The 140723-nt window shown below is 38.3% G+C and overlaps 1 protein-coding gene across 6 annotated transcripts; it reads right to left on the reverse strand.

Moving 5' to 3' along the window:
- Positions 1-36702: 36702 nt before the first annotated feature.
- On the reverse strand, positions 36703-119969 carry IL13RA2 (interleukin 13 receptor subunit alpha 2). 6 transcript variants are annotated; one of them, XM_061409543.1, is made up of 10 exons: positions 119894-119969; positions 56029-56155; positions 50183-50334; positions 48982-49135; positions 48283-48403; positions 44596-44780; positions 43322-43464; positions 42010-42154; positions 37601-37716; positions 36703-36847 (listed from the first exon to the last, which is right to left on the reverse strand). In XM_061409543.1, the coding sequence occupies exons 2-10, from the start codon at positions 56120-56122 to the stop codon at positions 36815-36817; spliced, it is 1143 nt and encodes a 380-aa protein (XP_061265527.1). In that variant the 5' UTR covers positions 56123-56155; positions 119894-119969; the 3' UTR covers positions 36703-36814. The 6 variants fall into 6 exon arrangements, with proteins under 6 accessions (XP_061265527.1, XP_061265529.1, XP_061265525.1 ...); XM_061409545.1 differs by lacking the exon at positions 119894-119969 and adding an exon at positions 118376-118690 and having other exon boundaries at positions 37682-37716; XM_061409541.1 differs by lacking the exon at positions 119894-119969 and adding an exon at positions 118376-118690.
- Positions 119970-140723: the final 20754 nt, after the last annotated feature.

Raw genomic sequence — 140723 nt, forward strand, 5'->3', positions numbered from 1 at the left:
GGAAATTCAACCTCTGACCCCTGCTGCTTTCTTGGACTGCCTATGACTTATATTAATTCCAATCTAGACTTTCATTCCAAACCCTCTCAGTAAAGAGGCGGGTATATTCCAGGTTGAAGGCCAGAGCCCAGCAATCCTTACTGGGTCATGATGGAAAGGTTTTGCGGTGGTCGACCTGGGTGTGAGTCCCAGCTCTTGCTTCCTGCTGGCTGAGAAACACCACGGCAGCCTGTGTAGTGAGTGTTCTTTGTGTAAAGTGCAAGGAATAACATTTAATCCAAAGTATTAAGTGAGATTATATTAGCAAAGAGCCTCATGTCCTATAAGCGCCTCAACAAGCATTGGTGCCCACCCCTTCTCCTCAAACACCCAGGGTACCACATGCTCATGTCTAGCCCCAGGAGCTGATATGAGCTAAGTCGCTCCGACTCATTGTGGACACTGTAGCCCCTCCAGGCTCCTCTGTCCTTGGGATTCTCTAGGCAAGAATACTGGAGTGGGTTGCCGTTTCTTCCTCCAGGGGATCTTGCTGACCCAGGGATAGAACTGCAGTCTCTTAGTCTCTTAAGTCTCTTGTATTTGCAGGAAGTTTCTTTACCACTAGCACCACCTGGGAATCCAGGAGCTGATATTGGTCATATTTTTTTAATCCTCTCTCTGAGGGCCCCCTCGAGCAGGCCCTAATGGTGTTGTGAAATGAAATGTTATCTGCTTTATGCTCTACCAGTAAACAAGCCTTTTCCAAATGTAAATTTCTGAGCCCAGGTAAAACTGAGCCGGCTATTTTGATCAGATCAGATCAGATCAAATCAGTCGCTCAGTCCTGTCTGACTCTTTGCGGCCCCATGAATCGCAGCAGGCCAGGCCTCCCTGTCCATCACCAACTCCCGGAGTTCACTCAGACTCACGTCCATCGAGTCAGTGATGCCATCCAGCCATCTCATCCTCTGTCGTCCCCTTCTCCTCTTGCCCCCAATCCCTCCCAGCATCAGAGTCTTTTCCAATGAGTCAACTCTTCGCATGAGGTGGCCAAAGTACTGGAGTTTCAGCTTTAGCATCATTCCTTCCAAAGAAATCCCAGGGCCGATCTCCTTCAGAATGGACTGGTTGGATCTCCTTGCAGTCCAAGGGACTCTCAAGAGTCTTCTCCAACACTTCAAAAACATCAATTCTTCAGCACTCAGCTTTCTTCACAGTCCAACTCTCACATCCATACATGACCACTGGAAAAACCATAGCCTTGACTCGATGGACCTTTGTTGGCAACATAATGTCTATGCTTGTCCAAGGTACAGTTAATAAGCACAAGGCTAGAATTTGACCTGAGATTTATCTGCCCCCAAAGCCTGTGATCTTTTTACTACTCCATGATGTTTCCCAGAAACATTGTTCCCATTCCAGAAATGAGAGGCACACGGTCAGCTATCACCTTAAAATAATAACAGTAACAAACCCCAAACATGCTCCTTTGCCCTTGAGGTATCCTGGCTACTCATTTCACTGGCTTTCAACTCTAGGGAAAAGGAGCTGTTTGTTATCTACGTTTTGGTGGAGCTTTTTTTTTTTTTTTAATTCTCTAAAGCCTGCTTCCTCTTTTCACTAAATTAGTGTTATTTCCACGGAACAAAGGTGTTTCTGAGGTTTCAGCCTTTTCATCTCCTGCTAAACAGCCACTTACTGGCAGCTTTTTATTTTTCAGGTAGGTTGCTGCTGCCCCAAATACAAGGGCCTCAGATCTAGGGATTTTTCTAGATCCTCAGTATCTTTGTGAGGATGATGCTAGTGCCGGGCTTCTACATAGGGGATTCTAGGTACATTTTCAGAAGATCTACATGCTTTCCTCATCCCCTAAACCATGCTGCACTCACACCTTTGCCTTCAGTGTTTGGCATATGGTATTGCTGGCATCTGATCATCTCTGCAGCTTTGGTGTTGGTACTTTTTTTTTTTTTTTTTTTGAAATAACATGCCCTTTTAAGGTGTCACTCACATATGTCCTGTTTAGTATTGCCAGCATATAGCGTTTCTAATGCCTCACTATTCTTACCCCGAAAAGGGGTGAATAGGAGCATGTTTGTCTTGCTGAATCTGGGGAGAGCAAGGATTCAGTAGGATTAATGTCTAAGAGAAATTATTGGAATTGTGAGTGGGAATCATTATTAATTTCATGGTCTGAATTTATTTGGCAGAAAATTATTGAAGGTATATTCTGAAAATGTATTGTGCTGAGATACTATAGGACTACAAAGACATGGTCTCTGTCCTTACAGAGCATATGAGTTAACTGTGGGTTAAAACAATCTTTCAGGTCTTTGTAGAGTGTGAATTTCCACAAGGAAAACACAGAAAAGGAAAACAAAATTCTGTGGGGATTCACTGTCTGTAGGACCAGATAAAACTTCACAAAGGAAGTGATGTCTGATCCAGCTCTGGCACAAAACAGGTGCTCAAGAAACATTTATTAAATTGTGGTTAGAGAGATAAAATATGAGAAAGGGCATTATAAATGGAGGGGATTTTATGAGCTATGTTATGTTGTGCAGTCAAAAATAATCAGTGTCAGGATGACTATTATAGAAAAAAAAAAAAAAAAAAAAACCACCAAAAGGCACAACCAGTATTGGTGAAAATGTGGAGAAAAGGGACCACTCGTGCACTGTTGGTGGGAATGCAAAATGGTACAGCCATTGTGGAAAACAGTATGGAGGTTCCTCAGAAAGTTAAAAATAGAACTTCCATATGATCCAGTAAGCTCACCTCTGTGTATTGATCTAAAAGAATTGAAATCAAGATCTCAAAGAGATATCTGCACCCACATGTTCATTGTAGCATTAGTCACCATAGCCAAGAAATTGAAACAACTTAAATGTCTATCAACAGATAAATAAAATGTGATACATACATGAATGAAATACTATTCAGTCCTTGAAAAGAAAATTTCACAATGTGACAACATGGATGAACCTTAAAGACATTATGCTAAGTGTAATAAGCCAGTCACAGAAGACAAACACTGTATGATGAGGTATCTAAAGCAGTCAGTCATAGAATCAAAGAATGGAAGGGTGGTTTTCAGGGATGGGGGGAAGGGGAATGGAAAGATGATGGTTAAAGGGTACAAACATTTTTATGCAAGATAAATAAGTCCTGGAGATCTGTTCAAGATTGCACCTAGAGTCAAAAATGCTGTGTACACTGCATGCTAAGTTGCTTCAGCCACGTCCAACTATTTGTGACCCTACAGAGTGTAGCCTGCCAGGCTCCTCTGTCCATAGGATTCTCCAGGATATTGGAGTGGGTTACCATGCCCTCCTCCAAAAACACTGTATATACACTTAAAAGTTGTTAAGAGGGTAGATCTCATGTTAAGTGTTCTTACCAAAAAAAATAGGATGGTCACAATGTGTCCTGGAAACAGGAAGTGGTTTAGGCTAGAGTAAAAAATATATTCCAGGGAAGAGTGGGGAGTGAGGGATGGGAAAGAAGATTATGGGCTGAAATGCCAGACTAAGGAATTTGCTCTTTATTCAGTAGGCATTATGGAGACACTGAAGATCGAGATGCACCAGAATAATGACATAGATTTATTTCCTTAGATAGCTCTGATGATCATATTGGTAACCAATTTTTTTTTGTCTCCTCCATTCTCTTTTTTAAAATCTATTTTTTAATTGAAGGATAACTGCTTTACAATGTTGTGTTAGTTTCTGCTATTTGACAACATGAATCAGCTGTATGTATACATATATTCCCTCCCTCTTGAGCCTTTCTCCCATTCCCACTTTCCACCCCTCTAAGTCATCAGCCCCAAGCTGAGCTCCCTGTGCTATAAAGCTGCTTCCCACTAGCTATCTATTTTACACATGGCAGTGTATATATGTCAATGAGTGGCCAATTCTTTTAAACAACAGTTGGAGAAAGGTCAAGTGAATAAGCATGAAGAAATGTCCACTATATTGTTGATTTCGATGCATTCAATACCTCCCTACATAATGCTTTTGGTAAAATGGTAGGAGCAAAAGCCGGATCTCAAAGATACACAAGGGTGAGTGTGGCAGTGGAGGGGAGATGAATGAGCCTCAGCAACTAGAGGGCCCAGGGGCCTGAAGGGTGGATTATGGAGGCAGCATCTTTGAAGCCAGAGAGGAAGGGGCCTGTGGAGAGGGAAACTCTGGGAATGTGGGAGAGACTGGTTAATTCATACAAAGAATTCACAGAGGAGGAAGGCTGTGATGGGAATTGGTGGAAGAGTTTTCCTTGGAAAGGAGCATTTTCTTTTTCAGATGTGGGACGAAAGGAAGAGTGCTTGAAAGGAAATATTTTGAGGAAGGGAATGAGCCTCGAGAAAAAGAAAGAGTAACAGAAGTTTGTTCAGGCCTGCATACAGAGCCTACTCTCCTGGCAGAATCCTCAGAACACATTTCTCAAAGCCTGTCCATCAACCAGGCTTCTTTCAAAAGATTTATGGCCTGACTGATTCTCTTCAGCTTCAGTCAGAGACAACCTGGCAGCGGCGGTCGGCACAGCCCTTCTCGTGGTGCATTGACACCATTTCTGGTGGGCGTCATAGACAATATAAATGGCTCTCCCCTGAGAGCAGGCTACACTGGATGCCTAGGCAGCCTCATCACACAGCCGATTAAACCGCCATCACTTGAAAGGAATGGATGGCAGTTCAAGGTCTGCTTGAGTAGACTTTGCATTTCCACGTTCACACATTATTTCAATCTTACAGTCGAGGCGCCACCAACCACTGCAAGGGGAAGATGTAAACATGACCTTATAAACAGTAGATTCTCTCACTTTCTCTAAGGGGAAAGATCTTACTCATTACCTGGTAAGCAAGATCCCTTTAATCTTTCTTCCAATTTTATTTTATTTTTAAACTTTACATAATTGTATTAGTTTTGCCAAATATCAAAATGAATCCGCCACAGGTATACATGTGTTCCCCATCCCGAACCCTCCTCCCTCCTCCCTCCCCATACCATCCCTCTGGGCCCTTTAATCTTTCTGAAATGGAAGGAGTCCAGGCTATTCTTTACACCGTGGGAAGCTCACGATTTTTGCTCTGCTGCACCACCTGGTGGACACAGGTGTACCCGTTCTCAGCCTCTGGCCGTCCTGGGAATTCTTAAGGGAGGTCCTTGGGTGTTGAGCTCAGTAAGCCAAAGTCTGGATTTTCCCCATAGAAAGGCTACCACCCTCTTAAAAATATATCTTTCAGAAACCAGTTTAGCTGGTTCCATTGAGATGAATGGGGAAACGACCCAATGGAAGGACTGAAGTCGGGGCAGAGGGATATGTGACAGTTATATTACTGCATCAGGAGCGGCTACACTGGACCTTTTGCTTTTCGCAGGAGAATGTTGACTTACTGAATGCAACACACTTTCCCATCCACTTAACTGTGTTATTTAAATAAATTGCTTTGTTCTTGAGGGACCTTGTACTCCTTGGCTCAGTGATAAGCTGGTAGATTGGAGTCAGAAGGAGCTGTCAATGTAGAATCTAATAGTTTCAGTGTGGAGATATTAGGGGTCAGGCACAAGCTCAGATTAGTTATTGCATCTTGTCATAAGATGACATGGATATGACTATAAAGAGTAAATCTGTGTGGAGCATGAAGATGAAAGCGATAAATTGGCTAGAAGTAGGAGCTTTCAGTATGAAAGCAAGTACTTCTATTCAAGATGTGAACACCAAACCACTCTGCAGATTGCTCAGACTCCCAGCTTTGCTCTGACCTCATATCACTTTTTTACTCTTTGAGATCCTGTTAAGTTTGGATTATTAATCGGTTCTTTTAAAACAAGGTCAGGCCTTCTTCTGTAGTGGCCCCAGCAGACATGAGTTCAGCACCAGCAGAGTCATTTTAATGCCGACCTAAACAAACTTAATTAGGGAGGCTGTTCTGCTGCCAAAAATCATGAACTGCCTTCCAAAGCCAAACCTAAAGGGCTTGGAGAGTTTTTGTTGTTTTCCATCTTCTGTGTTACTACTTTCCTTCTTTCTTGCAGGGCAAGGCATACAGGAGCTTATTACTATCATGGCTCCCCCACTGACTGGCTGTGTGACCTTGGTCGAATTATTCCTCTGAACCCTAGTGTCTCCTGTGTAAGATGGAGATGATCATAGGACTTACCTCTGAGAACTGCTGAGAGTGTTCAGTGAGGTCATACATTTGAAGTCGTTGACACAGTGCCTAACACACAGTATGCACTAAGTAGGTTATAGTCTAATGAAAGCAATAACAGTCGTTTAAAGCAAATATGCAATGAATTGGATGTGCGTGTGCTTTGGGGGTTGATTCATTTCATTTGATCAGATTAAAGGTGTTTTGAAAAGGACAAAATATTGTGAGGACAGATGAATAAGTAATATATACTCATATGTCTGTTTTCTTTGTATCTGAGGGTTTCATAATTAAGATTTTAAACTAAGTTAAGTGAGAAAGTGAAAGTTACTCAGTTGTGTCCGACTCTTTGCGACCCCATAGACTGTACCCCACCAGGCTTTTCTATCCATGGGATTCTCCAGGCAAGAATACTGGAGTGGATTGCCATGCCCCCCTCCAGGGGATCTTCCCCACCCAGGGATTGAACCCAGGTTCCCCATATTGCAGGCAGACTCTTTACCATCTGAGCCACCAGGGAAGGTGCCAGGGATGCCACCAGGGAACTTGCCCTTGCTAGGATTTGCAAAACTCAAGAGACGTCTGCGAAAAACTTCTGTGTTTTGTCACCCATAACTTATAATATCACTATAACTATTGGTAACAATATATATGTTTTTAAAATATATCAAGTGATGGGACCTAGGGGTCCATACTTTGTATTAGCTGAGCTATGCAACATCTCATTGCTCTTTGATCCATCATTATTTAGTGAGCACATGAGAAGAATTAGCATTTGCACATCCTGTCCAAATTCAGTCTCTTGGGCCTCCAACTTAGAGGTTGAGGCTCAGAAGTATTGGAATGGGGCCCAGGAATCAGAAGCACCACAGGTAGTTGAAATGCCAGGGTCCAGAAGTCAGACTTTGGAAACCATGAGCAAGTGGGTTCTCTTCTTTCCCTACCTCCCATGGCACCCCTGGCCATTCCATGCTGCCATCTGAGATCCTTTTGTATTCTTTAATTGGCATAACTTTAGAATCCCAGTTCACCACTCTGGTCTCCTGCAGAGTAGACATGAGTTCTTGAGCGAGGTTTGCCCTCTTCTCCTGATATGAGCTCCCTCCTCCACCCCACATCATTACTATAATCGTCTCCTGACTTCTGATTAGATATAAACATGACACTAGCAATTATGTTTCATCTTCAACTTGTAATTGGATGCAATATGGTGATTATGCATCCTGATCGAAGGTCATTTCCATAGGATAGTAAGTGCTCACAATAACTGTCTTCTTGGGATGTTTTTGCTTTTGCCTTATAGCTGCGTGTCCTATTTCAACTTCCCTTCCTGCAAAGGGAGAGCATGACTTCAGCATCTGCCCCTGATTTTGACTTGATTTTCCCATCTCATTCTCTCTCTCTCTCTCTCTCTCACACACACACACACACACACACACAAAATCTCATTCGGCGCATCTGTTGTTAACTGGCAGCTTCTCATGGCTAGTTCTCCTTGGGCCCACTCCTTCCTCCAATAATCCCTCTAATCCTCGTGGTCACTTAGAATGGGATTGATAAAAATGATCTGTGAATCACTTCAATAGAAGATGGATTTGTTTTCCTGTGTTAGTACATAGCATCTCTTTTCCTTCATTTTGTCCTTCTCATTGTCTCTTTTAGAGAGAAGAATTAACAGAATTGGGTCCGTGGTGTTTCTCTTTTTCCCCTCACACCTCGTCTCTCCTCATCTGTAAATGGGGAATTAGCATAGTACAGTTACACAGAGCCTAGGCTTAGATGTCACATAATCCAGTTCTGCCATTTACTGTGTGAAACTGAGCAAATTATCTCACTTCTCTGAGCCTAAAGTTCTTTGTCTATAAGAAGAGAATTGTTGCACTTACAGAATTTTGTACTTTGCAGTATTGTTTGCAGGAATAAATTATGCACATGAAAGTACCAGGCTCAGATGAGCTCATGATAAATTCTGGACATTGTTTTAATACCTACCACACAGGGTTTTAAAAAAATGAGATAATGTGTATAAACAGCTTAGAACAGAGAGCCTAGGTAGTTGTAAAACAATTAACTGCTCCCTTGCCAGTTGCTTTTTTTGGAAAATAGGATCCAGAATGGAGAGGAAGAAGAAATGTCATTGGATCCCAAACCAAAGGTTTAAGGATTCTTCATAGTCAGGGCATGTTGTACTAATGTGATCAAATGGTCAAATGTTCCCACTGTTACCTGACCTCATTTCCCCTTACTTCTTAGAATGCTCTGTGTCTTCCTCACCATGTGGCATAGGCCTTCTTCTGGGAACCCTTATATTGTATTCTGCATCACCGTCTGTGTGGGCAGATACAGAGGTTATCATTAGAAATCATTTAAAAATGTATTTATTGAGGTATAGTTGATTTGCAATGTTACATTATTTTCAGATGTACAACATAGTGATTAAAAATTTTTATAGATTATACTCCAAAGTTATAAAATATTGGCTCTATTCCCTGTGCTGAACAATATATTCTTGTAGCTTATTTATTTCACACATAGTAGTGCGTGCCTCTTAATCCCCTATTCCTATCTTGCCTCTTCCTGCTTCCCTCTTCTCACCGGCAATCAGCAGTTTGTGCTCTATATCTGTGAGTCCATTTATTTTCAAATTATATTACCTGTTTTTTTTTTATATTTTAAAATTCCACATATAAGTGATAACGTACAGTATTTATCTTTCTCTGACATTTCACTAAGCATACTCCTTTTCAAATCCATCAGTGTTGCTGCAAGTGCCAAAATTTTGTTCCTTTTTATGGCTGAGTAGTATTCCATTGTATGGATATACCATTTCTTTAACCATTCATCTGTTGATGGACTCTTAGGTTGCTTCCATATCTTGGCTGTTATAAATAATTCTAACTTTTAATACTCTTGATGGTGTTTTCCCAAGGCTGTGTTTGTAGTGCTCTGGAGATTTAGATGGTTACTAGTGTGCTGTGAAGACTGTATTGAGTTCAAGGAGAAGAAAGAGGGGTTATCTATCCTTGACTAAAATAATCAATGATGAGAATTCATATAACTGTACAGAGGGCATTAATAATGGAGTACTCTGAGGCAGAATGATAATAGCAAGGACTTTGGCATTAGCCAGTCTTGGGTTTGAATTCTGTGTGATTTTGAAAATATGACCTAAATTTACTGAGCCTCAGATTTCAAAAAAGTACAAAAAACTCAAAACATAAAACATTCCAAAGGTAAAAAAGAATAAAACAGCAAATGTAAATGCACTCATCACCAAGTTTTAATATGTAGAATAATTATATTTACAAATACAATTGTAGACTCATGTATATCATTCCCCAAGCACATTCCCCTCCCTGCTCTCCAACCCTGCCACTCTCCAGAGTCCCACCACACACACACACTAAAAGAAATTAATACTAAAAAACTCAAAAAGACTCTGACATATATAAAGGAAAATTACTTCTGAAATGGCAGAGGTTGGTAGAGATTCTCTTATTGAAGAGTTAATCAAGCAAAAGATTAGCAAAAGAGTTTTCATAGGGAGGTCATGGATAGCATTTCTACTTTAAAAATGTTAATTGGACTCTGCCAGGGAAATATTAGATTTCTAATAGGCAGAATGGTTTTCTGAACATGAGCAGATTAGTTAGTCCCTATAATGAGTTCTCAAACATTTGAGTTACCAAATACACATTGGCTGTATGTTGGTAATGGATAAGTTTCTATATCAGCTTGATTGGGTCACAATGCCAAGATACTTCATCAAGCATTCTGGATTTTTCTATGAAGGTGTTTTTGGATGAGATTAGCATTTAAATTGGTAGACTTTGAGTAAAGCAGATTACCCTCTATAATGTGGATGGGCCTCATCTGATCAGTTGAAAGCCTTATGAAAACAAAGATTTGGCTCCTCTGAGAAAGAAGAAATTCTGCCTTCAGGCTGCCCTTGTACTAGAGCTACAACATCAATTTTTTTTGGATCTCCAGCTTTCTAGTTTAAGATTTTGGACTTAAACCAAACCTCTGGATCACTTAAGCCAATTCCTTATAATCTCTCTTTCTCGTTCTCTCCCTATACACACACATACACACACACACACACACTTTTGATTCTGTTTCTCTGGAGAATCCTGAGTAATGCAGTTGGTTAGGCAGCCCATCTTTGTTTCCCAAAGGGTAAAATCGTGGGTGCTTTCTAATCATCCTATTTATTGGTTCCTATGTTTCAAATATATATACACAGCTGTACATGCATTACATATCATGTCACTCCTTAGTGCAAAAACTCTCCATGACTACCTCTGTTTACCAGGTTAAGTAAAAAATGCCTCAGCTTAGCACCCCAAGCTGTCCACAGTTTCCCTGTTCACTATATCTTTATGCTCTTATACTCCAAAGAAATTGTATCAAATACTTATGTTATGTGACTCTTGTTAAACTTGGGTAATATTCATTCTGTACCCTGCATATCTTAAACCCAACTTCAGACATATCCTACCATGTTTCAGATTTTCTTTTAGAAGCTGAAGATTTGTGGGGACCAGATAGATTTGATCCCTTTTCTCATGGAGTTGGAAAGAGGCAGAGAAGGCATACTGGAAAAAATGACATGTGGGTTGAGAACGAGCACAGGTAGGAGTTAGACAAAAAAAAAAAAAAAAAGGGGGGGGGTGGTGCACAAGGAGAGAACATTCTAGGCAGAAAGAGTGGTTTGTATGAACATTCAGAGGCCAAAAAGGGGAGATAGGGCAAGACTTTTTGGGAAATGAAAAGAGCTCATTAAATTGAAAGTTAAATATGAGCATGGAAAGATAAATGATGAAACTGGAGAATTAAGTCAGATCAGATCATAAAGGACTTTGTAAGTTCTACTACTAAGGTTGTAGTGATGAGATGGGCTTTATTATCTTTATCTTCCTTCCACATGTAAGGAGATTGAGTCTCAGAGGAGGTAAATAATTTGCTCACTAATGCTGGTGTTTTTCCTTCTGCACACAGAGCAGATTTATACTATTCTCCTCTCTTGAAGTTAGATGTGGCCATATGAGCTATCTCACTTCTAAGTAGGAGCATTTAATTGTTGGTTCTCAACTCTCCAGTGTTCTTTTCCTCTGCACTGTCAAACAGGGAAGCACCCATTGATAACAGAAATGCAATACAGAGCCATCAAGTAGAGGACAGCTACCCTGAAAAGTCACCCCGACCAGCAATGGACTGTTTAGGAGAGAAAGAAATTCATGCTGTTTTAACTTACTGAGATCTTTAAAATGTTTACTATTGCAGCATAACATGACCTATCTTGGTTTATATGCCCCAGAAAGTAAAATCAAAGTGTCCCTTAATTTAATACCTAGTAATGTCTTTGAGGACACTGTGTAAAAAGTAAAGATAAAGTTAATGTGACTAATTTTTAACAACTTGCCAGAATTTACAGTCCTCCAAATTAATGTTCTTGCCTTCAAAGTAGTCACTGTGGGATTATATAATAACTTAAATGATATTAAAAACAGTTATGAAATTACTTTTACAACTCAGCCTCAAAATTGATTAATTTAGTCATTTACTATGTGCTGGGCATTGGGGAGAAAAAGATGAAAAGACATGTTCTTTCCCCTTCAGGACCTCATAGTGTTATAGCAGGAAATATGTTCTAAACTGTTGCAATGCATGGTGGGGCCATAGATGAAGAAATGATCAGTTATACCAGAGAAATTCAGGGAAGGCTTCATAAATTAGAGATGAATAGGTTTTCATTAGATGGATACATTGGGGTGGGAACAAGGCTATTTCAGGAAGAGGGACAATGGGAGCAAAGGCACAAAGGTTTGAAGTAACTCAGCACATTTTGGTAAGTGCAAATGCTTCTGTATATCTGGAGCCTAGTGCAAGAAAGGGATGCTGGAAGGCATGAGTCTGGAGAACAGATCGGGTGCAGATATGGGAGGCCATCCATTGTGCTAGCAAGGATTGTAGCACAGGCAGAGTGGTTCTGGAGCCAGTGGTTCAAAATTCTCTTCTGCAGAAACAAAGAGAATGGCACCAGTGCTGGTTTAGCAGAATATTGATGATGGCTTCCAAACGCATCCAAGTTTCTGAAAAGCATTACCTTTATATTTGTCTCCTTAGGTTTCTGATAAGTAAGTACAAGACTCACTACTTCCTTAATGGCCTCTATTCTGCTTTCATGTTTTGGTTCCCACCCCCACTTTTTTTGCATTATGTTTAATCTTAAAACTCATTTCAAATTATTTGAGAAGTAGATGTAAATCCCAAATCAGGATATCATAGAAACATAGAAGTCTAGAGGTACACGAGGCCTTTGCATTTAACTGAGGGCAAAGTGTATGGACATCAGTAGAGCCCACTTGTACAGATGGGACTTTGTTGTCAGGTTCTCCTGAATATTCTCTCATGCTTAATTTCCCCATGCTTAATGTATGTGAGAAGAGGAGGTAAGGGAAGCCTTGGAAGTAGAATGGGTGAGTAAAAATTTTTGCAATGTCTGTTGCTGGTACATGCTGTTTATAAATCAATGTCTAAAAGTTCAAGAGTCATGTGGTGGGCAAAGGACAATACCCTATTATATGCCTCACTGTGGTCCTGTGGTTAAGACTCCACATTCCCAATGCAGGGTGCCTGGCTTCAGTCCCTGGTCAGGGAACTAGATCCTGCATGCTGCAACTAAGAGCCCACAGGCAGCAGCAAAAACTTGGCCCAGCTAAATACATTAAAAAGAAAACCTCATTGCAAAGATGAAATGTTAAAAGTAAATTCTTGTCTTCAGAATTAGAATTGGATTAATAAATAAACTATAAAACTTTAAATAAGGAATATGCTGTTCTCAGTGATGTCAGTGCAGTATTCTTTATAATTTAAAAAAAAATTGGAATGAAGCTAAATGATATACCAAAGGAGATTTAAGTAATGCCTAGTGTAATGATGCTAGTAAAGTAATGCTCAAAATTCTCCAAGCCAGGCTTCAGCAATATGTGAACTGTGAACTTCCAGATGTTCAAACTGGTTTTAGAAAAGGCAGAGGAACCAAAGATCAAATTGCCAACATCTGCTGGATCATGGAAAAAGCAAGAGAGTTCCAGAAAAACATCTATTTCTGCTTTATTGACTATGCCAAAGCCTTTGACTGTGTGAATCACAACATACTGTGGAAAATTCTGAAACAGATGGGAATACCAGACCACCTGACCTGCCTCTTGAGAAACCTATATGTAGGTCAGGAAGCAACAGGTAGAACTGGACATGGAACAACAGACTGGTTCCAAATAGGAAAAAGAGTATGTCAAAGCTGTATACTGTCACCCTGCTTATTTAACTTATATGCAGAGTACATCATGAGAAATGCTGGGCTGGAGGAAGCACAAGCTGGAATCAAGATTTCCGTGAGAAATATCAATAACCTCAGATACGCAGATGACACCGCCCTTATGGCAGAAAGTGAAGAAGAACTAAAGAGCCTCTTGATGAAAGTGAAAGAGGAGAGTGAAAAAGTTGGCTTAAAGCTCAACATTCAGAAAACGAAGATCATGGCATCTGGGCCCATCACTTCATGGGAAATAGATGGGGAAATAGTGGAAACAGTGTCAGACTTTATTTTTGGGGGCTCCAAAATCACTGCAAATGGTGATTGCAGCCATGAAATTAAAAGACACTTGCTCCTTGGAAGAAAAGTTATGATCAACTTAGATAGCATATTAAAAATCAGAGACATTACCTTGCCAACAAAGGTCCATCTAGTCAAGGCTGTGGTTTTTCCAGTAGTCATGTATGGATGTGAAATTTGGACTGTGAAGAAAGCTGAGCACTGAAGAATTGATGCTTTTGAACTGTGGTGTTGGAGAAGACTCTTGGAGTCCCTTGGACTGCAAGGAGATCCAACCAGTCCATTCTAAGGGAGATCAGTCCTGGGTGTTCTTTGGAAGGAATGATGCTAAAGCTGAAACTCCAGTACTTTGGCCACCTCATGCGAAGAGTTGAGTCATTGGAAAAGACTCTGATGCTGGGAGGGATTGGGGGCAGGAAGAGAAGGAGACGACAGAGGATGAGATGGCTGGATGTCATCACTGACTTGATGGACATGAGTTTGAGGGAATTCTGGGAGTTGGTGATGGACAGGCAGGCCTGGCGTGCTGCAATTCATGGTGTCACAAAGAGTCGGACATAACTGAGCGACTGAACTGAACTGAGTGTAATGATAGAATGAAATATCATATAGCTATGGTTGGGATTTTTGGGAGGTGATTAGGTCATGAATGGAATTAGTGCCCTTATAAAAGGGACTGCAGAGAGCTCTCTCACTCCTTCTGCAATGTGGGAACACAGAAAGAAGACAGTCATCTGAACAGGAGGCGGATCTTCACCAGACACACAATCTGCCAGCACTTTGATCTTAGACTGCTCAGCCTTCAGACCTGTGAGAAATGGATGTTCATTATTGAGGCCTATGGTATTTTTGTTATAGCAGCCTGAATGGACTAAGACAGAAGTTGATACTGAGAAGTGAGGTGCTGCTATAATAAATACCTAAAAATGTGGAAGCAGTTTTGGAATCGGGTAATGGGTAGAGGCTGAAAGGGTTTTGAGATGCATGTGAGGCAAAAGCCTACAATTTTGTGAACAGAATTTTAAAGGCAATTCTGGTGAGAGTTTAGCCCCCATACCTGATTTAGGTGGTACTTAGATGAGACCTTGAACTTATACTTTAGAGTTAACTCTGGATCCAGTTAAGAATTTTGGAGCTGTTGGGATGAAATGAATGTATTTTGCATGCGAGAAGGACATGAAGTTTCGGGGGCCAAAATGTTATTAACGGAATATTTGTGTCCCCTACCAAATTCATGTGTTGAAATCTTAAACCCAATATGATGTTATGAGGAGATGGGCCCTTTGGGAGGTGATGAAGTCATGAGAGTGGAGCCCTCATGAATGGGATTTAGTGTGCTTGTAAAAGTGACCCCAGAGAGCTCTCTAGCCACTTCCACTGTGTAAGGAGACAGTGAGAAGAAAAGTGTGTATGAACCAGGAAGCAGGTTCTCTCCAGACACTAATTCTGCCAGCACCTTGATCTTGGACTTACCAGTCTCCTGACTGTGAGAAATAAATATTTGTATTTTAAGTCACCCAAGATATGTTTTTTTTACAGTAGTCTGATTGGGCTAATATCACTTTATGCAGAAAAGGCAGTGGCAACCCACTCCAGTACTCTTGCCTGGAAAATCCCATGGACGGAGGAGCCTGGTAGGCTACAGTCAATGAGGTCGCAAAGAATCGAACACGACTGAGAGACTCCACTTTCACTTTTCACTTTCATGCATTGGAGAAGGAAACGGAAACCCACTCCAGTGTTCTTGCCTGGAGAATCCCAGGGATGGGAGAGCCTGGTGGGCTGCTGTCTATGGGGTCACACAGAGTCAGACATGACTGAAGCAACTTAGCAGCAGTAGCATGATGATTTAAATGACTCATAAAGAGAAATAAATGCTCACTGAGGTTACTGAAAAAGAGAAATCCTAAAGTAGCCAACTTCACAGGATTTTCCAGGCAAGAATACTGGAGTGGGTTGCCATGTGGCACTAGCCTAAAAGAACTGTTTCCTGTTGAATTTGTTTTCTTGGCTATTGAAGATGAGAAAAACAGAGTGTGAAATTGAGCTTGTTCACATGAACAGTTCCTGAAATTCCAAGCGGGTTGGGAGTTATTTCTCCAGGTGGAGAATCCTCTCTTTGTATCCTTCCTATTTCTTTTAACAAGGGGATGAGTTGAAATTCAGAAATTTTATTTCTGAGTAAGATGAATGAAGGCTCCCCCTTTAAATTTCCTCTCTTCTGTATTTTAGGCTTATGAATTATAATCTTTGAGAAATGGGGGCTGCAAATCCAACCTGGTGTTCCTCCCTCTAAAATTGTATCAGAAATAGTTTGGGGGAGAATACAAATATTTTATTGCTGGGAATTCACATGAATCTCTTCAAAAGATGATTTGGGTGCAGATCTGAAAAAAAATGGGATAAGATGGTTCTTCTAGGCTGAAGGAATACTATTTTAAAAGTCACTCTCTCATCTATCTAAATCCCACCATTTAGTCTTTTCACACAAAATATGCTTAATGTAGAAAATTTAGAAAATATTAGTAAGTAAAAAGAAATAGGACACATGTAGTTATGGCAACTACTATTTATTGAGCACTTACTGTGTACTTATACACTGTCTCATTTAATCCTCAAAACAACCTGAGATTATATAAGGCAATAACTATGATATTGTATTGCTGGGCTTAAAATATACAGAGATATAATACATATGACAAAAATAGCACAAAGGTGGGAGAAATAAATTGAATTATATTGGAGCAAAATTTATTTTATCAGAATTTAGTATTAATTTGAAATATATTGTGATAAATTAGTAGATTGTGATAAATATTGTAATCCTTAGAGTACCCAGTTATAAAACATCAAAAACTGTAGTAACAAAAATTAGTAGAGAGATGAAATGGCACACTGAAAATATTTAACACAAAAGAAGGAAGTAAATGAAATAGCAAAGATAGAAGTCATATAGAAAACAAATTGAGAATGGCAAATGAAATTAAACTATAATAAGAATTAAATTAAATCTGAATAGTTTAAATACCCTAAACAAAGAGTAGAGAACAGTCAGACTGTATTAAAAAAAAAAAAAAAAGCATTCAACCACATGCTATATTTAAAAACACAAATATGTTGAAAGCAAAAGAATGGAAAAAAATATATTCCATTATAACAGTAACCATAGGAGAGCTATCATGGTTATATTGATATCATAAGATCATGGCATCTGGTCCCATCACTTCATAGCATATAGATAGGGAAGCAATGGAAACAGTGACAGACTTTATCTTTTGGGGCTCCAAAATCACTGCATATGGTGACTGCAGCCATGAAATTAAAAGACACTTGCTCCTTGGAAGAAAAGTTATGATCAACTTAGATAGCATATTAAAAATCAGAGACATTACCTTGCCAACAAAGGTCCGTCTAGTCAAAGCTATGGTTTTTCCAGTGGTCATGTATGGATGTGAGAGTTGGACTATAAAAAAAGCTGAGCGCTGGAAAATTGATGATTTTGAACTATGGTGTTGGAGAAGACTCTTGAGAGTCCTTGGGACTGCAAGGAGATCTAACCAGTACATCCTAAAGGAACTCAGTCCTGAACATTCATTGGAAGGATTGATGCTAAAGCTGAAACTCCAATACTTTGGCCACCTGATGTGATGAACTGACTCATTTGAAAAGATCCTAATGCTGGGAAAGATTGAAGGCAGAAGGAGAAGGGGATGACAGAGGGTGAGATGGTGGGATGGCATCACCGACTCTATGGACATGAGTTTGAACAAGCTCCGGGAGTTGGTGATGGACAGGGAAGCCTGGGGTGCTGCAGTCTATGGGGTTGCAGAGTCAGACACGAATGAATGACAGAACTGAACTATAGCTTTACGTGCCTATATCAGAAAATATGCTAAAAAAAATAGAGTTGAATCAACAATCTAAGCTTCTACCATGAGTAAAAAAGAGGAAATTAAACCCAAGGTAAGCAAAAGGAAATAATATGATTATGAGGGAAGCCATGAAAGAGAAAACAATAAATAAATAAATAAAAATCGTTAAAAACAAAAGTTATTCCTTGAAAAGATTATCATTAACAAACTTTTAACTAGACTGATTAACCCCCCCCCCCCAAAAAAAAAAAGGAAAGGAAAGGAAAGGCACAAATTATTAAAGTCAGGAATGAAAAAGAAAACTCTTCTGACCCTTCAAAAATTAAAAGGACTTTAAGGAAGTGTGTTCATTTCCTAGGATTGCTGTAACGAATTACCACAAACCGGGTTGTTTAAAACAACACAAATTCAATCTCTCACAATTCTGGAGACTAGAAGTCTGAAATTAAGGTGTTGGTAGAGCCACACTACCTCCAAAAGCTTTAGGAGAGAACTTTTCCTTGCCTCTTCCAGCCTTTGGTGGTTGCTGGCAATCCTTGGCATTCCAGGGGTTGTGGTTTCATATGTGTGTGTCTACTCTACGTCTTCAGATAACCATAGGAGGACCCATATTTAGATTCCACTTTAATCCAGGATGCTGCTGCTGCAAAGTCGCTTCAGTCGTGTCCGACTCTGTGCCACCTCATAGACGGCTGCTCACCAGGCTCCCCTGCCCCTGGGATTCTCCAGGCAAGAACACTGAAGTGGGTTGCCATTTCCTTCTCCAATGCATGAAAATGAAAAGTGAAAGTGAAGTCGCTCAGTCGTGTCCGACTCTTAGCGATCCCATGGACTGCAGCCTTCCAGGCTCCTCCGTCCATGGGATTTTCCAGGCAAGAGTACTGGAGTGGGGTGCCATTGCCTTCTCCGGAAAACTGTATACTTTCCCATAAGTTCAGGAACGGGGCAAGGATTTCTGCTTTCACCATTTCTTTCAGCACTGTACTGAAATATCTAACTAGTGTAATAAGGCAAAAACAAATATAAATAAATGATGAATAAATACATGATACACATTAAGTTTGGAATGAAAGATTTAAAACTGCTATTATTCACAGATTTCATGATGTAGAAGAATCCACAAAACACTAGAACTAATAAATGACTTTAGTAAGGTTGCATGATACAAGATCAATGTACAATATTCAATTGTATTGTTTCATACTAACAATAAACCATCAGATATTGATATTAATAAAACAATTCCATTCATAATAACATCAAAAAGAATAAAATGCTTAGGAATACATTTACCAAAATAAGTAAAAGATTTGTATAATAACAACTACAAACATTGTTGAGAGAAATTAAAGAGGATCTAAATAAATGGAAAGACATTTAATTTTCATGGATTGGAATATTCAATATTGTAAAGATGGCCATTTTCACAAAATTGATCTATAAGTCACTTCAATCCCTATTTAAATCCTAGCATTGTTTTCTTGGTAGAAACTGATAAATAGACCCTCAATGCATATGGACATGCAAAGACCTAGAAGAACCAAAAATTTGTGAAAAAGAAAGATAAAATTTGAGGCAATACGTTACTAAATTTCAAAATTTACTATAAAGCCACAGTTAACAAGCCAGTATAGTGATGACATAAGGATAGACATATAGATCAATAGAACAGAATTGAGGGTCCAGAAATAAGTCTTCACACTTATGATCAACTGATTTTCCACAAAGGTGTCAGAGAAATTCAACTACAAGATAGTCTTTTTAACAAATGATGCCAGGATGATTGGATCACTTCAGTTCAGTTCAGTTCAGTTCAGTTCAGTGGCTCAGTCGTGTCCGACCCTTTGCGACCCCATGAATCGCAGCACGCCAGGCCTCCCTGTCCAGCACTATCTCCCGGAGTTCACTCAAATTCACGCCCATCGAGTTGGTGATGCCATCCAGCCATCTCATCTTCTGTCGTCCTCTTTTCCTCCTGCCCTCAATCCCTCCCATCATCAGAGTCTTTTCCAATGAGTCAACTCTTTGCATGAGGTGGCCAAAGTACTGGAGTTTCAGCTTTAGCATCATTCCTTCCAAAGAACACCCAGGGTTGATCTCCTTTAGAATGGACTGGTCGATCTCCTTGCAGTCATATCTACTTGCAAAATGAATGAATTTGGGATATATATATATATCCACTCAAAGTAGGTAATCAAGCTAAATGTAAGAGCTACAACTGTAAAACTGATGGAAAAAAATATAAGAGAAAATCTTCATGACCCTGGGAACTCATGACCTTGAGTTTTTACATACAGTATCAAAAGTAAAATCCATGAAAAGCTGATAAGTGAACTTAAAATTAAAAGCACTTGTATTTCATAGGACATTCTTAAGAAATTGCACTCTTGGTCATTTTCCCCAAAGAAATAAAAATTTATGTTCATACAAAAACCTACACACAAATGTTTATAGAAGCTTTATTTTTAATTGCCATAAAATGTAACAACCCAGATATTCTTCAATAGGTGTGTGGTTAAACAAATGTATATGCATCCACATCATGGAATACTACTCAGGAATGAAAGGTAATGAACTATTATTTTATGCATCTATATGGATGAGTCTGCAAGGAATTATATTTAGTGAAAAAACTCCATATAAGATTCCAGACCAAGATGGTAACATAAGAGGATCCTGAATTTCCTTCCTCTCATGGACACACTGAATGTATAGCTACACCTGGAGCAATTTCCTCTGAGAGAAATCCAGAAACTAGCTGAGTGACTCTTAAACATCAAGTGACTGAGGAAATACCATCACTGGAACAGATAGGAAAGACTGAGACACTAGCCATAAACCCACCCCTAGCACAGTACCATACAAATAGGAATGAACTTCAAACTCCTAGCTTCTCCCTGAGGAAAAAAAGATTTGGACCACACATCTACTGCCCCAATTTTTAACACTTTCACCAGAGAGATGGGCCCCCAAAACACCTAGCTCTGAAAGCCGATGGGGCTTGCATTCCTGAGTCCCACAGGACTATGGCAAACAAAGAACCAGCTCAGTAACAGGCATGCAAGCACTCAACTGTGGCTGGCCTCCAAGGCTCAGTGCAGAGGAACACACAAAAATGCTCATCTCCCAATCTTTCCCATAAAAAGAGTTTAACTGCATATTTTACAACTGCTGCCTGAGGGTCAAGGTTTTAATTAGCATGCAGCTGATTACTGCTTTCCTTCCTGGAGCCCCCAAATCTGGTAAGCACTTTCCTCAATTTCCCCCTTTTGTTCTCTCCAACAATAAAACCAATTTGCCAGTATTTCCCTTGAAGGAGCTTGTCCACATATCTAGTGCCTTAACTTTTATGGCTGCCACCTGAGTATCAGGCTCCCAAATCACCTAGCTCTGGAAGCCAACATAGCTGGCATTCATGAGTTCCATAGGACTAAAGCAAACAATGACACAATCTTTAAACAAGCACAGGATCACTCTTCATGCAGCAGGAGCAGGCAAAAACCATGCATCTCCCAGTTTCTCCCTTGTAGGAGTTTGACTACTTCCCAGCTGCTGCTAGAGGGCCCAGGTTCTAATCAGCCTTTATTACTCTGATGCCAAAGCCAGTCAAGGACAGTGCAAGAAAAGAAAATTACAGGCCAATATCCCTGAAGAATACAGATTCAAAAATTCTCAACAAACTGAATTCAGCAATACATTAAAAGGATCATACACCATGATCAAATGAGATTTATTTCTAGGATATAAGGACAGTTCAGTATATGCAAATCAATCAATGTGATAGCCCACATTAACAAAATAAAAAATAAAAATCATATATCATTTCAATAGATGGGGAAAAAAAGCATTTTATAAATTTCAACATCCATTCCTGATAAAAACTGTCAACAAATTGAGTATAGAAGGAATGCACACCAACATAAAAAGCCATATATGACAAGCTCACAGCTAACATCATACTCAATAATGGGGAAAAAAAAAAAAACTTTTCTTCTAAAATCAGGAAGAAGACAAGAATGTCCATTCTCACTACTTTTATTCGATACTACTCTAAGGCTAGCCAGAGCAATTAGACAAGAAACAGAAATAAAAGGCATCCAAGTTGGAAAGTAAGAAGTAAAATTGTCTGTTTTCAGATGACATTGTATTATATTGATATTTAGAAAACTCTAAAAAATCCACCAAATAGTAAATTCAATAAAGTTACATGATTCAAAATCAGTTGTGTTTCTATACACCAACAATGAACTATCAGAAAGAGAAAGTAAAAAAAAATGCCATGTACAATAACTTCAAAATAATAAAATACTTAAAATACTTAGGAATAAATTTAACCAAGGAGGTAAAAGACTGGTACACTGAAAACTATAAGATATTAATAAAAGAAATTGAAGGTGACACAAGCAAGCGGAAATATTTGCCACAGTCATGGATTGGAAGAATATTGTTAAAATGTCCTTACTATTCAAAGAATTCTTCAGATTTAATGTAATCCCTATCAAAGTTTCAAAGGCATTTTCACAAAAATAGAAAAAACAATTCTAAAATTCGTATGTAACCATGAAAGACCTTGGATAGGTAAGCAATCTTGAGAAAGAACAACAAAGTTGGAGCCATAACACTTCCTCATTTCAAACTATATTGTAAAACTATATATAGTCATCAAGCTGTATGGTACTGACATGCAAACTGACACATATAGGAATGAAGCATAATCGATAGCCCATAAATAAACCCATACATAAAAAGGCAAATTAATTTTTGACAAACTAGCTAAGAATATGCAATGAGGAAAGAATAATTTCTCAAAAAAATAGTGCTGGGAAAACTAGACATCCACATGGAAAAAAATGAAACTAGACCCCTATCTTACACAAACACAAAATAACCTCAAAATGAATTAAAGACTTGAATTTGAGATCTGCTAAAAACAAAACAAAACATACAGGTTATGCTCCTTAACATTGGCCTTGGCAATTTTTTTTTTAAAAATTTACACCAAAACCAAAGGCAACAAAATAAAATATAAACAAATGAGACTATTTCAAATTAAAAAGATTATGCACAGTAAAGGAAACCATAAACAAAATGAAGAAGAGACAACATATGGAATGGGAGAAAATATCTGCAAACAACACATCTGACAAGAGGTTAATATCTAACATACACAAAGAACCACACATCTCCAAAGCAAAAAATGGACAATTCAAAGATGGACAAAGGACATAAACAGACATCTTGTAAGAAGATACACAAATTGCCAATGAGTACATGAAAAGGTGTTCAACATCACTAATCATCAGAGAAATGCAAATCAAAACCACAGGGAGATGTCACCTAACACCTGGTAAGATGTCTATTATTTAAAAAAAAAAAAAAAAAAACGAGAAATAAATGCTGGTGAGGTTGCGGAGAAAAGAGAATCCTTGTACACTGTTGGCAAGAATGTAATCTGGTGTAGCCACTATGAAAAACAGTATGAAGACTCCAAAATAATTTTAAAATAGAAATACCATAGTGTGATACAAAATAACTATCTTGAAGAGATAGCTGCTGGAGAAGGCAATGGCACCCCACTTCAGTACTCTTGCCTGGAAAATCCCATGGACAGAGGAGCCTGGTGGGCTGCAGTCCATGGGGTTGCTAAGAGTCAGACACGACTGAGCGACTTCACTTTCACTTTTCACTTTCATGCATTGGAGAAGGAAATGGCAACCCACTCCTGTGTTCTTGCCTGGAGAATCCCAGGGATGGGGGAGCCTGGCGTGCTGCTGTCTATGGGGTGGCATGGAGTTGGACACAACTGAAGTGACTTAGCAGCAGCAGCAGCACATAATAAGGGGCCTATAGATCTTGAGAAGTATAAGCTGGATCAAGGAACTATCTGAAAATGAATTGGCCCCACACTGTCCAAACAGATCCAGAGAAAGTCCTAGATATATTTTTACTATTATCATTTTTTAAATTAAAAAAAATATTTTAATTCCTTTATTACTCCTTTAATTTTCATTGTTATAACCTACTATTACCTTGAAAAAAAAGACTCTATTTTTAAAGCAAACTTCATATATATATATATATATATATATATATATATATATAATAATTTTTGTGACTTGTTTTTTTTTTTAATATTGTGTTTTTGAGAATCTAACCTCTACTCTAGACTTTTAATCTTTGCTTTTTGATACTTGTTATCAATTTTGTACCTTTAAGAACCCAATCTTCAGTACCCATTTTTACTTGGGAGCAAAATTACTGGCTTGATTGCTCTCTCCCCCTTTTGACTCTCCTTTTTCTCCACCAGGTCGCCTCTATTTCCTCCCTCCCCCTTCTCTTCTCTATGCAACTCTGTGAATCTCTCTGTGTGTTCCAGGCTGTGGAGAACACTTAGGGAACAGTTTACTGGCTGTATCTGTCTCTCTCCTTTTGATTCCCCCTTTTATCCTCCTGGCCACCTCTATCTCCTTCCTCCCTCTTCTCTTCTCTGTGTAACTCCATGAACATCTCTGAGTGGTCCAGACTGTGGAAAGCACATAGGGAAGTGATTACTGGCTAGCTTGCTCTCTCCTCTTTTGATTCCTCCTCTTCTCCTTCTGATCACCTCTATCTCCCTCCTCCCTCTTCTCTTCTCCATGTAACTCTGTGTACCTCTCCAGGTATCCCTCACTGTGGAGAAACTTTGCATCATTAACCTAGATGTTTTATCATTGGTGCTGTATAGATGGAGAAGTCTTAAGGCTACTATAAGAATAAGACTGAAAACCAGAGGCAGGAGGCTTAAGTCTAAAACCTGAGAACACCAGAGAACTCCTGACTCCAGGGAACATTAATTGATAGGAGCTCATCAAACGCCTCCATACCTACACTGAAACCAAGCACCACCCAAGGGCCAACAAGTTCCAGAGCAAGACATACCACGCAGATTCTCTAGCAACACAGGAACATAGCCCTGAGCTTCAACATACAGGCTGCCCAAAGTCACACCAAACCCACTGACATCTCAAAACTCACTACTGGACACTTTATTGCACTCCAGAGAGAAGAAACCCAGCTCCACCTACCAGAAAAGCAAAACAAGCTTCCCTAACCAGGAAACCTTGACAAGCCACCCATCCAATCCCACCCACATCGAGGAACCTTCACAATAAAGAGGAACCACAAACTGCCAGAATATGGAAAGGTCACCCCAAACACAGCAATATAAACAAGATGAAAAGGCAGAGAAATACTCAGCAGGTAAAGGAATGGGATAAATGCCCACCAAACCAAAAAAAGAGGAAGAGATAGGGAATCTACCTAATAAAGAATTCCAAATAATGATACTGAAAATGATCGACAATCTTAAAAACAAAATGGAGTTACAGATAAATAGCTGGGAGACAAGGATTGAGAAGATGCAAGAAAGGTTTAACAAGGACTTAGAAGAAATAAAAAAGAGTCAATATACAATGAATAATGCAATAAATGAGATAAAAAACACTCTGGAGGGAACCAACAGCAGAATAATGGAGGCAGAAGATATGATAAGTGAGGTAGAAGATAGAATGGTAGAAATACATGAAGCAGAGAGGAAAAAAGAAAAAAGAACTAAAAGAAATGAGGACAACCTCAGAGACCTCTGGAACAATGTGCAATGCCCCAACATTCGAATCATAGGAGTCCCAGAAGAAGAAGATGTAAGAAAGACCATGAGAAAATATTTGAGGAGATAATAGTTGAAAACGTCCCTAAAATGTGGAAGGAAATAGTTACCCAAGTCCAAGAAACCCAGACAGCCCCAAACAGGATTAACCCGGAGAAACACCCCAAGACACATATTAATCAAATTAACAAAGAGGGAATGGCAGGACATAAAGTGATGAAAAAGAAAAACCTACAGCCCAGATTACTGTACCCAGCAAGGATCTCATTCAAATATGAAGGAGAAATCAAAAGCTTTACAGACAAGCAAAAGCTGAGAGAATTCAGCACCACCAAACCAGCTCTCCAACAAATGCTAAAGGATATTCTCTAGACAAGGAATACAGAAAGGGTGTATAAACTCGAACCCAAAACAACAAAGTAAATGGCAAAGGAATCATACTTATCAGTAATTACATTAAATGTAAATGGGTTGAATGCCCCAACCAAAAGACAAAAACTGGCTGAATGGGTACAGAAACAAGATTCCTATATATGTTGTCTACGAGAGACCCACCTCAAAACAAGGGACACATACAGACTGAAAGTGAAGGACTGGAAAAATATATTCCACGCAAATAGAGATCAAAAGAAAGCAGGAGTAGCAATACTCATATCAGATAAAATAGACTTTAAAATAAAGGCTGTGTAAAGAGACAAAAAAGGGTGCTACATAATGATCAAAGGATCAATCCAAGAAGAAAATATAATAATTATAAATATATATGCACCCAACATAGGAGCACCACAATATGTAAGACAAATGCTAACAAGTATGAAAGGGGAAATTAACAATAACACAATAATAGTGGGAGACTTTAATACCCCACTCACACCTATGAATAGATCAACTAAACAGAAAATTAACAAGGAAACACAAACTTTAAATGATACAATAGACCAGTTAGACCTAATTGATATCTATAGGACATTTCATCCCAAAAAAATGAATTTCACCTCTTTCTCAAGCACACACGGAAACTTCTCCAGGATAGATCACATCCTGGGCCATAAATCTAGCCTTGTAAATTAAAAAAAAAAAAAAATGAAGTCATTCCAAGTATCTTTTCTGAGCACAGTGCAGTGAGATTGGGTCTCAATTACAGGAGAAAAACTGCTAAAAATTCAAACATATTGAGGCTGAACAACACGCTGCTGAATAACCAACAAATCACAGAAGAAATCAAAAAGAAATAAAAATATGCATAGAAATGAATGAAAATGAAAACAAAAGAACCCCAAACCTATGGGACACTGTAAAAGCAGTGCCAAGGGGAAGGTTCATAGCAATACAAGCTTACCTAAAAAAAAAACAAAAAACAAGAAAAAGTCAAATAAATAACCTAACTCTACACCTAAAGCAACTAGAAAAGGAAGAAATAAAGAACCCCAGAGTTAGTAGAAGGAAAGAAATCTTAAAAATGAGGGGAGAAATAAGTGCAGAAGCAACAAAAGGGATCATAGCAAAAATCAACAAAGCCAAAAGCTGGTTCTTTGAGAAGATAAATAAAATTGACAAACCATTAGCCAGACTCATCAAGAAACAAAGGGAGAAGAATCAAACCAACAAAATTAGGAATGAAAATGGAGAGATCACAACAGACAACACAGAAATACAAAGGATCATAACAGACTACTATCATCAACTATATGCCAATAAAATGGACAACTTGGAAGAAATGAACAAATTTTTAGAACAGTACAACTTTCCAAAACTGAACCAGGAATAAATAGAAAATCTTAGAGACCCATCACAAGCAGAGAAATTGAAACTGTAATCAGAAATCTTCCAACAAACAAAAGCGCAGGATGAGATGGCTTCACAGCTGAATTCTACCAAAAATTTAGAGAAGAGCTAACACCTATCCTACTCAAACTCTTCCAGAAAATTACAGAGGAAGGTAAACTTCCAAACTCATTCCATGAGGCCACCATCACCCTAATACCAAAACAAGACAAAGATGCCACAAAAAAAGAAAACTACAGGCCAATATCACTGATGAACATAGATGCAAAAATCCTTAACAAAATTCTAGCAAACAGAATCCAAAAACATATTAAAAAGATCATACATCATGACAAAATGAGCTTTATCCCATGGATTCAAGGATTCTTCAATATTCGCAAATCAATCAATGTAATACACCACATTAACAAATTGAAAAATAAAAACCATATTATATCTCAATAGATATACAGAAAGTCTTTGAAAAAATTCAATATCTATTCATGATAAAAACCCTCAAGAAAGCAGGAAAAGAAGGAACATACCTCAACATAATAAAAGCTGTATATGACAAACCCACAGCAAACATTATCCTTAATGGTGAAAAATTGAAAGCATTTCCCCTAAACTCAGGAACAAGACAAGGGTGCCCACTTTCACCACTACTATTTAACATAGTTTTGGAAGTTTGGGCCACAGCAATCAGAGCAGAAAAAGAAATAAAAAGAATACAAATTGGAAAAGAAGAAGTAAAACTCTCACTGTTTGCAGATGACATGATCCTCTACATAGAAAACCCTAAAGACTCTACCAGAAAAATTCTAGAGCTAATCAATGAATATAGTAAAGTAGCAAGATATAAAATCAACACACAGAAATCCCTTGCATTCCTATACACTAATAATGAGAAAATAGAAAGAGAAATTAAGGAAACAATTCCATTCACCACTGCAACAAAAAGAATAAAATACTTAGGAATATATCTACCTAAAGAAACTAAAGACCTATATATAGAAACCTATAAAACACTGGTGAAAGAAATCAAAGAGGACACTAATAGATGGAGAAATATACCATGTTCATGGATTGGAAGAATCAATATAGTGAAAATGAGTATACTACCCAAAGCAATCTATAGATTCAGTGCAATCCCTATCAAGCTACCAACGGTATTTTTCACAGAACTAGAACAAATAACTTCACAATTTGTATGGAAATATAAAAAACCTCGAATCGCCAAAGCAATCTTGAGAAAGAAGAATGGACCCAGAAGAATCAACCTGCCTGACTTCAGGCTCTACTACAAAGCCACAATCATAAAGACAGTATGGTACTGGCACAGAGACAGAAATATAGATCAATGGAACAAAATAGAAAGCCCAGAGATAAATCCATGCACCTATGGACAGCTTACCTTTGACAAAGGAGGCAAGAATATACAATGGAGAGAAGACAATCTCTTTAATAAGTGGTGCTGGGAAAACTGGTCAACCACTTGTAAAAGAATGAAACTAGAACACTTTCTAACACCATACACAAAAATAAATTCAAAGTGGGTTAAAGATCTAAATGTAAGACCAGAAACTATACAACTCCTAGAGGAAAACATAGGCAAAACACTCTCCGACATACATAAATCACAGCAGGATCCTGTATGACCCACCTCCCAGAATATTGGAAATAAAAGCAAAAATAAACAAATGGGACCTAATTAACCTTAAAAGCTTCTGCACAACAAAGGAAACTATAAGCAAGGCGAAAAGACAGCCTTCAAAATGCGAGAATATAATATCAAATGAAAGAACTGACAAAGAATTAATCTGAAAAATATACAAGCAACTCCTGCAGCTCAATTCCAGAAAAATAAACGACCCAATCAAAACATGGGCCAAAGAACTAAACAGACATTTCTCCAAAGAAGACATACAGATGGCTAACAAACACATGAAAAGAATCTCAACATCACTCATTATCAGAGAAATGTAAATCAAAACCAGAATGAGGTACTATTTCACGCCAGTCAGAATGGCTGCTATCCAAAAGTCTACAAGCAATAAATGCTGGAGAGGGTGTGGAGAAAAGGGAACCCTCTTACACTATTGGTGGGAATGCAAACTAGGTACAGCCACTATGGAGAACAGTGTGGAGAGTTCTTAAAAAACTGGAAATAGAACTGCCTTATGACCCAGCAATCCCACTGCTGGGCATACACACCGAGGAAACCAGAACTGAAAGAGACACGTGTACTGCAATGTTCATTGCAGCAGTTTATAATAACCAGGACATGTAAGCAACTTAGATGTCCATGAGCAGACAAATGGATAAGAAAGCTTTGGTACATATACACAATGGAATATTACTCAGACATTAAAAAGAATACATTTGAATCAGCTCTAATGAGGTGGATGAAACTGGAGCCTATTATGCAGAGTGAAGTAAGTCAGAAAATAAAATACCAATACAGTATACTAATGCATATATATGGAATTTAGAAAGATGGTAACGATAACCCTGTATGCGAGACAGCAAAAGAGACACAGATGTATAGAACAGTCTTTTGGACTCTGTGGGAGAGGGCAAGGGTGGGATGATTTGGGAGAATGGCATTAAAACATGTATAATATTAAAAAAAAAAAAGGAAAGAGACAAGTGTACCCCAGTGTTCATCACAGCACTGTTTATAATAGCCAGGACATGGAAGCAACCTAGATGTCCATCAGCAGATGAATGGATAAGAAAGCTGTGGTACGTAGACACAATGGAGTATTACTCAGCCATTAAAAAGAATACATTTGAATCGGTTCTAATGAGGTGGATGAAACTGGAGCCTACTATAGATAGTGAATTATGCCAGAAAAATAAACACCAATACATTATACTAATGCATATATATGGAATTAAGAAAGATGGTAAGATAACCCTGTATGCAAGACAGCACAAAAGACACAGATGTATAGAACAGTCTTTTGGACTCTGTGGGAGAGGGCAAGGGTGTGATGATTTGGGAGAATGGCATTGAAACATGTGTAATATCATATGTGAAATGAATCTCCAGATCAGGCTTGATGCATGATACACGATGCTCGGGGCTGGTGCACTAGGATGACCCAGAGGTATGGTATGGGGAGGGAGGTGGGATGGGGGTTCGGGATGGGGAACATGTGTACACCCGTGGCAGATTCATGTTGATGTATGGCAAAACCAATACAAAATTATAATGTAATTAGCCTCCAATTAAAATAAATTTATATTTAAAAAAAAGAACAGATGACATTCCAAGAATAATGGATGTCAAGACATTAGTCTAGTAAAGCTCCTGGATTTCAGAAATAGGAAGACTCAGGCAAAAATCAAAAGAAACAAAAAAAAGGTGGGAGCAGAGTTCATGCTGAATTTAAACTTTGGTGTGGAGTCACTCAACATTCATGGACAAAGCAATACTCAGGAAAATAAAATGTGGCCCAGTTCAGTTCAGTTCAGTTGCTCAGTAGTGTCCAACTCTTTGTGACCCCATGAATCGCAACATGCCAGGCCTCTCTGTCCATCACCAACTCCTGGAGTTCACTCAGACTCACATCCATCGAGTCAGTGATGCCATCCAACCATCTCATCCTCTGTTGTCCCCTTCTCCTTCTGCCCCCAATCCCTCCCAGCATCAGAGTCTTTTCCAATGAGTCAACTCTTCGCATGAGGTGTTGTTCAATTAGAAATAAATATTATCCAATATACATGACCTCAAATTATGAATCCTTCATGAAAAAAATTATTAAAGGACTAATGTAGCAAAATAATAACTGATGGTATAAATAGCAGCAGAAGTTTAGCTGAGCAGAAGATCTATTTAAACCTCAGATTAAAGATAAAACACCTGAAGAATTTATGGTAATAAAACACAACGGAAATATGGAAATAACTTTTTAGAGTAGACTGGTGAAATGAAAACAATGAGATACCACTACACACTTATTGGAATGGTCAAATACAAAAATCTGAAAAAAAAAATCTGACAAAGTCAATTACTGGCAAAGATGAGGAACAACAGGAACTCTCATTCATTGTTAGTGGGAATTCAAAATGGTACAATCACTTTGGAAGCAATTTCTTACATAGCTCAACATTGTCATACCGTATGATCTAGCAATTATGCTCCTAGATAGTTAACCAAATGATTTGAAAGCTAATGCCCACACAAAAACATGCACATGAGTTTCATACAGCTTAATTCATACTCTCTCTCTCTCTCTCTCTCACACACACACACAAACACACAAATTGGAAGCAACCAGAGTGTTCTTTAATTGATGAATGGATAAACAAACTATGGTACATCAACATGACAGAATACTATTCAAGATTAAAAAGAAATGAGCTATCAAATCACAAAAAGAAACAGATGAAATCTGAATGGATGTCACTAAGTAAAATAAGCTAGTCTGGAAAAGGTTATACACTGCATGATGCCAATTATAGGACATTCTGGTAAAAGTAAAACTGTAGAGCGAATGAAAAAATCTCAGTTTGTTTTTTTTTTTTTTTTTGCTTTTGCTTCAAAATAGTTTTATTAGTTTGGATGCAGTTTGTGAACAATCAACTTTTCCTCTCCTACTTTGACACACAAATCCACTCGATTGGGGGTCTTTATCACCCCATAGCTCATATATTTTAATGTTATTGTATGCATCTGCAGTCACCTTGAATTTGGGGAGTCTGAGGTTACCACTGGTTGCCCTGGCGAGTTTCAGATTCTGCACCCTGGACACAAATTTCACAAGGTCCATCTTGAGCTGGATTAAGGTATCAAAGGTACAGCCTGTCAAGGGAAGGCTTTTTTTCTTTTTTTCTTTCCTGGAGAGCCAAATGAACTGCCCTAATGGGCAGGGGTGCACATTTACTCTCACCAACTCTCTCCTGCTACCTTAACTATCATGTACATCAGAACAATGAAGAAAAGCCAGAGCGACATGATCTCAAGCCAGTCTTGGGCATGCTCTGGTAGATTCTGCTGAATTAGAATGTGCCCCCCACAGAACACCTTCCCCTGGAGCTCTTCGGCTTTCTCTCTCAGAGAAAACTTTAAATCGTAGAAACAGGAGACACACATAAATAAAAACACGAGCCATTTCAGGGACCACATGGTGAGAAGAGAGGAAATGGCTCCTGGTGTGCTAGTCTGCCCTGGCACCTGGAGACTGAGGACCAGGTAGGGCTGGGCTCTTTGTGATGTCACAGAGGGCCCGCCATGGCCAGAACTCATGTGGCCATTGTGATGACTTCAGGGCAGAGGATAAGGAAGCTTGCCAGGGTCAACTGGGAGTAGGTCTTAAAGGGACATGGCGACATTTCCAGCAGGCAATCAAAAAACAGGGAATGACAGAATGCTATCTCCTTGCCTGTGTTTTCTTTCTGAACCTGGTGCTCTACTGAGAGGGTGGGTCCATCTTCTATTTTTATTTTTCCATTTGTTGAATCCAGACATTGGGTGAGCAGAGTAGCAGGCATGTGCCCCTGTGGAGCAGAGAGCCAAGTGGGAAAAAAGATATTAAAGGTCACAAACTAGGAGCCACTGATGTGTTTTGTGTGGCCTACAAATGACTGTGCTCAGATGAATGGATGAGGAAGTTGTGGTACATATACACAATGGATTATTATTCAGCTATAAAAAAGAACACATTTGAGTCAGTTCTAATGAGGTGGATGAAACTGGAGCCTATTATACAGAGTGAAGTAAGTCAGAAAGAGAAACTCCAATACAGTATATTAATGCATATATATAGAATTTAGAAAGAAGGTAACAACAATTCTATATGCCAGGCAGCAAAAGAGACACAGATGTAAAGAGCAGACTTTTGGACTGTGTGGGAGAATGCAAGGGTGGGATGATTTGAGGAAATAGCATTGAAACATGTATATTACCACAGGTTAAACAGATGACCAGTTCAATTTCCACGCATGAAGCAGGGCAGTCAAAGCCAGTGCTCTGGGACAACCCAGAGGGGTGGGATGGGGAGGTAGGTGGGAGGGTGTTCAGGATGGGGGACACATGTGCACCATGGGTGATTCATGTCGATGTATAGCAAAAACCACAACAATAATGTAAATAAATTATCCTCCAATTAAAATAAGTAAATAAAAATTTTAAACTTCATTAGATATTAGAAAAAAAATGACTGTGCTCAGTCACTAAGTCGTGTCTGACTCTTTGAGACCCCATGGACTGTGGCCCACCAGGCTCTTCTGTCCCTGGGATTTCCCAGGCAAGACTACTGGAGTGGATTGCCATTTCCTTCTCCAGGCATAGAGGATGTTTTAGGGCAGTGAAATTCTTCTGTATAATGTTATGGTAAATACATGACATCATATTTGTCAAAACCAGTAGAACGTTACAGCACAAAAAGTGAATCAATGTATCCATAACTTGTTGACATCAAGAAAGGAATGCAGAATTTGACTAATCTAATTATATTAAAAATGTATGAAACCACCTCACTAAGATCCCCTGTCTTAAGTAACTTTGGAAATGAATGGAGTTTGCAAGACTAAAAGCAAAAGAAAAAGGCACTGTAATCTAGTTGATAGTGTTCTTTCTCGTAGGGGTATAGGTTGACAATCCTGATACTGTTATACATGTTTCACAAGTATAGGTCTACTTAAGGAAATGGTGGTGCATCCTATCATTGAATACAAATGGTAGTAGACAATGGTATTCTAGTTTATATCTCAGTTTTAGGTCTTTTCTCTCCTTTTAGAGACAGATGATCAGTGACAATGATAGTCAAAGCTGCAGTTAATCTGCCCATGTTCTAATCTATCCATTATATTATTTTAGTCTTTTTCATTCTAGAATATTGCAATATATTAGTGTTTTTCTTTTTTTTATAATTTTTTTATTATTATTATTTTGTTTTTACTTTACAATATTGTGTTGGTTTTGCCATACAACTGAATGTGCAAATGAATCACTTGGGGATGTTGTTAAAGTGCAGACTGTTAATTAAGTAGGTCTGGGTTGGAGTCTGAGATTCTGCATTTCTTCTAATAAGTTCCCAGGAAAAACCCACTCTGTTGGTCTGTGGACCACACAGCAGAATAATTCTGAATAATATTAGATATTGATCTAAAACTTGATTGTAATCTATAGATCATTAATCTCTAAATTTTAAAGTAACTGTCTATAGCTCGGTTGCCACATCTTCTACTAGGAGTTAACTGTCAATCGGTCTGAAGTTTGCATGTACCTTTAAAAGGCTTCTTACTGATTTCAGAGGCTTGTGCTTTTTGGTCTCTGAACGAATTAAAACACACACACACACACACACACACACCATGAGAAAATAGGAAATGTTGCCTGCCAACTAGCATAGGAAACTCTCAAGCTTGTATTACATAGTTTATAACATCTGAATATTTCAAATACGATCTCTTGTCATTTCATTATTTTCAGCCTTTTAAGCACTGCAAGTTAGGCTTCAACAGTACATATACCGAGAATCTCCAGATGTTCAAGGTGGATTTAGAAAAAGGCAGAGGAACCAGAGATCAAATTGCCAACATCCGTTGGATCATAGCAAGAGCAAGAGAATTCCAGAAAAACATCTACTTCTGCTTCATTGACTACACTAAAGCCTTTGACTGTATGGATCACAACAAACTATGGAAAATTCTTAAAGAGATGGGAATACCAGACCACCTGACATGCCTCCTGAGAAATCTGTATGCAGGTCAAGAAGTAACAGTTAGAACTGGACATGGAACGAGGGACTGGTTCAAAATTTGGAAAGGAGTACATCAAGGCTGTATATTGTCACCTTGCTTATTTAACCTATATACAGAGTACATCACGTGAAATGCCAGATTCAATGAAGCACAAGCTGGAATCAAGATTGCCAGGAGAAGTATCAATGACCTCAGATAGGCAGATGACACTACCCTTATGGCAGAAAGTGAAAAAGAACTAAAGAGCCTTTTGATGAAAGTGAAAGAAGAGAGTGAAAAAGTTGGCTTAAAACTCAACATTCAGAAAACTAAGATCATGGCATCTGGTCCCATCACTTCATGGCAAATAGATGGGGAAACAGTGGAAATAGTGTCAGACTTTATTTTTGGGGGCTCCAAAATCACTGCAGATGGTGACTGCAGTCATGAAATTAAGACACTTGCTCCTTGGAATAAAAGCTATGACCAACCTAGACAGCATATTAAAAAGCAGAGACATTACTTTGCTGACAAAGATCCATCTAGTCAAAGCTATGGTTTTTTCAGTAGTCATGTAAGGATGTCAGAGTTGGATCATAAAGAAAGCTGAGTGCCAAAGAATTGATGCTTTTGCACTGCGGTGTTGGAGAAGACACTTGAGAGTCCCTTGGACAGCAAGGAGTTCCAACCAGTCCATCCTAAAGGAAATCAATCTTGAATATTCATTGGAAGGACTAATGCTGAAGCTCCAAGACTTTGGTCACTGGATGCAAAGAAATGACTCATTGGAAAAGACCCTGATGCTGGGAAAGATTGAAGGCATGAGGAGAAGGGGATCACAGAGGACGAAATGATTGTATGGCATCACCAACTCAATGGACATGAGTCTGATCAAGCTCAGGGAGTTGCTGATGGACAGGGAAGCCTGGCGTGCTGCCTTCCCTAGGGTCACAGTAAGACATGACTGAGTGCCTGAACTGAACTGACCTGAAGCACTGCATGCTTCCCACCTTTTCATGAAATGGGAAGCACACATTTAGACTATGAATGTATTTAAAATTTCTTGCTTCTTATTAATCCTCTCCACATCTTATTTTAAAGCCAAACAACCTCATTCATGGTGAATACTTTCATCCCAAGTGCAATTAATAAAAAAATTAGGATCTCATATTCCATATTTGACAATATCTCTATGACTCAGTGCCATTCTCAAAATCACATTGTTTTACAAATACATCACAGATTATATTCTGACCCATCCCTTGATTTTTCTATATGTAGCACTCTCATCTTGGATTGAGGAAATGTTAAAGAGAAAACCACAGGCCCAAAATGGCACAACTTGTGCTAAAGCCCATGATAGCAAATGTAGATTAAACAACTAACCTAATTGCAGTTTTGACCTTCACCAGAAATGTAATCTTAATCAACCAGTCTGGAATTTTCTGGTCAGCACCAATGAGGTCACCTGCTACATGGGCTCTCTATATCCCCTCAGAGAAGAAGAGGCAATCTGCCTGCTAAAACCCCTTGCTTTCCCTTCCCCCCTCAAAAAAGAAGATGTGTTGGCCTAAAAACAATCCTTTTTTCTTTTGCTAATAGCTTCCTTGCCCTATCCTTCTTCCTATAAAAACCTTCTGTTTTGTACAACCCCTCAGAGTACCCTTCTAGTTGCTAGGTAGGATGCAGTCTGATTCATGAGTCACCTAATAAAGGTAATTAGATCTTCAATTTAATTGGTTGAACTTTGTTTTTGTTTTTGACCTCACCACCCAGCGTGAGGGATCTTAGTTCCCTGACCAGTGGAATTTAGAACCCTGCAGTGGAAGAGCAGAGTCATAACCACTTGACTGCCAAGGAAGTCTCTGAACTTTGTGTCTTAATAAGAAAAAAAAATCTGTTAATAGAATCCATAAAATTCCCTACTAATTGAGGATTTTAATAATAAAACGCCTATTTAAAGACAACAATGTTTTCAAAATAAAATTTATTCAACATTTAGGAAAAAATTCAGTTTGATAAGACTCATATCTAACATTTGGCCATAAGACTGGGATTTATTGAGTCAACAGAGTGAATCTTGATTAGAAAGGGCTTCTTTTTTCAGTATGAAAAACCTGAAATTAAGAAAGAGCTCCATTATTAACAGTCATTAATAACACAAACTATTTCACTTAGATTAATAACCCAGAGAAATAGAGAAAAAGCATTCAGCAGGGAATAAAGCAAAACATTTCATGTACATTCACATTTCTTTTATCTTTAAAAGACTTGGCATTATGGTATTTTTCCTCTAAGTCACATTTCCTTCTTAAAGCTCACCAAAGATACAGTGGTCAACCTATAGCATTATCTGTATAACTCAAATAGCTAAAATCAGCTCATAATGCAGGTTATAATCAGCTCATAATGCAGGTTATGTTTTTGTATAGATTCTACTGTACAGCTAGCAGAACTGGAGTGTGAGCTCTCGGAGGTTATGCACCAAGATTTTTAAAATTTTTGCGATCTTTCACCTGTGGCACACTAGTAATATATATCAAGCTGTGTACATTTTAAGTCAGTCTTTCCTTTTCCCCATCCTGCTTTTCTCCTGTAATTCTCATGTTTTCCTTAATCTAAAGGTAGCGTTTCATGTTCTAAAGCATTATTCTTATACATCATCAAAAGCAAGTTCACCCCAAAATGTAGCTTTTTAGGGTTAATTTTTTAAATTACTGTTCATTCTTAAGACATCATCATAGTCTACACAACATCATTGTACATTCACAGTGTACAGGTGGTTATAAAATGTAGGTTCATCAGTTCTAAAGCAAAATATTTTTTTATCTATTACCTCAGACTAAACATGGTAATGCTATACAACTTACCATTTTCAATAAATTTCTTTGCTTATATAAAAGTGTACAAGTAACTATCAAAACAAATAATGAGACAAGAACAAACGGTACCAAGAAAAATAGTAAGATTTCCTTCCATATGTCACCTAGGATTAAAATCACAAAAAAAAAAAAGGGAAAGGGTTAGATGTGTACAATTATTTTGAAAATGGAATTATTTTATAAATAAACTTGTAAATGGAGAAGAACTGAGTTAAACTTGGCAACTTCTGCCATATCTCCCAGTGTGATGTTTGAGTATGGCATTCCTTTAATTCGTGCACTTTTTTTTAATAGAACAACTACTTTACTGGATTGTGACAGCTCTTCATTTTGCTTAGAGAAATAACTACCTAAAGCTCCATTCTATTTTCTTTTAAAAATATTTATTTATTTATTTGGCTGTGCCGGATCTTAGTTGCGGCATACAAGATCTTTAGTTTCGGCATTAAAACTCTAAGTTGAGGCATGTGGGATCTAGCTACCTGACCAGAGTTAGAACCTAGGTCCCCCTGCATTGAAAGCACAGTGTCTTAGCCATTAGACCACCAGGGAATTTCCTCCCCCCATTCATATTTTCTTACATGATTTTGTTTCAAATTTGTTCTTGTGAATTTTTTACAAAAACACAGTGGTAAAATATTAACAGAGGGATTAGATAAACACACCATATGTATCTCTTAACTCTCAATAAGTCAAATGTTTATATCATACAATGCAGTAGTGAGTGAAAGTTGGTCTTCAATAAGTCTCAGTGCAAATAATGGAGCTAGTCTTTAAAAGTCATGTTTTTTTAAATTGTCTCACATTCTGGAGACTAAAGAAATGAGCTTTTTCTTATCATTCTTTTTTTTTTTTTTTTTTTAGGGATGAAATTTTAATGGTTCTTCTGCATAGCAAGGGCTTCCCTGGTGGCTCAGTTGGTAAAGTGTCTGCCTGCAATGAGGGAGAGCCATGTTTGATACCTGGGTTGGGAAGATCCTCTGGAGAAGGAAATGGCAACCCACTTCAGTATTCTTGCCTAAAGAATTCTATGGACAGAGGAGCCTGGTGGGCTACAGTCCATGGGGTCACAAAAAGTTGGACACAACTGAGTAACTGACACTTTCACTGCATAGCAAGAAATGAGCAATCACTAGACAAATTGAAAATGTATACAAGGTTTATCCTTCCAAAACCAGTATCTCCCACATTTTTGAAATACTATGGAACATTTTGAATCTTAGGCCTATACCTATACTCAAAACTATCTCCAGCCCCACTTTTTCTTGGTGTCTTATTCATTTAGGATCTTATTTTCTATTAGAAAATTACCAAATTCATAGGCCCAGTTAAGAATTGCAAGGATATAATCCAGAGAAATGACTAATGATATGAGCTTCTGGCATGCAAAATTAACAGCAAGAAATAGGCTTCTTTTGTGAAGTTTCAGAGTAAATCCTGAATAAGATAGTCATTTTCAAAAGATTACTGTGCTATTTTTCTATAACTTAAAACATCCAATAAGAAATGTGCAAAAGAAATAAGACCACATGCATCTCAAAAGTCTTTGTTTCTAATCTAAAACTTATTAAGATTCTACGAAGAGATAGCCATCAGGGCAAAAGAAATCTGTCATCAAAAACATGGTTAAGATTACATACAAAAAGTTTAAAAAACAAAAACAAACAAAAAAACAACATAAATCAATTATACTCCAACTTTAAAAAAGAAGATTATATGTAAAATATATAAAAGGATGTTATTTTGAGAATGTGGCTAAAAATTCACCATGTCTTCTTTAAACACTCATTGACTAATGAAAGTGAAAGTCACTCAGTCCTGTCTGACTCTTTGTGGTCCCATAGACTATACATGGAATTCTCCAGGGCAGAATACTGGAGTGGGTAGCCTTCCCTTCTCCAGGGGATCTTCCCAAACCAGGTCTTCTGCATTGCAGACGGATTCTTTACCAGCTGAGCCACAAGGGAAGCCCAAGAATACTGGAGTGGGTAGCCTATCCCTTCTCTAGCGGATCTTCCCGACCCAGGAATCGAAACAAGATATAATTCAGGGCACAGTGTCAGTTCCAGAGTCTCAGATTTTTTATATTAGTGACAAAAATGAAAAAAAAAATAAACATAGTACAAGAAAGTTTCTTTCTGATTCCATGTATCTTTAGTTAATTGAGTTCTTTCTCTCTCTCTGCCTGTTTTTCCTCCATAGCCCTTAGTGATTATAAGATATATTTGGCTTCTTTGCTTATGTCTATCTCTACTTAACTTGGGAATAAAATATAAATTCAATGAGAACAAAGATTTTTTTTTTTACCACTGTACCTCCAGTACCTGAAAAACTCTGACACATAGTAGGTGCTTAACAAATATCTGATATATGAAAGAGAATGATATCAGTATACTAATAGCAAGATAACAAAAACAGATTCTATTATAATGGAACAACATAAAAGGAGATGAATGATCAATAAAAATGCCATTATATGTTTGTATCTGCATATGTGTTTATATGCCTTCAAGAAAGAACAAGGCTGAGCTGATTTCCTTCCATTTAAAATAATTACTAACATTTATATTGATAAAGCTAGTATACCGTGAAGCACAATAATATTTTGCCACTTTCTCAATGTTGTTTATATTGCTATTTTTGTCTTCCATGAAAGTTTATTTTCTTTTTTTAATTCTTTATTTTATGTTGCCATATTATTGGTTAACAATGTTGTATTAGCTTCAGGTGTACAGCAAAACAATTCAGTTATATATATATATATATATATATATATATATATATTCTTTTTCAAATTCTTTTCCCATTTAGGTTATTACAGAGTATTCAGCAGAGATCCCTGTGCTATATAGTAAGTCCTTATTGGTTATTCATTTTAAATATAGTGTGTACATGTCAATCCCAAACATATCTAATTGAAATATATCTTTTACCATAAGTCACTTTAAATCAGTGTTGGAAGTAAACAGAATGTATATTTTACTAGTGATAACATATTATTCAGAAAAATGTTCATTAGGCATGGTACCAGACACTCGAAAACAAGTGTCTTGTTTAAGATTTCTGTTCTCTTGAAAATCAAAAGCATAGGAAAATATTGATTAAAATAGTCTTCCCCACAAAAGAACTAGCACATTCTCTCTTCTGACAGAAAAGCAAGAATGTTGATAACTGAACTATAACAAGACTCTGAACTACAACAACTTAAACTAGCTAAAACAGAACATTAGATTTCCTATAAATCTATGTTCAGTTGAAGTGCTTGCTAATTTATCTTTTGTTTATAGACTATCTGCAAGAGCATTTGGAGAAGGCAATGGCACCCCACTCCAATACTCTTGCCTGGAAAATCCCATGGATGGAGGAGCCTGATAGGCTGCAGTCCATGGGGTCGCTAAGAGTCGGACACGACTGAGCTAATTCACTTTCACTTTCACTTTTCACTTTCATGCTTTGGAGAAGGAAATGGCAACGCCCTCCAGTGTTCTTGCCTGGAGAATCCCAGGGACGGGGGAGCCTGGTGGGCAGCCGTCTATGGGGTTGAACAGAGTCGGACACGACTGAAGAGACTTAGCAGCAGCAAGAGCATTTGGACTTTCATAATTACAAAATTCACTGAGAGAAAATTAATTTTGCTAGCAAAGAGCAAATAGTTTAGTTACTGTTCTTTTTAAAATATATTTTCTTCAATAACTATATCAACATATTTTATGATTGTTCCCTCTTTCTAACATTTAAATGGATTCATTTGAATTTCAATGGGGAAGAGGCATAGACTTTAAAAATCTTGAATAATGAGCATATAATTTTTCAAAACCATATAAAGAAGATACATAATATACCCAAGGGTCTGATAAAATACATATATGCTTGTATGTAAAACTTCAGAGTAAATGTACTACTGCAACTCCAGTTGGTACTAATACAGATTTGGTTAACATCTGGTAAGTATATAAGAAACTCAAGAATAGCACCACCAAATTTTGGAGCTAAGACTACCACTGGAAGGTAATCCACTAGCAAAATCAAAGCAAAACAGGTAAAATTAGCTTGTCAAATGAAAGTAGAAAGAATCAAACAGAATTTATTAAACCTTGCAGTGTGGAAAAGATACAGCTCAATTAATATTATAGACATCTATAAAAATAAGTAATATAGCCAATATTTTATAATAACTTTAAATGGAGTAAAGCCTTTTAAATTGTGAATCACTATATTGTACACTTGTAACTTATATCTCAAGAAACTATACTTCAATTAAAAAAAATGGTGAAGAAAGGTTGACCCTATGATATTGATAACCTGTGTCACTAAATTGTAGTGACCTATGACATCCAATAAGGCATCTTCTTCCTCAAACAGTGCTAGAAATACTCTACTGTTCTTTTATCCCATACCTTTCCAGCACTGTTCATCACTCCACTCACTCCATATTCCATCATCTGCACAATAAATATTCATTTTGCTTCTTACTAAAAAGCATAATTGGAGACTTTCATTTGATGTTCTTGTGATGTATATTTCATTTTCAATTGTGGTAGTCTGAAAGCCAAGAAAAAAATAAGATGTCATTATTTGATCTAACTGCAGCTAGCCATACTCCATTTGATTTGTCATTTTTATAAAGTGAATTTTGTTACATGAAATAAATGCATCAAATGCCTAGAAAGGTATATACCAAAATCCTAACAGTGGCCATCGCTGTATGGTGTTTTACTTTTCATTCTTTCTTCCTTATTTATACTTAAAATTTTTCCTGTAGTGATAATGGATTACTGGTAGTAAAGGGAATATATGACAGGGCAAAATTCCTAGGTAGTTTTGGTGCTTATGACTCCCATTTTGGATTAGTTTCAAATTGTCCAGATTCCATAAATTAGAAAATGCTACATATACTGAGTTAGCAAAAAGAGTCATCATCGAAGGTTGTTTCTATGGATACAGTAAAGTTCATACACACAAAGCTTCTTTTTTCCCTTATTCTTATTTTGTTTAATCATAAAACCAGTATAACAGTGCTCAGGGCCTGACATGAAACCACCCCTTTCGATATGAGAATACACACAGCTGGATGTTCTCAAAAGAAAAAAAGAAAATCACTTCATGATTACTTCAGTTTTTCATTTAAAAGAGCCAAAGAGTGTTTCTCATCCAAAACAACAGCTTTTCATTTGTTATAACTTTTCTTGGGAGCTAGCATAATGTAATGTAAATTAAAGTAGACTGGGAATAAGATCTGGATTCTAGTTCTAGGTACATAATTTTATTGTAAGTCAATTCACTTCCTTGGGACTTGTAAATCTATTTTTTCAAGTAGAATAAATCAGTTTTTTTCATCTGTATGTGAAGTGAATTGATTAGAACTAGTCTAATCAATTGTCTCCACCACTTGTCTTCATCACTTGTTTCCACCACTCCCTAAGCTGGAAACCAATGAATAAAATTAATATATAACAATTTGGAAACAAGTGACTAGATTATCTCTAAGGACCTATGTAGCTTTAAAGTTGGTATAATTAGCTGATTATACTTTCAGACTGCAAGCATCTTTCTGTTGTCCACAAGATTGTTTGGTTTTCTGGAAGTTAAACTAAGGTGCATGTCATGTTCCATCCTCATGTGAATAGCAACTGACTTTGGTTCTCATGTTTACTATTTTATTTAAAAGGCTGTGTTTATGATTTTCCCAAATAAATGAAATTTCCATACCACCCAGGCAGTATCATCTTCTGTGAACTCAATTTCATAAATGAGACATTTTGCTGGAATAGGTCCTCTGGGAATGCTCCATTTCAGGTTGACTTCTGAATTCTTCATAGTAAGACTAAGGTAGTCTGGTGGCAAAGGTTTAACTGAAAACAAAAGGAAACAATTTCAACATGAAAGTTATTGAAGTTTAGCAGTAGCCTTTATCAAAAGCTAGGGGCACCTATTAACTGAAGCCTCCAGGGTAAATCAGGTGGCTCAAGACTATTCTCTATAAGTAAGTAAATAAGCGTTAGTTGCTTAATTGTGTCTGACTCTTTGAGACCCCATGGACTGCAGCCCACCAGGCTCCTCTGTCCATGAGATTTCCATGCAAGGATACTGGAGTGGGTTGCCATTTCCTTCTCCAGGGGATCTTCCCAACCCAGGGATCGAACCCAGGTCTCCTGCACTGCAGGCACTGAGCTATAAGGGAAGCCCCAATGTGAATTAAAATCAAAGCCACTTGCTAACCAAGATCAGTTGAAGAAACTTGGTTATTTGGGAAACTGATTTTTTGTTAAGCCACATATTGACAAATATGTAAAGAGAAAAGCTAGAAGATCCAAATAATTACAGTCATTTTTCCATTTTATGGCATTAGAAACAACTACCACAACAAATTACTACTAGTATTTTTATTTTTATTAATAGCTAATTCTTATTTAGAGCTTATGATGTGTCAGGAAGTAAACCAGGAATGTTACATCATAAACTTATTCATATCTCACAATAAATCTATGAGGTGGTCCTCTATTATCTTCATTTTACTGATAAGGAAATTGAAACATATTAAGAGTAACTCACCCAAAGTCATATAGCTAGAATGTAATAAATTCAAAATTTATGGCTGGCTCTAGAACCTGTCATTCTTATAACTGTTAGAAATGAGAACACAGACTCAGACAATATCCAACCTATTCCCAGGGCCTTTTGAGCATTGGGAATGAGTGATTCCATAATTATTCCATTATTAACACTAGACAAAAATACTTTCTAGAAGACAAACTCTGAAGCTGGGAAACAAATTATGAATTCTAAATGAAAACTATGCTTTATACTCATTCAATTCCTTATCTTCCATACTTTTATATTTAATTAGTTCTTCCTTGTATTCTGTTGGCCTCCAGTTTTCTGGCTTTGCATTCCAGTAGATATCTATTTATCTACCTCTTCTCTTCCACATGGTCAGTTGTAAATGGTCTAAACTAGAAACATTTTGAAGTTGTTTACCTCACCTATATTTTGAAGCTGAAAAATGAAATAGCTGGGTCTGATTAACTGGGATTCTGATGATCCATTAACACAGATGTAGAAATCTTTATAGTCTGATGACTCCAAGTAGGGAAACCTGCATCCAATATTTTTTCCTTTAGCCTGGATGTAATCGATACACTCTAACACATGGTCCAAGCCCTCATACCTATAAAAAGAAGTGTGGTAAGAATTGTGTTTATCAATATCTTCTAGTTGTATGTTGCTCAGTTTTCAATTATTTTAAAATACCAGATAAATAAAAAATAATTTAATAACATACAACATTTACTGAATACCAACTATGTGCCAGATCCCATGAAAAGTGCTAGGGGTAAGTGCTAGGGGTACAATAGTAAGGAAAGTAGACACAGCCCATTATTTTACAGAGCTTACAGTCTGGTGGGAATCTATATAAAATTTCAGATATAAGGCAATAATTCTTACTCATATATTTAGGTTATGTTGATTCACCAATAGGATTGTGAATCAAAGAATAAGATTCCTATTAGGAAAACATGGGATTTATATTGATAATCCTGAATGGTACTGCTTTTTGAAATACAGTACTGAAGAATTTACTAGAAGAAAGCAGATTTAAAAGCAGATTTACAAGGTGGCCAAGAAGCACAGGAAAAGATGTTCAACATCAGTAATTATTAGAGAAATGCAAATCAAAACTACAATGAGGTGTCACCTCACACCAGTCAGAATGGCCTTCATCAACAAGTCTACAAACAATCAATGCTGGAAATGGGGTTGGTAGATGCTAACTATTACATTTAGAATGGATAAACAGCAAGCTCTTAATGTATAGTACAGGGAACTATATTCAATATCCTGTGATAAACCACAATGGAAAAGAATGTATATATGTATATAACTGAGTCATTTTGCTGTACAGCAGAGATTGGAGCAACACTGTAAGTCAATCTCACTTCAGTGGGAAAAAAAGAAAGAAAAATAATGCTGGAGCAGGTGTGAAGTAAAAGGAGCCCTCCTACACTGTTGGTGGGAATATAAATTGGTATAACCACTATAAAGAACAGTATGGAGGTTCCTTAAAAAAACTAAAAATAAAACTACTATATGATCCAGCAATCCCACTCCTGGGCATATAGCTGGAGAAAACTAACTAGGAAAGATACATGCATCTCAGTATTCATAGTGGCACTGTTTACAGTAGCCAAGGCATGGAAGCAATCTAAATGTCCATTGATAGATGAATGGATAAAGTAGATGTGGTACATATACAAAATGGAATACTACTTAGCCATAAAAATAAATGAGATCATGCTATCTGCAGCAACATGAATGGAGCTAGATATTATCATACAAATGAAGTAAATCAGAAAGAGAAATAAAAATATCATATGATATCACTTATATTTAAATATACAAAATGACACAAATGAACTTATTTACAAAACAGAAACAGTCTCATAGACTTCAAAAACAAACATGGTTACTAAAGGGGAAAGGTGGTGGGGTAAATTAGGAGCTTGCATTAAAATATACACACTATTATATACAAAATAGGTAATCAATAAGGACCTACTGTATAGCACAGGAAACTACTCAATATTCTATAATAACCTATGTGGGAAAAGAAACTGAAAAAGAATAGATATATGTATATGTATAACTGAATCACTTTGCTGTACACTTGAAACTAAAAACATTGTAAATCAACTATATTCTAATATAAAATAAAAATCAAATTTCAAAGTAAATAAAATATAAAAATGAAAGAGAAAATTTAATTAAAACATTTAAAAAATAAAAGCAGACATAAAATATTGTTATGTTTAATAAAATGAATGAAAATCCTCTGAGAACATAATACACATAGGGATAAATCTCATAAAAGCCAGCCAGTTCAGTCACTCAGTCGTGTCCGACTCTTTGCGACCCCATGAATCCCAGCACGCCAGGCCTCCCTGTCCATCAGCAACTCCCGGAGTTCACTCAGACTCACATCCATCGAGTCAGTGATGCCATCCAGCCATCTCATCCTCTGTCGTTCCCTTCTCCTCTTGCCCCCAATCCCTCCCAGCATCAGAGTCTTTTCCAATGAGTCAACTCTTCGCGTGAGGTGGCCAAAGTACTGGAGTTTCAGCTTTAGCATCATTCCTTCCAAAGAAATCCCAGGGCTGATCTCCTTCAGAATGGACTGGTTGGATCTCCTTGCAGCCAAAATATGAGCCTAGCAGCTGATATGGTACTGGTACAAATATCTGGACTCCATTGAATTCACTTTATGCCAAATATTTTGCTAAGTCATATCCGACTCTTTGTAAACCCATGGGCTGCAAGGTTTCCCTGCCCTTTACTATTTCCTAGAATTTGTTCAAACTCCTGTCCATTGAGTCAATGATGCCATCCAACTAACTCATCCTCTGTTGCCCCCTTCTCTTCCTGTACTCAACCTTTCCCAGAATCAGAGTCTTTTCCAACAAGTTGGGCTCTTCATATCAGGTAGCTAAATTATTGGGGCTTCAGCTTCTGCATCAATCCTTCCAATGAATATTCAGAGTTGATTTCCTTTAGGATTGACTGGTTTGGTATTCCTGGCTGTTCAAGGGACTCTCAAGAGTCTTCTCCAGCACCACAGTTTGAAAGTGTCAATTCTTTGGTGCTTAGCCTTCTTCATGGTCCAACTCTCACATCTGTAAATGACTACTGGAAAAACCATAGCTTTGACTATATGATTGTTGGCAAAGTGGCCATGAAATTAAAAGATGCTTGCTTCTTGGAAGAAAAGCTACAACAAACCTAAATGGTATATTAAAAGCAGTGATAACACTTTAAACACTTAGTGAGAGTTAACAAAGTCACGGAAGTCAGAAAAAGGATCAGTTTTTAATAGCTACATGGTTTTTTAAAAAGCAAGAATATGAAATATGTCAAAACTATTTAGGTTATAATTCCATCTATCTAGAAGATGCAAAATTTAACTCAGTACAGAAACAATGATTGCATTCCTTATATCACCCATAGAGTGCCTTCTAGTAGCTACAGCCTAAACCTACTTATTCCCATTGAGAACCCTAAATAACTGTAAATAAACTTCATCATAAATCCAACTCTGAAAAAGTATAATGAATTCAGTTTAATGAAAATGAAATTCGCTCAGTTGTGTTCAACTCTTTGTGACTGCATGGACTATACAGTCCATGGACTTCTCCAGGCCAGAATACTGAAGTGGGTAGCCATTCCCTTCTCCAGGGGATCTTCCCAACCCAGGGATCGAATCCAGGTCTCCACATTGCAGGCGGATTTTTTATTAGCTGAGCTATCAGGGAAGCCCATCTAGAGGCCCAAGTATCTGTTTTGTTTGCCTTGTTTGTATTTTTTAAAGTTTGAATTGGTATGTATATATGTGCTAGTCGCTCAGTCCTGTCTGACTCTTTGCGACCCCAAGGACTGTAGCCCTCCAGGCTTCTCTGTCCATGGAATTCTCCGGGCAGGAATACTGGAGTGGGTTGCCATTCCCTTCTCCAGGGGATCTTCCCAACTCAGGGATTGAACCCAGGTCCCTTGCATTTCAGGTAGATTCTTTACCATCTGAGCTACCTGGGAAGCCCTAACGAAAATACAGTTACTCATACTGTGGATTAATTTTGATAGATATCTTCTGGATATGGAATTCTTATTATAAAAATACTTACCAGTAGTATAACCTGTAATTGCTATCCAAATGGGCACCCATGCCAGGTTTCCAAGAGCAGAGTAAATATTGCCAGTTGTAATATACACAATCCATATCCTGAATTTTAGTGTCCAGATTTCCTAAGAAATGAATAAACTGTGAATGCTTGAAAGACATGATAAGGAATCACTTGGGAAATCACTAAGCAATTGTATTTCATTTCCTTTGACCTCTCCACTTCATTTAGCAATCAACATAATCAGGAAAACCCCCAAAGGAAGTTGTTGGAAATCACTTCACTTGAAGTGGAACATGCAAAATCAAAAACTTTTGAGGGCTCATTTCTTGGTACTAGTGTAAGCATATGCAGAAGTGCCAAATTAATAATTATAGGATGCTCTGAGCAGCTGCATAGTTGCATGTATATTCACTGATATGAGCCCCAAACTGGGATCTATATTAACCTAATAAGGGCTATAGTCTATGGGGCCACAAAGAGTTGCACATGACTGAGCATGCATGCATGAAATAAGATGTAGGTTTTGCCACATATGTTTTATGATTTAAAGAATTCAAAACACCAGTCACCCACTTCTCAGAAGGATTCTATTTTGTGCCACATTCTCAACTGTACATATAATCTGCTGTATAAGTGTTAAGGAACTTACTTCCCATAGATTTTTCTAACAGTATTATGACAAGAGAGTTTTGTTTTAACCTTGTGATGATATCCAATAAGTAGCTTCTGACCATGAACTTTGAACTTCTGATCCATTTGTGCATTGCCTTGGCAGAAGTGTGTGTATCTTTGCTTCAACACCTTTGTTAAGATCAAATCCATCTTTGTAAAGTAGATTCTTAGTGATGATCGTCTGTTTGATAAAAAGATGAGACAGAGTCAAGCTTAGAAACAATAATGGTATCATGAGCCACATTAATAAGACTAAAAAGTCATTAATACTCTGGAGAGTCCTCAATAGCTAAGAAATTCCAGATGATTATCCGATAAAGTGTCCCAGATATATTTTTGGCAGAGTTCACCTTCTGCATATTATGTCATTTGATGAGATCTTAACACCTCATTTAAAATAAATTCTGGAAGACAAAAAAGGCTCTGTGGCAAGAACTTGAGCTATAACCAACTTGAAATCAAGGGATAATTTTCATGTACCATATGCCTATTACATGACAATTTATCACCTTTCAAAAATCACATGAAATCATGTACAATCTTGGTGGTAACTGGAGGAAGCCAGACAAAGTGCGACTATCTGAAGGACTAAAACCATATATCATTTATCCTTTTATTCCTGATACCTAGCTAGTGAAGTAGCTGGGAAAAAGTTTTGGAAAACTTTTGGAAAAAAAGTTACTCAATGACTGTTTGATTTTAATTGTTCTTTGAAACTACCTAGCTGAATTAAGAAGATAACAGAATTCCTTGTACAATCAAAATCTTTGAAAGAAATGCTTGTTGACCGTGTAAATAGTTAATGATTCAATAAACTTTCACTGAGCACTTACTACAATATATGCAAAGAACCATGCTGTGTTCTGTAGGGTAAGTACAAAGATAAATAAGGATTAATTCCTACAGAGAAAAAGCTGACATCATCCAGTAGCATAAGTAAGATCCATACACAGGATTTAAGTAACTCTGAAATATGGTAATATGTATAAGTACTCTATGAGTCCATATTCCATGAGATCAGGTTTTCCTTTCCTGTACTTCCAGTGGTAGTCTTAATAGTGGGTGGGGTGAGAACAGATATTGCAGGATACACAGGAGACAACAGCAGGCATGCAACTTATATCTTAATAATAGCTATTGAGATACAGAAATAAGAGCAGACACTGACATCAGGAATCACAAGAAAACTAATAAGCACTCTAGTATCTTAAGTGCATGCTTTACTTACCCTCCAGCTTTCACTATCAACATTTCGATATTTTAACTCATATTCTACAGTGCATTTGTTAAAATTATCCAGAGACACTGGAGGTTGCCACTGCAAATAGAGATAACCTAAATATCCAGGGTCCACTATTTGAAAATCCTGAGGAGGATTAACTGAAATAAAATCAATAGAATATTTTAATTTTTATCCTGAATTTTATGACAAAGATTTTTAAATCTAGATTACTTCCATATGTCCATCAACTGATGAATGAAAAAAAAAAAACTATGATACATTCATAAAATGGAATATTATCCAGCCATAAGAATGAATGAAATACTGATATATGCTAGAACATGAATGAACCTTGAAAACCTTATGCTAAGTGAAAGAAGCCCACATATTGCATGATTTCATTTATGTGAGATATTGAAATAGGCAAATTCATAGAGACAGAAAATCAATTAGTGGTTGTCAGGTGCTGGAGGGAGGGGCGAATGAGATGTAACTACTTAATGGATATGAAGTTTCTTTTTGGGGTGATGTAACTATTCTGGAATTTGGTAACTGTGGCTATTATACAACTTTGTGAATATACTAAAAACCACTGTACATTATACTTTAAAAGAATAAGTTTTATGTCTTGTGAATTAAATATCAGAAACGCTGTTTTTAAAAATCTAGATTACTACTACATAGTTGTCCCTTCTTTAAGAAATTGCATATGTAAATGTGACTTAGCCTAGCTAGGTATTGTTTTCATAGAAATAAGAAATTCAACATGGAGTTATCTCTGCAGTCATATAGACCACAATTTGGTCTTGGGTAGGAACATTTTATTACATAAATCTCTCTCATAGCAAGAATCAGTCAGTATTAATCTAGTGTTTACTATATGTATAACAACATAACATACATGGCACATAGACACAAAGGGATAGAAAATATAAAATATGGCACACACAAAAAGGGATAGAAAATAAGTAATATGGCGCACACAAAAAGGGATAGAAAATATAAAATATGACTACTCTGGCTAAGTGCCTTAAGAATTAGGAGAACAGGTAGATTTTGTTGGTCCATTCAAGATAATTGAATCGTCTGGTTAACTAAAGCTCAGAGCTATTTGTAGAATATGCAAACCTGAGCCATTCTTTGGAAGGACTCAAAAAAAAGTGGTAGGCAGCTGAGTGACAGGAAACAGCTTCTTTTATTTCAAGGGAGGGGGCAGCAGGAGGCAATGGCTCCTTCATCTGGTGATTTAGAAACCAATAAAAATTAACAAATTATTCTATAAATGTAGAAGTGTTAGTCACTCAGTCATGTCCAACTCTTTGCAACTCCATGGACTGTAGTCCACCAGACTCCTCTGTCCACAGAATTCTTGAAGCAAGAATACTGGAGTGGGTAGCCACGCCCTTCTCCAGGGGATTTTCTGGACCCAGGGATCAAACCTGGGCCTCCTACATTGTAGGCAGATTCTGTACTGTCTGAACTACAAGGGAAGTCCCATAAACTTACTAAGCCTACTAGCAAATCTAGTACATAGTACTGCTCTCATGTTGCCTTTCTGCTAATAATTTCTTCTCATTTCTGCTCTGCTTTTCATTTTAATACTTTACTTCATATTATGTATTGAGGTAAGTAAAAGAATCAACAGAAATAAATGATGCCACAAATAATGATTTGAAATGAGAGCCCCATGAACCAAATAAAGAAGGTCTCTATTGAGGATGAAATGACAATCCTATTGTTTCATGATTAGAAATTTTTGTTAAATACATACTTCTAATTACCTTCTGCAATGAAAAGTTCATTAGACATGACTTAATAATTGTGTAATTATTTTTAAAATTCATTTTAAACTTATGTATTTTTAAAACTTATTTAATTGTCTTAAAAGTTAAGGTAGCTATGGTTTTTTTCCAGTAGTCATGTATGGATGTGAGAGTTGGACTATAAAGAAAGCTGAGTGCCAAGAACTGATGCTTTTGAACTGCGGTGTTGGAGAAGACTCTTAAGAGTCCCTTGGACTGCAAGGAGATACAACCAGTCCATCCTAAAGGAAATCGGTCCTGAATATTCATTGGAAGGACTGATGCTGAAACTCCAATACTTTGGCCACCTGATGTGAAGAACTGACTCATTGGAAAAGACCCCGATGCTGGGAAAACTGAAGGTGGGAGGAGAAGGGGACGACAGAGGATGAGATGGTTGGATGGCATCACCGACTCAATGGACATGAGTCTAAGCAAGCTCCAGGAGTTGGTGATGGACAGCGAAGCCTGGTGTGCTACAGTCCATGGGGTAGCAAAGAATCAGACACAACTGAGCGACTGAACTGAACTGAGTAATTAAGGAAAGTTTTCAGTTAATTGCATACCAGACAATGAGGTTTTGGGTAAATAGCCTCTTTATTAGAAAAGATTATATGAAAACTAGGGCAGAAATAAATGCAAAAGAAACAAAAGGGACCATAGCAAAAATCAACAAAGCCAAAAGCTGGTTCTTTGAAAGGATAAATAAAATTGACAAACCATTAGCCAGACTCATCAAGAAACAAAGGGAGAAAAATCAAATCAATAAAATTAGAAATGAAAATGGAGAGATCACAACAGACAACACAGAAATACAAAGGATCATAAGAGACTACCATCAGCAATTATATGCCAATAAGATGGACAACTTAGAAGAAATGGATAAATTCATAGAAAAGTAACAACTTTCCAAAACTGAACCAGGAAGAAAGAGAAAATCTTAACAGACCCATCACAAGCATGGAAATTGAAACCGTAATCAGAAATCTTCCAGCAATCAAAAGCCCAGGTCCAGACGGCTTCACAGCTGAATTCTACCAGAAATTTAGAGAAGAGCTAACACCTATCCTACTCAAACTCTTCCAGAAAATTGCAGAGGACGGTAAACTTCCAAATGCATTCTATGAGGCCACCATCACCCTAATACCAAAACCTGACAAAGATGCCACAAAAAAAGAAAACTATAGGCCAATATCACTGATGAACATAGATGCAAAAATCCTTAACAAAATTCTAGCAATCAGAATCCAACAACACATTAAAAAGATCATACACCATGATCAAGTGGGATTTATCCCAGGGATGCGAGGATTCTTCAATACCCGCAAATCAATCAATGTAATAAATCACATTAACAAATTGAAAAATGAAAGCCATATGATTATCTCAATAGATGCAGAGAAAGCCTGTGACAAAATTCAACATCCATTTATGATAAAAAAAAAAAAAACTCTCCAGAAAGCAGGAATAGAAGGAACATACCTCAACATAATAAAAGCTGTATATGACAAACCCACAGCAAACATTATCCTCAATGGTGAAAAATTGAAAGCATTTCCCCTAAACTCAGGAACAAGACAAGGGTGCCCACTTTCACCACTACTATTTAACATAGTTTTGGAAGTTTGGGCCACAGCAATCAGAGCAGAAAAAGAAATAAAAGGAATCCAAATTGGAAAAGAAGTAAAACTCTCATTGTTTGCAGATGACATGATCCTCTACATAGAAAACCCTAAAGACTCCACCAGAAAATTACTAGAGCTAATCAAAGAATACAGTAAAGTTGCAGGATATAAAATCAACATACAGAAATCCCACACATTCCTATACACTAATAATGAGAAAACAGAAAGAGAAATTAAGGAAACAATTCCATTCACCATTGCAATGAAAAGAATAAAATACTTAGGAATATATCTACCTAAAGAAACTGAAGACCTATATATAGAAACCTATAAAACACTGGTGAAAGAAATCAAAGAGGACACTAATAGATGGAGAAATATACCATGTTCATGGATCGGAAGAATCAATATAGTGAAAATGAGTATACTACCCAAAGCAATCTATAGATTCAATGCAATCCCTATTAAGCTACCAGTGGTATTTTTCACAGAGCTACAACAAATAATTTCACAATTTGTATGGAAATACAAAAAACCTCGAAAAGCCAAAACAATCTTGAGAAAGGAGAATGGAACTGGAGGAATCAACCTGCCTGACTTCAGGCTCTACTATAAAGCCACAGTCATCAATACAGTATGGTACCGGCACAAAGACAGAAATATAGATCAATGGAACCAAATAGAAAGCTCAGAGATAAATCCACACACGTATGGACACCTTATCTTTGACAAAGGAGGCAAGAATATACAATGGAGAAAAGACAATCTCTTTAACAAGTGGTGCTGGGAAAACTGGTCAACCGCTTGTTAAAGAATGAAACTAGAACACTTTCTAACACCCTACACAAAAAATAAACTCAAAATGGATTAAAGATCTAAATGTAAGACCAGAAACTATAAAACTCCTAGAGGAAAATATAGGCAAAACACTCTCCGACATAAATCACAGCAGGATCCTCTATGACACACCTCCCAGAATATTGGAAATAAAAGCAAAATTAAACGAATGGGACCCAATTAAAATTAAAAGCTTCTGCACAACAAAGGAAACTATAAGCAAGGTGAAAAGACAGCCTTCAGAATGGGAGAAAATAATAGCAAATGAAGCAACTGACAAACAACTAATCTCAAAAATATACAAGCAACTCCTGCAGCTCAATTCCAAAAAAATAAACGACCTAATCAAAAAATGAGCCAAAGAACTAAATTGACATTTCTCCAAAGAAGACATACAGATGGCTAACAAACACATGAAAAGATGCTCAACATCACTCATTATCAGAGAAATGCAAATCAAAACCACATTGAGATACCATTTCAAGCCAGTCACAATGGCTGCGATCCAAATCTACAAGCAATAAATGCTGGAGAAGGTATGGAGAAAAGGGAACCCTCTTACACTATTGGTGGAAATGCAAACTAGTACAGCCACTATGGAGAACAGTGTGGAGATTCCTTAAAAAGCTGGAAATAGAACTGCCTTTATGACCCAGCAATCCCACTGCTGGGCATACACACTGAGGAAACCAGAATTGAAAGAGACACGTGTATCCCAATGTTCATCGCAGCACTGTTTATAATAGCCAGGACATGGAAGCAACCTAGATGTCCATCAGCAGATGAATGGATAATAAAGCTGTGGTACATATACACAATGGAGTATTACTCAGCCATTAAAAAGAATACATTTGAATCAGTTCTAATGAGGTGGATGAAACTGGAGCCTATTATACAGAGTGAAGTAAGCCAGAAAGAAAAACACCAATAGAGTATACTAACGCACATATATGGAATTTAGAAAGATGGTAACAATAACCCTGTATGCGAGACAGCAAAAGAGACACAGATGTACAGAACAGTCTTTTGGACTGTGTGGGAGAGGGTGAGGATGGGATGATTTGGGAGAATGGCATTGAAACATGTATAATATCATATAAGAAATGAATTGGCAGTCCAGGTTTGATGCAGGGTACAGGATGCTTGGGGCTGGTGCATTGGGATGACCCAGAAGGATGGTACAGGGAGGGAGGTGGGAGGGGGTTCAGGATGGGGAACATGTGTATACCCGTGGTGGATTCATGTTGATGTATGGCAAAACCAATACAATATTGTAAAGTAATTATCCTCCAATTAAAATAAATAAATTTAAATTTAAAAAATAAATAAAAATAGATAACCAAAAAAAAAAAAAGAAAAGATTATATGAAAAGGTATACAAAGTATATTTTAGTTTGGCTTTTATCCCACAAAATTTTTTTTATCATCAGTTATGTTACACATGAGGCTGACTAGTAAGAACGTATCTTTTGTGTTGGGCTCCCTGAAATATTTCCAATAATAATCCATCTATTTATGCACTTTCATATGGTAGCTTGAAAAGGCAGTTAATATCTCTGATTTTAAAACTACTCCATTCTTGGTTTACCTTTTATTTCAGCATTTGAAGACAAAGTAGAGCCAAAAGCTGTGCAAATAAGAAGGGTATATAGACATCTGATATCCAAATGAATGCAAGCCATTTCTCTAAGATTTAATACCTTGAAATTTCCACTCTAAGAAGGAAAAAGATACAATTTTAACATTGTCATACTTCAATATGGACTAAATGTGATTAAAAACACAGTTAGGAACTCTTCGTGGGCTTTCCACCAAGAACTGGGAAAACTGTGCCCCTTTGAATCATTTAAACAGAAAAAAAAAAATCAAGCTTGGAACCAAAATAATTGGAAAGGAAGATTTTTGTCTCATCCTTATGAAAGCAAAAACAAGACAACACAAACATATCACTTCAACCCCCGGATTTCACGCACACGCACACACACACACACACACACATTATACATCATATGATATGACCAAGATATGATGAGCTCAAATAGCCTTCAGCCTGAAGACTGAACCAGACCCACCTGAGTGTTCTTATCTATTTGCAGGGGGAATTATATCATTAGTCTCCATAGTGATATTCTCCACTAGCCACCAATACATACACACACTCTTTTCTATGACAAAAATTATTTGAAAGTTATCTGAATATTGATAAAAGCTCAGAAACAATACCAAATATACAAAAGCCTCAAATAACTCAGAACTTTGCTTCATTTCTTCATAAACATTAAATCCTCATCATCTAATCTCCTATGTGTTCTACTCTTCCCTGTATTTCTTATATCAGTAAATGGCACCATAATCTTCCCAGTTGTCCAAACCAGAAACCTGAGTCTTCCTGAACCCCTCCCTCTCCCATCCAATTTCTCCATTATCACTACACCTTCCTAAGCTGAGGATCTCATCATCAGGGATCTCCTTATCCAGTCTTTCTTGCCTCCAAACCATTTCACATCACATACAGTAAGGACAAATCTGAAATTATCACCTCTCTTAAAACAGCAATTCACTGCCACAGAATACAATTTAATCATTTTTTCCCACTGAAGAATACTGGTTTTATGATCAAAACTAAAAGGATTCATGTCTCCACACATCTATTCAATCAAAAAATACTCTCCTTTCCATAAAAAATCATTACTTCCAGTTCTACACTTCTCTTTCAGTCTATATTCTTAAAACCAACAATTTCACAGGAAGGATTAAAAGTCAATTACCCCAACAGTCAGAGACTGCTTTTTTTTTCTCCTACTTAAGTTAATTATGCAGGACAGACCCTTTTCCCCTGCCCCACCCTCTTAATCTTACCTGCTCCAGTTGTAATGTTCTCATGTTGCTAGGCTTCAATTATTACATAATGGAATCTTGGAATCAGACTGTTAGAGCCAGCAAGTATATTGGAGGCAATGCTAGTCCAATCCTCCTTTATATATTGGGAAGTAAAACTCAGACTTGCCCAAGATTACACAGTAAGTTAGTAAATTAGTAACAAAGCTGGAAGTAGAACAGAGATGTGATTCCCAATCTAGTGCCCTTCCACCCTAATATGCTGGATCCCACATGTTTGGCTCAGTATTATGAAAGCTTTTCCCTTGGGACTCCAGCATTTAAGTCTTCCTTAAGTTAGCTAGCCAGGCTGAAGCAAAACCATGCTATTTCTTTTTCTCTGTCTCATACAATCATAAGGGGATGCCATTTCTCTTACTGAGGTCCAATGAATCTCTCTCCACAATTCCTTCCTCCCCATCAGCAGCCCATTGCTGCCTTCTAAGGCATGTGTAAGTAGTAAGTGGGTTTGGTGAACAGAAGGCCACATTTCTGCCATAGAGATGCTCTTAGAGATAGAGATAAAAAGACTGGTTACTTTTGGATCCAAGGCAATAATAGGTCTGACAAACAAATTCTTTCATATTATCTATAAGGATGAAGACAATCATGCTTGCCCTATTATCAATCTGTCCTTAAATATTTTATTAGCCCCTGGTCATGTACAGCATAAAAGCTAACTAAGGTTAAAAATAACTTGCTTCTATTCTATTTATAAGCTACTGAAATTAAACTCAGACCATCAAATAGCATTTCCTGGATCAGTTAAACACATTTAAGCAAAAATGGGAAATAGGCTAGCTGGCTTCCTGAATCAATTATGTAGAAATCCACAAAAGGAATTCCTGAATAGCAGTGTCCCACCTAGACTTTCTTACCCAAGTGAATGTGAAGACAATTCTTTCCTCAGCTTACAAGACAGTCACTAGTGCAATGAGGGGTTTTATATATATATATATAGTTATATATATATATATATATATAGTTATATATATATAGTTATATATATATATAGTTATATATATAGTTAGCAGGAAAGTGAAAGTGAAAGTGACGTCACTCAGTCGTGTCCGACTCTTTGAGACCCCATGTACTGTAGCCTACCACACTCTTCCGTCCATGGGATTTTCCAGGCAAGAGTACTGGAGTGGGTTGCCATTTCCTTCTCCAGTAGTTAGCAGAAGGACAGAGTTTTTCACAAGGGATCTGAAGGCAAATGAAAGATGGGGGATAGAAATGCAGAGATACAAAATTTGAAACAGTTTCAGATATACTCCCCACTCCCAGCCCACAGTTAACAACCACTTATCTGGTCATTTTATTTTTAAAAATGAGGAAATACCCAAAGAGGAAAGTGAGTCATCCTAGCTTACACAACTTACTGGGAGCAGAGCTAGGACTGAAAAACAGCTCTCTTGAGCCCTTTCTGCTGACTAAATAAATTTTCTTGTTATAAGGAGTCTATCCTGCACCTATCTTTCCAGAAGTCTCCCTGCAAACCTTCCTCAACCTACAGTCGCCACCCAAACCATCAACCCCACCACACAGTTTTATCATCATGACATTTTTAGCAGAGTAATAATTCAACAAACTTTGATTGTGCATCTTTTTTTTTTTTTTTGCCAAATACTATTCCAGGTAAATCTTGTCTGAAGACGCAAGGTGCAAGTGATGAATCATAAAATCTAAAATAATGATAATATCTCCTACTATTGATTGCATTCCCAGTACCTCAGGCACTGGCCTGTGCTAAGCCCTTTATATGCATAATCTCATTTAATACTCAGTCAGCCTTGGATGTATGCAATATTTTTATTCCCATGTTAAAGACCAGAAATTGAGAAGAGAAGAAATTAAACAACTTCCTACAAGTTACTACAGGCCATAAATGGTGAACTTGGATTTGAACCTAAAGAGCCTAGTGTCAGACTCCTTGATAACCAATACACTAGGCAGTTTCCAGACCTAATATCAATGTGGCAAACAACTTCTTGTTTCTGTCCACTCAGTTTTACACAACATTTTTGCTCAGACAGTTTTCCACTAAGAATCATCTTTGGGAAAACAAGCCTAAAGCTAGTTCCTGGTTTCAGCCTCCCTTCCCCATCTCTTGAAAGCCATGCTAGATAAACTCTTCATTCTAAGCATTGGCTGGGACAATTCCTGCATTATTGGAGAAACTCCAGGTACTTACCAATAACATTGTTTCTCAAGAAATGGATTATCGTAAGTAATTATCATAGCCCCCCCCCCTTTCCCCCCTTTCCAACTTAGAGATATTTATTGAATCTCTAATACTTTCCTTCCTGTCTGATAATCAACCACACTGAACAAAAACAGGTATTCCTGAAACAGCCAGGGGGCCAGGGCACAGATTCTATAAGTCACAAGATAGGGGAGTTTATAGGTGGGGCTAAAAGCCATCTAAAGCAAATTTAGAATCACAGCACAATATTGTAAAAGCTGACAGGACTGACTAATCTTTGAATAAACCAATAGATATATAGCCAAGGAACTTGTTATAATACAAACAAAATAGTATAAATATCAACTTGGATTTCAGCCCTGCCTCCGCCACTAATGTGCTTTCAGTTCAGTTCAGTCGCTCAGTCATGTCCGACTCTTTGTGACCCCATGAATTGCAGCACGCCAGGCCTCCCTGTCCATCACCAACCCCAGAGTTCACCCAAACTCATGTCCATCGAGTCGGTGATGCCATGCAGCCATCTCATCCTCTGTCGTCCCCTTCTCCTCCTTCACCCAAGCCCTCCCAGCATCAGAGTCTTTTGCAATGAGTCAACTCTTCACATGAGGTGGCCAAAGTATTGCAGTTTCAGCTTCAGCATCAGTCCTTCCAAAGAACACCCAGAACTGATCTCCTTTAGAATGGAATGATTGGATCTCCTTGCAGTCCAAGGGACTCTCAAGAGTCTTCTCCAACACCACAGTTCAAAAGCATCAATTCCTCAGTGCTCAGCTTTATTCACAGTCCAACTCTCACATCCATACATGACCATTGAAAATACCATAGCCGTGGCTAGATGGACATTTGTTGGCAAAGTAATGTCTCTGTTTTTCAATACGCTATCTAGGTTGGTCATAATTTTCCTTCCAAGGAGTAAGCGTCTTTTAATTTCATGGCTACAATCACCATCTGCAGTGGTTTTGGAGCCCCCCAAAATAAAGTCTGACACTGTTTCCACTGTTTACCCATCTATTTGCCATGAAGTGATGGGCCCAGATACCATGATCTTCGTTTTCTGAATGTTGAGCTTTAAGCCAACTTTTTCACTCTCCTCTTTCACTTTCAGCAACAGGCTTTTTAGTTCCTATTCACTTTCTGCCATAAGGGTGGTGTCATCTGCATATCTGAGGTTATTGATATTTCCCCCAGCAATCTTGATTCCAGCTTGTGCTTCTTCCAACCCAGTGGTTCCCATGATGTACTCTGCATATAAGTTAAATAAGCAGGGTGACAATATACAGCCTTTTCCTATTTGGAACCAGTCTGTTGTTCCATGTCCAGTTCTAACTGTTGCTTCCTGACCTGCATATAGGTTTCTCAAGAGGCAGGTCAGGTGGTCTGGTATTCTCATCTCTTTCAGAATTTTCCACAGTTTATTGTGATCCACACAGTTGAAGGCTTTGGCATAGTCAATAAAGCAGAAATAGATATTTTGCTGGAATTCTCTTGCTTTTTCCATGATCCAGCAGATGTTGACAATTTGATCTCTGGTTCCTCTGCCTTTTCTAAAACCAGCTTGAACATCTGGAAGTTCATTGTTCACATATTGCTGAAGCCTGGTTTGGAGAATTTTGAGCATTACTTTAGTAGCGTGTGAGATGAGTGCAATTGTGCAGTAGTTTGAGCATTCCTTGGCATTGCCTTTCTTTGGGATTGGAATGAAAACTGACCTTTTCCAGACAGAATGACCTTTGTTCGTTTCCAAGGAAAACCATTCAATATCACAGCAATCCAAGTCTATGCCCCAACCAGTAACCCTGAAGAAGCTGAAGTTGAACAGTTCTATGAAGACCTACAAGACCTTTTAGAACTAACACCCAAAAAAGATGTCCTTTGCATTATAGGGGACTGGAATGCAAAAGTAGGAAGTCAAGAAGCACCTGCGGTAACAGGCAAATTTGGCCTTGGAGTACGAAATGAAGCAGGGCAAAGGCTAATAGAGTTTTGCCAAGAGAACACACTGGTCATAGCAAACACCATCTTCCAACAACAAAAGAGAAGACTCTACACATGGACATCACCAGATGGTCAACATCGTAATCAGATTGATTATATTCTTTGCAGCCAAAGATGGAGAAGCTCTATACAGTCAGCAAAAACAAGACCGGGAACTGACTGTGGCTCAGATCATGAACTCCTTATTGCCAAATTCAGACTTAAATTGAAGAAAGTAGGGAAAATCACTAGACCATTAAGGTATGACCTAATCAAATCCCTTATGATTTTACAGTGGAAGTGAGAAATAGATTTAAGGGACTAGATCTGATAGATAGAGTGCCTGATGAACTATGGGCGGAGGTTCGTGACATTGTACAGGAGACATGGATCAAGACCATCCCCATGGAAAAGAAATGCTAAAAAGGAAAATGGCTGTCTGGGGAGGCCTTACAAATAGCTGTGAAAAGAAGAGAAGTGAAAAGCAAAGGAGAAAAGGAAAGATACAAGCATCTGAATGCAGAGTTCCAAAGAATAGCAAGGAAAGATAAGAAAGCCTTCCTCAGTGATCAATGCAAAGAAATAGAGGAAAATAACAGAATGGGAAAGACTAGAGATCTCTTTAAGAAAATTAGAGATACCAAAGGAACATTCCACGAAAGATGGGCACAATAAAGGACAGAAATGGTATGGACCTAACAGAAGCAGAAGATATTAAGAAGAGGTGGCAAGAATACACAGAAGAACTGTACAAAAAAGATCTTCACGACCCAGATAATCATAATGGTGTGATCACTTTCCTAGAGCCAGACATCCTGGAATGTGAAGTCAAGTGGGCCTTAGAAAGCCTCACTGTGAACAAAGGTATTGGAGGTGATGGAATTCCAGTTGAGCTCTTTCAAATCCTGAAAGATGATGCTTTGAAAGTGCTTCACTCATTATGCCAGCAAATTTGGAAAACTAAAGTGCTTAGAGGCAAATTATAACTCAATTTCCATCTATAAAGTGGAGGTAATGACACCAGCCTGGCAGTTTTGCATTTAAGATTAAACGAGATAATGTATGTGAAAGAGAATAGTAAATTGTTCTATATATTTGCAAGGGGTTTGCTTCTGAGCATCATATTACTCAGAAAAAACTTGAAAACAACTTGCTCTAAATCCACACGTTTCCTCCTACTACTTCAGCAAAATCTACTTGTGCACAGTTGATAAAAAGGCACTTATTGTTAACCTCTAACTTCTACCACCCTTTTGGACCCATTAGCTACCTTTATTGGTCTTTGTCTTAGTAATAATAATTTATTGCATTTATTAAGTGTTTTATACTTTACAAAAATATATGGAATTATTTTAACAAATCTGTAGGTATAAAAGTTTGTATCACATATCTACAATCATTAAGACTGGGGTTTAGAGAAGTGATGTGACTTGAAAAAGATCCCACTGCTTGTAAAATCCACACTGAAATGAAAGGTAAAAGAAGTAAGGAACAGAAATATGTTGTAAGGCTAATAGTGCAATCACTTACATAATATGGTTTTGTAGAAAATTTCCTTCTCTACCTTGACAAAGAAGAAAAAAAGATTCTTCCAACGTATCTGAAATGGCCACAGGTTCTTTTAAAAGGCAATTACTAAGTTACAAAGACAAATATTATCTATCAAAAATGATCAATGAAGTTTTGCAATGTCACTAATGTGGCTTATAAAAACCACCTAAAGGGAAGTATGGCCGCGTTATTTCTATTGCCGTTTAGGGGGAAAAAAAATCAGTGTTATGAAATTTGATACTTTCTGTTCACATTATTTAAAATATCTAAAAATATCAGCCAAAGCAATTGGAATAGGGTTAGGAGAACAAGAAAGTGGGAAAAATAGAAGAGAACTAATGGTTGAGTAGTGTGTTAGTCACTCAGCCATGTATGACTCTTTTTGACCCCATGGACTGAAGTTCACCAGATTCCTCTATCCATGGAATTCTCCAGGTAAGAATACTGAAGTGGGTTGCCATTTCCTTCTCCAAGGGAATTTCCCAACACAGGGATCGAACTCGGATCTCCCAAATTACAGGCAGATTCTTTACAATCTGAGTTATCAGATAGAGAGAAATAGAAAAGAAGGGTTGATACAGGAAAAGCTTTACCAAAGCCCAAGCTCTTTTTCAACTTGTCCAAAAGAATCTGGGTAAGGAACACAAGAAACCGAGGAAAAATAAACACACACACACACACACACAAACTCACACTGAGACTGAGGAGCAAAGAGAACAAAGAAGCAGTTTATTCAGGGCAGATGCAAAGGGTGTGGGCATCCTCCTGAGTGAGGAATACCCACAGGGTGTTGATACCCTCCTTTTAATATCATTTTCAGCTCTGTGAATGGGTGGGGGTCTTTTTCATGAGGGGTGGAATATTTATTGAAGGGAAGGTTGAGGTTTGGCCCAGAATGCACTGTGTAGCAGGCAGTACCAGCTTCTGGTCCTGTGCATTTGTCTCCTAAAGCCACTGTGTGTGCTCTTTAACAGCTGTTTTCCTTAAACTTTCCCTTTCTAGTTGAGCACCACATGTGAAAATTCCTAGAGGGTCATCAGCAACCTGTGCTTTTTTATTTGCACATGTTCCATGCTTTTCAAGGTCAGAGTTTCTTGCTCAGATGCACAAAGGGTTCCTTCTAGACGCCATTTTTCTCTGCATCATGGTCTCATTAAGTGCAAAACAAGGAGGTGGCTTTGCCTTCTGCCTAATGCCTATACATGAGGAGCCCATCCTTGCGCCAGCCTATCTTTCCTGCCTCAAGGTGATTGCAAAGGCTTAAATGTTGTCTTTGGGTGAAATGATAAAATTATATGGTCTTACATGAGAAGACATTGACTAGAAGATCTGGGCTCTAGCACCAACGTTAGCAGGGGATTTAGAAAATGATAATAATAGGGACTATAGTTTCTTAAGCTCTTACCAGGTGTCAAGCTTTGTACAGATGTTTGATATGGATTAACTCATTTAAGTCTCACAAATGTTGCTAGTTACTATTATTATTACAATATCCCAATATTATAAATGAGTTGTTTGAGGCTCAGAAAAGTTAAGTAAATTATTCAAGGTTATACAATTTAAGCAAAAATTATGTCCAAATCTAATTCTAAAGACTATGCTCCTTTTAACATATAAATGTCTTTCCGTCTCACTTTAGTGAAACTCAATTTCCTCTCATAGGAATTATCCCTGGGACATCATTCTGCTTCATCAGTTAATCTGGTGTGAATCCATCCATGGTTTCAGGATGTGACTCAAAAGTCCCAGCTTCCTGAATAAGCAATCTTGTTTCAAGGAGACCATCCAACATGTACAAATATTTATTCATAGTTTATGGAGTATAGCCATGACTCAGCATCATAATTAGCACCCCTGGAACCTGCCAGATCCTGAGGCCCAACAGCATTTTGAGATCAATGCATAGCTCAATAATAGTACAATCAGTCTATAAACTATTGATGAGTCGATTCTGATTTAGATAATAAGTGGCAATTATTACTTCCTTCAGTGGAATAGCTTTTAAAGAATGCTAAAGATGACTTTGTGTACTTTAAAATATAAAAGGACTTTGAATCAGACAGATTCATCATGCTTGCCTTTAGTCAACTATCATTTCCCACAAAAGTGCAAAAAAAGTTAGGCACATGATGAATAATGGAAGTCACTGCAGATGAATGAAGTACAGGTAGGATCTCCTTTTAACAAATACCACTTTAGCATCCAGTTATAAATAACATGATTATATTTGTGTCCATGTCAGCATTACGTACTAACATTGTTTCTTGACATTTATGAAATATGTTCAATAAATCTTGTAAAACATAAGTAGTCATCTTATTCCCTAATTCTTTTTATAGATGGTTTCCTGTATAACATCTTGAGTTCATCCAATTGACAAGTTTCCTGAAGTACTATCAAAGCTACAGAATTCGGTTTTAAGCTATTCAGCTCAGTTCAGTTGCTCAGTCGTATCCGACTCTTTGTGACCCCATGAATTGCAGCATGCCAGGCCTCCCTGTCCATCACCAACTCCTGGAGTTCACTCAAACTCAGGTCCATCGAGTTGGTGATGCTATCCAGCCATCTCATCCTCTGTTGTCCCCTTTTCCTCCTGCCCCCAATCCCTCCCAGCATCACAGTCTTTTCCAATGAGTCAACTTTACACCATGGCAACTGACAGGTTTATAGTGTTAATTCATGAAGCAGCTTACACATTTCAGAATCTGTTCCTAGTCTGGGCAGATCAGAGCCTTTTACTTTATAATTCCATCCAATAAACCAACAACAGGCTTTTACAACCCTTTAAAAAAATCTTCCAGGTCATCAATTTCTTAAAATAAGTAAAGTTCTTATTATTAAATACATTACATTCTATTCAAATTAAGTCACAGCTGAAGAGCAATGCAGTATCTTGAAAGGCATCACCGCTCTGGAACTAGCAAAACAATCTCTTTTGTTTGTTTAACACCCTTCTTCTCACTCCCAAATGTTCCCAAATACTTGTTAGTGAACAAACACTGTGTACCCAAAACATTCACTTTGAATAACAAACTTTGGAATAACAACTTTAAAAGTCATTCCTTAAAAAACTGGAAATAGAACTGCCATATGACCCAGAAATCCCACTGCTGGGCACACACACCGAGGAAACCAGAATCGAAAGAGACAAATGTACCCTAATGATCATTGCAGCACTGTTTACAGTAGCTAGGACATAGAATCAACGTAGATGTCCATCTACAGATGAATGGATAAGAAAATTGTGATAGATATACACAATGGAATACTACTCAGCAATTAAAAAAATGCATTTGAGTCAATTCTAATGAGGTGGATGAAACTGGAGCCTATTATACAGAGTGAAGTAAGCCAGAAAGAGAAATACCAATACAGTATATTAACACATATATATGGAATTTAGAAAGATGGTAACAATGATCCAATATGCAAGGTAGCAAAAGAGACACAGATATAAAGAACAGACTTTTGGACTATTTGGGAGAAGGCAAGGGTAGGACGATATGAGAGAATAGCATTGAAACGTGAACATTACCATATGTAAAATAGATGACCAGTGCAAATTTGTTGTATGAAGCAGGGAACCCAAACCTGGTGGGATGGGGTGGGGAGTGAGGAGGGTGGGGGGTTCAGGATGGGTGGGACACATGTACAGCCATGGCTGATTCATGTCAATGTATGGCAAAAACCACCACAATATTGTAAATAGTCTTCAATTAAAATAAATTATTTTTTTTTAAAAAATGCACAGAGAAAAGAGGAAAGGAAAGGAATAAACTACAAGCAATTATGTAAGTGGAAAAAAAAAATAGTTTATTTGTCCCTACCTTTATCCTACTTGGTCTTCAGAAACAAAAGGAAATTATATTTGAAAGAAGATAATACCCATAGCCTCAGTTTATCTCCACAATTTTTCACAAACAGTATGTGGCGTTAGATAAAAAGTTATCAGGGATGCGAAAAAAAAAAAAAAAAGATCAGAATCCTGGTCCCCTCTCCATAATGATCATGGAGCTGGGCCACCTAGTTCTCCTATTTAGGATATTTATTGTATAGGGAACAGAGCTGACTAACAACATCCATTAGCCACACCTTTAGAGCCACTAAAGTGGTCACATCAAGGCTACACTTTCCCCAGGCTGTTGCCAGCAACAACTGAGCACGGCAGGGCTATCAGAAGTGGGGCATTTCTCCCTGATGCACAAGCCAACTCTTACACTCAAACTTTTTTCAAGTCCAGAATTTATGGATGAACAAAACATTTCTGAGCACAAAATAAAAACATAACCCAGTTCATCTTCCAGTGTTTTGTGACAAAGAACATGATCATCCCAATTTGCTAAAGAATGTGTAACAATATTCTTTATTTTTTTATTTATTAATTTGCTTGTTTTTGTGCACCAAACTTGATACTGTTTGTAGGTGGACAAATACTACAGACAGGCATGATACAAATGTGATTGGAAGCAAATTAAAAGTGTAAACATTTAGGGAGGTCCTAAGATGGCAGAGGAATAGGACGGGGAGACCACTTTTTTACCCACAAATTCATTGAAAGATCATTTGAATGCTGAGCAACTTTCACAAAACAACTTCTGAACACTGGCGGAGGACACCAGGCACCCAGAAAGGCAGCCCATTGTCTTTGAAAGGAGGTAGGACAAAATATAAAAGATAAAAAGAGAGACAAAAGAGTTAGGGACAGAGACCCATCCCTGGAAGGGAGCTGTAAAAGAGGAGAAGTTTCCAAACACCAGGAAACCCTCTAATTGGGTGGCTCTGTGGGGAGTTTTGGAATCTCAGAGGCCAACATAACTTGGAGGAAAAAAATAAATAAAACCCAAAGATTACACCCCTAACTGCAACTCCCAGTAGAGAAGTAGCCCAGATGCTTGCATCCACCACCAGCAACTGGGGGCTGAACAGAGAGGCACAGGCTGCATTGCTTAGGGTAAGGACTGGGCCTGAATGCCCTGAGGGCAATCTGAGGGCGCTAACGGGAGATAGAAACCCAAACTGTGGGATAGCCAGAGGTGGGGGGGGGGGCGGAAGAGGAAAGAGAGGGAGAAAGAGAACTTCCCCACAAAAAGCTCTAACCTAAGGCACTGCTGGGCTCGCTCACAGAACAAAGGACTGAGTGAATACCAGAGGAGAGGTAGCCAGCAGCGGATTGGCCCATCCCCTACTGGAGCCAGGGAGGCAGGCAGGCGCCAGCCTGAGCTGGAAGGCAAGAGGCAAACTCGGCCCCAGAGATGGCATCCTCTACCAAACTGAGAGCAGGCTCCCAGCTGCTAACCAAGTCTTCCTGGGATCCTGGATGGTTGACACCCGCCAGGAGGGTCACAGCCAAAGATCAGCTCCCCACAGGAGACACATGGCACATATGAGAAGGTGCTCCCACTGTGCACCTGGGAAACCAAGCAACCAGGACCGGGGAGGAGATAAGATGCACTGCCCCACACAGGTAGAGAGCGCTCACCAAGCATCTGGTCGCCTGAGCTGCTCGGACCTTGGAAGGGCACAAAACGCAGGCCCAACCAAGTCTGTGCCTGTATGGAGTACCCGCGAACCTGAACCTGAGCGGCTTAGACCTGGGAAGTGCACCCAACCCAGGGCCCTCTTTAGACAGTTCCCTTGCAGAGCAACCTGGAGCCTGAGCAGTGTAGACCAGGAAAGCACACACACCTGATCAGGGGCAAACCCAATGTGGCTCAGGCGCTGCAAGCACTCCCCACACATGCCAGTGATATTTGTTTGTAGTGTTCCCCCCCCCCTGCACCACAATTGAACAAGTGAGCCTAAATAAATGACCACCTTCAATCCCTTGTGTCAGGGCGGAAGTTACATACTGAAGAGACTTGCAAACAGAGGAAGTTGAAATAAACAAAGAAGAGGGAACCACTTTGGAAGTGACAGGTGCAAAAGATTAAAACCCTATAGTTAGCATTGACTACATTGGAAGCGACCTATAGACCTTGAGAAGACGTATTAGCTGGAACAAGGAACTATGTGAAACTGAACTGACTCAATACTGCCCTCAACAGCTCCAGAGAAATTTCTAGATATATTTTACTATTATCATTTTTTAATTTTTAATTTTTTTAATTTTTACGTTCTTTATTGCTCCTTTAATTTTCCTTTTTAAAACCTACTATTACCTTGCAAAAAAAGACCCTATTTTTAAAGCAAATTTCATATATTTTTTAATAACTTTTGCAATTTTTTTTAATATTGTATTTTTGAGAGTTTAACCTCTACTCTAAATTTTTAATTTTTGCTTTTTGGTATTTGTTATCAATTTTTACATTTAAGAATCCAATCTTCAGTACCCATTTTTACTTAGCAGTGTGATTACTGGCTTGATTGCTCTCTCCCCTTTTGACTCTCCTTTTTCTCCCCCAGGTCACCTTTATCTCTTCCCTCCCCCTTCTCTTCTCTACCCAACTCTGTGAATCTCTTTGGGTGTTCCAGGCTTTGGAGAACACTTAGAGAACTGAACACTGGCAAGATTGGTCTCTCTCCTTTTGATTCCCTTTCCTCTCCTCCTGGTCACCTCTATCTCCTTCCTTCCTCTTCTCTTATCTATGGAACTCCATGAACCTCTCTAAGTGTTCCAGACTGTAGAGAGCACACAGGGAATTGATTACTGGCTAGACTGCTCTCTCCCCATTTGATTCCACCTCTTCTCCTCCTGGTCACCTCTATCTCCCTCCTCCCTCCTCTTCTCTCCATGTAACTCTGTGAACCTCTCTGGGTGTCCCTCACTGTGGAGAATCTTTTCACCAGTAACATAAGTGTGTTGTCATCAGTGCTGTACAGATGGAGAAGTCTTGAGGCTACTGTAAGAATAAGACTGAAAACCAGAGGCAGGAGGCTTAAATCCAAAACTTGAGAACAGCATAAAACTCCTGACTCTAGGCAATATTAATCGACAAGAGCTCATCCAAAAGCCTCCATACCTACACCAAAACCAAGCTCCACCCAAGAGCCAACAAGTTTCAGAGCAAGACATACCAAGCTAATTCACCAACAACACAGGAACATAGCCATGAACATTGAAATACAGGCGGCCAAAAGTCACAGCAAACTCATAGACACTTCAAAATTCACTACTGGACACTTGATTGCACTCCTGAGAGAAGAGATCCAGCCCCACCCACCAGAACACCGATGCAAGCTTCCCTAACCAGGAAACCTGGAAAAGTCACTCATCCAACCCCACCCATAGGGAGCAACCGCCACAATAAAAAGGAACCACAAACTTCCAGCATAGGGAAAGGCCACCTCAAACACAGTAACCTAAACAAGATGAAAATGCAGGGAAATATTCAGCAGATAAAGGAACATGATAAAAGCCCAGTAACCCAAACAAAAGAGGAGGGCATAGGGAGTTGACTTGAAAAAGAATTGAAAAAGATAGTAAATTGAAAAAGACTTGAAAAAGATAGTAAAAATCATCCAAAATCTTGAAAACAAAATGGAGTTAAAGATAACTAGTCTGGAGACAAGGATTGAGAAGATGTAAGAAAAGTTTAACAAAGACCTAGAAGAAATAAAAGAGTCAATCAATAATGAATAATGCAATAACTGAAATCAAAAGCACTCTGGAGGGAACCAACAGTAGAATAACTGAGGCAGAAGATAAGATAAGTGAGGTGGAAGACAGAATGGTGGAAATAAATGAAGCAGAGAGGAAAAAATAAAAAAGAATGAAAAGAAATGAGGACAACCTCAGAGACCTCTGGACAATGTTAAATGCCCCAACATTCAAATATAGGAGTCCCAGAAGAAGAAGACAAAAAGAACGGCCATGAGAAAATACTTGAGAAGGTAATAGTTGAAAACTTCCCTAAAATGGGGAAGGAAATAATCACCCAAATCCAAAAAACCCAGAGAGTCCCAAACAGGATAAACCCAAGGGGAAACACGCCAAGACACATATTAATCAAATTTTAAAAAATCAAACACAAAGAACAAATATTAAAAGCAGCAAGGGAAAAACAACAAATAACTGAGAAGGGGAGTCCCATAAGGATAACCGCTGACCTTTCAATCAACCTTCTTCAGGCAAGAAGGAATGGAACGACACACTTAAAGTGATGAAAGAGAAAAACCTAAAACCCAGATTACTGTACCCAGCAAAGATTTCATTCAAATAGGAGGGAGAAATCCAAAGCTTTACAGACGAACAAAAGCTGAGAGAATTCAGCACCACCAAACCAGCTCTCCAACAAATGCTAAAGGATCTTCTCTCGACAGGAAACACAGAAAAGATGTATAAACTTGAACCCAAAACAACAAAGTAAATGACAACAGGATCATACTTATCAATAATTACCTTAAATGTAAATGGGTTGAATGCCCCAACCAAAGACTGGCTGAATGGATACAAAAACAAGACCCCTATATATGTTGTCTAAAAGAGACCCACCTCAAAACAAGGGAGACATACAGACTGAAAGTGAAGGGCTGGAAAAAGATATTTCATGCAAATGGAGACCAAAAGAAAGCAGGAGTAGCAATACTCATATCAGATAAAATAGACTTTGAAATAAAGGCCGTGAAAAGAGACAAAGAAAAACATTACATAATGATCAAAGGATCAGTCCAAGAAGAAGATATAACAATTATAAATATATATGCACCCAACATGGGAGCACCACAATATGTAAGACAAATGCTAACAAGTATGAAAGGGGAAATTAACAGTAACGCAATAATAGTGAGAGACTTTAATAGCCCACTCACACCTATAGATAGATCAACTAAAGAGAAAATTAGCAAGGAAACACAAACTTTAAATGATACAATGGACCAGTTAGATCTAATTGATATCTATAGGACATTTCAACCTAAACCAACGAATTTCAACTTTTTCTCAAGTGCACACAGAACCTTCTCCAGGATAGATCACATCCTGGGCCATAAATCTAGCCTTGGTAAATTCAAAAAAATTGAAATCATCTCAAGCATATTTTCTGATCACAATACAGTAAGATTAGATGTCAACTACAGGAAAAAAAAAACTATTAAAAATACAAACATATGAAGGTTACACAACACACTTCTGAATAACCGACAAATCACAGAAGAAATCAAAATATGCATAGAAACAAATGAAAATGAAAACACAAAAACTATTCAGATTCAGATTAAGATCAGTCACTTAGTCATGTCCGACTCTGAGACCCCATGAATTGCAGCACGCCAGGCCTTCCTGTCCATCACCAACTCCCAGAGTTCACTCAAATTCACATCCATTGAGTCGGTGATGCCATCCAGCCATCTCATCCTGTGTCGTCCCCTTTTCCTCCTGCCCCCAATCCCTCCCAGCATCAGTCTTTTCCAATGAGTCAACTCTTCTCATGAGGTGGCCAAAGTACTGGAGTTTCAGCTTTAGCATCATTCCTTCCAAAGAACACCCAGCGCTGACCTCCTTTAGAATGGACTGGTTGGATCTCCTTGCAGTCCAAGGGACTCTCAAGCTTTGGGCTGGTGCACTGAGACAACCCAGAGGGATGGTACAGGGAGGGAGGAAGGAGGAGGGTTCAGGATGGGGAACACGTGTATACCTGTGGTGTATTCATGTTGATATATGGCAAAACCAATACAATGTTGTAAAGTTAAAAAATAAAATTAAATTTAAAAAAAGTCTTCTCCAACCCCACAGTTCAAAAGCATCAATTCTTCAGCACTCAGCTTTCTTCACAGTCCAACTCTCGCATCCATACATGACGACTGGAAAAACCACAACACCTATGGGATTCACTAAAAGCAGTGCTAAGGGGAAGGTTCATAGCAATACAAGCCTACCTCAAAAAACAGGAGAAAAATCAAATAAATAAGCTAACTATCCACCTAAAGCAACTAGAAAAGAAGAAATGAAGCACCACAGCATTAGTAGAAGGAAAGAAATTATGAAAATTAGGGTAGAAATAAGTGCAAAAGAAACAAAAGAGAACATAGCAAAAATCAACAAAACCAAAAGCTGGTTCTTTGAGAAGATAAATAAAATAGACAAACCATTAGCCAGACTCATCAAGAAAAAAGGGGAGAAGAATCAAATCAACAAAATTAAAAATGAAAATGGAGAAATCACAACAGACAACACAGAAATACAAAGGATCATAACAGACTACTATCAGCAATTATACGCCAATAAAATGGACAACTTGGAAGAAGTGGACAAATTCTTTAAAAAGTATAACTTTCAAAAACAGAACCAAGAAGAAATAGAAAATCTTAACCAACCCATCACAAGCACAGAAATCGAAACTGTAATCAGAAATCTTCCAACAAAAAAAAAGCCCAGGACCAGATGGCTTCACAGCTGAATTCTACAATAAATTTAGAAAAGAGGTATCCTACTCAAACTCCTCCAGAAAATTTCAGAGGAAGGTAAACTTCCAAACTCATTCCTTGAGGCTACCATCACCCTAATACCAACACATGACAAAGATGCCACAAAGAAAACTACAGACCAATATCAATGATGAACATAGACGCAAAAATCCTTAACAAAATTCTAGCAAACAGAATCCAACAACATATTAAAAAGATGATACATTATGACCAAGTGGGCTTTTATCCCATGGATGCAAGGATTCTTCAATATTCGCAAATCAATCAATGTGATACACCACATTAACAAATTGAAAAATAAAATCCATATGATTATCTCAATAGATGCAGAGAAAGCCTTTGACAAAATTCAACATCCATTTATGATAAAAACCCTTCAGAAAGCAGGCTTAGAAGAAACATACCTCAACATAATAAAAGCCATATATGATAAACCCACAGTATACGTTATCCTCAATGGTGAAAAATTGAAAGCATTTCCCCTAAAGTCAGGAACAAGACAAAGATGCCAACTTTCACCATTACTATTCAACATAGTCTTGGAAGTTTTAGCCAGAGCAATCAGAGAAGAAAAAGAAATCAAAGGAATCCAGATTGAAAAAGAAGCAAAACTCTCACTATTTGCAGATGATATGATCCTCTGCATAGAAAACCCTAATGACTCCACCAGAAAATTACTAGAGCTAACCAACGAATATAGTAAAGTTGCAGGATATATAATTGACACACAGAAATCCCTTGCATTCCTATACACTAACAATGAGAAAACAGAAATAGAAATGAAGGAAACAATTCCATTCATCATTGCAACGAAAAGAATAAAATACTTAGGAATAAATCTATCTAAAGAAACAAAAGACCTATATATAGAAAACTTAAAAACACTGTTGAAAGAAATCAAAGATGACACATATCAATGGATAAATATACCATGTTCATGGATCAGAAGAATAAATATAGTGAAAATGCAAATACTACCAAAGCAATCTATAGATTCAATGCAATCCCTATCAAGCTACCAGTGTTATTTTTCAGAGAACTAGAACAAATAATTTCACAATTTGTATGGAAATACAAAAAGCTTCTAATAGCCAAAGTAATCTTGAGAAAGAAGAATGGAACTGGAGGAATCAATCTGCCTGAACTCAGGCTACACTATAAAGATACAGTCATCAAGACAGTATGGTACTGGCACAAGACAGAAACATACATCGATGGAACAAAATAGAAAGCCCAGAGAAAAATCCACATACCACTGAACACCTTTGACTGTGTGGATCACATTAAACTGTGGAAAATTCTGAAAGAGATGGGAATACCAGACCACCTGACCTGCCTCTTGAGAATCCTATATGCAGGTCAGGAAGCAACAGTTAGAACTGGACATGGAACAACAGACTGGTTCCAAATAGGAAAAGGAGTACGTCAAGGCTATATATATTGTCACCCTGCTTCTTTAACTTATATGCAGAATACACCATGAGAAACATTGGGCTGGAAGAAGCACAAGCTGGAATCAAGATTGCCAGGAAAATATAAATAACTTCAGATATGCAGATGACACCACCCTTATGGCAGAAAGTGAAGAGGAACTAAAAAGCCTCTTGATGAAAGTGAAAGAGGAGAGTGAAAAAGTTGGCTTAAAGCTCAACATTCATAAAACTAAGATCGTGGCATCTGGGCCCATCACTTCATGGCAAATAGATGGGGAAACAGTGGAAACAGTGTCAGACTTTATTTTTCAGGGCTTCAAAATCACTGCAGATGGTGATTGCAGCCCTGAAATTAAAAGACACTTTCTCCTTGGAAGGAAAGTTATGACCAACCTAGAGAGCATATTCAAAAGCAGAGACTACTTTGCCAACAAAGGTCCGTCTAGTCAAGGCTATGGTTTTTCCAGTAGTCACGTATGGATGTGAGAGTTGGACTGTTAAGAAAGCTGAGCACTGAAGAATTGATGCTTTTGAACTGTGGTGTTGGAGAAGACTCTTGAGAGTCCCTTGGACTGCAAGGAGATCCAACCAGTCCATTCTGAAGGAGATCAGCCCTTGGTGTTCTTTGGAAGGAATGATGCTAAAGCTGAAACTCCAGCACTTCGGCCACCTCATGCTAAGAGTTGACTTACTGGAAAAGACTCTGATGCTGGGATGGATTGGGGGCAGGAGAAGGTACGCCAGAGGATGAGATGGCTAGATGGCATCACCGACTCGATGGATGTGAGTTTGAGTGAACTCTGGGAGTTGGTGATGGACAGGGAGGCCTGGTGTGCTGCGATTCATGGGGTCACAAAGAGTCGGACACGAGTGACCTGAACTGAACTGATGAACACCTTATCTTTTACAAAAGATGCAAGAATATACAATGGAGAAAAGACAATCTCTTTAACAATGGGTGCTGGGAAAACTGGTCAACCATCTCTAAAAGAGTGAAACTAGAACACTTTTTAACACCATACAGAAAAATAAACTCAAAATGGATTAAAGGTATAAATGTAAGACCAGAAACTATAAAACTCCTAGAGGAAAACATAGGCAAAACACTCTCTGATCATAGCAGGATCATCTATGACCCAACTCCCACAGTAATGGAAATAAAAGCAAGACTAAACAAATGGGACCCAATTAAGCTTCAAAGCTTTTGCACAAGGAAGGAAACTATAAGCAAGGTGAAAAGACAGCCTTCAGAATGGGAGAAAATAATTGCAAATGAAGCAACTGACAAAAAAGAATTAATCTCAAAAATATACAAGCAGCTCCCGCAGCTCAGTTCCAGAAAACTAAGTAACCCAATCAAAAAATGGGCCAAAGAACTAAACAGACATTTCTCCAAAGAAGACATACAGATAGCTAACAAACTCATGAAAAGGTGCTCAACATCACTCATTATCAGAGAAATGCAAATCAGAACCACAATGAGGTACCATCTCAAGTTGGTGAGAATGGCTGCTATCCAAAAGTCTACAAAAAATAAATGCTGGAGAGGGTGTGGAGAAAAGAGTACCCTCTTAGACTGTTGGTGGGATGCAAACTAGTACAGCCACTATGGAGAACAGTGTGGAGATTCCTTAAAAAACTGGAAATAGACCTGCCATATGACCCAGCAATCCCACTGCTGGGCATACACACCAAGGAAATCAGAATTGAAAAGACATGTGTACCCCAATGTTCATCACAGCACTGTTTACAATAGCCAGGATATGGAAGCAACCTAGATGCCCATGAGCAGACGAATGGATAAGAAAGCTGTGGTACATATACACAATGGAATATTACTTGGCTATTAAAAAGAATGCATTTGAATCAGTTCTAATGAGGTGGATGAAACTGGAGCCTATTATACAGAGTGAAGTAAGTCAGTATTCAGTTCAGTTCAGTTGCTCAGTCATGTCCAACTCTTCGCAACCCCATGAACTGCAGCACACCAGGCCTCCCTTTCCATTGCCAACTCCCGGAGTTTACTCAAACTCATGTCCATTGAGTCGGTGATGCCATGCAACCATCTCATCCTCTGTCATCCCCTTCTCCTCCTGCCTTCAATCTTTCCCAACATCAGGGTCTTTTCCAATGAATCAGTTCTTCGCATTAGGTGACTTTTCTGGTGGCTCAGGTAGTAAAGCGTCTGCCTACAACACGGAAGACATGGGTTCAATCCTAGGACTGGGAAGATCTTCTGGAGAAGGAAATGGCAACCCAGTCCAGTATTCTTGCCTGGAAAATCCCATGGACATAAAAGCCTAGTAGGCTGCAGTCCATGGGGTTGCAAAGAGTCAGACATGACTGAGCAACTTTAGTTTCACACTCACTTTTTCAGTTCTTCACATCAAGTGGCCAAAGTATTGGAGTTTCAGCTTTAACATCAGTCCTTAGAATGAACACCCAGGACCGATTTCCCTTAGGATGAACTGGGTGGATCTCTTTGCAGTCCAAGGGACACTCAAGAGTCTTCTCCAACACCACAGTTCAAAAGCATCGATTCTTCTGCACTCAACCTTTTTATAGTTGGACTCTGACATCCATACATCACCACTGGAAGAACCTAGCCTTGACTAGACGGACCTTTGTTGGCAAAGTAATGTCTCTGCTTTTTAATATGCTGTCTAGGTTGGTCATAACTTTCCTTCCAAGGAGTAAGTGTCTTTTAATTTCATGGCTGCAATCACCATTTGCAGTGATTTTGGAGCCCAGAAAAATAAAGTCAGCCACTGTTTCCCCATCTATTTGCCATGACATGATGGGACCAGATGCCATGATCTTAGTTTTCTGAATGTTGAGCTTTAAGCCAACTTTTTCACTCTCCTCTTTCACTTTCAGCAAGAGGCTTTTTAGTTCTTCAGTTCAATTCAGTTCAGTTCAGTCGCTTTCTGCCATAAGGGTGGTGTCATCTGCATATCTAAAGTTATTGATATTTCTCCCGGCAATCTTGATTCCAGCTTGTGCTTCATCCAACCTAGCATTTCTCATGATGTACTCAGCATATAAGTTAAATAAACAGGGTGACAATATATAGCCTTGATGTACTCTTTTCCTATTTGTAACCAGTCTGTTGTTCCATGTCCAATTCTAACTGTTGCTTCCTGACCTGCATACAGGTTTCTCAAGAGGCACATCATATGGTCTGGTATTCCCATATCTTTCAGAATTCTCCACAGTTTATTGTGATCCACACAGTCAAAGGCTTTGGCATAGTCAATAAAGCAGAAATAGATGTTTTTCTAGAACTCTCTTGCTTTTTCGATGATCCAAAGAATGTTCGCAATTTGATCTCTGGTTCCTCTGCATTTTCTAAAACCAGCCTGAACATCTGGAAGTTCACAGTTCACATATTGCTGAAGCCTGGCTTGGAGAATTTTGAGCATTACTTTACTAGCGTGTGAGATGAGTACAATTGTGTGGTAGTTTGAACATTCTTTGGCATTGCCTTTCTTTGGGGTTATAATGAAAACTGACCTTTTCTAGTCCTGTGGCCACTGCTGAGCTTTCCAAATCTGCTAGCATATTGAGTGCAGCACTTTCACAGCATCATCTTTTAGTATTTGAAATAGCTCAGCTGGAGTTCCAACACCTGCACCAGCTTTGTTCATATCACCTCCACTATCTTTGTTCATAGTGATGCTTCCTAAGGCCCACTTGACTTGCACTCCGGGATGTCTGGCTCTAGGTGAGTGATTATACCATCATGGTTATCTGGGTCATTAAGATCATTTTTGTAAAATTCTGTGTAATCTTGCCACCTTTTCTTAATATCTTTTGCTTCAGTTAGATCCATACCATTTCTGTCCTTTATTGTGCCCATCTTTGCATGAAATTTTCCCTTAGTATCTCTAATTTTCTTGAGGTCTCTAGTCATCAGTATATAGGTAGTATCTAAAGCCATAGGATTAATTAAAGTCACCTAAGGAATACTGTCGAAGAAGGCAATGGCACCCCACTCCAGTACTTTTGCCTAGAAAATCCCATGGACGGAGGAGCCTGGTAGGCTACAGTCCATGGGGTCGCTAGAGTCAGACACGACTGAGCAACTTCACTTTCACTTTTAACTTTCATGCATTGCAGAAGGAAATGGCAACCCACTCCAGTGTTCTTGCCTAGAGAATCCCAGGGACGGGGAAGCCTGATGGGCTGCCGTCTATGGGGTCACACAGAGGTGGACACAACTGAAGCGACTTAGCAGCAGCAAGGTACAGTGTGTGGCTTCCCTGGATGCTCAGTCGTAAAAATCTGCCTGCCAATGTAGAAGATGCAGGTTCAGTCCCCAGGTTAGGAAGATCCCCTGGAGGAGAAAATGACAACCCATTCCAGTATTCTTGCTGGAAAAAAATCCCATGGACAAAGGAGTCTGGCAGGCTACAGCCCATGGCTAGCAAAGAATCTGACACAACTGAGCCACTGAGCACACACACCCACACAAGATAGAGTGTAAATAAGATAAAGAGAAGAGGAGCAAGGACTGAGATATATAGGACCCTCCAATATATAGAGGCCAAAGTGATGAGAAGGTACCAACAAAAGGCACTAAAGGGAGGCCAAGGAAAAGAGAAGGAAACCCAAAACTTGTGGTGTCTCAGAAACCAAGTAAGGAAAATGCTTCAAGGATAAAGTGACAGACAATGTCAAAAGCTGTCAGTAAGCCTGACTTGTGGACACAGCTGGGGAAGGAGAGTGTGGAACGAATTGAGAGAGTAGCATGGAAACATACATTACCATACATAAAATAGATAGCTGGTGGGAATTTGCTCTATGATGCAAGGAGCTCAAATCTGGTGGTCTGTGACAACCTAGAGGGGTGGGATTGGGTGGGAAGGAGGTTCAAGAGGAAGGAGACATATGTTTACCTAAGACTGATTCCTGTTGATGTATGGCAGAAACCAACACAATATTGTAAAGCAATTATCCTTCAATTAAAAATAAATTAAAAAAAAAAAAGCTGTCGATAGGCCAAGTAAGATGAGGCCCGAGAATGGTCTAATAAGTTTGGCAAACTGAAGATAACTGGTAACATTGATAAGGGAATAAGTGGAATGTCCGGAGCAAAACAGATTAAAATGGGTTCAGGAAAAAAGTGGAAGGGTAAAAATTAGAGACAATGAGTATGGATAATTCTCTTGAGACTTTTGCAATGAAAGAACATAAGGTGCTCTTGCTAGGAGGAAGTCACTCATTTCTTCCCTTTGAAGACATGAATGGAGAACATTTTACATAAAGGCTTGATACTGTTGTTACTTGGATTTTGGTCATACCTGCTTAATAACAGTAAATGTTCTTATTTGAAGGATGCAGGCTACAGTATTTTAGGATTGTATTGATCCTTATCAAAGCATACCATACCAAGGCAGAACATTTTTCTGAGACAATTAGAAACGATCACAGTTGAGTTTCACCAGTGAATATTTTAACAAATACTTCACATCTGCTCAAATTGTTTTACTAAGGTATCTGCATCTTCTCACATTTCCAATGAAATATTATTTTTAAAAGCCTGCAATTTTTCCAGACTATTGAACATCTTTTCTTTTCATCTATTTGCAATCTGGGATTTCATTCGTTTTCTTCTAAATTTGTCTTCTGCAGCAAAAGTAACAACAAAATAAACAACTTTATATTTTTATAAGGTGCTTTAAAATTTGGCTATTGGTCTAGAAATATGACTGAAGATCAGAATGAAGGTATATCAGAAATTCTGGTTCTAGGGAACATAAAACCTATATGGTATTTTGAAAACTTTGAAACAAAGGGATCAAATAATAAAACTATACAAACTCCCAAAGGGTTCCAGTAAATGCACATCTTTAAGCAAGAGGATTTGTATTCTGGCTTAGATTGGCAGTCTATTTGAAACTCAGCATAGAGGGTCCTATTTCATCATTCATGCTCTTGCTGTTTGTTTCTTCTCCCACAGATCTCTCACCTTCTTTCCTTATATTCTTTTTCTACTTTCTCCCTCTTTTCCTCTTTCTTATTGATTTTTTTTTCTTTTCCATTAGGTGGAAATAAATATATATTTTTTTACTTCTGGCTGTCCTTAATTTAAAAAGACTATAGCATTCTCTCTTTGGAGCTTCCCTGGTAGCTCAGCTGGTAAAGAATCCGCCTGCAATGCAGGAGACCCCGGTTTGATTCTTGGGTCAGGAAGATCCCCTAGAGAAGGGATAAGCTACCCATTCAAAAATTCCTGGGCTTCCCGGTGGCTCAGATGGTAAAGAATCCACCTGCAGTGCAGGATACCTGGGTTTGATCTCTGGGTTGGCAAGATCCCCTGGAGGAGGGCATGGCAACCCACTCCAGAATTCCTGCCTGGAGAGTCCCCATGGACAGAGGTGCCTGGCAGGCTACAGTCCATTTGGTTGCAAAGAGTCAGACCAAGTGACTAAGCACAGCACATTCCCTTTTCTTAATATATTTTCCTTAATTCTTTGGCTTCAGAATATTTTCCAAGCATTACTTGAAGATTAGGCCAGTTTTGTAACCTTGTAAGTTTACTTTTTAAAAGTGTTTATTACCAAGAAAGTTCTTTTTTACTTGTATGTGGGCAGACCTTCATTGTTTTTCACTGGGCTGACTGCCCTTCATAAAAACGAATTTCCTGCTTTAAGAGGACTGGTTCTTTATCTGCTTAAAAGCTCTAAATTCACTTCATAATTTTAAGTGGTAAATCTGCCTACTCACCCACTTTCTCACTGTTTTGGGTAGCTGCTTTTGAGCATGGGTTAGACAACGTTTCCTAAATGACTTCAGAGTCTTCTCATCAAAATAGAACCTCAGAGTGTCTATTTTTATGGCTTGTGCCTTTGATTGCTGTATTGGTGCTGACATGGTCATAGGCATCCATCCAGATCTTCATTTCACAGACATTTCCTAAGCATTCATCTTTGCACTCAAGGCTACAGATATGAAAATGACCTAGATACGGAGTTCCCTGCCATCAAGTTTATTGAAGGAGAGCAAAAAAGAAAAACAAAACAAACAACACAGTAACTCAAAACACACTTATCAGAATGGTCAAATTCAGGACACTGAGGACAATAATAAATGCTGATAAAGCTGTGAAGCAACAAGAACTCTCATTTATTGCTGGTAGGAATGCAAAATGGTACAGCCACTTTGGAAGATAATTTGGCAATTTTTCACAAAACTAAACAAATTATTACCATATGATCCAGCAGTCATGCTCTTTGGTTATTTACCAAAAGGAGTTGAAAATTTATGTGTACACAAAAACCTGCATACAAATATTTATAGCAGCTATATTCACAACTGCAAAAACTTGGAAGCAACCAAGATGTCACTCAGTTCATTCATGCAAAGGGCAACATTTAAATGATGTAGCACTTCCTATGGCTGGAGTCTCCAATCAGATATCTGAGGAAAACATCATACTGATCCATCCCACCCATAAATATTATAATCACTAAATGCTGAAATAGAAACTTTACACAGTGACAAAATACAATGTGACAACAGTTCAGTATTCCTCCTTGAGGCCTTCAAAGTCCTTACTGTTCTAAATAAGTGCCAGAGAATGCTCTCTGGCCATTTGGAGTTTCTGCTAATATGAGAAACTTACAGGTACCATAGCCCTCTCCCCTCCACCATGAGCTGCTGTTGCCACAGTTTTCTGAATGATGTTCTAATGGTGTATGCATATAGTTTTAGTCCAATGCTGTTTCACCTTTTTCATGTGTTGACAGCTCATCCACATGCTTTGTTTATTCTCAAAATGTCCTGGAGTTCAAATTCTCAATGAATCAGTACTAATTCCAATAATAACCTACACTGTTCTTCCTGCCAAAGTGCCAGATAAATAAAATGGCTGATTCCAAAGACAGAAAGTAATCACTGCTGGATGAGCAAGGTCAAACGTACCTAGAGAAAATAACTATTTGTAGTAGAATCAAACCTAGAAAAGCATGGCTTTGCCTTCCTTTGATGGGCCATCCATGGGAGAGTTAGAATGAACAATTCCTTCTACCCTCCAACCCTGTTTCATTCCTTAGAAATGGGCAGTTTGCTCTTCAGGCATCCCTAGGCCCTCTTGATTCTCTTGGTTGTTGTTTAGTCACTCAGTCACATCTGATGCTTTGCAACCCCACGGACTGTAGCCCACCAGGCTCCTCTTTCCATGGAATTCTCCAGGCAAGAATACTGGAGTGGGTTGTCATTTCCTACTCCAGGGGATCTTCTGACCAAGGGAGTAAACCCGGGTCTCTTGCACTGGCAGCCAGATTCTTTATCAGTGAGCCACCAAGGATGCCCCAATTCTCTCCATACTTACTAACAAAAGAATTATATATATATATATATATATATTCTCAGTTCAGTTCAGTTCAGTCGCTCAGTCGTGTCTGACTCTTTGTGACCCCATGAATCACAGCACGCCAGGCCTCCCTGTTCATCACCAACTCCCGGAGTTCACTCAGACTCACATCCATCGAGTCAGTGATGCCATCCAGCCATCTCATCCTCTCTCGTCCCCTTCTCCTCCTGCCCCCTATCCATCCCAGCATCAGAGTCTTTTCCAATGAGTCAACTCTTTGCATGAGGTGGCCAAAGTACTGGAGTTTCAGCTTTAGCATCATTCCTTCCAAAGAAACCCCAGGGCTGATCTCCTTCAGAAAGGACTGGTTGGAGATTATATATATAAATTTACACACAAAAAACATACTTTGCTTCCACCGTCTATCACCATGGCTTATATGTAGATGAGAAAACAGGCCAGAAAAGTTAACTGATTTTCCCATAATCCCCTTTCACTCTAGCTTACATTTTAAGTACTGTCACTGTGATGATTTTTCAGCTTTGCAACAGTTTGATTGCTTTTTCCAAATCCATTTGGCAGACTTTGCCTTCTTCCTTTCTTTGTTAAATCTAGATTAGCTCCCATACTCTCAAACTAAAACTGCCCCTTTGCCTGTTTGTCCTAACTTCCTAAGAAAATCCCAACCAATAAAATTAGTTCAACTTTCAGGCTTTCTATGGGCCCATCCCTGAGAAAGTGAGTGCTGAAAGAATAAATCTCACAATAGATTAATTCCATGATAAAGTTATAATATTCAATTTTAAAGGAACCCACAGTACTGCTCAGAAACACTATTATATGCCTCTGTTTAGCTTTATTCCATTCTTGACAATAATTATAAACTTCTTCCAGTATCTTCCATCCTCTCATTTCCTCTCTCTTGATCTCAGCACATGACTTTGTCTCTTTAAAAGCAAAACTGAATAAGGACCTGTTAGATAGCACAGGGAACACTTCTCAATGCTCTATAATGATCTATATGGGAAAAGAATCTTAAAAAGTGAATATATGTATATGTATAACTGATACACTTTGCTGTACACCTGATACCAACACAACATTGTTAATCAACTATACTCTAATAAAAATTTTAACAAATAAATAAAAACAAAAGTGAAACTATTGTATGGAGATCTCCCTCATTTTCTTGATTCCACATTTTCCCCATATCCTCTCTTCCTTCCCTACTGTTATAAAAAAAAGAGTATATTCCCTACTAAGGTAAAACTCTTCATGTGTGTTTCAGACTCCAACTTTGATCACATTATCAGGGTCCTTATAATTTAATAGTTTCTTTTCTCCTATATCTTCAGAGAAGGGATAGCAAACAACTTCAGTATTCTTGACTCGAGAATCCCATGAACAGTATAAAAAGGCAAAAGGATATGACACCAGAAGATGAGCCCTGTATGTGGGTAAGTGTCCAATAAGCCATTGGGCAAGAGCGGAGAAATAGCTCCAGAAATAATGAAGAGGCTGGGCCAAAGCAGAAATGATGCTCAGCTATGGATGTGCCCGGTGGTGAACATTTGATGCAAAGACAGGCACAATAAAGCACAGAAATGGTATGGACCTAACAGAAGCAGAAGATATTAAGAAGAGGTGACAAGAATACACAGAAGAACTATACAAAAATATCTTCATGACCCAGATAACGATGATGGTGTGATCACTCACCTAGAGCCAGATCCTGGAATGAGAAGTCAAGGGGGCCTTAGGAAGCATCACTACAAACAAAGCTAGTGGAGGTGATGGAATTCCAGTTGAGCTATTCCAAATCCTAAAAGATGATGCTGTGAAAGTGCTACACTCAATATGTTAGCAAATTTGGAACACTCAGCAGTGGCCACAGGACTGGAAAAGGTCAGCTTTCATTCCAATCCCAAAGAAAGGCAATGTCAAAGAATATTCAACCTACCCTACATCTGCACTCATCTCACATGCTAGCAAAGTAATGCTCAAAATTCTCCAAGCCAGGGTTCAACAGTACATGAACCATGAACTTCCAAATGTTCAAGCTGGATTTAGAAAAAGGCAGAGGAACCAGAGATCAAATTGCCAACATCTGTTGGATCATAGAAAATGCAAGAGAATTCCAGAAAAACATCTTCTTCTGCTTTATTGACTATGCCAAAATCATTGTGTGGATCACAATAAACTGTGAAAAATTCTTAAAGAGATGGGAATACCAGAGCACCTTAACTGCCTCCTGAGAAATCTGTATACAGGTCAAGAAGCAACAGTTAGAACTAGACATGGAACAACAGACTGGTTCATAATTGGAGAAGAAATATGTTAAGGCTGTATATTGGCACCCTGCTTATTTAACTTATATGCAGAGTACACCACGTGAAGTGCCCAGCTGGATGAAGCACAAGCTGGAATCAAGATTGCCGGGAGAAATATCAATAACCTCAAGTACACAGATGACACCACCCTTATGGCAGAAAGTGAAGAAGAACTAAAGAGCCTCTTGATGAAAGTGAAAGAGGAGAGTGAAAAAGCTGGCTTAAAACTCAGCACTCGGAAAACTAAGATCATGGCAACTGGTCCCATCACTTCATGGCAAATAGATGAGGAACAATGGAAACAGTGAGAGACTTTATTTTGGGGGGCTCCAAAATTATTGCAGATGGTAACTACAACCATGAAATTAAAAGACGCTTGCTCCTTGGAGAAAAGCTATGACCAACCTAGAAAGTGAAAGAAAGAAAGAAAGTGAAGTCACTCAGTTGTGTGTGACTCCTTGTGACCCCACAGATTGTAGCCTACCAGGCTCCTCCTTCTATGGGTTTTTCCAGGCAAGAGTACTGGAGTGGGTTGTCAGTTCTTTCTCCAGAGAATCTTCTCGACCCAAGGATCGAACCCAGGTCTCCTGCACTGTAGGCAGACGCTTTACCGTCTGAGCCAACAGGGAAGTGATGACCAACCTAGACAGCATATTAAAAAGCAGAGACATTACTTTGCCAACAAAGGTCTGTATAGTTAAAAGCTATGGTTTTTCTAGTAGTCATGTATGGGTGTGCGAGTTGAACCATAAAGAAGGCTGAGCACTGAAGAATTGATGCTTTTGAACTGTGGTGTTGGAGAAGACTCTTGAGAGTCTCTTGGACATTAAGGAGATCCAACTGGTCCATCCTAAAGGAAATCAGTCCCAAATATCCATTGGAAGGACTGATGCTGAAGCTGAAACTCCAATACTTTGCCACTTGATGCGAAGAACTGACTCACTGGAAAAGACCCTCCTGCTGGGAACGATTGAAGGCAGGAGGAGAAGGGGATGACAGAGGATGAGATGGTTAGATGGCATCACAGACTCAATGGACATGAATTTGAACAAGCTCCAGGAGTTGGTGAAGGACAGGGAAGCCTGCTGTGCTCCAGTCTATGGGGTCCCAAAGAGTTGGATATGACTGAGCGACTAAACTGAACTGGTGGTGAAAGTAAAATCTGATGCTCTAAAGAACAATATTGCATTGGAACCTAAAATGCTAGGTCCATGAATCAAGAGAAATTTGACGTGGTCAAGCAGGAGATGGCAAGCATGAACATAGACTTTTTAGGAATCAGTGAACTAAAATGGATGGGTGGGTGAATTTCAATAAGATGATTTTTATATCTATGACTGTGGGCAAGAATCCCTTAGAAGAAATGGGATAGTCCTCATAGTCAACAACAGAGTCCAAAATGCAGTACTTGGGTAATCTCAAAAAAGGCAGAATGATCTCAGTTAGTTTCTAAGGCAAATCATTCAACATCACAATAACCCAAGTCTATGTAGCAACCACTAATGCCAAAGAAGCTGACGTTGAGCAGTTCTATGAAGATCTACAAGACTTTCTAGAACTAACACCAAATAAAGATGTCCTTTTCATCATACAGGACTGGAATGCAAAAGTAGGAAGTCAAGAGATACCCGGAGTAACAGGCAAGTTTGGCCTTGGAGTACAAAATGAAGCAGGACAAAGGCTAAGAGTTTTGTCAAGAGAACACGTTGGTCATAGTAAACACCCTCTTCCAACAACACAAGAGACCACTCTAGACGTGGACATCACTAGATGGTCAATACCAAAATAAAATGGATTATATTCTTTGCAGTCAAAGATGGAGAAGCTCTATACAGCAAAAACAAGACTTGGAGCTGACTGTGGCTCATATCATCAGCTCCTTATTGCAAAATTCAGGCTTAAAATGAAGAAAGTAGGGAAAACCACTCGACCATTCAAGTATCAAATGCTTTACAATTACACAGTGGAGGTGACAAACCAATTCATGACATTAGATCTGGTAGACAGAGTGATTAAAGAACTATGGACAGAGGTTCATAACATTGTACAGGAAGTGATGACCAAAACCATCCCCAATAAAAAGAAATGCAAGAAGGCAAAATGTTTGTCTGAGGAGACCTTACAAATAGCTGAGGAAAGAAGAGAAGTGAAAAGCAAAGGAGAAAGGGAAAGATAAACCCAAACCCAACTGAATGCAGAGTTCCAGAGAATAGCAGGGAGAGATAAGAAAGTCTTCTTTCTGGCTTACTTCACTCTGTATAATAGGCTCCAGTTTCATCCACCTCATTAGAACTGATTCAAATGTATTCTTTTTAATGGCTGATCAATACTCCTTTGTGTATATGTACCACAGCTTTCTTATCCATTCATCTGCTGATGGACATCAAGGTATATGGAATTTAGAAAGATGGTAACAATAACCCTGTATACGAGACAGCAAAAGAGACACTGATGTATAGAACAGTCTTTTGGAGTCTGTGGGAGAGGGAGAGGGTGGGATGATTTGGGAGAATGGCATTGAAACATGTATAATATCATATATGAAACGAGTCGCCAGTCCAGGTTCGATGCACGATACTGGATGCTTGGGGCTGGTGCACTGGGACGACCCAGAGGGATGGTATGGGGAGGGAGGAGGGAGGAGGGTTCAGGATGGGGAACACATGTATACCTGTGGTGGATTCATGTTGATATATGGCAAAACCAATACAATATTGTAAAGTTAAAAAATAAAATAAAAAAAGTAAAGTCTTCTTAAGTGAATAATGCAAAGAAATAGAGGAAAACAAAAGAATGGGAAAGACTAGAGATCTCTTCAAGAAAATTAGAGATACCAAGGGAACATTTCATGCAAATATGGGCACAATAAGGACAGAAATGGTATAGGCCTAACAATTTGGCAAAACTAATACAATTATGTAAAGTTTAAAAATAAAATAAAATTAAAAAAAATTCTTTTCCTAAAAGGTTAAAAAAAAAGAAGAAGATACATTAGATCTGGCTCTTTTTTATAAAGCTAATGGTAAAGAGTTAGGATTTTATTTCATAAATTAAAGGGAATTGTTATCATTTGGATAGTACCTTGGAAAATGTTTACCACTCTTTGTGAAACATTCATATTCTACAATATGTTGTATATTGAGTTAACAGATTTATGTGGCAATAAAGGAGTAGGAAAAAAAAAAGAGATTAAGAAGAGGTGACAAGAATACACAGAAGAACTGTACAAAAAAAGGTCTTAATGACCCAGTTAACCACGATAGCTTGGTTAGTCACCTAGAGCCAGATATCCTGGACTGCAAAGTCAAGTGGGTCTTAGGAAGCATTACTATGGACAAAGCTAGTGGAAGTGATGGAATTCCAGTTGAGCTCTTTCAAATCCTGAAAGATGATGCTGTGAAAGTGCTGCACTCAATATGCCAGCAAATTTGGAAAACTCAGCAGTGGCCACAGGACTGGAAAAGGTCATTCAAATCCCAAAGAAAAGCAATGCCAAAGAATGTTCAAACTACTGTACTGTTAAGCTCATTTTGCATGCTAGCAAGTTAATGCTCAAAATCCTTCAAGCTAGGCTTCAACAGTGACGTGAGAACTTTCAGACGCTCAAGCTGGATTTAGAAAAGGCAGAGGAACCAGAGATCAAATTGCCAACATCTGGTGGATCATCAAAAAAGCAAGGGAATTCCAGACAAACATCTTCTTCTACTTCATTGACAACTTTAAAGCCTTTGACTGTGTGGATCACAACAAATTGTAGAAAATTCTTAAAGAAATGGGAATACTGGACCATCTTACCTGTCTGCTGAGAAACCTGTATGCAGGACAAGAAGCAACAATAAGAACCAGACATAGAATAATGAACTGGTTCATAATCGGGGAAGAAATACGTCAAGGCTGTATATTGTCACTCTGCTTATTTAACTTATATGCAGAGTTCATCATGCAAAATGCCAGGCTGGATGAATCACTAGCTGGAATCAAGATTGCTGGGAGAAATATCAACAACTTCAGATATGCAGATGACACCACTCTAATGGCCAAAAGTGAAGAGGAACTAAAGAGCCTCTTGATGAAGGTGAATGAGGAGAGTGAAAAAGCTGGCTTAAAATTCAGCATTCAAAAAACTAAGATCAATGCAGCTGGCCCCATCATTTCATGGCAAATGGATGGGGAAAAAGTGGAAACAATGGCGGATTTTATTTTCCTGGGCTCCAAAGTCAGTGCGGACACTTAATGCAGCCATGAAAATAAAAGACACTTGCTCCTTAGAACAAAAGCTATGACAAACCTAGACGGCGTATTAAAAAGCAGAGACATCACTTTGGCAACAAAGTTCCATATAGTTAAAACTATGGTTTTTCCAGTAGTCATGTACAGGTGTGAGTTTGGACCATAAAGAAGATTGAGCACTGAAGAATTAATGTTTTCAAACTGTGGTGTTGGAGAAGACTCTTGAGAGTCCCTTGGACAGCAGGAGTCATGTCTGATTCTTTGCGACCCCGTATACTATACAGTCCATGGAATTCTCTAGGCCAGAATACTGGAGTGGGTAGCCTTCCCCTTCTCAAGGGGATCTTTCCAACCCAGGTATCGAATCCAGGTCTCCCCCATTGCAGGCAGATTCTTTACCAGCTGAGCCACAGGGAAGGTGATCCAGCCAGTCATTTCTAAAAAAGTCAACCCTGAATATTCATTGGATGGACTGATGTTGAAGCTGAAGCTCCAATACTTTAGCCACATGATGTAAAGATCTAACTCATTGGAAAAGACTCATGCTGGGAAAGATTGCAGGCAGGAGAAGAAGGGGGCGACAGAGGTTGGATGGCATCATCAGCTCAGTGAACATGAGTCTGAGCAAATTCCAGGAGATAGTGGAATACAGAGGAGCTTGGTGTGCTGCAGTCCATGGTGTTGCAAGAGCCGGACATGACTTAGCAGCTGAACAGCAACTACATATATCTTTAATATACATGAGATGTGTGTACAGATACATAAATATCAGTTCGATATACCCATTAGCATTAAAATATCCTATTTCTCCCCAAACTTAAAAAAAAAATAAATAAAAAACTATCTTACCCATATATTTGTCTCCACCTACTGCTCTAATTCTCCCAACTTCTTCACAGTCAAATTTCTAGGAAGAGTTGTCTTATCTTTGCTATTTTCACACCTCCCACTCACTCTTCACCACTCCATTTCTTTCCGGCTTCTTCCGCTAATCCATGACTTTCCTGAAACATGTGACTGAATCCAATCAATCTTTTTTTAGCCCAATCTTAGTGGAATTCATCTGTTAACCACCATCCTTCTTGAAACAGTGTTCCCTTGGCTTTTCTCACAGCAGTGTCCCAGTTTTCCTTCTACCTCTCTGGCTACACTTTTCATTTCATACAGGTTCATACTTTACTTATCCTAATATTAAATGAAGTTCTTTGAAACCCTCATCTCCTTGACTGTATGTTCTCCCTAGGAAAATTTATCCACTCCCTAGCTTCCATTACCATCTACATGCTAATGACTTTCAAACATTTATCTCTCACTCAAGCTACTGTTCCTGTTCTGAGCACCAGACCTGTATATCTAATCATTTTCTCAAAATTGTACACTTAGAAGTCTCAAACACAACGCAAATGCAAAATATCAAAATCACAATCTTCCAACTGAAAAGGGGTCCTTTTGCCAGAGTTGTAGTAGTTTCAAGGTGTCAAGGTATAGTGGTCCCATATCACTAATTGGCAGTGGAATCTATTCAACAGTATAAACCAGAAATGAAAGAATAGACACCTAATCAAAGAATAAACACCTAATATCTATATCTCACATCTAACCCATAATCATTTAATCCATTTTTCAAACATCCTGTGAAATTACTTGAATCTGTCTCCCTCCCATACTAGTTCAAATCATCATCATAATTTTCCTGGACTCTTACAATAACTTCTTAATACATGTCTCTGAATTTACTGTGGCACCACCCTATTTCCACACTGTAGGCTAGGTGCCTTTCTTCTGTTTTCCAAATGTAAATATGATTACACAACTTCCTTACTAAAAATTCTTCACAGCTTCCTTTTGGAATAAATATAAAAATATTTGACTTGATTCTCAAGGTCCTAAGTATTGTGACATCTGACTACTTTTACAGATGCCTTTTATACATTCTTCTATATTGTGGTCTGGGCTCTCACTAGAGGGCCTGCGCACTTGTTATTCCATCTTCCTGGAATATTTGTATCTCTTTCTATCCCCCTTGGACTAGTTCACTTCTACTCATATTATTTTCTCCATTTCACATGAGAAAATGAGACACAGAAGGGTTAAATTACTGATCCAAGATTACATAGTTAGTAAGTAGGAAGATAGTAAGTACAAGGGAAGTGGGCTTCCCTTGTAGCTCAGTCGATAACAAATCTGCCTGCAGTGAAGGAGACCCGGGTTCAATCCCTCAGTTGGGAAGATCCCCTGGAGAAGGAAATGGCAACCCTCTCCAGTATCCTTGCCTGGAAAAATCTCATGGACAGAGGAGCCTGGTGGGCTGCAGTCCATGGGGTCACAAAGAGTCGGGCATGACTGAGCGACTAACACTTACTTACTTACTTAAGGAGGAAGAAGCAGTATTCCAGCCTAATCAGTCTGATTCTAGAAACCTTTTAATTCATAAAACACCAACACTGGAAACTTTCCTTCAAAGTAGTTAGAATTTAAAATTATACATTTATCACTGTGACTGTTTGAGTAGGGCCCATCAATTCTGGTTATTGTAAAGTCCATGAGAGCAAAAACTGCTTCTGCTTTTGTATTAGTATGAGGCTTGTCACATAGTAGGCAATAAATGTCTGCTGAATGAGTGAATGAACTGATATGACTTTGACTATGAACTAGTTATTTCCAGAGACTCTCTCATTTGGGAAAACTGACAGATTCCTCATCCAAAACAAAGTTACCATGCTCTATCATAGTGCCTTGATACTTCTACATCAGTCACCAATAATATTTTTAACTTGTATAAATAACAAACCTGTACTTATCAAAGAAAGGCATGGAGAAGAATATATCTTTCCTAGAACACTGATAAATTCCATTTATGAAGATTTTCTTAAGATATCCAAATAACCCTTCAGTACATGATTTCAAAACACAGACAGATGATGAAATTCAGTTGTCTCTGTTTCAAAGAACGTGAATACACATGGGGATTATAAATACTCAAAACACTAATGCAACTTATCATCAATTTCCTTTCCTCTATTTCCAGTACCAAATGACAGTAGGACTTCCCAAGCAGTGTCCTAAACCAGAAACATAGGAATCATCCTAGATTCCTTTCTTTCATTTATCTTCAACCATGATCTCCTTCTCTAATTATTTTACCTTTGTGACCTATCCATATCACTCCATCTTCGCTGTCATGACCCTAATCCTAACCATCACCGTTCCTTGACTGATGAAGTACAATTACATCCTGATACATTTTACCCTATACAACATGTCAGATTCAAGCAATCTTCAATGCTTTAGCCAGTGTGACCTTTTCAAAACACAAATACATCCATTCAAACTCATTCATTGGCTTCCCATTGCTCTACAGGTCAGTTTATAATAGCTCACAATTCAATGCTGCTTATAGTGTGCTAAGTGCTTTTATAAGCACTTCACTGTATTAATTCACTTAATCCTGACCATGGCATTATGAAATAGGTAGTGATGTCATCCTATTCTACCAATAAGGAAACTGAGGCACAGAAAAGCTAAATGATTATCTCAAGGTCCCATAGGTAGTAATGAATGGAGACAGATTCAAAGGCAAGCACGTATCATTCCAGAGTTTGTGCCTTAATCTCTATGCAGCATTGCCTCTCATAAAATAACATATAAACTCTTTAACATAGTAATCAATACTTCTTATTATCTGGACCTTATTAACACTTTCAGTCTCATCTCCTACCTATAGATCTTGAAAAGTAGAGTTTTGTATCTTTAAGCTGTTAGTTATGCAGGTCCCCTGATACCAATCCTGTTTTACCTAGCCTAATCATTGATTACCCCTAATCACTGAGATTTAGCTCAAGTAGCACTTACTTCTGGGCTTTCCAGGTGGCTCAGTTGTTTAAGAATCTGCCAACAATGTAGGAGATACAAGTTTGATCCCTGGGTCAGGAAGATTCCTTGGAGGACAGCATGGCAACCCACTCCAGTATTCTTGCTTGGAGAACACAATGGGACAGAGGAGCCTGGTGGGCTCCATAGGCTCCATCAGGAGCCTTGTGGGCTTCATACGGTCCATAGGGTCACAAAGAATCGGACATGACTGAAGTAACTGAACACGCAGACATGCATAGCACTTAACTTCTATAAGCTTTCTGCACTCCCTCTTCCCAGACTGAATTTTGTAAGTCTCCTCTGTACTCTCTACTGAAATATTAGGGAATGAAATTCTACAGTATGTTAAAAGGCACTCACAATTTAGTGAAGGGAGAATCTCATAAACAGGCAAGTATTGCCAATGTATTTTGGGATAATTATTTGTATTTTTGTCTAAGTTTTTTCACTTCTCCCTACAATTTTAAGAAGATAGTTGAGCCTTTTTTTCTTCTTTACCTCACCCGAGGAGATCCCTACTCCCCGGTTGCCAGGACTGAAATTTGAAGTTTTCCACACAGACTTTCCTTCCTGGCTTCTGTATTCCCAAAACCCAAGCTCACTGGAGAGATCATGCTTGGACGTACCAATGCAGGTCTCTGGAAGACAGATAGAATTTCTTTTAGGATATTCAAGCTAGAAAGGGACATACACTTTAGACAAAAAGAAGTCAGGGCTCTGATAGGGGTTAGAGGTGGCAAGGAGAACAGGAGAACTCAACATTCGATAGTGGCAGCCAAGGAAGGGCAAAAGCTCAGAGAAATTGTAATGAGTGTGCTGGGCTCTAGACACAGGGGACTCAATCCCAGAAATCATCCAGTCCCCTAAGCATGATACAGAAGAAGCAGCAGCAAACCAAAAAGGACCATACCTGACAGAGACAAAATGGTATATCAGAGACTATATCATACAGTTGACAGTTACTGATTAGTGACCAACAGGGCTTCCCTGGTAGTGTGGTGTTGCCTAAGTTTTCAGCATATTTGCTCGAGCCAGTAGGAGGTTCAAGTATTGACTGAAATTGCATATTTTATTTTTCTGGCAGAATGTTGAATACAAGGGAACTGAACATATTTAAATGTGAAATTTCTTACATACACACATTTGTGGACTATTTCATGATGCTAACTTCAATTAAAAGTAAAGATATACCCATTTGAATGCAGAGTTCCAAAGAAGAGCAAGGAGAGACAAAAAAGCATTTCACAGTGACCAATGCAAAGAAATAGAGGAAAACAATAGAGTAGGAAAGACTAGAGATCTCTTCAAGAAAATCAGAGATATCAAGGGAAATTTTCATGCAAAGATGGGCACTAAAAAGGACAGAAATGGTATGGACCTAACAGAAGCAGAAGATATTAAGAAGAGGTGACAAGAATACACAGAAGAACTACACAAAAAAGATCTTCATGACCCAAAAAACCACGATGGTGTGATCACTGACCTAGAGCCAGACATCCTGGAATGTGAAGTCAAGTGAGCCTTAGGAAGCATCACTACAAACAAAGCTAGTGGAGGTGATGGAATTCCAGTCGAGCTATTTCAAATCCTGAACGATGATGATGTGAAAGTGTTGCACTCAATATGCCAGCAAATTTGGAAAACTCAGCAGTGGCCACAGGACTGGAAAAGGTCAGTTTTCATTCCAATCCCAAAGAAAGGCAATGCCAAAGAATGCTCAAACTACCACACAATTGCTCTCATCTCACACGCTAGCAAAGTAATGCTCCAAATTCTCTAAGCCAGGCTGCAACAGTACGTGAAGCGTGAAATTCCAGATGTTCAAGCTGGTTTTAGAAAAGGCAGAGGAAACAGAGATCAAATTGCCAACATCCTTTGGGTCATCAAAAAAGCAAGAGAGTTCTAGACAAACATCTATTTCTGCTTTACTGACTATGCCAAAGCCTTTGACTGTATGGATCACAACAAACTGTGGAAAATTCTTAGAGATGGGAATACCAGACCACCTTACTTGCCTCCTTATAAATCTGTATGCAGGTCAGGAAGCAACAGTTAGAACTGGACATGGAACAACAGACTGGTTCATAATTGGGAAAAGAGTACATCAAGGCTGTATATTGTTACCCTGCTTATTTAACTTATATGTAAAGTACATCATGAGAAACACTGGGCTGGCAGAAACACAAGCTGCAATCAAGACTGTTAGGAGAAACATCAATAACCTCAGATATGCAAATGACACCACCTTTATGGAAGAAAGTGAAGAAGAACTAAAGAGCCTCTTGATGAAAGTGAAAGAAGAGTGTGAAAAAGTTGGCTTAAAACTCAATATTCATAAAACTAAGATCATGGCATCTGGTCCCATCACTTCATGGCAAATAGATGGGGAAACAGTGGAAACAGTGGCTGACTTTATCTTGGGGGGCTCCAAAATCACTGCAGATGGTGACTGCCGCCATGAAATTAACAGAGTTTTGCTCCTTGGAAGAAAAGTTATGACCAACCTGGACAGCATATTAAAAAGCAGAGACATTACTTTGCCAACAAAGGTCCATCTAGTCAAGGCTATGGTTTTTCCAGTAGTCATACATGGATGTGAGAGTTGGACTATAAAGAAAGCGGAGTGCTGAAGAATTGATGCTTTTGAACTGTGGTGTTGGAGAAGATTCTTGAGAGTCCCTTGGACTGCAAGGAGATCCAACCAGTCCATCCTAAAAGGAAATCAGTTCTGAATATTCATTCATTGTAAGGACTAATGTTGAAGCTGAAACTCCCATACTTTGGCCACCTGATGAGAAAAACTGATTCATTGGAAAAGACCCTGCTGCCGGGAAAGATTGAAGGTGGGAGGAGAAGGGGATGACAGAGGATAAGATGGTTGGATTGCATCACTGACTCAATGGACATGAGTTTGAGTAGACTCTGGGAGTTGGTGATGGACAGGAAGGCATGACGTGGCCATGGAGTCACAAAGAGTCAGACATGACTGAGCGGCCAAACTGAACTAAACTGAACTTCAATTATAATGAAGTGAAGTTAAAATCGTGTCTGAGCCTACCAGGCTTTTCTGTCCATGGGATTCTCCAGGCCAAAATACTGGAGTGGGTAGCCATTCCCTACTCCAGGGGATCTTCCCAACCCAGGGATCAAACTTGAGTCTCCTGCATTGCAGGTGAATTCTTTACCAACTAAGCCACCAGGGAAGCCCCAATTATAATAAGATGTGGTAAGTTTCCAGAGAGAGGCAAGCCCTTAGGAGCACAGAGGACTGGCACATAATCTACTCTTGGGAGTGGTGGAGTCAAGTAAGTGTCCTTACAGGAATATGTATCTAAACATCCTCATAGATAAGGAGTAGGTGTGTGCCTGGGGAACTTGAGGAAAGGATTTCTCCTCAATGGTAATTGATGAAGCAAAAGCAAGGAAGTGAGACATCTTAATGAATTCATGGATCTATTACACAAGTGGTTTGCTTTGGCTGCAGTATACCGGTACATTCCCAAGTGGTGCAGTGGTAAAGAATCTGCCTTCCAATGCAGGAGATGCAAGAGAGTCGGGTTCAATCCTTGGGTTGGGAAGATCCCCTGGAGCAGGAAATGGCAACCCACTCCAGTATTCTTACCTGGGAAATTCCATGAACAGCTGATACATAGGCATGCTTTCTGAGTCCTGTTAAGACTTTGGACTTAATCTGATGGTAATAAATGGTACTGACAGGAAGAACTGATAATCATTGACATTAGTGAAACAGAAGATTCCAAGGAAAAAGCATTCAACAGCCAAGAGCCTCACATGTCAATGAAGGAAAGGCATGGGGCAAGCAAGACAAGAACTGAAATGCGCCTGCTGTACTTGGAAATAAGAAGTAATTCATGACTATGGTCGGAGAAGGCAATGGCAAGCCACTCCAGTACTCTTGCCTAGAAAATCTCATGGACAGAGGAGCTTGGTAGGCTGCAGTCCATGGGATCGCTACTAGTCGGACACAACTGAGCGACTTTACTTTCACTTTTCACTTTCACACATTGGAGAAGGAAATGGCAACCCACTCCAGTGTTCTAGCCTGGAGAATCCCACGGTGGAGCCTGGTGGGCTGCTGTCTATGGGGTCGCACAGAGTCGGACATGACTGAGGCGACTTAGCAGCAGCATCAGCAGTGACCATTGTAAAGGCAGTTATATGTGTGGACCCATTATTGAAGTTTGGTTGTACAAAGAAGGGTCAAGAAATGGTCTTTTCCCCCCTTTTTCTAAGAAAAGAACTCACAGAGAGGAAAAGGTTAAAAATACAGAAGAGAAAGGTGATCATTATATAAAAAGATCCCTGAAATAGCAATAGGAAGGTATGGAATCTAAAACAAAGGCAGAGAGATTGAACTTGGATTGATAGAGGGCTAGTGTATCCTCAGACAAAAGCATGGATAAAGATGCAAATCAGTGTATGTATAAAAGATAACGAGGTAGGTGGAGGAGAGGTTCAGACACACCTGGTGGCTCTTATTTTCTATGTCAAATAGGAACCAAATCCACCTCTGGAGAATAAATGTGCTGAGTAGCTGAGTAGGAGACTTAAGAGAAGTGACCGTTTGCAACAGCCAACAAAGAGGGCATAAAAGAGCTGAAGGAAATCCATCTGAATAATAACATGTAGAAGAATGACCTGGTTAGCTCCTGTTCATTTATTAGATCTCAGCTCAGATGTCACTTAGAGAAGCTGATGTGCAGCCTCTGCTACATGCTTTTAGAGCACTGACTACTTTTCCTTTAAAGACTTATAATGGTTTTAACCTTATATTTATCTGATTAATTTCTATTTCAAGTCAATGAGGATTAAGTAAGTGTTAGTCGTTCAGTCGTGCCTGACTCTTTGTAACCCCATGGACTGCAGCCCACCAGGCTCCTCTGTCCATGAGATTTTCCAATGAGCATTAGGGAGTATGTTTACTTTGCTCACTATGATACCATTTAACCCTTAGTTTCCCATCTCTAAAATTTGAAGAACATTAATCCTTTTCTACATGTGTATGATATGGATATAATTAGCTTAGCACCAAACTAGAATTTCAGATATTAGAAAGCAGGAACTTCAAATTATTCCCTGTTGTATCCTCAGTACCTAGCACAGTGCATGACACAGTGGATGCTCAATAAATATTTGCCTACACAAGTAAAACCAATATGGCAGGACACCAAATCTCCTGACTTCCATTCCAGTGCTCTTCCCACTCTACCACAACTACCCACACCAAATGTCTACTATGTTATAATTAATATATATGCATATATATTGTTATTTTTGTTTTACTCAAGAAGAAAGTGAAGTTCTGGGAGATTAATTATCCCATGAAAGTTAAACAGCTATTAATAGCATGTGGAATCAGAATTCAGTTCCAGGTCTTCCTGGCTCCTAAATCTGAGTTCTTTCTGTAATTTCCCACTGCTGCTAAGATATTAAATGATGAAAGACTTAATACATGAACTCTCCCAGGGGTATGTGCATTTGGAAGTCCTCCCAACATCTCCACTGGCAAACATAAACAAAACAAGGAAAGTAATCATTTAGAGGTAAAACCTCAGGGAAAGTGAACATGACGAGTCAATGAAGATGATATTTGTGGACAGGCACCTGTCAACTGCTTTGCAAATCATATCATGTAGGCACCTGCCTACCTACTCTGTGACTCTATGTTATCCATCTCCCCAGTATAAATCTTGAGCCAACAGAAAAAAATGAAAGACATAATTCCAAATCTTCTCAGTATTGTCTCCATGAAACTATAGAAGAAGCATGGAATAATGGGAGGAGCCCAGACATTGCAGCCACACAGATTTAAACAACACACTTCAGCTTTCTGTACCTAAATTTTTTTACCTATAACATGAAGGCAGTAATACTTGGGGTTTAGGAAATACTTAAATGGGAGGAAAGTAGAGTGAAAGTGAAAGTCACTTAGTCATGTCTGACTCTTCGCGACCCCATGTACTGTAACCTGCCAGGCTTCTCTGTCCATGGAATTCTCCAGGCAAGAATACTGGAGTGGGTTGCCTTTCCTTTATCCAGAGGATCTTCCCAAATCAGGGATCAAACCTGATATCTCGCATTGAAAGTGGATTGTTTACTGTCAGCCACCAGGGAAGCCCAGCATACTGGGCATAAAAACCCAATTGCTATTAGTTGTCTTCTCCCATATCTAGGCGCCACCTCTTATCAATTCTTTGGAGACACTCTGAAAAATACATCAAAGGGAACAAGCAATCTATTTCACCCCTACTTCTCCAAGTTGTAAAAAAGTACAGGTGATATTTCTCCAATTGTCAAAAAAAAAAAAAAAAAAAAACCCTGAAGGCAAGTTTTTCATTTACAGGTAACATCATAGCATCAAAAAAATTAAGAATCCAGTAGTTGTTCTGTTTCTCCTTTGTTTAATCTTATTGTTTGAATAATCATTTCAAACATTTCTACTGCCTTTCACATTAGGCAGAGTCAGGACATCTGGTTCATTTTACAGATGAATAAATAAAGACAGAGAAGTGGGAGGATGTCTATCCCAAGGTCACAGGACTATATATGGGAGGTTTATTATTTAATAATAAGAAGAAATCATCTATGAGATTCCAAGTCTTAAACACTCTAAAAATTCTGTGTATCAATAAAATTTTGACCAAAGACAGCTGATAGACACCCTGTATTCATCTAATTTTATATATCTTTTTACATATTCAAAAAAGAAAGATAATCTGGAAGCACCCAAAATAAGTGCAATGTATAAAAGTGATAGTCACATTTAAGTGTTAACTATATATTCTTTCAAAGGAAGACGACGTCAGATGCATAAAATGCTAGTTGACTTCAGAGCAAAAACAGTGAAAATCAGAAATTTTATTTTAATAACTTCCTATATACATAACCATAATATTCAAATAAATAAAATCATCATATATAGAGGTATGCATGCTCCATATATTAAATCAAACTGTCATATAAAAGAAATCATTCATTTTAAAGGAGCTCTATGGTTATTTCTAAGGTTAAGAGAGAAAAGTTACAGTGAAGTGGAAAATTCACATTTATAGAAAAAAAAATCACACAGAACTCTCAGAAAACCTCTTAACTTTAAAATGAAACTATCTTTACCATTTCTAATGGACCAGGTTTGCTTATAAAAGGTATGATTTTTTTATAGAAAATAAAAGCTAATAAGATGAGAATAATAAAAATTAAAATCCAGTGTTATTTACTCTGATTATCCATCACCTATTAGTTAACTTCATGCAAAATATTACAATATTTTCCCAGATTAATATTGTCAAGTCAACTTTTTGCCACAAAAAAGAATTATGAGCCCCTTTTAAAAGAAGCGAATAAAGTAAAACAAAAAATTATTCAAAATAGCTTACCTCTAATTCCCACACTCCCTCCCTCAAACTTAAGTTCCAGACTTAGTACAAGTGAATAATGTGTCCAGTTATAACTGAATTCTTCTGCAATGTCACTGAAATCTGTCTCAATGAACAGTTTCTTAGCTTAACGGATTTTAAATGACCTTAGAACTAAAGTTTTTATGGAGGAGGAGCTCTGCCTTATCCACCAAATGTACTGTCATGAGAATATGTGAATTTAAACAGGTCAGCATTCAAGGTTATATTTGTCAAAAGATTCAGAGGAAATCACAAAGTTCATCTGAATGATTTTCTTTCCCTTTTAATTAGTTCCTGATACGGCATTGCAGTATGCCAATGTTATTTTACTATGTGACTCACCACATTGGAAATTAAAAGATAAGTAAGTGATTAAAGGTAAGTATGTTATTGCCAGGACTATGTTGTTTCCTCAGAGTGCACTATCTATAAAGTACTTTATTGTGTTGAGTTTCACATATCTTTAAGTATGAAAAGTATCATAAGTGGACAAGGAATCAGGAAACCTGGATTCAACTTTAGACTCTCCTTCCCACCGTCAGCTAGGTGACTTTGGGCAATTTCTTTAACTTCTTTGGCCTCAGTTTCAAAAAATTTATTGAATGGAACCTCAAAATTCATCTAGTTTAACTTGCAATTCCAAGCAAAAATTGCCTCTGCATTTCCCCCCAAGAAACAGTCAGTTTCTCATATGTAAAATTAGCAGTTAGAACTAGATGATGACTAAGGTTTTCCCTGATTTCTAAAATTCCTGGTGTTGTAATTAAAACTCAGTAAGTGTCATGTATATTTTTCCCATTGAAAGTTTATAAAATATCCCTTTACATAACCAAACAAGATTTTATGTTAGCCCAGATAAAATTAAGAAACTCAGATCACCATCAAGTTGGCCCTCATCTTTCAAGTCTCCACAGTTTTTAATCCATTTCTGATTTTATCTCCATGACCAGGAACTATGCAAAACTATAAGAAGCTTGGATACTTTTGATGTTTTTTGAAAGTAGATGAAGTGGTGACAGTGATTTATTCCAAAATAGGAATGAACTGAGATTGGATTCAGTCTATATACCATCTAATATTCCAATGGATTAAAAAGTATCTTTTTTGCTTTGGAACACAGGTTCAGAATTGATAACTTATCTCCGATAACAAAGATATATTTTACATTAAATATATGAATAAACAAATAAAAAGCAAAGAGTCTGACTGAAGAAGGGACCATGGATTACAGTCTTCACTCCATTACTAAATGTGTTTTACCTAAGTTTTTTTCCTTCTTTATTCATTTGCATAGTTAATGCTTCCTCTTAAATTGAAGTTGAAGATGGAAAGAAACAGAATTGTTCAGGGAATTTGGTATTTGCTTTTCAGATGTCAGCTAGTTTGGCTCTTTTGTCAGAAATTACTTATCAGGCCTACATGAGGAATTTTATAATCAGAATTTGCTGACGAGATGATAAGGAAATAGGGACCTAGATTCAAAATCTTCTTTACTTTCCCTGTGATCACAATTACAATTAATTAATTTAGTCTCTACTTAAAAAAAAAAAAAAACTCTCTAGGAAGTTTTCAAGCTTCCTGTATCCCCCAAATCCTCTGGCTCTTGCAAATATTTTATTATACTATGTAGTATAATGGAGAGGTACAATTAAAGAAATAGAAGTATAATAATATCTTGGAATAACACAGTACATTTATTTATAGACAGGCAAACTGTCAGCTACAAATTGGCACTTGCCATCTACCTCTACAAGGATTAAATCATGTGCTGCTACAGCTGCTGACTTTCAACAACACCTGAAAGGAGCTCAGGGCAGAGAGCAGAAATGAGGCACCATGTGTTCTGGGAAAAATTGGCAGGACAGGTCTTCAGACAGATATTTTTAGGAGCTGATTTTATGAGCCCAATTCTTGCATCTCCTCATATCTAGAAAAGCACTAAAATCATTCATGGTGACACCTGTTTATCGTGACTAGCAGTCACCTACAAGAGACTAGCAGAAACTTTTGCAAAAAATATGTGCTTGATTGCATGTACTTCCCCTTCATCAAAATCACATATTTTAGACCTTCCCCTCTACCTCTTTGGAGCAGTTTCTCAGAGCTATCTGAGGTGCTGTCTCTCAGGCTATAGTCCTCATTTTGCCTGAAATAAAACTTGACTCACAGCTCTCACACTGTGTGTTTTTGTTGACAAAACCATAAATTAAATGTCATACCTTGGTGCCCATGGGGGATTAGTCCCATGATCCCCACATGGATACCAAAATCCATGGATGTTCAAGTCCCTTATATAAAATGGTATAGTACAACTGGCCCTCCTTATCTGTGGATGCAGAATACCCATATCTGGAGGGCTGACTGTATAGTTGATAAAATGAAGTTGGAAACAATAATGCACCATGCCTCAGAAATTAAAGTTAATTAGATTTGAACTTCTACTTTGATTTGATAGCTTAGTCAGTGAAAGCATAGACTTAGCTTTGCTCTTTAGTGTGAAGGGAAAGACACTAAAAAGACAACTCATTTTAACATACTAAAAGTCCTACTTGATGGCTTTCTAGTGACATCAATAGAAGTTGCCAGTGATACTTTGTATGCTTATACTTTAGCACTCATTACTCTGACCCAGATACAAAGCATGTTGCGATTCCTAAAAAAATAATTAAAGAATTTGGGAATAAGCCTAATTGGTGTAGAGAAAGGAAGTGGGACAAAACTAGTTGGAGCAGTCCCCCACTAGCTGAAAGTTAGTCTATACCAAAACCAAAAAAGAGTATAAACCCACATTTGATGAAGGCCAGGGTCAGTGTAACCCAAGGGACATGAAATGAAAAGGTACGTCAAAGCCTCAGAGCAGGGAAGTTTCTAAGAACAGTTGGGATAAGGTCATTCTTCTGAGAGAATCAGGCAAGATGATACAAATGATTCTGCAGTCAACAGTCAGTCCCTGAAAAGTGGTCAGCAAAAACTAGGCCAAAGATTTAGGCCTGGGTCCCAATTTCAACAGAGACACAGAAAAAGAACTGAACTTCAGATCGGAACCAAAGTCCAATTAAACAGCCAGTAGCAGATGGTGGGGTAAGAGAGAAAATCTAAAGCCTGAGCTTACAAAGTGTCCCAGGGGCCCAGATCAATTTCAGAGGCATAGCATACATTAGGCTTTTTCCAAACCTCCACCTGCTAAAACAGAATGGTTCTTATTGGGTCAAGAGTATGTCAGAACTGAGCCTTTGTAGGCTGATATCACTAGGAGAGACAAGTACTATCCATGAGCTCTTTAGCAGGAACGTATTTTTTGTTGTTGTTCAGTTGCTGAGTTCAACTCTTCGCAACTCTATGGACTGCAGCATACCAGGCTTTCCTATCCTTCACTATCTCCCAGAGTTTGCTCAGACTCATGAATATTTAACATATTTATTACCTTATTTTATCCATTAGTACCCTGAGATAGTTAAGTAGATAATATTTCAGTTTTAAAAATGAATATCATTCAAGTTTCAATAGGTTAAATTACTTCCAGAAATCAAACATTCAAGAAAAATAAAATGGGTAGACCTCACAACTAGTCCAATGCTTTTCCTGTAAAACTACTGCTGGGATTCTTCCTGATACCTCAGCAGCTAAAGTAGCTGACTGGCAGGGGTCATGATATCTCTTTCATTGTGTAAAGTTCTGCAACTCCCACCAAAACAGGAAAAAGGAATTCTTGAACTTTTGATAAAATGAGGCAATTAGCAAAGACATTATTTAATGTGTCATAGTATTATTTTCTTTGTTATGCTAAAAGACATTAAATAAGCACGAACAAGAAAAATAAGTATTTAAAAATAATTAAATTAATTAAATAATTAAATAATTAAATAATTGAATAGTTTATATGTACAAACACACACACTTTTTTTAAAAAAATTCTTTGAATTTGAGAAAAGTTTTTAAACTTTCAGGCAAATGTCAAACTTCTCAGGTTCTGTGGGGATTAAAAAAAAAATCATAACACCCCAGAAAACTGACTTGAAAAGTTATTTGGTAAAGTTGACATGTCTACAGAAAAGCAGTGTGCTATAAAGAACATACTCTGTGAGACAGACAGCATCTAGACTGCCTGCATTCCCCTGAATCCAGTTTTTAATACTCTAAAACCAGCTATTATTCATTTATGAACTCTGAATTCCTCTACAGACTACCACAGATTCAAAGCAAGATACCAGAGCTAAGATTCTCAGGAAATCTGCAAAAGCTAGGAAATACAATTAGCACTATCATGATGCAGTCCCCAGAATAACACCAAACACACTTAAGCACAGACACATAGACTGTCAAAGGTCAGTAGTACAAGATTCTGTTTTCTATTCACTCACCTTTATTCAATGGTCCATAGAGCAATGATGTGCCAAGTACTGCTCTAGATGTTTAAGGTACAAATGTGAGTTAGATACTATCTCATGTAGCTCATATTCTAGTTAGAGGGATAGAAACTAGAAACTTGATAATTATAGTTCTGTGTGATAAGAACAGTAAACTATGACAGAATCATAGGCAGCAAAAGAAGCTAAGAGGAAAGAACTCATTCTATGAGTTCTCATTCTATGAGTGTTGTGGAAAAGGTGAGTGTCTTTAAGAAGAGACTGGGGGCGGGGAGTAGAGGAGTGAGCAAGTAGGTAGGAGACTGATGCTCCTTATATATTTGCTCTTTGTCCCCAGTTCCTGGCACAAATTTCCTAAGACTCTTGGAATTTCTGAGTGAAAGGAATGTCTTCTGTATTTTTAATGATCACCTTTCAGCCAAACTTAAGCTTATGCTAATGAGGTGATGATTGGTGAGCCCCAACTTAGCTCAAAATGAGGGTTGGTTGTCAGAGGAACCAACCTTGAGATTAGAGGTTGGAACTATCATCCCCACTACCTGAGCTCCTGGGAGATGAGAGGGGGCTGGAAGTTGAGTTCCATCACCAAAGATTTAGTCAGTTATGCCTAACTAATGAGTCTTTGATAAAAACAACTTGGCATGGAGAGTTTCAAGGTTGGTGAGCACATCAAGATACAAGGAAGTTGACACACTTGGAGAGAGAATAAAACCTCCATGAACTGAAGTACCCCTACCCCTACGAATACCTTGCCCTTTTACATGTCTCCCACTTGGCTGCTCTTATAATAAACCATTAATAGACAGTATAGTGTTTTCCAAAGTTCCTTGAGTCATTCTAATGAACTATCAAACCTAAAATGAGTCATTAGGACTTCCTGAATTTACAGCTGGTTGATCAGAAGTACTGGGACTTTTGACTGGCATCTGAAGTGGGGACAGTCTTGAGGGATTGACCTCTTAACCTGTGGGGTCTTTGCTAACTACAGATAGCATCAGCATTGAATTGAATGGTAGGATATCAGTTGGGGTCAGAGAATCTGAGACTGAATAATCAGTTCATGTTAGAAAGCACTACAAACAAGTCAACTGTCTTTTTAACCATTTCTGTATGAGTCATCAGTTCAGTTCAGTTCAGTCACTCAGTCATGTCCAACTCTTTGTGACCCCATGAACCGCAGCATGCCAGGCCTCCCTGTCCATCATCAACTCCCAGAGTCTACCCAACCCCATGTCCATTGAGTCGGTGATGCCATCCAACCATCTCATCCTCTGCCATCCCCTTCTCCTCCTGCTCTCAATCTTTCTCAGCATCAGGGTCTTTTCCAATGAGTCAGTTCTTCACATCAGGTGGCCAAAGTATTGGAGCTTCAGTTTCAGCATCAGTCCTTCCAATGAACACCCAGGACTGATCTCCTTCAGAATGGACTGGTTGGATCTCCTTGCAGTCCAAGGGACTCTCAAGAGTCTTCTTCAACACCACAGTTCAAAAGCATCAATTCTTCGGTGCTCAGGCTTCTTCACAGTCCAACTCTCACATCCATACATGACTACTGGAAAAACCATAGCCTTGACTAGACGGACCTTTGTGGACAAAGTAATGTCTCTGCTTTTTAATACGCTGTCTAGGTTGGTCATAACTTTCCTTCCAAGGAGTAAGCGTCTTTTAATTTCATGGCTGCAATCACCATCCACAGTGATTTTAGAGCCCCCCAAAGTGGTGTCAACCACTGTTTCCACTGTTTCCCCATCTATTTCCCACGAAGTGATGGGACCGGATGCCATGATCTTAGTTTTCTGAATGTTGAGCTTTAAGCCAACTTTTTCACTCTCCTTTTTTACTTTCTTTTCTTTTTTTTTTCATCAAGAGGCTCTTTAGTTCTTCTTCACTTTCTGCCATAAGGGTGGTGCCATCTGTGTATCTGAGGTTATTAATATTTCTCCCAGCAATCTTGATTCCAGCTTGAGTCACAGGCCACTATTTGCAAAGGCCTAGGTCTTTCAGGAAACTTATCAAGATAATGTTGTTTGATAAACTGTAGCAAAGACTGTTTGTCAGCATCCATTTTCATGTTCTTCCTGTTAGTAATGGAATCTTATGAGCTGTATCTGTGTGCAAGGCTTCTGAGCCAGAGACTACATTTCCATACTCCTTTGCAGTTAGGTATGAGAGAAATTTAGACAATGATATGCAAGCAGCAGTGATGTGTGTGACCTTTGGTCATATTTTGACAAAAAAACTCTTGTCCACTTCTTTCTCTCTCCTCACTAAACCAGTAGGCTATAGCACAGACATGATAATGGAAGCCAATTTGACCACATAGACAAAGTCACCATTCTAGGAGACAGCCAGGCAACAGACAGAAGGACCCTCAGGCTTGGATGATCTCCTGCAGCAGTGCTGCATGCCCACCTTTGGTCTGTTGCTTGAGCCATAATATTTCAAGGTCTCTTGATTATCACAACTTACTGTGTAACCCTAAATAACATAGGGATAAATCCTCATTAAAGTACAATTGAATTCACACCTGCACTATTTATAATAGCCAACACATGGAAGCAAGCCAAGTGCCCATCAACAAAGGATTGGCTTAAGAAGATGTGGTATGTGTAAACAATGGAATATTAGCCATAGAAAAAGAATGAAATAATGCCATTTGCAGAAACATAGATGGATCTAAAGAGTATTATGCTTAGTGAAGTAACTTAGAGATAGACAAACACTATATGAAATCACTTATATGTAGAATCTGGAAAATAATACAAATGAATCTATGCACAAAACAGAAACAGACTCACAGACATAGAAAACAAATTTATGGTTATGAAAGAGGAGAAGGGAGGGAGAGACAAATTCGGGGTATGGCATTAACAGATACAAACTACTATACATAAAATAGATAAACAATAAGGATTTACTGTATAGCACAGGGCTTTATAACCTTTATCTTGTAATAACCTATAGAAAAAAAGAGTCACTATGCTGTACACCTGAAACTAACACAATATTGTAAATCAACAATACTTCAGTTTTTCAAAATACAATTGCTATTACTTAATGTGTTACTCTTCCCAAAGGTATCTGCACAAAGGTATCTTCTATCTAAAAATCAAAGAATGTATAAATTAAAAAAAAAAAATTCCCTGGAATGATAAGAGGAAAAACACAGACATGAAATAGACTTCACAATATTAGTTCGAACATAGTATATTATCTGCTATCAGGCATTTTTTCAATTTCTAAATTTGCTATTGTTTAAGAATATTGAAAGATAAATAAAAGTAGAAATAATATAATGAAACTGCATGTACCCATTATCTAGATTCAACAATTATCAAGATAACATTTTTATTAATCATATCATGAAAACTGATATTCCTATTTTCAAAGGTAAGAAAGTATCATGTTAAGAGACACTGCTGAAATGCTGAAACTAATCTAAAAATCATAGTCTAACACCCTCTTTTTTACAGCCAAGTAAACCAAAGCCCTGAATACAGAGATGACCTATCAAAGCCATTTAGTTAGAAACAGCTGGTATAAGAATCAGTTTCCACTGTATCATACTGCTATTTAATACTGTTTAATTTATTTGAATCTTTTGAAAATAACTGATGAAACATGGTAAAGCCCTTTTTCCATAAATTCATTAAAACAGACTATTCTCCAGATGAGTCTTTTCTACCTAAAATATTTTCCTAAGAATACAAGTTACAAAACAACTCTTCCACTTATCCCCTTTTACATCTAAATGTACTATAATAGAAATAGTTCATCAATCAAGAGTTCAGAGAAATAATCATATAGAATTTTACCGTAAAATCATGACCTTTCCGGATTTGTCTCTTGATAATGCTAAGACGGGAATAAACACATGATGAACTTGTTAATGAACTACTAACAGGAAACCAGAGTATACACATGTGTATCCTTGGATTGAGTCTCAATAAAGTTAGGAAGTTAAGTCCCAGCTGGAGACTGGACAACCAGCAGAAAATTCCTACAGCCAGGGCACAGCATATTTTAGAAAAAATAAAGATCAATAAATATTAATTTCCTCAAGTTGTCATTCTAATACTGGCACAGGGGTTTTAAAATGCTTAAACAATTCCTAAACTGGGTTTCAAAACCATTTCACCTATTAATCTTTGCATTTCATTTAGAAGAAAACTACAGGTTTTATGGTTCATATTTATTGCATATTTAACAGTTGGCTTCAAAGTGGTTATATTGCTTGAAAACAGAACAGCTGGATTATTTTAACTAATATTGAGATGATCTTGTGAATTATATTTTAGATTGCCAGCATATCTTTGAAGAAGTGCTTCATTTCTTTCCTCAGACTGTGACCTACTTTCTCCTTAGGTTGCTGCTGCTGCTGCTGCTGCTAAGTTGCTTCAGTTGTGTCCGACTCTGTGTGGCCCCATAGACGGCAACCCATCAGGCTCCTCCATCCCTGGGATTCTCCAGGCAAGAGCACTGAAGTGGGTTGCCATTTCCTTCTCCAATGCATGAAAGTGAAAAGTGAAAGTGAAGTCGCTCAATCGTGTCCGACTCTTTGCGAACCAATGGACTGCAGCCTACCAGGCTCCTCCGTCCGTGGGATTTTCCAGGCAAGAGTACTGGATTGGGTTGCCATTGCCTTCTCCGTCTCCTTAGGTTACCACCATTCATTCATTCAGTCACTCATTTATTTGGCAAACACTGAGTTCTGTGTTAGATAAGCTGTATACAACAATGAATGAACAAATTCCTGCCCTCACTGAACTTATATTCCAGTGTTAGAGATAAACCATAAAACAAACAAGCAAAAATTGGTTAGGTATGGATGTGAGAGTTGGACTGTGAAGAAAGTTGAGTGCCGAAGAATTGATGCTTTTGAACTGTGGTGTTGGAGAAGACTCTTGAGAGTCCCTTGGACTGCAAGGAGATCCAACCAGTCCATTCTGAAGGAGATCAGCCCTGGGATTTCTTTGGAAGGAATGATGCTAAAGCTGAAACTCCAGTACTTTGGCCACCTCATGCAAAGAGTTACTCATTGGAAAAGACTCTGATGCTGGGAGGGGTTGGGAGGAGGAGGAGAAGGGGACGACAGAGGATGAGATGGCTGGATGGCATCACCGACTCGATGGACGTGAGTTTGAGTGAACTCCAGGAGTTGGTGATGGACAGGGAGGCCTGGCATGCTATGATTCATGGGGTCGCAAAGAGTCGGACACGACTGAGCGACTGAACTGAACTGAACTGAATGATAAATGCCATACAAAACACAAGAGGCAGGTTAAGAGGCTAAATAGTGATGGGTGGAGTGAGGGAACAAGGTTTTTTTTAGAAAGGATGATTAGGAAGGCCTCTCTGAGGAAGGATCTGAATAAAAAGGTGGAGGGAGTCATGAAGATAACAGTAAAGAGTGTTTCAGACAGATGGAACAACAAGTACAATGGCCCTAATGAGGGACTGTGTTTGTGGGTTGGGAGCAGAGTAAGCAAGGAAGAAAGTAAGAAGAGGAAAGGTCAGAGAGGTAGAGGTGCAGTTTGTGTGGTGCCTTCTAGGCCATTTTAGACTTTGGCTTTTGTTCTGAGTGAGATGGGAGTCACTGAAAGGTTTTCATCAGGGAGTATACGAAATTACTTGTATCGTTGATATAATTCTAGCTGCTGAAAAGATAATAAACTGGAAAAGGAAATAGTTTTCTAGTAATTTTCTAGCCAAGAGATAATGGAAGTTTATACTATGATGGTGGAAAGTGCCATATTCTGAATATATTTTGAAGGTAGGTCTGGTGTGATCTTCTAAAAGATTAGATGTGGGGTATATGAGTGAATGGGTAATCTAAAATGATACCAAGGATTCTAATCTAAGCAATTAGGTAAACGGTGATGCCATTTACTGAAAGGAGGCACACTAGGGGAGGAGCAGGCTAGGCATAGGTATGAAGAATTCAATTTTGGACATGGAAAGTTTGAGCTGTTCATTAAACTTCCAATGAAGATACAGAGTGGACAGTTGGATACACAAGTCTAGAGTATAGGGGAGATCTCAGAACTAGAGTTAATGATACATGGCTGTTGTTTTAGTTATTAAGTTGTGTCCAACTCTTTTGCAACTCCATGGACTATAGCCCACCAGGCTCCTCAGTCCATGGGATTTCCCAGGCAAGAATCCTGGAGTAAGTTGCTATTTTCTTCTCCAGGGGATCTTCCCTGACCAGAGATTAGACCCATGTCTCCTGCATTGGCAGGTGGATTCTTTACCGCTGAGTCACCTGGGAAGCATTAATGATATATACGTGGTCCTTAAAGTTCTGAGACTGAGAATGAGACTGTCTGGTGATCATATTTTTGGATTGTGTAGCAGGTTGAGGCATGGGTCATTCTAGAGAATTACTACACAATTGCAAAAGATAAACATTTGGTGATTGAAACAACTATCTAATATCAGCAGATAAACTAAATGATGTTCACTGGTTTTAATCTGTATGCCCTTTATTCTCAAGTACAAAAGTATATTCAGTCCTCTTTCTTTTAACTTATTCTATTTTAAATAGTCAAAGTTTCAGCATTATTAACACTCCACTGCTAATCACTAAGCTTCTAAAAGCCACAGTCTTACTCACTTTATAAGACTCATTCTTACAAAGCTCTTTTCTAGAAATTTTCCTTCCCTGGCTAGTGGCATTATCACATTAAAATATGAAACTTTCTTACTTTTAGACACCTCAATTCCCTTCTTTCCTATTTAAGTTTGAAGACCAATGAAAAATTTTTGTGCTCTTATGACAACTAGGGGGCAACAAATGAAAATTTCCCTGAAGATAAAGTTGTTCAAAGACTCATAATTTCAGGACTCAAGAGATACCTTTAAAAAAAAATCCTCAAAATTCATCAAATTATACACAGTAAATATGTACAGTTCTTTCCATATCAATTATACTTCACTAGTGCACTCATCTCACATGCTAGTAAAGTAATGCTCAAAATTCTCCAATCCAGGCTTCAGCAATACATGAACCGTGAACTTCCTGACGTTCAAGCTGCTTTTAGAAAAGGCAGAGGAACCAGAGATCAAATTGTCAACATCCGCTGGATCATGGAAAAAGCAAGAGAGTTCCAGAAAAACATCTATTTCTGCTTTATTGACTATGCCAAAGCCTTTGACTATGTGGATCACAATAAACTGTGGAAAATTCTGAAAGAGATGGGAATACCAGACCACCTGACCTGCCTCTTGAGAAATCTGTACGCAGGTCAGGAAGCAACAGTGAGAACTGGACATGGAAAAACAGACTGGTTCCAAATAGGAAAAGGAGTACGTCAAGGCTGTATATTGTCACCCTGCTTATTTAACTTTTATGCAGAGTACATCATGAGAAACGCTGGACTGGAAGAAACACAAGCTGGAATCAAGATTGCCGAGAGAAATATCAATAACCTCAGATATGCAGATGACACCACCCTTATGGCAGAAAGTGAAGAGGAACTAAAAAGCCTCTTGATGAAAGTCAAAGTGGAGAGTGAAAAAGTGGGCTTAAAGCTGAACATTCAGAAAATGAAGATCATGGCGTCCAGTCCCATCACTTCATGGGAAATAGATGGGGAAACAGTGGAAACAGTGTCAGACTTTATTTTTTGGGGCTCCAGGGTCTCTGCGGATGGTGATTGTAGCCATGAAACTAAAAGACACTTACTCCTTGGAAGGAAAGTTATGACCAACATAGATAGCATATTCAAAAGCAGAGACATTACTTTGCCAACAAAGGTCTGTCTAGTCAAGGCTATGGTTTTTCCTGTGGTCATGTATGGATGTGAGAGTTGGACTGTGAAGAAGGCTGAGCGCCGAAGAATTGATGCTTTTGAACTGTGGTGTTGGAGAAGACTCTTGAGAGTCCGTTGGACTGCAAGGAGATCCAACCAGTCCATTCTGAAGGAGATCAGTCCTGGGATTTCTTTGGAGGGAACTATGCTGAAGCTGAAACTCCAGTACTTTGGCCACCTCATGCGAAGAATTGACTCATTGGAAAAGACTCTGATGCTGGGAGGGATTGGGGGCAAGAGGAGAAGAGGACGACAGAGGATGAGATGGCTGGATGGCATCACTGACTCGATGGACGTGAGTCTGAGTGAACTCTGGGAGTTGGTGATGGACAGGGAGGCTTGGCGTGCTGCGATTCATGGGGTCGCGAAGAGTCAGACACGACTGAGTGACTGAACTGAACAGAACTGAACTGAAGCTGTTAAAAATATTTTTTAAAAAATATTTCATTCTGTATCACTGGATTGTTGTGCTGACTTTCTGTTACTACTAGTTTCAACTGATCTCTGTGGTAGATTCCCATTAATCCTTATGTATTTAAATGTTGAGAGCAAATTATATACCATCTTCCTTGGTTCTGAGCTGCTTTCTAGCATATATATGTGACACACATTTAGAAGAAGACATAGATTAGCTAAGAGAAATGCAGATATACCTAGAAAATTAATCACGACAGCTTCAGATCTTCGTATAGTGTCTGAGAACATTAATTTGGGAGTCATACTGCCCGGGTTTGAATTTCAGCACCATTACTTACTAGTTGTGTAACTCTAGAGAATGTACTAAAACATCTTCATGCCTTACTTTCCTCATCTTTAAAATGGAGATAGGAATAGGTCTCACTTCGCAGAATTGTGAAAGTGAAAGTCACCCAGTTGTGTCCAATTCTTTGCGACCCAATGAACTGTAGTCCATGGAATTCTCCAGGCCAGAATACTGGAGTGGGTAGCCTTTCCCTTCTCCAGGGGAATCTTCCCAACCTAGGTATCGAATCCAGGTCTCCCACATTGCAGGGGGATTCTTTACCAGCTGAGCTACAATGGAAGCCCAAGAATACTGGAGTGGGTAGGCTATCCCTTCTCCAGCAGATCTTCCTGACCCAGGAATCAAACTGGGGTCTCCTGCATTGCAGGTTGATTCTTTACCAACTGAGCAATCAGGGAAGCCCTTCACAGAATTGTAGAAATAATTAAATGAATACATATAAAGCATCTACTATGTGCTTGGCACACAGTAAGCCTATGTGTGAATTGGGTGATAGATTTTGATCAGAAGGTTGGGCAGGGGTTGAATAAAACAAAGCTCTATCTGTCCACTTACTTGTCAAGATTTACCCCTTGCCACCTATTGGGGTTAGAAGTCCCATATGGGAAAGAAGCAGGTATGTGTTAAATATTTCACATTTGCACAGTATGACTCATTCTTATCTTGAGTATTTTGCAAAGTAGAGACTAGGACTGCTAATTTTAGTGATTTGTAAGGAATGAAGGTATACATATAGATGCACATATGAACAAAATTAAAAAAAAATCCTAGAAGATGGACGATAAACATAATAAGAAAATATGAAAATGGAAGGAGATTGGAGAGCAAGAATTGCTAAACCATCAAAGACCTCATTCCCACACTTGGCAATTATGCCTAAGCTGTCTGTATTTTTTTTTTTTTTTTTTAAGTAAGAGGGACAATTTTCTGTAAATGCTTAATAGAAATCTTTTAAGTTCCACTAGTGATACAAAAGAGGCCCCTCTTTTGGAGAAAATGTAGCAAAGAGTGTCTCAAGATATAATATTCATAGATAATTATAAGTTCCCAAACATTAAATAACAATAACCAGATTCCTTCCTTAGTTTATCAATTCCATACGCCAGAGTGGGCTACAGAATCTCTGAGACCCAAAAGATAGAATAAAGGATTGTAAGGAAGCCAGTGTGAAAAAGCAGCTATCATTTCCACTTCTTCCTAAAGGTTGAAAAACCGAAATTAGGAGAAAAGCATAAAGATATATTTCCTTCCCTCAAGAAGCTGATAGTCTAGTCCAGGAAAGGTAGAGAGGTGAAAAGACAAATGGAATGCAGTCCACTAAATACTAACTGATAGACAGAAGCATTTTTTTCCATATGGGTCTATGGAAATCCAGGCAGTGAGTTTCAGTGAGGGGATGATGTCTGCGTGGAGTTTTAAATGAGAAATAGGAGATAAATGATAAACAGGAAATGTCACTATCTTCTCCTTGGATTATTGGAAGTATTCCCTATCTTCCCTCTGACCCACCCTCTCTGGCACACAAGAAAAATATGAAGGAGGACTTGAGTTGTCTAGGGAGGGAGAAATTGAGATGGGTCCAGCAAACATAGTTTTTATTTAGAACAAGGTAGCTTGACTGTGTGTAAATTTGGGCCATATGCTTTTTCTTTTCATTGGCCTTCCACATTACCATGAGTCTTTTAGAGTGACACACTATTTGACAATTTTCATCTGCTATGTTATCCAAATACTTAATGACACAGATTCTAATTCCAAGCTACATAGATGCTCCCTTACTATGGACACCTTAGAAAAAAATTCAATAGCTGTGAACATTCTTTCTCATAAGGCTTGGTGAGATTTGTTGTTGCCAATATATGCCACATTTAATTTCTTAGCTATCATCTGTGATATTTAATGAGTCAAATTCCTATGATAGCAAATTTCTTTTATTTCCCTGCATGGTAAATCAGTATCTCTCCCTTCTCCTCCTTAGCCCATTATGAGACTCAAAAGAAAAAGGTCATTTCTAAAATCATAAGAAATATCTTCTATATGAGTCTCCCTCTGCCATGGCACTCTTCCTGTGTCCTTCATTTTTAAAGAATATGTTCTTCTAAATTCTCTCTCTCTCATAAGCCTGTCAAACTTCTGTGGACCTACAGGTTCTTATCACTCACAGACATACACACACTCATGGGACGTCCCCAAACAACCACCAAAATAAAGAAAGATTTAGTGATGTGTATTAAGAGCACTAGACCGTGAGTTAGGGAGCCTGAGTTTTGGCCCTAATTCTACCATTGTTACATTGGATACAAATTTATTTTCTCAGGACCTCCATTTCTTGAACAGTAAAATAAGCTTGATGACCTACAAAGTCATATTCAGCTCTAATTATTATCCAAAAATTCTTTAAAATAAAATTTGCTTTGTTACAAATACATTTACTTTATACAATTTTACTATAAATTTTAAGAAAATTAAAATGTTTGAGATACAGTCACTTCTTGTGAATTGTTTCCACAAGGCCTATGAAAGAAGAGTACTATGAGTTAAAAGCAAATGAACTTATAGACAAAAGATATTAAATATGGTAACCTCTTGGTGATATCTGTGGAAAGGAAATTATTCAAATAAATACTGTTTAGTTTTACAAAATGCTTAAGGTAACAGAACTTGTGTGGACTGGCATAGTTTACATTATTTTCCCTCCTTCTAATGAGTGATATTAATACTAATCACCACCAATGAAATAATTATTACTGACACTGTAAAGAAACACACTGAAATATTATTCAGACCATCATTATGTTTTGAAATGAGAGGAAACTATTAAAGATCTCAATTTGCTTACAGAAGATTTTTTTTAAATCACTTAACCAATAGTTTAAATGCAAATCATGCCAGTACACTCCAATATTATTTGAAGACAACATGATTCCAAAAGAGCTACAGCACCAAATGTAGTACTACAGAAGAATCCTTGAAGTCACTAGGTCTTGCTGCTACACTCAAACCATCATAGACAGATGAGACTTTCTCCTATTTATAAAACTCTTTAGAGAGAAGATTCCACAACTTTCCTCAGGATCCATTTCCAATATTTCACAATCAAGTTTCCTCCTTAAGGGTCTAACAAAAATCTTCCATGTTTTCTTAAGTTTATTTAACCATCTAAGAATAAAGAGACCATTGACTATCCTCTGCATCTAAGTAACTGATATTTTAAGATAATTATTAAATTATCCATTAGGCCTCTCTTCTCTGAATTGATGAACACTGTTCCTTCAACATTCCCCTCAGAACACATCTCTTATATCCCATGACCTATTTTCTGTTACTCTAGGTAAATGCCTTGCTTCAGAATTTTGGTAAGGCCTGCCTGGATTTGAGTTTCTCTTTTTATGTTTTACACTCTAAAACTCTTGAATTTACATGGAGTCTAAAGTATCTGCTTCTTACCTAAGATTTTAGCTCTCAGAATAATATTAAGCAATTGCCAATATCATCCAAAATATAGCTGTATAACCACAGTGCACAAAACATAAATTTAAAAAATGTAAAAGTCCTAATTTAACCTCACAAAATAAGGCAATATAGTTTTAGCTTTGTGATATCCTGTCCAGAGGCCAAGAAATTATTCAAGTGGTATTTCTCAGGAAACAAATGTTTAGACTCTTGGGAGGAAGCCAGAAATCTGGAGTGGGTGATGTGGTTCTTGGCTCCCTAATTCTTATGTCACCAGAGAAATATTTTGGCTTAGCACTGAATACTCGTCCTCATTTCCAGACCATTTCATTTTGTGAAGTTAGAGAATTGTATAATGCATCCCATGCATTTTTATGGTCTAATTGCCATATGTTATATATTTGGAATTTGAACTTTTGGAGTGTATGAAGATATTGTCAATCTAAAAACTGTTTTCCTATATATTACACAATAACTAATCCCTCTCTAAGGTCTGATTCAGTACCTGACTTACTCTCTTGGGTTCTCAAACATCTCCTTCTCAATAAGACCTACACTATGTCCACTCTATTTAGAACTGCAACCTGTACCAATCACTCACACACACACTCATGCACACACACACACACCACACCTACTATTTCTATATTTCAAAGCATGCATTTCCTTTTAATATACAATATCATTTAGTGAATTGTCATTTATTGCTTGTTTCCCTCCTCTAGACTGTAAGCTCTATGCAGCAAGTATTTTTGTTTTGCTCCTGATGATGACCGAGTGCCTATAACTAGTACCTAACACACATTATGTGCTCAATAAGTATGTCCTAAATGAATGAATGAGTTGAATAATCCCTGAGGGATAGTGAGTATACAGATTGACACTATGACATGCTCTATTTTGATATATTATTGAAGGCATCAAACATCAGTTAACTCATTAAGTTGAAAGCTCACAGTCATCCCACCTCAGTACTAACGCGCTATTTTCTCTGTCAGGAATGCTCTTCTGTCACTGCTGCTGCTGCTGCTAAGTCGCTTTAGTTCTGTCCAACTCTGTGCGACCCCATAGACGGCAGTCCACCAGGCTCCACTGTCCCTGGGATTCTCCAGGCAAGAATACTGGATTGGGTTGCCATTTCCTTCTTCAATGCATGAAAGTGGAAAGTGAAAGTGAAGACGCTCAGTCGTGCTGACTCTTAGCGACCCCATGGACTGCAGCCTACCAGGCTCCTCCGTCCATGCGATTTTCCAGGCAAGAGTGCTGGAGCAGGGTGCCATTGCCTTCTCCGTCACACCAGCTTATTATTCATAACTAAAGTGTCACCACCTCTGAAAGTGCTTCCCTCACCACCCGATGTCAATTAGACACCAACACAGCCTGAGAAAGTGATTGCCAGTCACTATCACAATGCCAGTCACTGTTTTAGTTCCTTCATTATATTGTAACTTCTTATGAAAAAAACCAAATCAACTTTTTGGCCATACTCGCCACTACCTGAGGTTATGTTATTGGTTTATTTATATATATATACTCGTGTAAAATGTGCTAGCTTTGTGAGATCAGCAGTATATTCCCAGCATCAGGGTCATAGTAGGTAATTTGTCAATACTTGATGAATGAATGAATAAATTACTAATTTGTAAAAATGTAAATCATGAAGTTGAAAACAGAAATGACAAGGACTATTCATCCAATTGCAAAATATTATTGGATGCTACTTTCATTTATTTATTTCAAAACATATATTCAGTGGTTACAAGTTGTACTTCATCATTTATATAGATAAATATATTCATATACACAGTCACATATGTATTATCTGTAAACACTTAGGGCACACATGTAAGAAGCAAAAGGAGTAAAGGAGAACAACATAAGAAAAGTGAAAACAAAATGGAGGCAATCATGGGTTGATTTGAGAAGTGGGAGGATAATAAGAGGTTTGGGGATAGCTGAAAAGAGTATTACAATGTCCCAGAAAAAACATATGATTAAAGCATAATCAGAAAATATCTCACCTGGATTGCTCATGAAACTTAACTTTGATCAGGTACACTTGGTCAGCCTTACTCCACATAAACCTCACTTTTTTCGTACTCCTGGGAACTCTACCTATTAAAAACCTGAGATTTTAATACCAAATTCCTTTCTCCCAAGGTGCTACATCTCCCTGGTTTCATTAAACTCCTGTAGTTTGTTTCCTCACATTCAAAAAACAAACAACAACAACAAAAAAAAACACCCAAAGGCATTTGGTTACCTTAGTTAACAAAATAGAAATGATAAGTATTTAGCTCTTGGTTTTTCAGTGGTAGGTGCTCACTTAATATCTGCTAAATGGAAATAGAAGAATACAGGAATATAGACATCATTAAAAGGCAGCCTGATTTCTATTACTAAATAGAAAATTTTTTGTCATGTGATCTTGGAAAATGAACATTTATAGAAAGTTAAGTATTAGAAAGGTAAGTTTTAAACTTACCTTCTCATGTGACTATAAGCCTTCACATTCTCTGGCAATGAGTCTGAAACTAAATGGGCGAAGTTGTCCCAGTGATTTCCCTTTTGTGCTTTCCACTTATCTCTAAACGATTTCTTTTTAAGTAGAATTGACTAAAACAAGAACAAAGGGAATGCTGACACCACTTGGACTACAGGAAGCATTTGGAAATGGGAAGCAATGTCTACATTTCCTTCTTTCTCTTTTTTAGAAAAACCCCTGTAACATTTACAATATGTTCATTTAAACAATTTGTTTGAACAACTGGAGGAAAGTGTCAGCATTCTAAAGGCAAAACACACTAAAAGGCATTTATTTTAATTTTGAGGGCACAGTTCACATTTTATCCTCTGTCATTTTCCTTTTATATTTTTTTATTAAGCTTCCAAAGTAGTTTATATTTGAAAAACAAGATGAACACATCAGAGCAATACATAGCTCTAAATTTCATATTTATTTTTACATGTGAGTTTCATAAGAAGCCACTGAGATAGGAAGAACAGGAAATATTCACTCCATCTTCTAGAAGAGGAAAATAAAAAGTTCATTTTCCAAGACCACATGACAAAAAATTTTCTATTTGGGAATAGAAACCAGACTGCCTTTTAATGTTGTCTATATCCCTATATTCTTCTATTTCTATTTAGCAGATATTAATTGAGCACCTACTACTGAAAAACCAAGAGCTAAGTACTTGATACAAACATAAGATAGAGTCTCTCTCTCCTCAAGGAAATTAGTATTCAGTACAGAAAACAGAAATTTGTGAGTACCAGGACCCAGGAGAAAGGAGCAGTGACTCCACAAAAGGCTGACCCAGACTTGCCCAGGAGTGTCCAGGAATCTCCAGAAGAGGCATGGGTCGGTGGTGGCCTGCAGCAGGGTTGGGGGCAGGGACTGTAGTAGTACATGCATGGGATCTTTTGAAGGAGGTCGCCATTATCTTCATTACCTACACCATAGTTTGGCCCCAGGTAAATAGCAGGGAGGGAACACTGCTCCACCCATCAATAGAAAATTGGATTAAAGATCTACTGAGCATGATCCCGCCCATCAGAACAAGACCCAGTTTACCCCTCAGTCATTCTCTCCCATTAGGAAGCTTCCATAAGCCTCTTTTCCTTCTCCATTAGAGGGCAGACAGACTGAAAACCACAATCACAGAAAACTAACCAATCTGGTCACATGGAACACAACCTTGTCTAACTCAATGAAACTACAAGCCATGCCATGTAGGGCCACCCAAGATGGACGGGTCATGGTGAAGAGTTCTGACAAAATGTGGCCCACTGTAGAAGAGAATGGCAAACTATTTGAGTATTCTTGCCTTAAGAACCCCAAGAACAGTATGAAAAAGCAACAAGATAGGACACTGAAAGATGAACTGCCCAGGTCGGTAGGTACCCAGTATGCTATTGGAGATCAGTGGAGAAATAACTTCAGAAAGAATGAAGAGATGGAGTCAAAGCAAAAACAATACCCAGTTGAGGATGTGACTGGTGACAGAAGCAAAGTCCGATGCTGTAAAAAGCAATATTGCATAGGAACCTGGAATGTTAGGTCTATGAATCAAGGCAAATTGAAAGTGGTCAAACTGGGAATGGCAAGAGTGAACATCAACATTTAAGGAATCAGAGAACTAAAATGGACTGGAATGGGTGAATTTAACTCAGATGACCATTATATATACTACTGTGGGCAAGAATCCCTTAGAAGAAATTGAGTAGCCATCACAGTCAACAAAAGAGTCCAAAATGCAGTACTTGGATGCAATCTCAAAAACGACAGAATGATCTCTGTTTGTTTCCAAGGCAAACCATTCAATATCACAGTAATCCAAGTCTATGCCCCAACCAGTAATGCTGAAGAAGCTGAAGTTGAACAGCTCTATGAAGACCTACAAGACCTTCTAGAACTAACACCGCAAAGATGTCCTTTTCATCATAGGGGATTGGAAAACAAAAGTAGGAAGTTAAGAAACACGTGGAGTAAGAGGCAAATTTGGTCTTGGAGTACAAAATGAAGCAGGACAAAGGCTAACAGAGCTCTGCCAAGAGAATGGACTGGTGATAGCAAACACCCTCTTCCAACAACACAAGAAAAGACTCTACACATGGACATCACCAGATGGTCAACACTAAAATCAGATTGACTATATTCTTTGCAGCCGAAGATAGAGAAGCTCTATACAGTCAGCAAAAACAAGACAGGGAGCTGACTGTGGCTCAGATCATGAATAGATATGCCAACTTCAGACTTAAATTGAAGAAAGTAGGGAAAACCACTCGACCATTCATGTGTGACCTAAATCAAATTCCTTATGATTATACAGTGGAAGTGACAAATAGATTCAAGGGATTAGATCTGATAGACAGAGCTCCTGAAGATCTATGGAGGTGGGTTCATGACATTGTACAGGAGACAGGGAGCAAGACCATCCCCAAGAGAAAGAAATGCAAAAAAATTAAAATGGCTGTTTGAGGAGGCCTTAAAAATAGCTGTAAAAAGAAAAGCAAAAAGCAAAGGAGAAAAGGGAAGATATACCTATTTGAATGCAGAGATCCAAAGAATAGCAAGGAGAGATAAGAAAGCCTTCCTCAGTGATCAGTGCAAAGAAATAGAGGAAAACAATAGAGTGGGCAAGACTAGTGATCTCTTCAAGAAAATTAGAGATACCAAGGGAACATTTCATGCAAAGATGCACTCAGTAAAGGACAGAAATGTTATGGACCTAACAGAAGCAGAAGATATTAAGAAGAGGTGGCAAGAATACACAGGAGAACTATACAAAAATCATCTTCACAACCCAGATAATCATGATGGTGTGATCACTCACCTAGAGCCAGATATACTGCAGTGCAAAGTCAAATGGGCCTTAGAAAGCATCACTACGAACAAAGCTAGTGGAGGTGATGGAATTCCAGTTGAGCTCTGATGCTGTGAAAGTGCTGCACTGGATATGTCAACAAATTGGGAAAACTCAGCAGTGGCCACAGGACTGGAAAAGGTAAGTTTTCATTCCAATCCCAAAGAAAGGCAATGTCAAAGAATGCTCAAACTACTGCATAATTGCACCCATCTCAAACACTAGTAAAGTAATGCTAAAAATTCTCCAGGCCAGGCTTCAACAGTACGTGAACCATGAACTTCCCGATGTTCAAGCTGATTTTAGAGAAGGTAGAGGAACCAGAGATCTAACTACCAGTATCCACTGAATCATCAAGAAAGCAAGAGAGTTCCAGAAAAACATCTATTTCTGCTTTATTGACTATGCCACAGCCTTTGACTGTGTGGATAACAATAAACTGTGGAAAATTCTGAAAGAGATGGGAATACTAGACCACCTTACCTGCCTCTTGAGAAATCTGTATGCAGGTCAGGAAGCAACAGTTAGAACTGGATATGGAACAACAGACTGGTTCCAAACAGGAAAAGGAGTACATCAAGGCTGTATATTGTCACCCTGCTTATTTAACTTATATGCAGAGTACATCATGAGAAATGTTGCATTGGATGAAGCACAAGCTGGAATCAAGACTGTTGGGAGAAATATCAAAAACCTCAGATATGCAGATGACACCACCCTTATGGCAGAAAGCAAAGAAGAACTAAAGAGCTTCTTGATGAAAGTGAAAAGGAGAATGAAAAAATTGGCTTAAAGTTCAACATTCAGAAAACTAAGATCATGGCATCTGGTCCCATCACTTGATGGCAATTAGTTGGGGAAACAGTGGAAATAGTGACAGACTGTATTTTGGGGGCCTCCAATATCACTGCTGATGGTGACTGTAACCATGAAATTAAAAGATGCTTACTCCTTGGAATAAAAGTTGTGACCAACCAGATGGCATATTAAAAAACAGAGACATTACTTTGTCAACAAGGTCCATCTAGTCAAGGCTATGGTTTTACCATTTGTCATGTATGGATGTGAGAGTTGGACTTTAAAGAGAGCTGAGCACCGAAGAATTGATGTTTTTGAACTGTGGTGTTGGAATGGACTGTTGAGAATCCCTTGGACTGCAAGGAGATCCAACCAATCCATCTGAAAGGAAACAGGTCCTGAATATACATTGGAAGGACTGGTGTTGAAGTTGAAACTCCAATACTTTGGCCACCTGATGAGAAGAGCTGACTCATTTTAAAAGACCCTGATGCTGGGAAAGATTGAAGGAGGGAGGTGAAGGGGATGACAGAGGATGAGATGGTTGGATGGCATCACCGACTCAATGGACATGAGTTTGAGTAGACCCTGGGAGTTGGTGGACAGGGAGGCCTAGCATGCAGCAGTGCATGGAGTCACAAAGAATTGGACATGACTGAGCAAATGAACTGAACTGAATGGAAAACAGACATGTAAATAAAAATTGCTAATATGGTAAGAAGTTGTATTAAGATGGTGATCTCCAAGCTCATAGATAATAAAATCCACTATGTTTTCTTATTTGAATACAGTCTCTCAGTACATATGTTCAATTATAAGTTATACACATAGTGTCATAATTAGCTAATCTCTTAAGGCAAAAAATATTTTGAAGGTGAAGTTCACTATTACTATACAGGATATATTAATACATTCATATATCAGAGTCTTGTTAACTTTGAATGCTGTAGGCCATCATTTCAGCAGGACTTATTAGATCATCATGTTTCTTGGATTTCTTTTGTATTTAAACTAATAATACAGTTAACAAAGAATACTGTCAATTTCTTCATCATGTTTACATTATTAGCAATATCATCAATATTCTTTGTCAAGGTTAGTTTGCTTAAAATTTAAATAACATGATTAAGAAATCTAACTGGGAACATGTAATGTACAGCATCTTGTACTACTGTGAAATTAAACTATTAAATAACTGTTTTGATGCATTCCTCTATACTTTTACTCTGGGATACCTCAGAGATATTACATGACATCACATGTGACCCTCTGTTATCAAACAGACCAAGTGATGACATCATATATAAATAATTATACATAGTATTTTATTATATATAATAAAACAGATTATTTTTGATTAAAATAAATATAGACATTCTTATATGTATACTCAACACCAATGTCCATCTAAAACAACCCCTAGAGTATATTTCTCTAACTTGAGATAACACTGTACTGGTCCATGCAACGGTCAGAAAAGGAATTTCAAAATTTTCAAATATTATCCAAAAACACTAAAAAGTGTTTTTTGTTGCTTTCTGATCCCTAACTAGAAAATTGTCTAGTCATGGTATCTCAAATTCAATATCTATGCTTTCTAGCTGAGCTTTTACTATATTTACTCTATAATGTTAAGGCTCATTTAGGAAGAATGAGTGTAAGAGATTGTCAAAAACTGGGTCCCATACTAATTAAATGGTTCTATTAACAGTCTAGGGCTTCCCTAGTGACTCAGTGGTAAAGAATCCACCTGCCAATATTGCAGGAGTGAAAGTTAAAGTCGCTGCATCATATCTGACTCTTTGCGACTCCATGGACTATACTGGAATTCTCCAGGCCAGAATACTGGAATGGATATTGCAGGAGACCTAGGTTCAGTCCCTGGGTCAGGAAGATCCCCTAGAGAAGGAAACGGTAACCTACTCCAGTATTCTTGCCTGGAGAATCCCATGGACAGAGGAGCCTGGAAGGCTACAGTCCATGGAGTGGCAAAGAGTCTGACACCACTGAGTGACTAAACAACAACATTAACAGGCTAAGATTACATATCTCATGTGTTATTACTTTATCTATGGACTTACTAAGTTACAAGTGACTATGCTTTGAATCATTAATATTCTCAAGATCATAAATATAAACAATGAACATGGTGTATTAAGCCAAATATACTTAAGGAAGTATGATGTAATGGAAAGAATTGTGAAGTCAGATAGGCTTGAATTTAAATCCCAGCTTAGCCATTTAGGAGTTATGTAGCCTCGGCAAAGTAGCTTAATTTTCTGAACCTGTTTCTTCAAGTGTTAAGTGGAAGTAGTATTATCCCCCTGCATCAGGACTTTTCATGTGCAAAACATGTCATTCAGTAAGTACTCAATAACTTAATACCAATTATCACTTAAAATAAATAAAATTATGTGCAAATGGAGCAAAATTTTCAGCCTTGGGCTCCTGGTAATTATACTTTCTGGAAGAGCTTTCATGAATTTGCTAATGTACTGGCTCATTGGAAAAAATATGACAAACCTAGATGGCATATTAAAAAGCAGAGACATTACTTTGCCAACAAAGGTCCATCTAGTCAAAGCTATGGTTTTTCCAGTAGTCATGTACGGATATTAGAGTTAGAGCATAAAGAAGGCTGAGTGCCAAAGAATTGATGCTTTTGAACTGTGGTTCAAGAAGACTCTGGAGAGTCCCCTGGACTGCAAGGACATCAAACCAGTCAATCCATAAGGAAATCCAACTCAATGGACATGAGTTTGAGTAAGCTCTGGGAGATGGTGATAGACAGGGAAGCCTGGGTTCGATCCCTGGGTTGGGAAGATTCCTTGAAGAAGGGAAAGGCAACCCACTCCAGTATTCTGGACTGGATAATTCCATGGACAGTACAGCCCAAGGGGTCACAAAGGGTCGGACACGACTGAGTGACTTTCACTTCACTTCAGGGAAAGCTGGTGTGCTGCAGTCCATGGGGTAGCAAAGAGTTGGATACAACTGAGTGACTGAACAACAACTGGCTCATTCATTCAACTAATACTTATTGAGTACTAACTCCATGCTCAGCATTGTGCCACATTTTATAGGGAATACAGTCCTCTCCTACTACAACATAGTGTGTGCTTAGTCACTCAGTCATGTCTGACTCTTTGCGACCCCATGAACTGCAGCCTGCTAGGCTCCTCTGTCCATGGGGATTCTCCAGGCAAGAATACTGGAGTGGGTTGCTATGCCCTCTTCCAGGGTATCTTCCCAACCCAGGGATTGAACCCAGGTCTCCTTCATTACAGGCAGATTCTTTACCAACTGAGCCATCAGGGAAGCCCTACAACTTCCTGGGAAGAACTACACCAGGGAAGAACTGCCATAAAAGTGTAGGTGAAGCTGCTATTAACAAATAAACACAAACATATAATTGCTCAAATGTAACAAAAGCTTAATTCTTGTTCACTTAACAATCCAGAGTGGGTATTCAGGTCACCAAGAAATCTTTCTATTAATACTTTCAACATATTGTTTCCAAGGTTCCTTTGGTTGTCATAATTCCTTCCCAATGAAAGGAATAAAATAAAATTTGGAAATTTTGGAAAAGCAAATAAAATTTGGAAGTGCACACATGAAGGTTCTATGGGCAAGTCCGGAACTGGTGTTTGTAACCTCTGCTCCCATTCCACTGGAAAGAACTTCATCAGATGGCCTAACCTAACTGCAAGGGAAGCTGGGAAATATAATCTAGTTAGGTGCCCAAGAAGGAGAGTAGAACAGACTTTGGTAGATAGTCACCAGTTTGCAGTTGATTTCTGAACAAACATAAAAAAGACAACAATGTCTGTACAGTATGTACAGGGGATCAGAGTTTATAGAAAGGCTGGGGGAACATACACTACTGCTATTGGAGAAAAAATTCTCAACCAAATCACTGTGTTTACATATCTTCCAATTTATTCTGTAAGGTTTGGTTCCAGACCACCACAGTAAAGCAAGTATTGCTATAAAGCTAGTCATACAAACTTTAAAAAATTTCCCAGTGCATATAAAAGTTATGTTTACATAGTAGTTTATCAAGTGTGTGATAGCATTATGTCTGAAAAATATATGTTGAATATGTATCTATCTTAATTTTAAATATTTTATTTGCTAAAATGTTAGCAATCAATTGAGCCTTCAGAAAGTCACAATCTTTTTGCTGGTAAAGTGTCTTGCCTTGATGTTGATGGCTGCTGACTGATCAGGGTGGTGTTTGCTGAAGACTGCTGTGGCAATTTCTTAAAATAAGACAACAATGAAGTTTGCCACGTCAAGTGAGTCTTCCTTTCATGAACAATTTCTCTGCAACATGCGATGCTGTCTGATAGCATTTTACCCACAGTAGAACTTTCAAAATTGGAGTCAGTCCTCTCAAACCCTGACACTGCTCTATCAACTAAATTTATGTAATATTCTAAATTCTTTCCTGTCACTTCAACAATCTTCACAGCATCTTCACCAGGAGTAGAGTACATCTCAAGAAACAACTTTATTTGCTTATCCATAAGACACAACTCCTCATTTATTAAAGTTTTATCATGAGATTAGAGCAACCCACTCACATCTTCAGGTTCTATGTCTAATCCTAGGTCTCTTGCTATTTTCACCACATATGTAGTGACTTCCTCTACTGAAGTCTTGAACCCTTCAAAGTCATCCATCAGGGTTGGAACCAACTTTACCCAAACTCCTGTTTATGCTGATATTTCGCCCTTCCCATGACAGGAATGTTCTTAATGGTACCTAAAATGGTGAATTCTTTCCAGAAGGTTTTAAGTTGACTTTGCCCAGACCCAACAGAGGAATCACTATGGTTAACTATAGATTTACAAAAATTTTAAATCAAGACTTGAAAGTCTAAATATCTCCGTGCTCCACGGGTTGCAGACTTGATATATTAGCAGGCATGAAAACACATTAATCTTATTGTATGTCTCCATCAGAGCTTCTGGGTGACCCAGTGCATTTTCAATGAGCTGGAATATTTTGAAAAGAATCTTTTTTTCCTGAGCAGTAGGTTTCAACAGTGGGCTTAAAATATTCAGTAAACCATGTTAAAAACATGATGTACTGTCATCCAGGTTTTGCTGTTCCATTTACAGAGCACAGGCAAAGTAGATATAACATACATGGGATTTTTAGAATGGTAAATGAACATTGGCTTCAATTTAAAGTCACCAGCTGCATTAGCCCTTAACAGGACAGTCACCTTGTCCTTTGAAGGCAAGAACTGACTTCTCTCTAGCTATCAAAGTCCAAGATGGTATTGTCTTCCAATGGAAGGCCGTTTCATCTACACTGAAAATCTATTGTTTAGTTGAGCCAACTTCATTAAGCATCTTAGGTAGATGGTCTGGATAACTTGCTGCAGCACTTGTTATAGAGATAACTTCTTTCCTTCAGCCTCATGAACCAATCTCTGCTAACTTCAAACTTTTCTTTTGCAGCTTTCTCAACTCTCTCAGCCATCATAGATTGAAGAGATTTAGAGCCTTGCTCTGGATTAGGCTTTGGATTAAAGGAATATTGTGGCTGGTTTGATCATCTATCCAGTCACTAAAACATCTGCATAGCAACACAGTTGTTTTGCTTTCTTATCACTCATGTGCTCACTGGAGTAGCACTTTCAATCTCCTTCACAAACTTTTCATTTGCATGTACAACTTAACTGGCACAAGAGGCCTAGCTTTTAGCCTTGTCTCAGCTTTCAACACACATCTTCCTCACTACGTTTAATCATTTCTAGCTTTTGATTTAAAGTGTGAGAAATGTGGTCCAGTGATTAGGACTCTGCACTTCCACTGCCCAGGGCCTAGATTCTATTCCTGGTAGGGGAAATAACTAACCAAATATATACATAAAGTGAGAGAAATGTGATTCTTTCTTTCACTTAAACACTCAGAGGCCACTGTAAGATTATTAGTTATCCTATTTTCAATATTGTTATAGGGAGGAATAGTGAGGCCTGAGGAGAGGGGGAGTAATATGGGCATGGCCGGCCGATGGAAGAGTCAGCACACACAATGATTATCAATTAAGTTCACTATCTTATATGAGTGGAGTTCATGGCACTCAAAAACAACTACAATAGTAACATTAAAGATCACTGATCACAAAGCACCATAACAGATGTAATAATCATGAAAAAGTTTAAAATATTGTGAGAATTACAAAAATGTGACAGAAACACAAAGTGAGCAAATGCTGTTTGAAAAATGGCACCAATTGACTTGCTTGAAGCAGAGTTGCCACAAACAAAAAAAGTTTGTAAAGAAAACACCCTGAGGGATGAATGGGGAGGGAGGAGGGATGGGTTCAGGATGGGGAACACATGTACACCCATGGCTGATTCATGTGAATGTATGGCAAAAAGCACCAAAATATTATAAAGTAATTAGCCTTCAATTAAAACAAATTAATTATAGCTACTACTGTGGGCAGGAATCCCTTAGAAGAAATGGAGTAGACATCATATTCAACAAGAGTCTGAAATGCAGTACTTGGATGCAATCTCAAAAATGACAGATTGATCTGTTCGTTTCCAAGGCAAACCATTCAATATCACGGTAATCCAAGTCTATGCCCTGACCAGTAATGCTGACGAAGCTGCAGTTGAATGGTTCTATGAAGACTTACAAGACCTTCTAGAACTACCACCCCCAAAAGATGTCCTTTTCATTATAGGGGACTAGAATGCAAAAGTAGGAAGTCAAGAAACACCTGGATTAACAGGCAAATTTGGCCTTGGAGTACAGAATGAAGCAGGGCAAAGGCTAATAGAATTCTGCCAAGAGAACGCACTGGTCATAGCAAATACCATCTTCCAACAACACAAGAGAAGACTCTACACATGGACATCACCAGATGATCAACACAGAAATCAGACTGATTATATTCTTTGCAGCCAAATATGGAGAAGCTATATACAGTCAGCAAAAACAAGACTTGGAGCTGACTGTGGCTCAGATCATGAACTTCTTATTGCCAAATCCAGACTTAAATTGAAGAAAGTAGGGAAAATCACTCGACCATTCAGATATGACCTAAATCAAATCCCTTATTATTATACAGTGGAAGTGACAAATAGATTTAAAGGATTATATCTGATAGACAGAATGCCTGAAGAACTATGGATGGAGATTGGTGACACTGCACAGGAGTTAGGGAAGAAGATCATCCCCAAGAAAAAGAAATGCAAAAAAGCAAAATGGCTATCTGAGGAGGCCTTACAAAAAACTGTGAAAAGAAAGGAAGCAAAAAGCAAAAAAGAAAAGGAAAGATATACCCATTTGAATGCAGAGATCCAAAGAATAGCAAGGAGAGATAAGAAAGCCTTCCTCAGTGATCAATGCAAAGAAATAGAGGAAAACAATAGAATGGGAAAGACCAGAGATCTCTTCAAGAAAACTAGAGATACCAAGGGAATATTTCATGCAAAGATGGGCACAATAAAGGACAGAAATTGTAGGGACCTAACAGAAGAAGAAGAGGTGGCAAGAATACACAGAAGAACTATACAAAAAAGATCTTCATGACTCAGATAGTCACGATGGTGTGATCACTCACCTAGAGCCAGACATCCTGGAATGTGAAGTCAAATGGGTCTTAGAAAGCATCACTACGAACAAAGCTAGTGGAGGTGATGGAATTCCAGCTGAACTATTTCAAATCCTGAAAGATGATGCTGTGAAATTGCTGCACTCAATATGCCAGCAAATTTGGAAAACTCAGCAGTGGCCACAGGACTGGAAAAGGTCCGTTTTCATTCCAATCCCAAAGAAAGGTAATGACAAAGAATGCTCAAACTACTGCACAATTGCACTCATCTCACATGCTAATAAAATAATGCTCCAAATTCTCCAAGCCAGGCTTCAGCAAAACGTGAACTATGAACTTCCAGATGTTCAAGCTGGTTTTAGAAAAGGCAGAGGAACCAGAGATCAAATTGCCAACATCCGATGGATCATCAAAAAAGCAAGAGAGTACCAGCAAAACATCTATTTCTGCTTTATTGACTATGCCAAAGCCTTTGCCTGCGTGGATCACAATAAACTGTGGAAAATTTTTCAAGAGATGGGAATTCCAGACCACCTGACCTGCCTCTTGAGAAACCTGTATTCAGTTCAGAAAGCAACAGTTAGAACTGTACATGGAACAACAGACTGATTCCAAATAGGAAAAGGAGTACGTCAAGACTGCATATTTTTACCCTGTTTATTTAACTTATATGCAGAGTACATCATGAGAAACACTGGGCTGGAGGAAGCACAGGTTGGAATCAAGACTGCTGGGAGAAATATCAATAACCTCAGATATGCAGATGACACCACCCTTATGGCAGAAAGTAAAGAACTAAGGAGCCTCTTGATGAAAGTGAAAGAGAAGAGTGAAAAAGTTGGCTTAAATTTCAACGTTCAGAAAACGAAGATTATGGCATCCAACCCCATCGCTTTATGGCAAATAGATGGGGAAACAGTGGAGACAATGGTTGACTTATTTTTCTGGGCTCCAAAATCACTGCAGATGGTGATTGCAGCCATGAAATTAAAAGACGCTTACTCCTTGGAAGGAAAGTTATGACCAACCTAGACAGCATATTGAAAAGCAGAGACATTACTTTGTCAACAAAGGTCCGTCTAGTCAAGGCTATGGTTTTTCTTGTGGTCATGTATGGATGTGAGAGTTGTACTATAGTTGGAGAAAACTCTTGAGAGTCCCTTGGACTGCATGGAGATCCAACCAGTCCATCTGAAAGGAAATCAGTCCTGAATATTTATTGGAAGGACTGATGCTAAAGCTGAAACTCCAATACTTTGGCCACCTGATGCGAAGAGCTGACTTATTTGCAAAGACCCTGATGTTGGGAAAGTTTGATGGCAGGAGGAGAAGTAGACAACAGAAGATGAGATGGTTGGATGGCATCACCAACTCAATGGACATGGGTTTCGGTGAACTCAGGGAATTGGTGATGGTCAGGGAGGCCTGGCATTCTGCAGTTCATGGGGTCGCAAAGAGTTGGACACAACTAAAGGACTGAACTGAACTAACTGAATTAATTAAAAAAAAAACACAGTATCTGCAAAGCACAATAAAACTGTTATGTCTATAGTCCCATCTCTACCTTTGTTCATTCAAACTGTTTTCCACAGGAATTTTAGAACATCATACTAAAAGAGATGATTTCCTCATGGCCTGGCAAGGTTTAGAATTTTTTTTTTCTTTTTTTCCCCTAGTCTATCTTTATGACCAGAGTGGCCTTCAAAAGAATAAAGCCTTTATGTATTCTCTCTTCCATCCCATATTTCCCAAGGCCATCTTAGCTATGTCTTATCTTCCCTACAGCACCAAGGAATAGTTTTGATCCCTGAAAATACATACTATTCCCATGGAAAAGGAGAGAAAAGCTAATTCAAAGGGAATACACAGAGAGAGAGAGAGGTAGAGAGAGACACTTACTAAGTAGTTTCAGAGTAACTAATAAAACATATCAGTTTTAAGCCTATATCACAGATCTGACAGACATAGTTCACTGGAAAACAATTCAAAAATAATAATAATGACAGATAAAAGATTTCCTGAAATAGATAAAATCCTCTTTCCCTGAATGCAGTAGTCAAGCAGATGTCCCCCTTGAGAAAGGTTCTTATATTGTTATTTATATTGATTGGGAGAGTCTTCATTCCTTACAGACTGGAATTATAGTTCTCAGTAAAGTCTGCAAACCTGTCCCTGCATGTTTGTGTATACACATTTAGGTGTAGTTCACTCTCCTCATACACATATTCATCACACTTCACTTTGACTCTCCTGGTGAGAGTAGCAATATCTTCTGGGAACTGAACATGTACAAAGCCTGGTCAGACTGGGGTAGCTGGAAGACTGAAGTTTGAGGGGGAAGCAGATATGAGAGTGAGAAGTATGAAAATTAGGACCACGAAGTACACCCATATACAAATGGTGGAGCAAATTCCATTAAGACATAGGAACTCATTACTGAACTTAGAGAGAATCCCACTCTGTAACAGACTTTTCAGTTCAGTTCAGTTCAGTGGCTCAGTAGTGTCCAACTCTTTGCAACCCTATGGACTGCAGCAAACCAGGCTTCCCTTGTCCAGCACCAACTCCCACAGCTTGCTCAAACTCGTGTCCATCAAGTCAGTGAAACTATCCAAACATCTCATCCTCTGTCATCCCCTTCTCCTCCTGCCTTCAGTCTTTTCCAGCATCAGGGTCTTTCCTAATGACTCAGTTCTTCACATCAGGTGGCCAAAGTACTGGAGCTTCAGGTTCAGCATCTGTCTTCCAATGAATATTCAGGACTGACTTCCTTTTAGCAAAATGCAAATACTTGTACAAAGGGTACTTTTAGATGCATCCATTATTATCTTAGAGGATACAGCTGTCAAGCTAGCAAAGGGCAAGGCCCTATAGGAAGTAAAATCAAGCAAGACAGGAAGGGGATGAAAGAGCAAAAGTAAGATAATGGAGGTGGGGAGAGAGGCCGAACAAGGAGAACAGAAGCTACGAAAGAAACATGTTTGTCTGCTTCATAAATTTGATTAGTTCCATCTCCAAATTTTCAAGTTTCCCTTTTTTCTGCAGATTTCTCATTCTATACTTCATTTCCTAATCACTGTTCTTTAATTTCTAATCCAGACAGGATCGATCTAGTAGATTGGAAGAATCAGTGGGTAATTTCTGGGCACAAATAGAGGAAGTATACAAAATGAAAGCCAAATAATAAACAGAAAAATATGAAGTACAGGCAAACATGTATTATGGCTCTTTTTTCCAATTAGAATGCTTTAATCTCAGTTTGTTTTCATACCTCAAGTGACATTCAAAGTTATATTAGACAATTGTTAGACTAGAAAAAACTAGGACATAGTCCAGAGAAAGAACATTAAATTAAAATATATCTGGGAAGACTGAGTTATAAACCCTGCCCATTACACAACATATCCTAAATTAAACAAAAAGGTAATTGGCAGTGAAACTTCCAAAGAAGGAACTTGCTTTAATGGGGGGTGGGGGGACACCCATGCCTTGAAACTCCTGAGCATTCTAGAAATCTTGAGGTTTTATTTGAAGTTTCATAAATCTACCATTCCCATTTTAAAATATTTTCAAAATTATCATCCTTTTACAGCTTAAATATTTCTTATCCTACTTTCCTAGAAATATATGATAGACATTTTTATATATGTCATGACCTGAAAAATTCTAATAAAAATAGAGATCTTGTTACTAATGTCTTTTCTACCCTTGTTAAAATACTACATACATTATATTATTCTTGGAAGGCACAGATCATGTCCATAATGTAGGAAATGTTCTTCAGAACACAAGTCTTTTTGGATGTTGTTTATTAGTGTGTAGCCAGCTGTGCATGCAGTTCCATGTCATAATGTTGGCTTATTTTCTTTGTACATTAGTTTTTTCTTCTCTAGGGAATTTATTTTTAGTGTCTATTGAAATCAGAGAGTTCAGTGGAATTGGATATAATAAATAAAAACAGCTTTGTCAGAAAAACAAAGAAATTCAAGAAAAAGGAAACACTTGATTTGTCTTGATTGGGGCTAATATAGCAAATCCTTAGCTTCTGAAGAACGAGAAACATTTTATCTGCTACTTAAGGTTCGATCTGTGGGTTGATTTTCTCATTTGACTGGGAAATTAAATGGTTCTAGTCACTTCATAAAGCACATCAATGAGTAGGTACACAAATCTTTTAAGAACAGGTCTTCCCTAGAATTTTAATTCAAGTTTGTTCAGATATGCCAATGTATACCCCCAGGGAACAACTGATCGATTCCTTCCTGGTTATCTTTTAAGTCAAAGGACATATCTTGCAGGCCTACTTGGAACTTGTGTTGTTCACATCACTCGAATTTACTCCCTGTAATCCAAATACGAATATGGAATAAAATGGAGGAAAAAAGTTTAGAAAGAGGAAAAACTCAACAGAAATTACATTACAAAACTATAAGTAACTCAAATTCAATATATGTGGAACTTAACTGTCCTGTTCCAGATCTGCTTCTCCTTATATTCCTTATGTTGGTAAGGGCATCACCATTAATATGATTCAAGTCAGAAAGCCTAGAATATACTTGACTTTCCCTCCAATGCCTATATGTAACCACTCATCAACTTCTGTTGATTTCACCCTAAAATCTCCCTCATATTAGTCCTTTCCTCTCCTACCCACTTCCACTGACCTAATCTGTGTCCTCAACATTTCTCACGAAAACCTGTCTCAGACTTCTTGTCAATCTTGTTTCCAAAAGCCCAATATGAATATTCCTTTGCTTAGAAACATTCCTTAGCATCATTTCTTACAGAATCATGGCTAAATTCCTTAGCATGGAGTTCAGGGTTTTTCACTACCTATCCTAGTCTACCTTTCCAACCTTATCTCCCAGTCACTCATTTACATGCATCATATATGCTAGCACTCAGGACTTTTTTCTCACAGCTAAACCATATAATTTCAGGCCTCTACCTTTTTTTCCCTCATGCTTTTCCCCCCATAACTTTCAACCACGAATAAACCCCAACTCATATTGAAAGACTTAATTTTCAAATATCACCTTTGCTCCACAGCTTTCCCTTATTTCCTCCACAGCCTCCATCTCCACTCTAGGCACACATAAATGATTGCTCCCTTGTGTATGTTTCTATAAGCAATTCTCTTACAGTTCTTTTCAATTTATTATCATCTTTGGAGTATTTGTATATACCAGTGATGACTTATTGCCTGTTTTTCACATCCCTGCTGGGTATACACCACCATAGTCTATACCAAATGACCCTGTTCACCCTCAAGCTGTGGCTGATTAGACCAAAAGGGAAATAGTGCTTTACAATAGACAGATCTGGTGGTCACATTAACCTAGTGGTAAAGCTAGACCTCAACAATAATGGAATGGCTTGACATGATATGCATCCTAATGTGATGCTGTGAGAATTATACACTGCTCATGTTATCTTCTCACTAGATATGTTTCACCAGTGGCTCAGATGGTAAAGGGACATCCACTGGAGAAGGGAATGGCTACCAACTCCAGTATTATTGCTGGAGAATTCCCTGGACAGAGGAGCCTGGCAGGCTATAGTCCATAGCTTTATAAAAAGTCGGACACGACTGAGCAACTAATATACATCATCTTCTCGCTAGAGATGTTTCACCTGAAAGTAATTATAAGGAAATCAAACACATCCAGAATTCTGGAGAACATCTACTGGACTCTTCCATCCAGAATATCTGGACTCTTCAAAAGAATTAGTGAAATGAAAAAAGAGGTAATGGGAGCCTCATATCCACTCTGAATCTTTAGAGCTATGAGCCAGACCCCTTAGAAATTCAAGCCAGAAAATAACTCCCTCCCTCCCTTGAATCCAAGACTCAAATCCTCTTAGAAGTGCAAAGAACCTACAGCTGTTTGTCAACATCCACTAAAGGAAAAGTCAGGATTTCTTATAACTGTCAAGCAACTTAATTCACACATGTATCATTTCTGTATGAACCTAAGTTCATTCAGCTCTCTATTCACCTTTTACCTATTCTTTTCACCTGACTGAATCTACCACTGATCTCTATCTCTTACTTCTTCAAAACCTTCAGAATATTTTAACTGTGCTACAACTGAAGCTTCTTCACTGACTGCAATTTCCTTCTCTAACTTTGATTTGAACAGGTTTATCTCTGGATAATATTTCTCCTGCTATACTATCAGGTAGAGACTATTATTTCTCCCATATTCAATTTACCTCTGGGTAAGTGATGGGACCTTAATCTCTGTCTTCCATAACTTCTACCCCATTTCAGTTGTGCACTTCCACGACAACCCTCAGGACCTTGCAGTCAGTCACCCAGAACTAATTACTTATGAAATAAATTTGTCACTATACCATTTGAGAATATTTTCAGGATTCTCACCCTACAAATATCAAGACATCAGTTCTTCAACCATCTCACAGACCCATCTACTTAATCCATATAAACCTTTTGTATTTGCTTTTCTCTCCTATAAAATTTAGATTTCATGTTCTAACACTTCAACCTTCTGTTGTCAGTTATCTTCAACTCTCACATTTTGTGGCACCAAACTCCCACTGCCTTCTGGCTTCTATTCTTTCTGATGAGAAATCAGCTATGAATCTTATTAAGGTTCCTTTGCACATAATCAGTCATTTTTTACTTGCTGTTTTCAAGTTTCTCTCATTTTCTTTTAACACTTTGATCATGATTTGTCTTGGAGTGTATCTCTTTGAGTTTATCCTACTTGGAATTTGTTGAACTTCTTGGATGTGTAGATTAATGTTTTCATCAAATTTGAGAAGTTTTATATGTAAGTATGTTTGATGGTGTCCCACAGGTTTCTCAGAGAAAGGAATGGCACCCCACTCTAGTACTCTTGCCTGGAAAATCCCATGGGCAGAGGAGCCTGGTGAGCTGCAGTCCATGGGGTCGCTAAGAGTCAGACGTGACTGAGCGACTTCCCTTTCACTTTTCACTTTCATGCATTGGAGAAGGAAATGGCAACCCACTCCAGTGTTCTTGCCTGGAGAATCCCAGGGACAGGGGAGCCTGGTGGGCTTCCGTCTATGGGGTCACACAGAGTTGGACACGACTGAAGCAATGCAGCAGCAGCAGCAGCACAGGTTTCTATTCATTTTTTTCATCTATTTTTTTTTTTTTTCTGTTCCTCACACTGGATAATCTCAACGGTCCTATCTTAAACATGTCTGATTATTTCTTCTGCTAGCTCAAATCTGCTTTTGAGACTGACTCTAATGAACTGCACTTTTCAACTGTGAAATTTCTATTTGGTTCTGCCTTATAAATTCTCTTTACTGATATTCTCTATTTGGTGGACATCATTTTCATACCTCTGTTAACTCTTGATACACGGTTTCCTTTAATTTTTTGAGCATATTTATAATTGCTTATTTGTATTCATTGTATAGTACTGGTATATCAAAATTCAGGGCTTCCTCAGGGATAGTTTCTACTGACTACATTTTTTAAGTGTATGTACCATACTTTCCCATTTCTTTGTGTGTCTTGTAATTTTTTGTTGTTGAAAATTGGATGTTTTAAATAAAATAATGTGGCAACTCTGGAAATCAGATTTTCCTTCCCCAGGGTGTGTTATTGATATTTGTTTAGTGTCTTCCCTTAACTAATTCTTCAGAGATTATATTCTTAGCCTTTTGTGGCCACTGAAGCCTCTGTTCAGATATCTGAGTGGTTAGCTCATGACTGAACAGCAGTTACCTCAACCACCTCAAACTAGTAAGCCTCCTACCTTTTACTGAGGTAGGAGGTTTGTTGACAAATGCCTTCAATATTGGCAGTTTACAATCCCATCTTAGCCTTTATTTCCTGCTTTTGCATAACTTCAAGGTCAGCCAGATAAGAGATTAGGTCTTCTCAGTTCTTTCTTGGGTATTTGCTCAGACGTGCACATGTTCATGGCCATCTAGATCCCCAGGGATACATCAGAACTTTTCAAAGATTCCTATGGACATTTCATTCCCCAGATTTTTAAGTTTTTGGCTTGCTGCCTGTTTGTCCCATCCACTGATGCCCCCTGAAGAGACTGTGATGTTAAACAACTGCCTCTAATTATGTTTTTAATGAAAAGTGTTCTAAGGATAGACTTTACTCATCAAGCAAGCCCAGAGTCAGGTCAAACAAAAGCCAGTTCTGGTAATGAGGATTTCATAGAGAAATACTGAAAGGTCAAATGTTCTGGGAATGAGGCTCTTCGGGGAGCTCCAAATCCATTCTGTCCCTTTTTAAGTATGGGAGGCTGTAGTTATTCACAGCTCACATGGTCCTAAGACTGTTGATTTTCAAGGCTATCCCAGAGCTCACCAAAGGAGAATGGAAACAGGGCAAGTCAAAATTTCATAATGCTTACTATTTTACTGAGATTCATTCATTTCTCTTAAATAAATGCTTCTTGGATTGTCACAAGGCTTTGGTAAATTTTCAGAGTTGTGAAAGAGTTAATTTCGACAAATTTTGCTGTTCTCATTTCTTCTATGAAGGAACTGATTTCCAGAGGTCCATACACTACCAATGTGGAAGTGCTTCTCTCATCATCCTTCTATTTTGATTGACTCTTTTTCTCAAACCATTCCTCCTCTTATTTTAGAATATTTTTTTCTTTAATCTTTTAGTTGTTACTGTATTTTCTTATACATGCTTAAAGTACAAAGTTAAAAAAAAATCTTACCTTCTCCTGAAAAGATAAGCATCATAGAACATTAACTCAACACTTTCCTCTCAAGGTATGTTAAATATGGTCTGGTATTTTATCATATATAGTCTTTTTAGCCATCATTGTTATAATTTAATAGTCAATGTTTATTCTGATTTACCCATATGTTTAGCTTTACTCTTTTCATTTGTTCTTGAATCTCAGATGATCTCACATCATTTTCCCTCTGCCTAAAGTGCTTCCTTTAAATTTTTCATTAATGTGATTCTATGAGTGGTAAACAATCTTAGTTGTTGTTGTCGCTGAATCACTCAGTCGTTTCTGACTCTTTGGGACCCCATGGACTGCAGCATGCACTTTCCTGTCCTTCACCACCTCCCGGAGTTTGCTCAAACCCATGTCCATTGAGTTGGTGATAACATCCAACCATCTCATCCTCTGTAGTCCCCTTCTCTTCCTGCTTTCAATCTTTCCCAGCATCAGGGTCTTTTTCAATGAATCAGCTCTTCACATCAGGTGGTCAAAGTATTGGAGCTTCAGCTTCTGCATCAGTCCTTCCAGTGAATATTCAGGGTTGATTTCCTTTATAAATATTTTGTCCTAGTTTTTAAAAACCAGTCTGACTATACAGTTCTAGGTTGATAATGATTTTCTAATAGATACTGAGGATATTATTCTACTGTCTTCTAGCTTTCATTGTTGTTTTAGAGAAATAAGTAATCAGCATAATTACTGATGGTTTGTAGCTCATTTCACTTAGTGCTTTGTCTTTTGCTTTACCTCTGGCATTCTATATTTGTTTGTAAGTTTGGATATCTATTTATTTTGCTTGAGATTTGTTGGTCTCTTTAAGAATTATTTTTTATTCCATTTTGGTAAATTTCAGGTT

Source organism: Bos javanicus, chromosome X (genome assembly GCF_032452875.1).
Source record: "Bos javanicus breed banteng chromosome X, ARS-OSU_banteng_1.0, whole genome shotgun sequence".
NCBI classification, from domain to species: Eukaryota; Metazoa; Chordata; class Mammalia; order Artiodactyla; family Bovidae; genus Bos; species Bos javanicus.

Excerpts from the sequence above, each read along its gene's own strand:
- IL13RA2 (XM_061409543.1), bottom strand. The coding sequence starts at position 56,122 with ATGGCTTGCATTCATTTGGATATCAGATGTCTATATACCCTTCTTATT. Across the intron at positions 43,465-44,595 it reads TTTTCAGCTTCAAAATATAG|TTAAACCTTTGCCACCAGAC; the intron begins GTGAGGTAAACA and ends TTTTGTTTTCAG. Across the intron at positions 36,848-37,600 it reads AAAGAAATTTATTGAAAATG|GTTTTTCATACTGAAAAAAG; the intron begins GTAAGTTGTATA and ends TCTTAATTTCAG.